General features: G+C 38.9%; 2 protein-coding genes across 21 annotated transcripts; both read left to right on the top strand.

The window, feature by feature from the left end:
• Nucleotides 1-10,068: 10,068 nt before the first annotated feature.
• On the top strand, nt 10,069-28,869 carry PGM2 (phosphoglucomutase 2). Its single transcript, XM_056489770.1, has 14 exons — nt 10,069-10,216; nt 14,564-14,731; nt 15,571-15,677; nt 16,027-16,111; nt 17,279-17,362; nt 17,985-18,178; nt 19,311-19,500; nt 20,162-20,259; nt 22,757-22,937; nt 23,053-23,146; nt 24,227-24,356; nt 26,770-26,959; nt 27,561-27,694; nt 28,465-28,869. Exons 1-14 carry the CDS (start codon nt 10,145-10,147, stop codon nt 28,565-28,567), a joined length of 1,830 nt encoding a protein of 609 aa, XP_056345745.1. The 5' UTR covers nt 10,069-10,144; the 3' UTR covers nt 28,568-28,869.
• Nucleotides 28,870-35,555: 6,686 nt separating this feature from the next.
• Nucleotides 35,556-133,414, top strand: TBC1D1 (TBC1 domain family member 1). Of its 20 annotated transcripts, XM_056489751.1 has the most exons (23): nt 37,926-38,022; nt 38,473-38,601; nt 43,038-43,560; nt 81,884-82,417; nt 85,466-85,555; nt 86,191-86,295; nt 86,913-87,045; nt 88,454-88,545; nt 90,096-90,206; nt 93,184-93,312; nt 94,124-94,210; nt 95,253-95,542; nt 97,193-97,321; nt 99,698-99,817; nt 100,999-101,138; nt 110,077-110,262; nt 114,014-114,175; nt 115,969-116,127; nt 120,617-120,861; nt 121,272-121,431; nt 125,700-125,869; nt 128,543-128,713; nt 131,632-133,414. In XM_056489751.1, the coding sequence occupies exons 3-23, from the start codon at nt 43,144-43,146 to the stop codon at nt 131,827-131,829; spliced, it is 3,828 nt and encodes a 1,275-aa protein (XP_056345726.1). In that variant the 5' UTR covers nt 37,926-38,022; nt 38,473-38,601; nt 43,038-43,143; the 3' UTR covers nt 131,830-133,414. The 20 variants fall into 20 exon arrangements, with proteins under 20 accessions (XP_056345723.1, XP_056345727.1, XP_056345744.1 ...); XM_056489748.1 differs by lacking the exons at nt 37,926-38,022; nt 38,473-38,601 and adding an exon at nt 35,556-35,659; XM_056489752.1 differs by lacking the exons at nt 37,926-38,022; nt 38,473-38,601 and adding an exon at nt 36,197-36,415.
• The last annotated feature ends 8,361 nt before the right edge of the window (nt 133,415-141,775 follow it).

Raw genomic sequence — 141,775 nt, 5'->3', positions numbered from 1 at the left:
CTCTCAGCTGTTCCTTCTGCCTTTCTGCCAGAATGGTTGTCAGAAGGATGCAGGAGGAGGAGCAGCCCCTTGGACAGCTCAGAGTAACTGCTGTATCAGATGAGAAGATTAGTGGTTTGACATTTGCAGATGCACATTTGTGATTAAACACAGTGCAGCTTTTTATTCTACATTTCATGCAATTTATAATTGAAAAATTAGAGATAAATTATACCAGTAAATTTTACTTTCATATGGGACCCATGGTAGGGCTGGAAAAGGCCAGTGATGTGATGAGAGCAATAGGAAGGGGAGCAAGAACTGATTATCTGGCACACTGTCAGTGTCATCATTGCTAAAGCTGGTATGAAAACAACATTACAGTGTGTTTGAGGGGACCCATGAGAATAGATGAGAACAAAACTTGGGAGTGATTGAGTGAAATCAGGGGGTTTCTGAAGCACAATATTCTGCTTCAGCAAAGGAGGGGACATGCTCATTGCGTGCTTGTCTCTTCATTAAATCCCTAACTGGTTTAGCTTTGAGACTTTTTAAAGGGTCAGCCAAAGTTTTTACTCTTTTAGAGGACATCAAACTGATCTACTTTCTAGTCACAAAGTCCACAGCTGCTTCTGAGGTTAGGCACCACATAAATAAGGCTTGGTATCTGGATCAGTTCAGCTGAGCATTGCAGGGCAAGGAGCTCTGTACCTTAAAATAGGAATGGATCTATTTTAACAGATGCAAAGGTTACCAGCTCAAATGTAGTCATACCAAGAGCTTGTGGTTTAATCATCTGTGGAAACTTTGGCATGTGATCCTTGCCTGTCACACAGATAGCTGCTTACAAGTCCTTTCAAGTAAGAGATACTGGTATTTTCAGGTTAATTTAGGATGGTGGATATGGTGGGAAGAGGGATTACTTCTCCTGCTTTGTGCATTGCTGAGTTATCCCTCCCCTGTTTTACAGACAAGTAAAGCTTATATTGCTGGTTGTTTCTGTCTTCTGAGGGCTGTAATATTTCCAGTGGATGATTAACAGAAAACCCAGGTATAGTAAATCATTCTGTGGACAACTGCCCTACTGACATCCGGAATTTTGTGTCATTCAGTTGTCACTTTATCCCAACTTTTTTCCATTTTCTGACTTTTGTAGGTTTGTATCAGTCTGTCTGGTCAAATGTCTATAACTGGAAATATTCGAAATAATGATGCGGAAAGATTTCTTTTTTTGCTAGTTTGTTTTTGGTCAATATATTCTATTTTGTTCAACAGTTACTGGTTCTCCATGTGTTTAACATGGTGATGTTGACATAATATTTGGTTCTTCAGTGCTGGCTGACCTACTGAGAGCCTCTAAGCCATCACAGCAACACAGGATCCTAAATAGCTCCTAAGTATTACAGTAAATGAGAAATGCAAAACTTGGCTTGTTGTTTCCCTGGGGAGCTTCTGTCAGATAAATAAGTTATTTCACTAGAATTTAGCTGGTAAACTTTAGTTTCCTGGAAGCATAGGCAACATCAGGCAAGATTTAATTTCAGATCACTCCTGAGTCGCAGAAGAAAGAAGGTATTATTGTTTGGAGGCCTCTCTTTTATCCATTTCCCTGAAAACTTAGTCAATTTTCATTGCAACTCTCACAGGACTTGATATCCATGTACTTTGCTGTCTTCTGTGTTTGTATCACCTTAACATCTGAATAAGCTTCTAAGGCAAGAGCTTCCACTTTAAATTAGCTTGTCTAGAACTCTGATTGCACTTTTACTGTCATTAATAGGCAACAAAATTAAGATATTTCTGATATCTTCAGAAGTGTGATGGCTCTCAGCTAATGTACAACTGGACTTTGTTTTCAATGTAAATCTTAACCAATCAAGAGAAATCTCCACCTTTATTCCAGAAATACATGATCAAAAATATTACATAATTCTTTTCTTCAGTACATAAAAGCATAGAGAATGAGAAATGTTATAACTTGCAATATTATACTAAAATTTAAAATTGCTCAGAAGTCCTGGAAGTCAAAACTCTGGACCTGGAGTACTGGATGAAACTTGTACATTGTGATGAATCTTTATAGTCTTGTCTATCTACATTTTTACAAAATGTTAGTTGTGCTGCAAACTTACAGACTTACACTCCTTTATGCTTACCATTTGTCCTGTACTACAGCACCTTAAGAAAAATCACTACACCTTTGTACTAACCAGTGCAAATTTTACCTCTTCAGTGTATAGCCTGATGGTGTGTTATGTTTATGGTCAGTAACAAGGTAGCATCTTCATACTGCCACTGTACCAAAATGTCTTTCTTGGGAAAGGGGAGAGGCAGAGTGCAGTTTGCTGTTTAAAATAATATAACATAAAACAACATTAAAAATGGAAAAAATTGAGGAAGTGATAATACTAGTAATTACAATATGTTTTTGCTAAAACTGTGTCCTAAAGAATGCTTAGGTGTAAGCTTCTGTTTCTGATGGAGTAGCACAGAGGAAAGCCTCAGCAAGAAGCGTTCTCAGACATAATGAAGGAACGACATAATGAAGCACCAGATCTGCTAATATTTAGGCTCCTGCAGTAAGCAATATGAGGGAGAGCTTTATCTCAGAATCAGGATCCCTTTTGAAGTGCTATTTTTAAATATATTGACTTTAAGAGATAACAGGCAGCACAATAAATCAGAAAATGCAGCTCTCTAGGGAGGGAAGATGTAGTTGGGAAGAAAATTGATGCATTGGTCATGCTGTAGTTAGAATAGTTGCTGCTATCCAATGTATAATTATGTTACTTAATTTTGAGGGGGGCAACTTTCCTTCTGTACGAATAAGCAAGGTTTGCCCTTAAACACATTTCTGTCCATGAGGTGATTGAGAGATGAGGCCCTTTGGTGTTCATCCAGACAAAACAGACTATGGGACAAGACAAAACAGCCTCCTGTCTTGTAATCTGCACCCTTGCATAGGTGGCTAGAAGTGATGTTTACATATTCAACAACGCTTGCTGAATTCTATTCCTTAGGCTTCTTGTTTAAAAGATTGCAAACCTAGTTTTAAAAGATTGTGTGTTTCACTATCTTTTTCCTGTTAGATTGCTATGTATATCACCTGTAGTGCTGTATAAATTTGCTATTATTTGCTGTATAAAATGCTACTAACAGTAGTAAAAGTTCCTCATATGATATGAGGGGGAGGGAGGTAAATAAGAGTATATGTGTCCCCAAAATTTATGTCCCACACATTTGGAGATACACTTTGAAAACTTCAGCTACTGCATGATTCAAAATTTGTAGCATGGGAAACTGAGTGATTTGTGTCTGTGTGTGTATTTATGTGCTTTGGTTATAAGGCTTGAGCTGAATGCTCTGTTTAATCTTTTCAGCTAATAAGTTAGTGCATTCAGTAAGTCTTCTTGACAACATTTTATCTGGCACATGGCTGAGCTCACAGATTACTGTGTCAATAACGTGAAAAAGATGTACAGAAAGATCTTACAGAAAGATGTAAACGATGGTCTGTGCCTGCACAGTGTGCTTGCCCACAGTGGCAATGAGTCAGCATGTATTAGCTATATATGGGATTTATTCTTTCAGTTAACTTCATATTTATTAATCCTTTAATTTATAAGATAAATTATTGCTTTAAAGCAACTCTTTATAGAAAAGTATTATCTTGTCTTATTGACACTGAATTGTTTGAGATTTCTTTAATGGTGTTTTCCTCAGGAAGACTTTGTTCCAGCAAATATTTACATTTACAGAGGAAATTGTACAGTTTCCTCTACAATGATATTGTATTACAATACACAGTATATTAGTATATACTAATAAAGTAACACTAGAGTACTGAAATAGCAAGATTCAGAATGTATGTTACAGCTTTATCACTCAGTACAATCCATTTATTAACTGGAATTTACAAAAACTTTGTTCTCTCTCTTGTCATTGGTGCACATTCACCAAAGAGTGTTTGAATGGCACTTGTAGTCTGTCTACAAGTCACCAGATTTGGGCTTTTCCATGGTACTGAGTGAACAGGCTGTAGTGCACCAAGCCATCCTGGCCTCTTAGCTGACTACCAAAGTGGCAATAAATGCCTTATCAAGTAGAGATGGTTTGGGTCATCTGGGATTAATGAAACCTTTAAATTTGATTTATAAATAAATATCAACTATGTGTGATATCCATCTGCATCTGCAAGAACCTTTTTGTATATTGAGTGTTTTCCTTCCTCATAAGTAAAGCTTTTATACACTTTTTTTTTTTTAACTCATCTCTTTTTTTAAGGTTTGGTTACCATATAATCCAAAGCACTACATATGAACTATCACTTCCTAATATAGCTCTAATTATATGGTGCTCATACATCCCTGGACAATTCTGGTGTCAGATAATTGTGCTGGAGGGGGCAAATATTATTAATTGCTTTGTTTGCAAAGAGATGATTACTCCTTGTGGTGTTACGAAGCTGTTATTATTGTAAGAAAGAAACTACTTGAAATCAAACATGTTCAAACCTTTTCAGCACATTTTGATTCTAGAAGATGGGGCAGAATTGCAGGGCATTACACTACTACTTCTTTTAATCATGTATCATTGCTATCTTGCATCCTATGACTAACCTATAACCTACCAAGCATGTACAAGCAGGAAGTAACTGAGTATTTGGCAAGTAAAGCAAGAATAAAAATGAGCATAATTATGCTAATCAGAAAGTCAATCTCAAAACAATTTCTAAAGCATCTAAAGTGAAGGCATCAAGCCAAATACTTACAGTAATACTTGCATTTACCAAGAAAGCACATGACAACAGAGAAATATATTAATGCAGGAATGATTACAGAAGGAAATTGTTCTCAGAGGTAGCAACACTAATTCCTTTCAACAGTTTGGTCAGGGAATGTAGAAAGAAAAGAAACCCCTTAGGCCCGTAGTGAAGTTTCACAGTCTTTAATGTATTACTATGACAATTTACTTAAGTTTTCTGTATATTAATAATAAGACTCCAGAAAGTAAAATGTAGTTGTATGCAAATAAAAGTTTTATGCAAATATATATATATGGGAAAGATGTTAGTTTTCTCCATGAATGGCACTCCTGTTACGTTCTCAGTATTTCTTTTCACTTCTTGATATTGGAACACTCTGGAAACAGGAGTATTGAAGCAGTATGAGTGCAGATATTTTTTTATTCACTGACATTTGTTCTCGATTGTCTAAATCTAAAGACAAGGAGACGAAGCTCCTGCCCCAAATTACAGGGAGACTAGCACTATATTATCAAACAATTACTATCTGGCAGAAGCGTGGGGAATGTTTTGTAAGGCGGGACCGTGGGCGCAGCTCCAGCTGAGCTCGGAGCAGCCGATGACCTCGGTAGGTATTCCTGCTCTGACCGCCAGAGGGCAGCCTGTGCCCATGGAATCATTGCAGGAAGCCTGAAATCAGCTTTTGGTTCGGAGAGGGTTAATTATTCTGCTTCATTTTAATTAAAACTTTGTGGAGGTTAAAAATGAAGCTGTTTAAAAAACGTACTGTAGTGTAATGTCGAAGTTGTTTGGGGCCATTCTAAGACCTACTGTACAAATTTCTCAGTATAGCCTTTCATTTAGTTCTTGTATGGTTTCAGTAGGATATGCTTATCTCCTCTATCAAGAGTAAATAATCTGCATTAATAAGATGCTACATCTTTTAAGTCAGTTCCTTAATTGCAGATTTTTTTTATTTATTCAGGAAAAATAAGGTAGGAAATTCAGTGTTACCTTCTTAGAGCGGCTTTCTAATGGAAATGTGCCGCTACTAACTTTCCAAATTTTAGATACTATTTCCTTCATCAATAGGACATCAGAGAAATCTTTTGCATGTGAGCTCAGTTTTGTTGTCTGTAAAACAAATATTTCAACTTAAAGGTGTAAACTGTGGAGTGTAGTTGTATATTATAAAAGCATACTGTTCCAGTTTTTTTTAAAGCAACTGTCTTTCCCCTTTGATATTGCCATAGTGCCTATCAGCCATGCATTTACAAGCCTAAGCATTCACTGGGAACTGCTGCAGGTTCAGCACTTTTGAGAAACAGCTTACTTAGAAGTCTAAAGTTGGATTTAGAAGCTTAACATTTTTGGGAAACTTGTTATGTTTTCATAACAAGTTATGAAAATCTTCATAACTTGTTGTTGTTAAGGCAAGTGTCTATCCAGTATTTTTATGCTGCGACCAGTTTAGATTTTTTTTACTCCTACTCTGGATAACTAATCCTGGTTAAGGAAAGCTTTCCTTAACTTAGGTTGAGAATCCCTCTCAACCCTATTTCTGTAACACAGAGCACAGTGTTATTCAAATCAAGTTGTAGGCCTGCTAGTTCTACCTAGGTATCCAGAAAATGTGAATAAAGTTAAATCACAACCAAGCTGAAGGACTTATATAAAAATAATGCACCCTACTCAGTTCTTTCATAAAGGAATTGGGTCAAAATAAACTCTGCATATTACTCTTGAATTCCATGAAACCATAACATCAAATGTTTCTTTTTTTATCACAGTATAATTTGAGTCATTTGCACAAGGGTGAGTTCAAGATCATGTATTCATTTGTCAGACTAACTTTATTTTTCACTTCGGCTTGTATTTTTGGTCACTACATGTAAGAGAAGGGCAGCAGTCCAAAATATACTTGAAAAGAACTGGCATTAGCTCTGACTTTGTCCTATCTGTTGGACAAACATAAGTTAATTTATCCTTGAACCTAGAGACTGAATGCAGTCTAGAACAAAACAGAAAAAGCATGTTTTAGTAGTTCTGCTGCCACTGGACCCAAGTTCTGCCTGACTACCAGAGATCAGGAGACTATGCCAAACAGTGGAAATTATAAAAGGCTTTCAGTTGTGAACAAGAAACTTACAACAAACAATGGAGAAAAAATTTCCAAGAGGAAATGTAAAATAATCTGACACATCCTTGGGTTAGCTGGTAGACAACAGAAGTGGAGAACAAATACTAAAATTGAAGCCAGGAACACAATATCCACCACATCCTTCCTTTTCTTCCTCTGCTTCCCCCTCTCCTCTCATCAGATTACAAGAACAGTGCTTTATTTAAGACAACATCCTCTTCTGAGAGCTATATGTGCTTTTTGAAATGTGCAATGTGCACCACAGTTTCCCAGTCAATCTGTGCTGTAGAATCAAAGTTTTTTTCTCTCCTGCCCCCTGCTAGTATTTCAAGCTAGTGATGAAAGTGAAAACTAATAAAATACCTTTAAATTTTTATACACTTTGGTAAAATCCCTCTGTGCAACATACAGTTGCAGATAAAATAAAATTCAAAACTTGACTGAAGATATTGGTGAACAGCATTAACACATTCATTGCCTTCCCTATCTGCAAGTTAAATAAAGCAATTTGGTGCTGTGGTGTTGTGGCTAAAGCCTAACACAGCTAATAGACAAATGCCATTTTGTTCATACTTGGTATGAAAAGCCTATGCAGCTGCAGCCCCACTGAGCTCAAGTTATAACATTCAGTATTCATCTGAAACTTTTCACTTCAGAAAGTGTAGGTCAAGAGAGCTGCTTTAGGTACCCCACAAAACACCCCACTCTGAAATTCTAGCATTAATTTGAATTTAGTAATGATTCCACCTGTTTTGAAGAAGATTCAATTAAAATTAGGCACAGTATCCCCAAAAAAAGAGTATAAAGTCAGCAAACTTACTTGGTTTATTGAATGGAATTTTTAAGTTTTATTTTGTCAGTTTTAGCTGGGTTTGGTAACAGCTGGAGAGAGGGGAAAAAAAAAAAAAAAAGGAAAAACCCTTCATCCTTTTTCTTAATTTTATCTGATTTTTAACTTATAGTCAACCAACTTTTCTCCAATTCAGTATTTAGGTCTTCTCATGAAATACTATTGGATTTTGAATTTTCTTGGAAATTCACTTTTTGAAAGAATCACTAGGAAGGATCTTACTGATATGTGGTATTTTAAAATAATTTACACTATATTGTTTCATGAAGAACTGTGTTCATCACAGCAGCAACTGCAGGCAGCAGTTGGTTATTCTTTCATTTTCAGCCTCTTCTGGTGACATTAGATCATTATGTTTTCAGGCACTTTGCAAGTTGCATGGCTCTGGTCACTCTGTCCAGAGCAGTCCCAGAAGATATTAGACAGGAACTTTGGAAGAGTTTTTCTGTGACACAGCTGTACTGTAATGGATCCTGATAATCATTTTAAAGAAAACCTGCTTGATTTATAGCCAACCTCAGGCATTCAAGAGAAAGAGGATGTTCCATGAATACACCACCTCCTTCAGTGGCAGAAATCTTTGTTATAGTGCTTTACAAAGTCAGTGTTGTAGTCAGTGGCTGTATCATTCTTCACATCAGTAAATCTTGCTTTTTTCCTGTGGTTACTTCTCTCCTGTCTTTGAGCAGCATGTGGAAGTTCAGTGACATTTCCACAAGGCCAGCCCCTTCCTCATTTGCCCCACCCTCTAAACTTGGGGGAAAAGGGATGCTCCTTGCTCCCATTGAAGCACTGTTGGAAAGCACCTGGATAGGATATCCCTTACAAGAGGATTCAGGACTTGGCACCCCTGGCAAATTACTCTGCTCCTCCTGTATGGCACCTTCACAGTGACCTCACATTTCTCAGCAGCCTCAGAACGCTGCAACACACGATCTGCATCTGTACTAGTCTCAGGGATCTTCCCCTACTTGGCCTGTACTGCAGAGTTAAACAGGGAAATCCCAGTCACTCCTTACAGTTCTCCCTGCAGATGTGCATCACCTGGTCTAGCCCAGCTTCAGACAGAGGCTGATAAAACATAGGGAAAACCTCCAGAACACCTTGTCCTGATGCTCCAGAGCCTCAGACTGCTGTTTCCCTTCGTACTTTGGGAAGATGATGACAGAAATCTTATTAGGCAAGAGAGAGGGTTCAGTGTCCTCTAGACTACGTTTGCCAAAAAAATTTGTAAGAAATCAATCTTGCTGGAGGGGCTTATCATGGCATCTTCAGGGGTTTCCAGTCAAAATGCAAGCTTAGTTATAGGAATTGTTTAGACAGAGCAGCAGCTTGGCAGCTCAGGCTTCTCTCAAAGACACTATACTATAAGCTATAATAATTGTTTACTCAAAGCCATATTAACCTGTTCTTTAATTCCAGCAGAAGGAACACAGTCCATTTTCCTGAGCGAAATTGTGAAATTCAGTTACCTTTTTTTTTTTTTTTTTTTTTTTTGTTAAATTTTGCAGCTGGGGTCAGATTTGTGTTCAGCCAGAAAGGCCAGAGGAGCTGGGTTAAATGACCATTATCAAAACGGTAGAGAAAATAAATTACTAGAAAAGTGGCCAAACTACGTATTTTTTTCTGATTTTTCTTATTTTTCGGTTCCTCTGATGTTTCATCTTAACAGTTTTTCTGTAAGGGTATCATAACAATTATTTTACTCGTCAGTAGTGAGTATCAGAAGGATGTGCATTAACATTCTTGCAAGCGATGTGTAGCAGTTCTCTGGTTCACATGCATTCTGGTAATGTACTAATGAACTTTGAAAGGTTTTCAAATATCTGTATAGGTCATTATTTCTATGAAAATTTATCATAGAATCATAGCACGTTTTGGGTCAGAAAGGACCTTAAAGATCGTGTAGTTTATAATCTTTATCCCAAATTACAGTGCTCTCGAGCTCATCCCTCATTTATCTGGACTATAAAAAGGAATCTCAGTCGCCTTAGTCCCATGTCCGTGGAAAGTGACATTTCTGGCCCCGGCGCTACTTTCTTCCGTCAGCCATGCGGCGGAGGAGGCGGCCGTGTCCGCCGCGGTTTTCCCGCTTTTATTGGGGAACGCTCCTCCTCCGCCCGGCGCAGCGCGGGGCCGGGAATGCCCGGGGTCCGCCCGGGGCTCCCCCAGCCCCACTGGGGCAGCGAGCACCTGACAACATTCATTCAGCATTACTAAACCCCCGCTCCAAGCGAGGCCTGGCCGGGCCGCGGCGGGCAGGACGGAGGCGGGGCCGCCCCGTCCGGCCGTGGCCCGGCCCGGCCCTGACCCCGGCCCGGGCAGGCGGGCGGGGCGGAGGTGGGGCGGCCCGGGCCGGCAGCGGGCGGGCGGAGCGCAGGGGCGCGCTCCGGAAGAGGGAGGGAGCGGAGCGGCGGCTCGGGCGAGCGGGATGGCAGCGCGGAGCTCCGCGGGGGACGCCGCGCTCCGCTGCGCGGCCGAGCAGTGGCTGCTCTGGGATAAGGTGAGCGGCGGGGTCCGGCCGGGCAGCGCCCTGCGGGCGGTGGGGGCGCGGGCTGGAGGAGGGTCGGGAGGCGCGGCTGTTGCACTGTGAGCACCCGTGTGCTCCCTTGGCTCTGCTCTCGGAGCTCTCTGACACAGAGGTGCTCTCCATCCATCCATCCATCCATCCATCCATCCATCCATCCATCCATCCCCGGCGCAGGTGGGGCTGGGGCTCCCCGCCGCTGGCGCCCCCGGCACCTGCCGCAGCAGCCCCGCTTCCCTTTAGAAACGGCCCGGCTCGTCTCTCAGTCTGTATTTTAGCTGTACTGAACGTCTTTTTCAAAAGGTCCTGCATTGTTCCGAACCGCTTCAGTCGCAGGGCAGCTGATAGACTTAAATTATTAAAGACCAGCGTACTTTGCTGTGTTACCTGTCTCTCAGTGTTACAAACCTCCTGGTTCCTTCAAATTTTTGTTTACTAAAACATTGATCCCAAAAGGCATGTGGGCTCACTTCAAAAACACTTGGAAATGCAGAGGCTGCCGGTCCTGGTTTTTTCAGGTGTTATTTCCCTTCCTGTTGAGACTCATCTTTGGTTTTGACGACATTATACACAGAAATAAAATCTTCAATGTGTTTTTATTTTCCACAAACCTAAAAATACATCCTATCATAGTGGTGTTCTGGAAGTGGTCATGTAGTTGCTTGGTCTTACTGAGATGCAGGCCTCTATTGGCACATTTGGTTTGAATTTTTTATGTCCCTCTTCATATAATTTGTTCATTTGGCTGTATTGGAACTCATTGGCCATTGCCCCCCTTCAGTCACTAAAGTGACTCCCCTGGGCTGAGCAGTCAACAATGCTCTCTGAATTTTGTGCAGCACATATACCTGTTTGGTAAGGCATATGCTTATTTCAAAAATATCAGTGGAAGCCTATAATAATTCTCTTTTTTGTATTCTTTTTGGGTTCTAAAGGACATCATTAGAAGTACCCCAAGATTGTTGTGATTCTTCATTAAAGATCAGTCAGTTGTTTAACTAACCAGTTACCCAGTTCTGGTTTTATTAATGATAGAGCTGTTCCAAACTAGTCCTCTTTTCTGAAATGCTAATGAATCACGTCAAATAACAATAAGATTTTGTGTCTTTTTTTCCCAGTTTAATTGATTTTGAGAAATTAGTTTGGTTTTAGAGCCTCTTATTTACATAACTTCCCTGAGCAGCATTTCTGTCTTCTGTGTAATAACTTGCTTTTCAACTGGTTATTCTGATTATTTTGTTAAACCCTTGAGAAATCTCATGCAGTATCCCTTATAGCATCTTTACTTTTGAAAGTAAACACTTGCATCTTTGACTCAGTAATAATTGACTAATGTGCAATACCCATTGCTGATTGCTCAAAAATTATGAGGTATTTAAATTTCTCAGGGAGCTGTTGCATGTTTCTATTGAGCAACAGAGGAATCAGGTATAACCCTTGTCCATTTACTCTGATATAAAAAAAAGTTCCTTTTTGACATGCAGAGATAGGTTAATATTTAATGATGATAAGACCCATGTTTCTTACAAAATACTTGTCTGCAAGAGCAAGCCTTTATGGCTGATGGTGGCCCTGCTGACCTAACTGGAGGTTTCTACCTGCATGACAATTACCGTGCTTGTTACCAGGCTATTTTCATCACTCTGTTCATTACAGTAACACCATATTTTTCATTCTTTCTATTATCAGTCATAGAATTATGAATGGAAGGTAGCTTCTGGTTTTAGTAAAAACAAAATCTGTTTAGGCAGAAGTTTTTCCTCTGCTCTAAAACCTTGTGGGGACTCCTGTACTGATGATAACTCTCAGGGCTTCCTGTAGTGTCGATTAAAGTAAATAACTCGAGCGTTACCAGGTGATGTTCAAGCTAATTGCACTAGTGGGTATTAACTTGGTATTAAATCACCTGCCACTGTATTCACAGAAAATGGTACTCACATACTCACATCTGGTTTAATTTGAGAGCAGTAAAAGCGTAACCTGAGAGAATCAAAAACAAAGGAAAAAGCCAGCACTTCATCCTTCTGATACAATTTGGTCCTTCTTTGGTAGAGATGCTGTGAAGAGTTTGTTTAAGCAGAAGAAAAAAGCCAAAACCAAGATTAGTTTTTTAGTTAGCTGTGTGCAGTGGCATCATATCATTCTTCACACACACACACACACACACACACACACACACAAAAGAGGCAGATTCTAAGGAGAATATAGCCATTAACAATTATAACAGTACTTCTGAAAAAATCCTTCTACCAGATTGAACAAACTTGGCCTGACTTTTGCCATTATTAGATGTGGGGTGGAGGACCAAATTAATGGAACAAAGTTTTCTTTAGAAAATTATATGGGCTGAAACTCTTAGAACTTGGGCAGCCACCTAGATATGTGCATTTAACCAGACTTAAAAAGCTGGAAGATCCCTCTAGTTTCACAGTAGATACCAAACCTGGGAAATTCCTCTAACAACAAATAAAACCCCTTGGCTGTGAGAGCTGCAGGATGCTCCTGATGTCCTTCTGCATTGGCATTACAGCTTCTAGTCTGACAAACACCTGTAGAAATGTGTGTAGTAGCAACCTAAAATCATGTTCATTTCAGTATTGGGATGACTTATGTGCACAAAGCTCAGGCAGAGCAGTTAAAAGGTGACTGGGCAGTGTACAAAACTGGATGGGAATGGTGTCATTCAGGCTTTACCTTTGAGACATAGGCCTGATGTTAAAGCAAAAGCATGAAGTCAATTTGTAAACATCCTAAACTCAGTTATGCTGCCCTATTTATTCTATAACAACATAGACTTATGTTTATTCTTACAGAACTTAATTACTCAATAATAGTAGATAATTGTGTCAAGCTGCCTACCAGGGAGTGTCAGTTACAACATTCTTGGACTGGCAAACTGGTAGTTTTTGCACTGTAAATCAGTAATTCTGGGGTACCTAATTGTTTATGGCACTCAAGAAGCTGGATTTCTTTTTTTAAATTCTTTGGATTATTCTCCATGATGCAAATTGCTCATTAGCACCGGAGGCTCATTAGCTTTTTCAGTATTTAAACTATGCTGTTTGTCCTGTGGCAGTGGGTGCACAGGTCAGTGGTTAGGACATCCTGATCTGGTCTCAGTTTGATGTGCAGAATGTTTATACCCTTGTATGCAAACTTACATGCCTACTAATCTGTATGTTCTGCAGCATTTTCTGAAGCTGCAGAAGATACATGATTTTACTTTTTTCTTTTTTTTTCCTTTTTGCCTAGAATGATATGCTCTCCCTTGTTGTAAGCATATCTAGGCCATCCAGGAAATAGTAAAGTCTGTGACTTTTATGAGTTCATTTAATTGCCTAGAAATCAAAGTTTGTGTCCCTTTGGAAATTATAATCTTTGTACTCCAGAGTAAAGTGGAGTTCTTATGCTGCGTCTCCAGATAATCCTGTTGACGGGAGTCAGCCACCTGCTATCTGTCCTCTTGGCTCATCAGTTCCCAAGAAATCAAATACTGAACTTCACAAGTCTCATGTTATTACATTGAGAAGTTAAGGCATACAGGACTTTACTAATTCCCTAAGTCTGGAAACAAAATGAGTAATTAGCAGTAGAGAATCTGGGGAAGCAATATACTGAGAAAAGCAGTGAAAGTTAGAAACTCCTCACTGTTCTCAAGTGGTCTGACACTGCTTTTTTGTTGCTACTCTTGAGTAATTTTATTTAAGAATTTGGCTGTAGTTTCTAGGCTTTCATCCTGGAGTTGTGTTTATTTTTACAAGAGTTACCTGGAAATGTGTTGGAAATTCTCTTCTGCCCAGTCTGCTTAATTTTGTTGCTGCCTCTGGTGCTAGCCAATCTTGGGACAAGGTTATGATTTAATTTCTTTTAAACTTTACATATAGTGCTATAGAAATAACAGATGTTTCTTTATAATTAGCTGAACTTACTTTCTTAGATGCTTTGTGTAGTTCTTGTGTTGTGATGAGGAAAAATTCTCTGAACTGTGAAAGTGCTGCTTTTTGTTTATTTTGTTTTTAAAAATAGGAAACTTTAAAATAGACGTATTGGAAATCTTTAACTTCCCAAATTCTGCGAGATATGGATAGATACACACACACACACACATTGCTGTTCAGGTAGCATGTTCACTTTAGGAGATAAATCTAAAATAAGTAATACTTGAGGTTGTACTGATATAAATATAAGAAGGCAGCAGGAGTTCTGGTGTTCTTGAAGTTCTGTGCCATATTTTGATACTGAAACCCAGAGACTGGGACAGAAAGTCACTTCTGTTAAAACAGACAAAACCTCATTTAGAATATCTGTATTTTGTCTCAACAGAATCCAAAAACTTACGCAATCGTGAAACAATTGCTTGCGGAAGGAAATGCCGCAGAACTGCAGAAATACTTTGGCTCGCGGATGGAGTTTGGCACAGCAGGGCTCAGAGCTGCCATGGGAGCAGGGATTTCCCACATGAATGACTTGACTATTATCCAGACAACCCAGGTATTGTGTTCAGCACTTTATCTCACTTAGCTGGTTGTGTATATGAATGGGAGAGCCTCATTTATGGCACGCAAATGAGTAGTCTATGGAAGTACAAGTTGTCTCCTATTCTTCCAGTTTTCAAAAGTAATTTAAATTATAATTATTAGCTGAGTGCTGATCTCTGAAAGCAAGCAGAGAGAAGCTATTAAACCATTAAAAGAAGTTACTTTCTGTATTTGATTTGCAATTTAATTTATACACAGCCACAGTTAAGCTCAAGTGTAACAGTGCTGTTGTAACAGCTACAAAAAATCCCAAAGGCAGCCAGCATTTGGCTAAGCTTTGTGTGTGCTGGACATGGATTTACATAGAGGTGGTGAAGATCTGTGTACATACATGGATCCTAAAGTTAATCTACTTGAAAAAAAACCACAACTTTGAGTAACTGCAGTCTGGAGTGGTGATGTATCATGTGCTAAAGAGATGTCATTATTAAGGGTGAGATTTGGTTAAAAACCTGAAATGTTGACCAGCTGGTCTCATGTGATACCTAAGACAGCTGAATCGTTTCTCAAAACCTGCGATTCGGACTAATTGTGTTACCTGTTCATTTTTGGAGTTGATTCTGATATTTTTAAAAGTGCTTAAATGTTGTCCAGGTTTGCAGTATTGATTTGAAAGTTTCTGATGTTTCTTGGTGGTTATTGGTCTTGGACAAGCTGAATCCCAGAGCAATTCAGTGAGATGCTATATGTGCTCAGCTTCCTAAGACATTAGCATCTTAATAATTATCTTAATGTGATGATAAATTAAGCATCAAGATTGGGTTAATAAGGCAGATTTGTTGTTGTCTCTAGGGATTTTGCAGATACCTTGAGAAGAATTTCAGTGACCTGAAAAAGAGAGGAATTGTGATTGGGTTTGATGCTCGTGCTCATCTTTCCAGTGGAGGTAGCAGTAAAAGGTACTTCTTAGGTTTTGTATTTTGTAGATCCCTTGTGTGATCCATTATGGATTTATATCTACTTCAACTGTATTTTCTTTCTGTAAAGTGAATTTATGTGTGAGATTTACAGTATTCTTACATCCTGCTAATGCCAAAGCAGTTCTTAGAGTTGTGCTTTGTGTATTTGGATAGTGAGGGAATACACCTAAATTAGGTCTGTGTAATAATTCAGATATATTGATCAGTGGTGGTGTTTGTTGTTGGAATTTTGTAATTGCATTAGGGTAGGAGGGAAAGCTATGAATTCTAGGAAACTAACTGGTAAGAAAATGAATATATTCACTAGGTATCTTTTCTTTCTGTTTAGGTTTGCAAGACTTGCTGCCAATACCTTCATCAGTCAGGGAGTTCCAGTTTATCTATTCTCTGATATAATACCAACTCCCTTTGTGGTAAGTTTTTATATTATATCTTTCTATGTATTTTATCTGCTTTAAATATACACAAATTCTGTCAGATACCTTGCATTACTTAAATTAAGGATTACTACACAAACCAGTTCTTACTTTTTAAGTTCTACCTGCCGAGAGTCTTGTACTTAGCTTTGTATAGTTTACAATATCCATAGGAAGAGAAGGGAGAATGTGGAATATCAGCAGATTGCTGTAGAGTCTGAAGTCTGAAACATATACTCACATTTGACTGGATTTTTACCTTTTTTTTTTTTAATAAGAAGAGGAGGGGCAAGGCAGGTATTGAATCCAAAATAGCAAGTTTGCTATTGTGTGCTGGAGTTTTGCCAGAAGGGCTGTTGGATTGTGTCCACAATGCCCCCATCAGAACACCAGGTGTCTCCAGAGCAATACAGAAAAGCCCTGCTCTCAGCCCTTGTACTAAAAGCAGTAATTTCTCCCTATGCCAGTTGCTCCAGTGAGCATTGCAAACAGAACACAGACTTTCTACATAGCGTTCTTATACTGATATCATTTTTTCTTAGATTTAGGGTTAAATTCTTCATAGTGCAGCTTAAAGTGGTGTTGCAAGAACTGCAGTTGATTGCTTTTCACTGTTAAATTATGAGCCAGGAGTAAGCACAGACTGGACCTATGTTCATGAATAATGCTTTATTTTAAATTCACTCCATCTGTTTAGAGCTAATTTATTCTCTTCTGAGCCTCAATGGAGTAGTTGCTTCCCAGGCTGCTCCCTAAGGACACTATGGATAAGACTGCTTCAGCTGCAGTTCTTTGCCCCATGCTGACTTCTGTCATTACCCCAACACACTTGGCATCCTCTAAGGCCTTGGGTACCTCAAGGCATTCTGCAGTCAGCTCTGGCTTCCTTCTGGAAGTACAATACCCCAGAGATTCACAAAGCATCTGGAGCAACATTAATAACAGAAATGGAAAAATGCACTAGCAAAAACAAGGGCTAAAGTTGTGCCACATGGAGTCTAGTGGAGCAAGTACTATTTAACTTCTCCTTTAGGGAGTTAGTGTGTAGGAATCACATCCTGGCTTTCTTTTGGTTCAGCACTATGCAAGTGTTATATATGCATGAGAAGAAATAATATATAATATGTTGCACATTCTACTTCAAGTAACTTTTTCTTGTTACAGCCATACACAGTAACTCATCTGAAGCTTTGTGCTGGAATTATGGTTACTGCTTCCCATAATCCAAAACAAGATAATGGTTATAAGGTATTCCAAGTGATCTATTTTCTGTCTTTTTCTTTTTTTTTTTTTTTTTTTTTTTGTTCCTCATGTAGAGAAACTAATGCAATTGGGTATAGTTCCTATCATGGTATAGACTAAATTGATTACTAGTCTCTCTCTCTTATCTCTTCTATATACTTAAAGCTAGTATCATGTTAAACTAATAATTAAAATGTTTGCTCTAGAAAGCAGGGTGCCATTGTAATCTATATTTAATCTGTTTAGTGCTATGCACTAAAAAAAAACAACAACTGAGTTGCCTGTGCATCAGTCATTCAGTAGCTGGGCAGTCATATACAGACTGTTTCCAAAATACAGAAATGGAAGTTTTCTCAGTAAATGACTGGGTCTTGCTTTGTGTTTCATTATGGATCTTGGTATCTTTTGAGAAAATTAAACTGCCCTTTTTTTTTTTTTTTTTTTTAATATAATAAAAATGGGATGTGAGAAGAAACACTGAGAATATGAACAGAATACTTTGGGTATACCTAAGCCTAATTTACTGCAATACTCTAGTGAATGTACTGCATCCTAACCAACAAAAAACATAACGAAACTATTTTACAAGATTAATGATCAAATACTCACTTATCTATTTTTTATTTAGGTTTACTGGGAAAACGGTGCTCAGATCATTTCCCCTCATGACAAAGGTATTGCTCAGGCTATTGAGGAGAACCAAGAACCATGGCCTCAGGCTTGGGATGACAAACTGATTGACAGCAGCCCTCTACTTCATGATCCATATGCCATGGTCAATAAGGAGTATTTCAAAGACATACAGAAACAGTGCTTTTACAGGTGACTGCTGCTAATTCCTTTAACAATACAGGATATTCCATCTAGGATGTTAGCAGGGCAGTTTAAATTGATAGAAGTGAGGGTGGCACAATCCTGCCACAACCCAGTTCTGCCTGTGTTTTTTGTCATCTTTTGTGGCAGCACTGGCAGCTGTGTGGTAGTGTAGTAAGCCAGTTCATAAAGCAGTCCTGGCAGAAGTCTAATCCAGCAAAGTGAGCAAATTTCTGATGATATCTCCCTGTATTTTCGTGGCCATGCATCAGCCAAGGGCCACATCAAGACTGGGGCTGCTGGAGGCCCATGCTGGGGCATGGACAGCCCGCCTAAAAGAGTCTTAAAGCAAAACTCTGAGAGAGACAGTGAACCAGCTGTTCCTGGATGAAGAAGGTCTTGCTCTGTCATTCCAGCCTTGCTTGTGCTCCTGGTAGCCTTGGGTGCCTTATAACAGCCTACTCCTATCACTTGCTCAGTAAAATCTTTACTCAGCAAAATGAAGTGGATGTTACTCTTGGTGATTAACAGTTAGAACTGATGTCTGTAGTAGATGAGTATCAACCTTTTAAATCTGCTTATTTTATGTGGAAATTTTAACCACCTGTAATCCTGTTTTTACTCTTGCTAAAAACAGTCAGGAGTTACTAAAAAGCTGGGGCTATTTGCACTGCTTTTTCAGAATTGCAATTACATGTCCCCTTAGGAGTTTGCATGATTTTAGGTACGCCCAACGCTTTTTACTTCCTAGAAATGAGTGTGCTCAAATTGGGCAGGCTGCTGTTGAATCACTGTGTTCACAGTCTTTGGAGGTGGTTTAAATGCTAGAGTTGGGGATGAAGAGTCTCCTTAGTCAGTTGTATTTGTTTTTCACTCACCTTCTTTGGGATGTATAGAGTGTACTTCACTCGAGTGATCTGCACATACCAGGATATTGGATGCCAGGAGTGCCAAGAGCAATTCATATTGTTGAAAAGTTAGGCTAAGCCGATTTTCAAACCATTACTTTTAAAATCTGACCTCCTTTAATTCATAGTTTTAACAGTAATGCAGGAATACAGAGTTGTATCTATTTCCAAACATAGTTTTGTGCAGAATAGTCTTCCATGTCCAAGTTTACTGTTAACTTGTTTTATTTCAGGAATATAAACAAGGAAACAAACCTGAAATTTGTTCATACTTCTGTGCATGGCGTAGGACATAAATTTGTGCAGTTGGCATTCAAGGCATTTGACCTTAGCCCTCCTTTTGCTGTTCCGGAGCAGAAAGATCCCGATCCAGACTTTCCCACAGTGAAGTATCCAAATCCTGAAGAAGGCAAAGGTGTTCTGGTAAATAGGTTTGTTTTTTTGATAGTTGTGATGTCTTTCAGTGTTCTCCTTTTTGCCAGAAGTCACAGCTGTAGATATTGGTGGAAGGTCTATTTTTAATCTGTTTCATAGCCTTACATTTAGTGAAGAGTTAGTTGATATCCTTTCATTGACATAATCCTCTTTGAATCAGTCAGATCATAATTAGCTTTAACTTTCAACTACTTTGTTCTGTGCTCTAGCAGAACAGGCAGGATCTGCACATGGGACAAAGTGATAGTTAGTTTAAAAAAATAAGATAATAATAAAAATCTTCCCAGTTGTTTTTAGAAGGCTTCTACTCTTTTGTTCTGACACAACACCAGAAGGGGGCAGTAGAAGTCCTGACAGTGGTTAGAGTTTCTGCTACTATTTCTGTTACACTTTGGTATTGAAGGACCCCATTAAATCTACACAGCTTTTAAGTTGCACTACAGAAGTGGAATGATGTGGGTAAAGTTAAATGTCCTGACTATGTTCTTGTGCTGCCAGGCTAGAAGTTTTTGGGTTTTTTGAGAGACACATAATGATTTTGTGTGTTTGAGATTTAAAAAATTGGGAAAATTACTTAAAACCTATAAGAAAGTGAAAATATTATTTGGGAATATTAACGCTCATCTGGTCCTGCTTACCACTTTTCCAGACATTGTCTTTTGCTTTGGCTGAAAAAGATGGGGCAAGAATCATTTTAGCAAATGATCCTGACGCTGATCGACTGGCAGTGGCAGAGAAACAAGAGAGGTATGGTAATAAGTAATGTAAGCTGTTGACATTTTTTACTCTCAAGGTTAGGCTCATTTGAGAGAGAATTCTTGCTACTTGTGTTGCAGAGGAAGAATAGTCACAGTAGTAATGTTTTGGATTGAAAACATACAGAAATGTGAGAAGGCTGTATGAAGCAGACCACAGTAAGGGCATGTGAAAGGATGTGAAATAATGATCAATATTAGACAGTGTACAGAAGCCTGAATAAATAGTTGACACTTGCTGTAGTTTAGGCATGCACAGAGGCATGTGAATTTTTGTTATTGTGCTATACCTTTTCCAAGGTAGGTTTTCAGTTAGATTTTTCTTGTGTAAGACAGATAAACATTTTTTCATTCTAGGTTTATTAAACAATAACTTGGATTCAGGAGACACTGTATAGTTCCCAGATAATACTCTTTAGTATGAGTGTCTTCTTTCTCAAATCCTGTTAAATCAAACATTTTACTGATCATTAGCTGATTTGTCTTTCTCTTGCTCAGTTTCCCACTTCTTCACATAATGTTATGTATTTGCATTTCACCTTAAGGTTTTTTTTGTACTTCTTGGTGTAGTCATTCATACTCTCCCCTTCAAGAACCACCTATATATGCATTATTTATCTTTGCATACCCAGTCAAAGAAGGGGACCACAAAAGGTTAACTTGCTCAGTCAGGGGCTTACAATAAATTGTTTCATATTTGTGAAATTCATATGAATATCACAAAATTTCATATTGTGAAATATAACCTATAGTTCTGACTCAGTATGGCTGTCCCCTTGTTTCATGCCCTCTGATATCCTGTACTTCTGCAATTACTTACATTTCTGTAATGAGGTTTTTATCTAAGGAATAAAAGAAAGCTAAGTTCAAGAACTTGGTATCATATCTACAAATAGTGCTGTTTCTTCTTTGTCTACCTTGATAAAGCAGAAACTAATCTGAGCAGTTATAAACTGTAAATCTTAGTAAAAATCAGCTTCAATGTTTTCAGCTTAGAGAGGAGCAGAAAAAAAATCTGCTGCTGGGTCAGCATATATGAATTCCCTGTGCATGTGAACCAGAATAGGGATGTAAAATTATGGCAACAGTCTTTGGTACCCAAGGGATGATATGGGCATCTGCTAGATGTCCTCAGTGGTTGTGGGCGAATTAAATATTTGAATCTGTATCAGTCAGAAAAATTTCAAAAGTCTAGTAAAAGAAGACAGAGCAGTTACCTGTTTGGCTCAACAGATAACCAAAAAAGCTATAGTAGCTTTAAAAGTGTGAATATTTTCTTTGGGATTTTGGGGTGCTTTTAAACTCATAGCCTCACAGCATGAGCTAAGGAGGATTCTCTGTCTTTGGAAGAAGAGTGGTCTTTTGTGGACACTCTTCTGCATCTTGGACAGTGTTAATTGGAAGGTACCTTTTTCAATTGTTTTGGTCTGTGCCAGCCTCAGTTGGCAATTCAGCTTTGAGGAAAAGGTATAAAAAGTTTCAGATTATGCTAGTTATGATGGGCTAAAACAAGAATGCAAAATCACTAATTTTGAAAACTGTCTGAAAACTTTGAGCTACCAGAAACTTGAAGAGAGGTGTTTATTGTATCCATTACCAGTGAGAGCATGGTGCCCTCGTTCTGCTGCCTCTACTCATTGTTTAGCCAGTCTCAGTTGTGTCCTAACTTCCAGTCCTGTGTCTTCTCAGACTTCTGCTGTAGCTTTTCATACACTAATCAAATATTAATATAGGCTTCTACAGTATCTGTACTTCTTCTTTGACAGAACCTCCTGCTAGAGCACACTCTCTCAGCGCTCTTACACTAAGTTGCCGCTGTGCATTGCTTTGTGCCTGTTGGCATCAATAAATGCAGGAGACTGAGTCTGCTTCTCTTTCAGAACAGGTACTGTTTCTGTAGGTCTTGGTTTTGTCAGTTGGAAGTGTCTCTGTCCCCTTTTGTGACTGGGAGTTTTTTTGACAGTTCTGACATTTGTCTTTCTTTTTTTCTTCTTTTTTTTCCTCTTCTAGCAACACATCAGTATTAATCTTTTTTACCCATTTAGACTTTTTTTCTAATCTTCCCAATGACTAATTGATGTATTTGTGATTAAATTAAAAGTATTTGTCACTAGGTTAACTAAAAATACTGATTACTTGAGAACTGTATTTTTGTGTCTTTGTGCCTGTCTTAATCACTGAGTTTATCATTTGTATGCTGAACATTTTTGTTTTAATTAAAATATGTTGGAAACGTCACTATTTCATCTTTGGGGAAACTGCAAAAGCTTATGTGTATGACGGAGAAGAAAGGTGACAGTTTCAGAGTGCTTTGTGGGAGGAATTTTTTTTGTTTGTTCATTATGCACACATGAAGCGTTCTTATTGTTACTTGGAATTCCAAGGCAGTGTTTTATTTGTTAATGTTCATTTATAGAAGAACCAATAGATTTTTTTTCCCCCATATTATCCTTTAATTTCATCTGCTTTCTAATATTTTTTGCCCTTAGTGGTGAATGGAAAGTGTTTTCTGGAAATGAGCTAGGAGCTCTTTTAGGCTGGTGGATCTTCACTTGCTGGAAAAATAACAGTAGGGATACTCGTGCCATTAAAGATGTCTACATGTTATCCAGTACTGTTTCTTCCAAAATCCTGAGAGCAATTGCACTAAAGGAAGGTTTTCACTTTGAGGTAAGCAGCATGTTACACATTATTCCATATTCTTTTATCAGCTTTCCTACAAAGTGTCATATGTTTGTATAATATTGCTCTTTTTAATGCCTTCGATTTCTCCTCACTGCTGTAGGAAACACTGACAGGTTTCAAGTGGATGGGCAACCGTGCCAAACAGCTCATGGACCAGGGGAAAGCTGTTCTTTTTGCATTTGAAGAGGCTATAGGTAAGAGACAGAATGTTACATTTTCATATAATGCAAAATAGTGAAAACAGAACTACTGCAAAAAGTGACAGAATTGCAGAGAATCACAAAATGGGTAAGGTTGGAAGGGACTGCTGGAGGTCATTTGGTCCAACCTTCCTCCTCAAGCATCCTAGGGCACATTACACAGGATTGGGCCCAGATGGTTCTTGAATATCTCCAGGAAAGGATATTCTACAATTTCTCTGGAAAACCTATGCCAGTGCTCTGTTAGTGTCTCAGTAATAATGTAAAATTAAAAAAACAAAAAAAGGTAAAAATGGCAACCTAAGGGTGGCCTCAATACAATGGGTATATTTCCAGTGAGTAACAGATAATATCTATTTGGCTAATTGATACTAGTTGTTAAAACTTTGTATATCTGCTTAGTGCAGAGTTTCTGAGCTAGGAGTATATATCTACAGTAGCATGGCTATACAGATTTGGACTGTGAATTCTGAATAAACTATTTTTTTAAAAAGAAACTATTTTTTAGACTTGAAGTTGAGTTTTTTACCAGGCAGATTTAAGCTCAGTGTAAATGTGAATAAAATAAAGTAAAAACTATCCCAAATTACATTTGCAAACTTGAAAGCCATGGTTGAGAGACACAAATGAAAGTTATAAATTCATGAGGAGGAAATTGTAAAGCTGTAGTGCTATTTAAGTATCTCAGTGCCTGAAAACCAGGGAAAATGGGACTAATTCCGCAGATAATTGTCAGTGTTACCTGGCACTACCATATAAGGTAATCACATTTGAGACAATGCTATACTTGCATTGTTCCTGAAGTGATCATTTCTCTTTCTAGAAAGCTCCATAAGGACCTGGGAGCATGTGGCACTGATATGATGCAGATCTGTCTTGAAATTCCATTAAACAGCTTGCTTATTAAAATGAATACTGATTAGAAGTCACATTTTTTCTACTTTTGGTTTGACTCTAAAATGTCTGTACTATGGTAATGTGCATTTCTCCTTTCAAAGATGTTGGCTAACCTTCCCTCCCCATCCTATTTCATGTTAAAAATGTATCAAATTATATCTGGTGTTTCTTGTTTAGGGTATATGTGCTGTCCTGCTGTTCTGGACAAAGATGGTGTCAGTGCTGCTGTTATAACTGCAGAGATGGCCAGCTTTTTGGCAACCAGGAATTTGTCTTTGTCTCAGCAGCTGAAAGCTGTCTATGATGAGTGAGTTCAATTTTAATTTTTTGGTTTTCAGATTTTCTCAGTTTCACATACTGGGGTTAATAGGGACTCAATAGCAACCTATAGTTTATAAAGAAATAAAATGAGGATTGTTTTACTGTTAAGACAATTCTGTGCTAATACTAATCTTCCAGAAAGTTTTCCTGCCTTGTAGACATGAATATATTTATGATTTTGTTTTGTGATGTTTTAAGGTATTTTAAATATAATAATAATTACTTTACTAATTCTCTATTAGTTAATGAGATCTTTGTGGCGTTTTTCTTCAGTTGTCTGAGAGGTTTTTTTCCTTTTGGGAAGTTCTGCACTTGGGTCCTTTTACAGAAGATTGGGCAGGTTTTTGGCCTCCTGTATTGCTGAGCTGTAGAGATTATAGTGCTTCATAGTGCTATGAGCCAAATAAGCAAAAATATTGATGGCAGAATGGGTCTGAGTAGCTCTGGCTTATTTATGCTATTCACAGAAGCCAGTTTACGTCTGTCCTTGCAGAGCTACTTATGATTAAATTAATTCTAGTTGGCTCTAAAGTTAGGCTTTTTATTGTATTATTCTGTCTTTTTTGATAGATTATTGTTGTTGAGTTTTGCTTGTCCTTTTCCCTTTCTGCTCCTGATTAATGAGATTTGAGCTGATTATGCAGAAGTGCTGTGCCTGGCCATTACTCTTGGCTATATACAGCCAGGTATCCCTCTGAGAGCTTTTCATATGAGGCACTACTTTTTCTTTTGTTCTTTTGTTCTTTTTAAATGGGCTCAAAGAAATCAATAGCAAGGATGAATATTGGATTTCATGGGGCAAGGAGTGGTTTTCATGGAGGTTTTGGGTTGCTTGCTTTAAAGGAGGGAGCAGCACAGGCTGTTGTTTGATACTATCCAGCTCTTCATGTCTCATAGACACTGACAAGGGAATGTGGAACCTGCAAAGAGACTCATGGAAAACTCCAGCCTTTGTGCTTCTTGTTTTGCCAGTCCTGAGTTCTCATTTGGGTGAGAACTAGCCATGCTTGTTTCATTGTCTCTTTAGGAAGAAATCAAGTGGCAGAGACTTGCTTACACTGCATAGATAAATAAAAGCATGAAAGAGGAAATCATACCTAGAGTGGCAAATACAGCATCTGATGTGACAATTGCCTTGAATGCTGCTAGCTGGAAGTGCATATTCAAGAAAGAAACATTCAACCTCTGGCTTGAGGTTTTTAAATTATTTTTTTAAATACTAATACAGTAAACACCTGCTTCAGGTTCACCTCAGAATATTTGAGTGGAATTGAGCTGTGCCACAGTGTTTCATGTGTACAAAGCTGCTGAAGAGGACTTGGAGCTGCTTTAGCATAAAAGCAGTCTATGAGATTTCACTGCACATAGTCACTCTTTGTGACAAAGCTGCAGATAGAGGGAAGGATACAAATCTGCCCTATTAAACTGTTGTCTGATAATGAGCTGGAAAGAGGGTTCTTGTTTTGTTTTGGGAGGTTGTTTTGTACATTGTTTTGGTTTTGGCTAATATAGAATTGCAGTTTTCTACCTCTTACTACTTTACTTTTTTGTAAGATTTCATTGTGAGTTAGAGTTGAAGCAGAAGAAACTATTTTTTTTAAATTATTAATGTAGAAGAGGAATCTGTCTTGAAGTAAACGCAGATCAGGAAAAGGACATGGTCCTAGTAGGCTTATCCTCATTTCAGGATAGGTTTTGTTAATTCCATTACTGAATTCTTAATACTAATTTAACTACTATTATCCTTCAAGATGTCCATTTAGGACATAAACATGACACTATTTAAGAAGGCATTCAGATTTCTAGTGTGAGCATCCTAGAACTAATGAAGATTCTGGCCCTCTGATTTTCACTGCCATCAAGGATATGAGTCTTGATCTGTAGCAAGAGCTCACTTGAACAACCAGTCCAGGCTTGTATGTTTTTCAGCAACATGCTATTTTGAAAACTCAGTGTTACCAGGTCATTTGTCTCACATTACCTGGCAGCAAACAGGTGAGGTAGAGACAATGTTCAGAACAGTTTGCTTTAGTAAAATCACATTTATTGGGAGAGTAGAAACACTTTAATGAAGTGTGATTGGAAAAAGTCTAGAATTTGTTTTACTTAGAAAAGGTCAGCTGGAATCCACTTGAAGCTATTAGATGTAATCCCTGTGGTGGTTAGAGAGCTCTTCAAGGCAATAACTGTACCTTTTTTTTCTTCTGGCCTTGCTGTAAACTTTCTCAGCTGGGATAATTAAGAGGTTAGACCTTTTTAAAATTTTAAGGGCGTGAACTGATGCTGCAGTTGAGTGAGCATGAGCACAGAGTGTTGATTTTTGGAAGGTTGTATAATGTGTCTGTTGTAAAACTCTTAGAACATTACTTCTTGGATTCACTAATGTTGTGTCTTCACAGATACGGCTTCCATATTACCAAAGCTTCGTATTTCATCTGCCATGATCCTAAAGTTATTCAACAGCTTTTTGACAATCTTAGAAATTTTGATGGAAAAAACACATACCCAAAATCTTGTGGTAGATTTAAAGTTTCTGGAATAAGGGATCTAACTACTGGGTATGACAGCAGCCAGCCAGATCAAAAGGCTGTAAGTATCTAAATTACATGTAAATCATATCTGATGTACATACATATCCCTAAAACATTCTGTGGAGAAACACTAAACATACTGAGCATAAAATAAGTTATATTGGTGATGATTGTTTAACCTTGGTGAGAGGAAGTGAAGCCAAGGGGGTGTTGGGTTTTTTGTTAGTTTTTGTGGTGTATTTTTCTCTCTAAGAGGACAGTTTGTAAGGGGTGGTAGGAGGGTCTTGCTGCCTTGCTACAGCAATCTGCATTGTTTTCTTCTGAGTGCAAGTTAAACTGTCTATTAAGATGTGGCTTTGGATTCTATATTTTTTTATGATCTCCATTTCCTTTCATCCCTGGAAATGCCATGACAGCTCAACTTCTATTAGCAATAAAAGAATTGCCTAGATTTGAAATGAGCTACCTAGAAGTGATGCAGTTCTACCAGATTCCAGGCTGAGGGCAAGGCTGTCCTTGTGGTCTTAAGACCACAATGTTGAAAAAAACAGAACTAAACTATATTTTAGCTGATGCTTTTGTCATATTATCTAATATCAAGACATAGGTTTATGTATAGTCTCTTTCCAAGATTAAAAAAATATTCTTGATATTCCTAGATACTTCCTACTAGTAAAAGCAGCCAAATGATAACATTCACTTTTGCTAATGGAGGAGTGGCCACAATGAGAACCAGTGGGACAGAACCAAAGATCAAATACTATTCTGAACTTTGTGCACCCCCTGGAAACAGGTATTGTCACTTACAGCAGGATATTTGGTGTAAAAGAGCCTGTATGGCTTTTTCGTATTGTTTTAGTGGAATAAGAGCTCTCCATGATCAAATAATATTAATAAATGCTAATTTTAATGAATTTCTATAAAGCTTTAACTCTTCAAAATTTGTTGATACGTTCTTGTCACTGAAATTTCGTTGTACTCAGTTTTACATGCAGTGGAAACAATATAGGAAAAACATTCTGCCTTTAATAAGTGCAAATATTTTCACCCAATTTTTACATACATACTTTTTTACGTATCTGCTTTAAAATTATTTAATCAAATATGACATGTTCTAATATATTTTGAAGCCATTTATGTTTAGTAATTATATCTTTAACTGGTAGTCTTGAGAATCATACAATCTTAAAGATAAATAATTATTTACTTATATAATGAAAATAACAGTTTTTCACAGATGAAAAGTCATCTAAGAATACTATTCCAAGTATAAAAATTACACTTCTAATCACATTTAGTGATAGAAGATCTTCTGAACTCAAATTCACCACTCTACTTTAGATTACATTGTGGGGTTATGTTTCTTCATAGTCTTCATGCATATCACTTGAAAGTGAACATCAGTGCATTGCCGTAAGAAATCAAATATATACACTTCTATCATTAATAGAAAATGTTGAAAGCAATGCAACAGATTTTAAAATTCCTCATACTAAAAATATGCATTTTGACTTTTCCATTGTTTCACTGTTTTTTGTGTTTGTGTGATTTTTTGTTTTCTAGTGATGTTGAACAGCTGAAGAAGGAACTAGATGAATTGGTCAATGCTCTTGAAAAGCACTTCTTTCAACCAGAAAAAAACAAACTTCAACGAAAGACTGAATAAAATTGCAAAATTACTACCTTGATTGGCTTTTGCAGCATTAGAAGTGCATTATTTAAGAAGTTCAGTGTTTTTTAGGACCAAACACCTGAGAACTCTGACTACAAAGACTTCTGCTTTTAAGAGTTTTTTTTGGGTACTCTTGGCTCTAGTATCTTACTTTGGAAGGAAAGTGCCTTTACCCTGGACGGACCAAAAAATCCCAATCAGTTGAACAAAAGCTTTATGAACTAAAAGTTGACTACAAATATATTTCAATCAAAACTTGTTTTAATTAAATATAAGTAATATTCTGATATCTGAAACAGCATGTTTTGTGGTGACTTATTTCTTTTTTGTGCATATAATCTGATAACACTATGCAACTCTGTCTAGGTTTAGATTTGCAAAGCAAGTTCTCCTCTTAACAGGAAATATTTAAAACCTGTAGTGAGACTTTGACAAATTTGGGGCAGATGATTCAGAAGTAGTGATCTTTCTTAGGGATTTTGGCCCAAATGAACGAGAAACTCACCGCACACTTGTTGAATATCTATTTGCTATTGACTATATATCATATTCCAGGCTAGAGATACAAAGTGTACTAAACTGTCTTTTAATACCATGAACCATTAAGATAGTATATCTACATACAGCACCTTTTTGTTGCCTCAGTGAACTAAGCATAATTTGTTCAATGCATAGCCCAGTTTTGGAGCTTCTCACACTGTTTGCTGTCATGACTTGGTGCATAATTCTGCATGCCTAATTTAGAGCAGAAGTTTCCATTTCATTGCATGCTCTTGTCCGTGCTTGCAAAGCCTAAGAGGGTTTTTTGAGGTTGTCGGTTGACTTCAATATGGGGCTTTTCTGCATTTGCAGTACTGGCTTTGGATAGCAGTGTGGCAGTAATAGTCACAACTGTAGCTACATACTTCTTATAAATGCAAAATTTCTAAGCTTGATTATCCTCCCAGAATTCAAGTCCTCTGTGCTTGTTATTTTCAGTGCAACTTGAAGATTGCAGCAGTTGTGCTGGTGGGTACAGGGAGATAGCCCTGGGGGAGTGGAAGGAGAGGAAGTTTTACACAGTCTGATATACCACTGTGCAGTCCTGTGGTGAGAGGCCTCAGAAATGAGTCTGGCGTGCTTGAGGGATCTTTGTTGGTTTATGACACCTTCTAAGACATGACAGCTGCCTCCCAAGTCAGTCTAGTTGGGTGAATTATGCCCCATCAGGAGGGATGAATACCTTCAAGCACATGAATGTGCCAGTACTTTTCCAGAGGGGATATTTCATGCCTGAGCCAGTTGTGTAGCGGGGGGACATCGGCATGATAAAAAGCACTATCCCACCACACAGGATCTGCTTCTTACTGGCTTCCTCCTTGCTTGAAGGCACAGACAGATGAATGGTTCTTCAGGAGGCAGGCTGGGGCAGTGCCTTCAATTTGGGCATTTTTGAGCTACACCCAGGGCTGGAGAAGCTTTGTGGGTCTGTACAAGCCTGCAGCCTTGGGCTTTAACAGGGGAGGGGATTCTCTCCCTCCACTCTGCTTTTGTGAAACCCCACTTGGAGTACTGCATGCCAGCACAAGAATGACATGAACCTATTAGAGTAGGTTCAGAGGAAGGTCATGAAAACAGAGCATTAGAATACCTGTTCTGGGAAAAAAAAGGCTGAGAGCTGGGGTTGCTCCCCCTGTAGAAGAAGCTATGAGATTTTTCAATATATAAAGGGGGCTTATAAGATACACACTTTGTACCAGGGACTGTAGTGACAGGACAAGGGGAAACAGTTTTAAAGTGAAAGAGGATAGATTTGATTTGAGAAAGGGAAAGATTTTTTTTTATACTGAGGGGGTTAAGATATGGGAACAAGTTGCCCAGCAAAGCTGTTGGATGCCTGAAGGTGTTCAAGGCCAGGTTGGATACAGCTTTGAGCAATCTGATCTGGTGGAAGGTGTCCCTGCTTCATGCAGGGAAGTTGAACTAGGTGATTTTTAAAGGAAACCTTCAGACCAAAACCATTCCATCATTGCTTTTACTTTAATTTTTATTGGGCAGGCTCACATTTCTTTTGGTACAGAATATGATAAAAGATGCTTTACTGATTTCATGGGGAAGGCCTGAAGAGGATTGCAGGTCCTGAATCTTAACATCTCCACAGGCTAGAGAGGCATATTTTAGATGTGCCTTTTTATGCCAAACCTGGATTTGGATTTTACTGTTAGAAGTCTGGAAGTGAGACCTGCAATTCAGTCATGTATACTGGAATGTCCTTAGGGTGGCTTTAGAGCATCCTCAGAAACAGTACAGACATATGATGATGACCTAATCTTTATCATTCTGTCTTCATAAGGTCAAGGAATTTACTTGCTCCATTCCTTTCTCCTATTCCACAAATTCACAACTTGGTGGGGGAGGAGGTGACCAAAAACAATAGCCAAAGCCACAGTGGTTTATCAGGCTTCTTGAGCAATTGCAAATAACTACAAAATTACAAGAGCATACTTGTTATTGCTAAAGTCTTTACTAACCTTGTCTTGCATCAGAGAAAGAGGATCTAGAACTGAAATAAAGAATTAAAACAAACGCAGCAGGATTATAGCAAAGAGAGAAGTTAGTATTGCAGCTCAGAAGGGGTGTTAAGCTACAGTTTCTTCAGAGCTGGTCTAATTCTTCCACTCAAGTGTTGTGTAAGATAATGAAGCCTACTTAGATATTATTAGTCCCAAGACAGATATTAAAACACAGAAAAATGTAATTTGTAAAAAAGCAGCCTTGAAATGGGAACAGGTGCACTAGTATTTTATCCAGAAATGGGAATTGCCATGACTGGAATAATAGTGATGGCAGCCCAGACTGAACTCAGATATAAGGGAATTCTTGGCTATTTCTAGAGAAAGACACATCCCTACATTACCAAAAACATGTAAAATGAGCCTGTTTTTTATAACAGATGAAAACACAATGCCAGTGGCAGTTGTAAACATTGATCCTATAGGGGATCAAGCCTATGGGACTAGAGGGAAAGACTGAGAAGAATTAGCATAGTACTCAAAACTGCCAAAATAAAACTCCAAAATAGTAATGCTTTAAGAGTAGACTAATGGACTTCACTTGAAGGTTATTAGTTTTTTTATAAGTCCCAGTATCATAACATTTATATAAATAATTGAATAAATTGAAATTCAGGGATGGATTGAAGCAGTTTGGATGGAAGGAAGTAAATACATTTCATCTTCCTTACAGGCTATTAACTTATTATGGCATATTATATAAAAGTATTGTTATGATACTCAGGTGTTGAGTCGAAGAAGGATTTATTTGATAATTCTGCTATATGCAACAAATCATACAAGGATAACTGGAATTCATTATAAAAAAAGATTTAAATATGTAACTGATTCACCTACAAAGTTTCTGAAAATAAAGTTTTTTTTCCTTGCTAGTCCTTTCAAAAATTCCAGTGGTCATGAGTTTTATTTTCACACATCACCAACAGGCAAATCTTATGTCCTTGATAACAATCAGTGTGAACAGCAATATTAAAATTATATTAAATTAACAGTTGTTAACTACCAGCATAAGTATTAACAAGTTTGAGGATTTTTAGCACTCTGACACTGAAAGCATCTGGATGCCATATGTATATCTAATTAATTGTAAATAAAAATAATCACCAATAAAACAGTTTTCTGTCTCTAAGTACAAAACTAATCAAAGGTAATTCAACGGAATTGCTTTCCTTCCCAGTACATTTTTGCACTATATAAGATGCACATTCATCAAGGTTAGTATTTCTGATCAACTTCCAAGTAGAAGCCAACACCACTCTGCTTTGTAGCAACTGCCAGGTAACTGAAATGAGGTCATGCACCATCAGAACATTGTGAATAATGGGATGAGACTATTAAGCTTTCCAATTATATCCTAACATTCACCTAAATAAACTGTAATATAGATGATTGTATAGAAACAGCAGCTTTCAAACAAAAGGAAAAGCTTAAAATACACAAACACTGGTAAGTCATTTTAAAATGTATGTTTGCGAATGAAAGCAAGAGGGGATTAATCATGACATCTGGAATGCTCAAAAATACAGACATCAGCAGGCAGGATCTGTAACAGTAGCTCAACTCCTTGACTACTCATCAGTGATAATAGAAAGCCTCTTGTCTACAAAGATAATCACTAATTAATGTCACTGGCATGTATTCCTACAGCATATGCAGTAGGTAAATATGCTATAATAAGAGTTATGTAAATTTTGTTTATGAATTGAGACTATAAATAGCATTTGGAGATACAATTGGATAAGAATGTAGTACATCATCCAAGGCTCCCTAAGTCAAAGCACTGCAAAACAGTTAATAACATCCCTTAATAATGTACTATACAAATTTACATGACAGAAGTCACAAGAAAAGACTGTTTTATATAACAAAAATAGAAAATCATCATTATGGGTAACATAGAGGGAAAAGCACAGAAGCTTATAAGGCAACTGAAACACAATATAGTTGCCTGCATTGAAACTAACAATCAAAAAAACATTACTGTTCAGCTGCTGCCCAACTGTGGAGCAACTTGAACTCTGAAAGTATCTTGGGTGGAAACTTCCTGTTTGCCTCATGGTACTTCAAAGAGTACAGAACCAAGTTCTGCCCTCACTCATGGCCTGGCACGTCCAGCATAAATTCATATTGATCTACAATCCTACCCCAAGTGGGACCAAGTGAGTAGATACTTTTGGTCCTTAACCTACAAAAGAAGCTTCATTACCCACGTGTTCTCACAGAGTGCCTCATACAAGCCTGTACATTCAGGTTCTGTACAAAAGGCAGTGGTAGAGTCCTCCTTGCATTTCTTTTAGAATGTGACTGGGCAAAGAGAAAATGGTTAAACTGGTGTTTGCAGGATGTGAAAGCAAAGCTTAATTTTCCTCTTCAGTCTGAGGTGGTATATGTTTTAGTAAATAGGCTACTGTAAAGAAAATCTAACCTGTGAAGGAAAGAAAGACCAGAGATCTACTCTTTCAGAAAACAAAACTATTAGAAAGTCTGGTGCTCATAGCTTTCACATGAATATTGGAATCCCAGTCCCTGGAATACATAAAAGTGTTTAATTTTTAGGGACTGGAACCGCATTGTGCTTCTTTTTTTTTGCCCCTCCTTAAGTAACAGTTTCATCAGGAAGAAGAGAAGGAATGCTGCCCAATGTAGCCTAATGGTGATGATTAGGTAACTTCCATTGCAGGCAGGCTGAACATTCTGAGACTGATTTCTTTCTCAGTATCAAAGAAGAGAAATAAGAAAGTATTTCTAATTGTGATGCTCTAGTATTGACTTCTGTTGTTCAAGGATTTTCCAAGAAGTAGTCTTGTAGGATCCTTATCTGTTTCATTATGTTTTTTGAAAGGCAACACTGAAGCAGTAAAAGAAAGTCTTCCTAAGATCATTGGTTGGTAGTTTGGGAATGCATGAGCCTCGGCTGAAGTGCCAGAGCTGTCTGGTTGGGAAGTGTAGCTCACCTTCTGCTAGAGTGTGGTTACCAGAGGCATAAAATGCTCAGTCAGGCTTAAAATGAACAAAAGGACATACTTGACTCAGGTACTGATTTTGGGGTGATAACTGGAGTAAGAGCATTGTCCTTAGCTGTGATGATTTAAAAACTAAAACAGGCACTGGTTGAAAGGAGATGGCATTCCTCTTTCCATGGACCTTAAAGCTGTCTGGAAAGCAGGAGGCACTTGTACCTATTCCCATGTCTGAAGTGGAAGCAGTAAACCATGACCTGAGCACAGACTGGGAACAAACTCTCTGGGTGAACTGCTACTTACAGACCTCAATTCACTTACCAGCGATCTTACAGAAGTACAGCTAGATGCCAAAGGTCATAGAGACACAATGCACTTTGTATCCTCGTGTGTACCCACACTTTGCAAGTAGGGGATGTGCTTGGATACTAAAATCTGACTTGTTTTCCATAATCTGGGGCAACACTGTGCTTGTATTTGACTGTCTCCCTCACAGCAACAGTGCAGATTTCCTTTAGAAAGCTGATTCTACAAAGGTGCACAGGCTTAAAAGTAAGTAAATCAGTGGTCTTTCTGCCAAGAAGACTTGAAATTAATTGAGTGCAAAAACGGTTTGCACAACGGGGATGTAGGGTGCCTCAATCATCACTTGCAGAGAAATATAATTAAGTCTCCGGATCCATTCATGCCTTATCCTTTCTGGCAACTGGAAGACCAAGTAATACCTACTCTTACAATGCTTTTATGCGTGTGCAAGCGTGGTTTCCTCGGGGAAGCCGTCGGGGTGGCTCAGTGAGCTCTCAGAAGGCTGCCCTGCGGCCAGGGCTGGGCCCACGGCCAAGCGGGGTCTCGGTCGCTGCAGAGCTCCCGACCGGGCTGGATCCAGCCCTGCGAGCGAACTCCGCTCGCCGTTCCACCTCAGCCCGCCATCCGAGGGACCAGAGGCTGCGCCAGACACACGGGGCAGCATCGCCGAAATGCTCTTCCAGAAGAACGTACGGGCGAGGGGAGGCTGCTTCAGCTGCCGCTGACATGGGCGCCCCCCTGTCGCCGGCTGCCCGCCGTCTCTGTCCGTGCCGGGACCCGCCGCCTGTTGCTATTCTGGCCCGCGCTGCGAGCGGCCCGGCCGGGCGTGTGGCGCGGGTCCCTCTCGTCCCGGCCCGCCGGCAGGTAGGGGCGGGCAGGGCAGGGCAGTGCAGGAGGCGGCGGGCAGCGCCAGGGAACAGCGGGCAGCACAGGGCACAGCGGGCAGGGCAGGGCATCAGCGGGCAGCCCAGAAGGCGGCGGGTAGCACAGGGCACAGCGGGCAGGGCAGGGCACAGCGGGCAGCCCAGAAGGCGGCGGGTAGCACAGGGCACAGCGGGCAGCCCAGGAGGCGGCGGGTAGCACAGGGCACAGCGGGCAGGGCAGGGCACAGCGGGCAGCACAGGGCACAGCGGGCAGCCCGGGAGGCGGCGGGCGGGCAGCCCCTGGCCCGGCCCGCCTCCCCGCGCGGGAGGTGCCCGGCCGCGCCTGGCAGCCCGCGGCCGCCGCCCGCCGAGGGCACTTCCCTGCGGCGCGCACATCCTGAGGCGGTAAGCGGCGCACGGGCAGCCCCAGCCCCGGCCTGTCGGGGGGCGGCGGTGGGGCCACCGTGTCCCCGCTGCGGGCCGGCCCGGGCGGGGCGAGCAGCGTTTCGGGAGGGTGGGGGAAGGAGGAAGAGCAGCTCTTGGCGCAGAGGAAGTGAAGAGTTGCGGCGAGGAGTGCGGCGAGGAGTGCGGCACCCGGCCCGTGCCTCAGGCGCGCTGTGAGGGGGCGAAGGCTGCGGGTCCGGCCCGGCCGCTCCGTGCCGCGGCGGGAAGGGCGGGCTGCGCTGCCGGGCCGCGGCGCGGTCCCGCCGTCGCTCCTGACGCGGCTCGGCGAAGCCGCAGCTCTGGCTGGGCGAGCAGCGGTGCTGCGGGACGGGGCGGCCGGGCGGGAGCGCAGCGCGGACGGGGGAGCCGGTGCTGGTGTTCTCGGCTGGCGGGGTCCTGGGAGAGCTGGCTCCTCGTCAGGATAACCAAGAGACCTGCTTGAATTTAATCTGTCAGTGACCTGAGGTGCCTTTAGTTCCTTTTCTCTCTTGCCTGCCGTTTCCTCGCACATCTATGCAAAATCGCTGGGTGTAGCTCCTCCCAGAGCCCGCTCCGTCTGAGAGCAGCAAAGCGGCTCTTCGCTGGGGACGCACGGACCTTTCCTCCCGCGCCACAGCCCAGTGTAACTTTCCATCCGCCCACGGCGCTCCTATGGCCCTTTAAATTCGCCAACTAAGTCAGCAAGGGAATGATCTCTTGAAACTGCGTTCACGAGAGGTATGGAACGAATGTGGTTATTTATAGCGCACTTTGAAAAGATTGAGGCCTTTGTGTGCTGTGTTTTATTTGGGAGAGAGGCTAACATGGCAGATCTGCTGTAGGAACCTTTAGTAGTGCAGATGGTAGGATTTGTATCTGCGTTAAGCCCAGAGATTGAATGGAACATCGTGGGTAAAAATTAATAAATTATGCTTTTTCTGAATTGCGAATACCTCTGAGCTGATGCATATGACTACACTTTTAACACTCGTAAGTGCTGAAATAGAAATTTGTCTCGGGTTGTTATATAGGAATGCTGAAAATCATAGGTAATACACAAAAGTAGAAATGTTTGCAGGTGAAACAAACGACAGGATGGAAAGAAAGTGAAACACATTCAGTGATAAGCAGGTGACTTTACACTTTTTTCACTTTAATTTGGTTAACTGCAAAGTTGAATGCTGGCATTTTGGCTGTGGATGTGCAGTTGAATAAAGCGGAATGTTCAACAGTTGTAGAACAGCTCAATATTTTGTTCAGATCTGTATGAGGCTGAGTCAGAAGACTTCAATCATCAGCATATTAATTTCCATGGACTTGATTAAGGAAATAGCAATAGGTGTTAAGGGCAGGAACAGTCAGCTATTTTCTTCACTTAATAGTTGATTATAAATGTTTGGTTTTAATCAAGAACAAACTAGCATTTTGTTGCATTTTTTTAATTAATAGCCTATTTTTAAACTTGAGAAGTGATATAAATGTTGGCTGTGCTTGTAAATATTTTAGGTGTGTTTATTACTGGAATCAGTAACAGAGTATACAGTCAAATGTTATTCAACACCCAGTCTGGACTTGGTGACAGCATTTAAGCATTAAGTCTTTTCAAAATCAGGATTTAATGAAAAAATAATGGAAATTAAAACTAATTTTTGAGGCAAATTTGTTTCTGAATTTGCACATGCCCACAGCAAACGATAGCTTCAGAAGGAAACAGCAGATAATAAGTAGCTGTGAGATTAAAAGAATATACTTGCAACAAGAGGGGTGTGTTGTGTTTCCAAGTGCCCATTGGAATTAAATAAAAAAGGCTTTTTGAGTGACCGTGTCATGACATACTTAATACACATTCCCATTTGTATTTTTCTATATATCCTGCCAGGTGGATAGAGAAATCTGTCAGCTTGAGCAAAGACAATGTAAATTTCAGTTAGGGATCAGAAAGAGAGGGAGACAAGTGGTGTTTTGTTCTGGCTAGAGTTCCAGAGTTCTGGCTGCAGGCCAGGGCTTCTCATAATCCTTAAGTAGTGTGATATTTCTGCTAAAATAATCAGTGGTGAAGTGCAGCCAATACCAGTGCCTCTGGTTCCATTTGTCAACCGGGTTCAGTGCTAATGCCACGCAGAGAAGAGCTGAACAAATTTTTGCTATTTAAGAACCAGCTGTTTTTCATAAGACCTTGCTGTATGATTGCATTTTTTTGCTTGGCTTCTTGACGGGGAGAAAAACTGTCTTACTTACATAGACTAAAGCTGCTGTCCTGAGCCTGATGTGGAGTAACTGCACAGTTGTCTCTCAGAAAAACTGCAAAGGTCAAGGAAGATGGCATCTTTCTGTTCAAGTCCCAGGTCAAACCCCTCATTTATTCATTGCTGTCTGAAAGCTCTGACTGCTTCCTTGCTTGGCATATCTTCTAAGCTCATCAGTTCTGCTGTGAGTCCCAGCACTCCAACTGCAACCAAAACAGGGAAGGAGCTGGAGGAGAGTGAAGGGTTGCTTAAGCCTGCAGTTACCAATGTTCTGAACAATAGTTTAAAACTTTTCATTGCATGTCTGTATTGAATTTAGTCTAGTTCAAAAGAAAGGACTAAAGAAGGATAACACTTCACCACTGTCAAAGTTTCTGCCTTTTTTTTTTTTTTTTTTGGAGGGAATAGGGGGAGGGTGTGTGTATTCTTTTGGTTTAGAACCTTCTCTCTCCTCTCTTTGTCTTTTCTCTGTATAGTTTGAATCTATCCCAGATCTCCTGGAGTTTCCCCAGGTGCACAAACCTGATATTCAGTGCCTCACTTTCCCAGGTTACTAACACAATAACTTCGTAAGATTCTCCTTCCTGACCTCAGAGCTTTCCTGACCCCATCTAACCAACTGGCACCTGGAGCCAATACCTTGCCCTTGTGATATAGTCTTTGCTGTCTTGAGAGAAGGTGAGTTTTGAAGAATGATGTCCTGCATGATGCAATGCTTCTTAGACATGTACCTTCACATGGGGTCCACAATGGCAGAAATAATAGTTTGTGTAGCTCTCCCTTTTGTGCTGTCTTGCCATCACCCTGACTTCTCCCTGAAGGGATCCCTTTTAACTTGGTGGCATAACATGGTGAGAATGTAACTTGATTTTGGAGAGCAAGAGTCTAATATTATTTTTTTTTTAATTAGGTTAGGGTTTAAAAAACACAGTATCAAATTTTGCTAGAACAGGACTGTCAGTGTATTGCATGCTTCCTAAGCCTGCTCCTCACTTGTGTGAACTGGCTGGGTGTATCAGAGCAAAAGAGAAGGTGAGGATAAAGGGCACACATATGTATATGCAGTGTCTATCTTCCACATTAATGAGTCAGTCTGGTGTTCCTCAGTATAGAAGGCAGAGATAGATCTGTTAATGTGGTTTGTGCAAGTATCTTATGCATTACAGTTTTACTGGCTGTTTTTGTGCTGATGGAGCAAATACAGCTGAATCAAAGCAGGCTAAGCAGGAGGAACAATAAGGTTCATGTTCTCTATATCTCTATAAACTATCTTACTCAGCAGCAAAGCTGTCAGCTGAGGAGTGCCACTTGAGCTGTTCACAGTTTTGAGTGCAGGGGTATCTAACATCCTTCAAAAGATGCTGGTGGAGAGGGAAAAGAGGAACTGTCCCAGTTATGTCTGTGAGCACTGGAGAACGCCTGGAGACATCTAGTGTGCAAAGGAAAGCTCAGAGTAATGAAGCTGAATGGTGTTTAGAGCTGCCAAATAAATATCAAAGTTGAGGTAGAAGGAAACTATTGGACAGCTTTATTTTTACATCTTTTCTATTACCTCTTGGATTAGAGGTGAAATAGACATTTAATAAGCATAAGTTAATTAGACACTTAGGAGGAAGAGGAAACTTGTTTGATCCTACTGTACTAATTTGTATGGTAAACTCCTATGGCACCTGCAGAGCCAAATTTCAGAGGGGATGAACTGAAAGGGGCAACTGGAGATGGGTAAAGGTGCTAAAATTCCAAGCGGTGGGGTCAGGGCAGACATGGATGAGGTGAGAGCATGGCTACTTTTTGCTTGTAATGTCTACTTAATTTTATGGCTGGGAAGAGGCCTGTTGAGAAGAACAAAATTATTTTTAGGTCTAAATTAAGCATGTACATAAGTACTTCATGGTCTTGAAGTAAAACATAGTCCTTGGTGTAAACTTGAAGGACATTAAGATGAGCAGCTGGAAAGTGGCATAATTTCTGGTGGGCTTTGTTTACAGTGAAGGGGAAAACAAAGAAAGAATGGCTGGGAAAGGGAAATGGAACAGGCAGAACAGTAACATACAGAACTATATGGGTTAGATAAAGGAGACTTTCTGATGCTGCTGAATTTGTGCTCTGAGAAACTGCACTTTCAGCCTCTCCTAACATTAGGAAAAAAACCTAGCATTTTGACTTCTACTTAATAGTTTTGATTTAGTAGTGAGTGTTTTTCTTTGGAAATAACAAATGCGGACATTGGAGTATTTATGCTGTTGACTTTGCAAGGTGTTTATTTTTTCTAAAAAAAAAAAGAATGCCAAGAAGCTTCACGTTTATATTAAATACATTCCAGCAGCACAGTGTTTGTTTAAGAATGACAGAATATCAGCCTTGGGTTTTTTATATAGTGTTCAGTCTTCAGAGTTAGCATGCAAAATAATATATTATATTGTGATATTAATTTATCTTTGAGGCTGTGTTACCTTGTAGGTCTGGGGTAAAAGAGCTTGGTAGATGGTGGTAATCAAAAGAAACTTGAAAAGTTGATTGAAACAAAGGTGACTTAGTTATATTTTTACGTGCCTTTAATTACATTTTTTTTAAGGAGAGTTCTCAGAAAACACAAATAAGAAATTGACCACAAAAAATATGTGGCTAATACATCATTGTCTGTGTGGTAGTTCAGTTCTCTTGTTTTCAACTAAGAATGAAGATTTCTTAGGCTTTCTTATCCTGTTATCTATGCCGCTAAGTGACAGGAACACTAGAAGCTAATACCTCAGTTTTTATGTAGTTTAAGACTACACACCATGGTAGTTATGAATAAATCAAATCTTCTCTTCAGTTGCTGAACTATTTTTCATTGTTGCAGTTAAGGAGAAATAATTTGTAATAGTTTGTCAAAGAAGAGACCATTTTGGATCTGACAGAAAATTATAATGTTAGCTGCATTTAGCAGTCTGTGTTGAGAAGGTGTAAAAATGCTTCCTGAAGTTGCTATCCCGTTTAGAATCACAGAATCATTGATGTTGGGAAAGATCTCCAAGATCATCATGTCCAGCATTTGACTGAACACTGCCATGTGAATTAGATCATAGCACCAAGTATCAGGTCCAGTTGTTTCTTGAACATTTCCAGGGACAGTGACTCACCACATCCCTGGGCAGCCTCTTCCAATCCTTTCCACCCTTTCAGTGAAGAAATTCTTCCTGATGTCCAACGTTAACCACCAGTTTAATGCCATTTCATTTAGGATATAATGCATTTATGTGAGTCTAAAATATGCTTATTTTCTTGCTTATTTGTGAAATAAACACAAGTTGTATTATACTTAAAATGAGGTGTATAAATTCTGGATTTTCATGGCCCTTTTCCCCACACCTCCCCCATGCAGATACACACATAGAGGTTTATGAAAAGACTTTTAAAAAATTGATCTACACATCTAGACTGCTATTTATTAGGAATTCAATGAATAGTATCTTGAAAACTTGCACTCTTGCTAAATTTGCTATTCTTGGAACTGGTAATGTGACCACAGTGTTCATTTGTCAAAAGATGAAAAAGTTTCAAAAAAGTAAATGTACCCAGAGATGATTACTGCAGTTCTCTTATTTTTACAGTTTGCCAGTTACTGCAGAAACATTTTTCCCCACTGGGACATTTACAGATTTGTTGCATTTTAAACAGCTCAAGGTTAATTTCCGTCTTGAAATTTAAAAAAAAAAGTGTTGGGGCTTTTTTAATGCTGAAATTTCCTTTCATTTTCAACAAGGTGAAAGACTTAAAAATTCAGTCTGAAAATATTATTACAAGAGCAAATGAAGGACAAAGTTTAATGGAAACTCATAAGAAAAATAGTGCTGGTTTTGATCATATTTGTAGATGAACAAAGATAAGAAATACTGTTGCCACAGTAAACAGATGCCACTTATTCAATACTTGTTCAAATAGAATTAAAATGTTTTTTAAGGATATCTTGGTACTATTTATGTTGTTTTAGATAGTTCTTATTATGGGATGTTTTATGTTCTTATTATGTGCAACTCTAGTAAGACTGATGGTAAACTGATGTCCTGGTGTTTAAACACAGGCAATTACAGGCCTGTCAGCCACGTGTCAGTCTCACACAATATAAAGTAACAGCTGAAACTGGGGTCAGTTAAAGACGAGTTAAAACAGGGTAGTGTAACAAATGCCAATCTATGTGGTTTTGTGACTGCATTTTGTGAAATTGAATTTATAAGTAAATGCAATTATTTGTTTTCATTATTAAAAGTACTAATATCTAATAACAGTAGTGGTAGTAGATGCTGGGTATAACAGGGTTACCACAGGTTTGTGTGTCCCTTGGTATATTCCATTTGATATTTTAAGAAATGAAAATGACGCAATGTCAGTCTGGCTAACATGTAAGTAATCCTGTCTGGCTGACCTGAGTTAAAATGCAACCATGAATTGTGATCATCATCTGTTCTTCCCAGAATGCTGGAAGGGTTGTTGCTTGTGGCTGGGCAGGTTTTTCAGTGATCACTCAGTTGGCTGCTGCTAGTATTTTTAAATGACAGTGACTTCTAGAGTGTTATTTATTGAAAAAGTCTGTTTGATTACAACCAATAATCACTGGGCAGACTACACCTAGGGAAATAACTCCGTGTTAGTACCTAAATTCAAAGTCATCCATCTATGGGGAAGAAAGTTGTCAAGCTGACTTTTTTTTTTTCCTCCCCCTAAATGTGTAGGTGTCTTAGCAGGCAGTGACTTCAACTGTCATGAGGGTCAGAATAGCTCAGCTGAGTTCTTCCTGTGATAACAGGATTGAAACAGGCCAGTGTGATCTTCATGTGCCTGCCCATGAAACAGACACAGGCTGGAAAGAATGTTCATTGTAATTTAGTTACTCATTAGATAGTTGAGCTAAGGTCCTAAAGCAAATTTTTAACCAGGATTGACTCTTTTCCAAGTAATGTATTTATTACAATTATGTTTGTAGCACCTAAAATAATAAGGCCCAATGCAAAGAGGGGGAACTTGCTAGATGGGCCGTGGTAGTTCTCTTCTGATGTTAAGCTATAATTTGTGTTACTGAGAGTTGGTTTTTCATAGAGTTCCAGCACCTACATAACTCTTTCTTTTCCTTTCAGAATTCTTCTGTTCCTTAATCGGAGGAGCCATCCAGCATCCAGATAATGTCAGATAATGGGACTGAAATATTGGTGAATTAGTCCAGGTTCCCTGAAGGACTGTAAAATGGAGCCAATAACTTTCAAAGTTAAAAAGTGTCGAACACCTAGTGATTTCTCAGCAAGTTTCAGTCTCCAGCTCGTGGGTTCTCTCCCAGTGCATTCCCTAACCACTATGTCAATGCTGCCTTGGATTGTGGCCGAGATCCAGTTGCTCAGTGCAAAGACTTCCAAAGAAAAACCCAGCATCAGCCAAATCCGACTTTGTGTTTCAGCAGCCAGTTTGCGATGTGAGCCAGACACAGGGGAAACCCAGCAGTGGGATCCTTTAAATTGTTCAAGTTTGTTTGAGTACAAGCCACAGCAGGTCCACAAACTGATTCACAACAGCCATGATCCAAGCTACTTTGCTTGTCTGATAAAGGATGAAGCAGCAAATCAACGAAGTATCTGCTATGTATTTAAAGCTGATGATCAGACAAAAGTAAGTAAAAAGAAAAGAACCGAAGTAAGCATCCCTGGAGTTGTTTTTGTGCTGTTTGAATCCTTTTACTACTTGTAAGACCTTAATGTTTTACTTACAATTAGAGACTACAGCTCATTAAAACTTACTTACTTACTTCATTTTATGTTAATTGCACAGTGGAATTTGAACTGCACAGTATGTGAAATGGAAGGTGCATATATCTCCTACAGGATCAGGACCTGAATTTCATCAGTTTAAAAAACACTTTAGTTTGGAATATGGGTTGAAATCTTGGCCCTCAAGTCAGTGAGAGCTTTTCTGTTGATGTCACTAGGACTAGGATTTCACTCTCGAGTCACTGTGAACTTTATCTAATCCTGCACTCAGACCTCTCAAGTTTCTGTTTTCCTGAGTTGAGACCTATGTGACTGGGAAACAGAGATACCTCCTTTCTCAGAAAGAGGGGAGGGTAGTGTGGAGCCTCCATAGGTATCATATCTCTAACAGCAGGACCTATGAAAGCCTTTACCTAGCTCTATAATTCACAAAGCTTGGCAGGCAGGTTTAGGGAGTGGGAGCAAGGCACAGTCTCAGCACCTCCGTGACACGCAGGCTTGCTGCTGTGTGGTGTGAGACAGGAATTGGGTATGAACCAGGACAGTATGCATGTCTGGCAGTGGGTATGATTTGGCTTAGTCTGCATTTCCTAACCAGTTCCTAAGCAGTTGTGTCTTTGCTGAAAAAGTAGAAGCATTAAAATTGTTGATCTCTTCTGTCTGAGAGTAGTGTGAGACACTGACTCATAATGAGTAAAATGAGTAGGATTTAACACAAAGTTATTGTGAACTATTGGGGACAAAATTATGACATATCTTTCTCCTCTTGAATGTTGACTCTAGTCTCCATAATGTTGGAAAACAGCATGCTCACTTGATTCATAGGTGGTGTCCTGCTAAAGAACCCTGGAAGTATTATGTGAATGTACACCACACATGGGATTTATGCCAGCCTGCTCAATAGCAAAACTTTGTGCAATTCCAAATCTGTGGTCTTAAGCTTACAGCTCAAAACATGTGGAAACAGCTTTAGTTAAAGCCCCCCAGATAAAATGGCAGTTCCAGTAAATTAAAAGGCAAATGTGTTGTAAATCATATGCATTCAAGAGAGAAATCCTGTTAAGTTAAATGTAGAATACCAAGTTTATGTGTGTAAGAGCAGAAATAAGAAATAGACATTTCAAAACGTGGCATTGGATAGCAACTGGTGAATGCATTTTCCAGTTTGCTTATGCATTTGCTTGTGCTTGTGATTTTCCAGGATTCTGATGAGAACACAGCACTGCTTACCTTCAATACATTTTTTTAGGCATTTTCTTTTGCAACGAAAGATTCAAGATTCTTCATGTTTGGTCAAATTCCTGCACATGTTTGAAATGCTCAAGAAAAAAAATTAAGTCTCTAGTTAAATTTGCAGCTGTGTCTGTATGTTTCTGGAGACAACACCCAAAGTTTTTGGATGCCTGTTTTAACACAGCTATCTATCCTTTCAAAAACTTACCTTCCACCTGGTCTCTTGCCTTGCATGCAAGAGCTGGTTCTCTTGATTTCTTTACAGTCTAGGTAGACATCCAATCAGCATTTGTGGACCTCTGTTTTAACAAAAAGGTAATGGAAATGCCAGGTGTTCTTACCATCTAAAGTGAAGCCATGCCTCTTTTACTTAAGTTTTGTGCAATTTCCAATTTTGAGTAAGTTCTTTGTGCTTTGTAGGGTGTTGTTACTTTGCCCTGAATATGGTCCCATAATGCCTTTTAGCTAATTGATATTTGTGTATTTATCAGGAGGAGTGAACTGATGTTACCTATTTTGCAGATGCCAAACTTGAAAGGATAGGCAATGCACATGTGCCTTTGTTATAAACTTTAGGAGCTGTTTGTTAAAAGCCAGTGAATTGGGATGAAGATTTTAGAATTGTTACTACAGTTTTTGTTCAATTTCAAAAGTAATAACTTTTAGAAACTGGACTTTTGCAGCCTGTTCAACTCAGCAGATTCCTGTGCTGGCACTCTTGGTTGTGAGGACTCTTTTTTTTTTTTTTTTTCCCTGTTTGCTTCAGGTCTGTAAAAGAATCACAGCTGTCCAGGTACATTTAGTCACAGAATTTACATGTTCATAACAGTCTTTAGTCAACAGTCTTGGACATCTAGACTTTTGTGATAATTACTAATTACAATAATATTGTAAACTGCAAGAGCCACAATGCTTTGTGTCTGCACATATAAATCTATAGTAGGGTTATATTTGACAAAGAGTTCTTGGATTAAGTCAGGTCTGACTGAGGATTTGAAGTAGAAGGTACTTTGTGGCTTTGCAAATAAATTCTGTATATATTCTCACCTTAAGATAATTAGAAAAAAAGGGGGCAGGAGTATGTCTATGGGAGAAGTACAGTAGGAAGATTAGGATGTTAAGACAAAGAAGCAGTTGAGTAGAAGACTAAGCACTTAAAGCCTTTAAGAGGAGGACAAGAAACTTGAAAGTCATGCAGAGAGAGGCATACCACTGGAGATGGTAGAAGGTACAGAAATCCAGGAATGGTCAGGCTTTTATCATCAGCATTGCAGTTAGACTGCAGTCCATTAACTGTAGTTCTACTCCTTTATAAACACAAGTTGAGCCAGAACATACATCTGATTAATGAAGAGTTATTTTACTGTTTAATATGAGAGTTTTGTTAATGTTTCTGGTAATGTTTAGCTCAGCTCTAGAGTTGATGGAGGTGCATGCCACTGGATGTTTTTTCTGCATATGAATACAAGGCTCTTGGGTTCCTTGTTGCTGCATTTCCAACATATCTGCTTTAGAGAAGAAATAAGTAGACAGGTAATTAACACAAAGTAATGTCAGGATTCTTTGCAAGGAATTCTTTCTTATGCTGCTGTTTAGCAGTGAAAGAGAAGGTAGAGCCCCATTGTGCTCTTTATCTGCCCTCTGTAGGATCTTCTATAATTGTTTCCATTGTACCATCATAGCAATGTATGGTTCACTTTCCCTGCTGGATAGCAGGAGGGAAGGATGAGATGACACTACTTGACGAAAATCATGTGGATATGGAGATCATTCCACTCTACTTGATGCTTAAAGGATGGGTTTACTCTGCCTAGAGAGAGCTTCTCTTATGGTTTAGAGTCTTCTTTCCTAGTAGATTTGTCAGACGTGGAATCTGGAGGATTCCTTCCTTCCTTCCTCCATGTATAACCTTTGTAAGTTCCCACTAGTTACAAAGAGTGGAGTTTCTTATCCTTACACTTCCATTTTGTAGAGGCTCTGATGTGGCCTCATAATTTCTGCCTGAGGGTGGGGCTGAAGCATTAATGCATGTTCTTTGTAGGTGCTCAGGAATGGAGCTGGATTCAATTATATTGCCTGCAGGGAGCTTATGAAGGCTACTTAAAGGTCAGGTGAGTAATGGTGGGGGAAGCTGGGGAAAAATTAAATCTCCACTAAATCTGTTTGCAGAATAGTCCCTTGAGCATAAGAACACAGCCTTGCTGAACACCTTGGTGAGAGTGCTTGGCTACTGTAGGAGTGCAATAGAAATGAAAGCATACATGCTCCACGCTCTGTATGTCCCCAGTGGCCTCTGGTCTGGCATTTGCTTATGTACTACAGAAATGTGATGCTGTTGATATCACTGTTGCTGTTGAAAACTATATGCTTAAAAAAATTATTGATATTTTAGTCCTACATTTGAGATGTGCTAGTTCTAAACTGTTTGGAACTGCAGGTGAAGTGTCCTGTTTCCTTCCTGAGCTGATTCTCCCCAGCTTTCCCTCTGTATGATGCCCTGCATTAGTGCATCATCAGTCCAAAAATAAAAGAGAGAAATAATGTGAAGCTAATGGCATACTGTAGTAGGGTATCCCCCTCCAGCAAATGCAAAGTAGCCAAAACATTATGGAGGATGAGTAATTTCTGTTCTTACTTTCAGCTTGGAAAAGTAATTCCAGATGTCATTATGTTGATCCTTCTTTGGTGTATCAAATTATTTGTTTTACTTAGGTATGTTTAATCTTACTTGATGGATGTTTGGGCTGGCAAATGGAACACGGGTCACTAGTTTATCTGACTCATGCCCTGAGCTAGTATAGATTTAAGGCAAGTTAAGGTTGTGCTGTCCTTCATGATACTTTTATATTTGTTGTAAATGAAGACTAACAGTTCTAAATGTAATGGTTTCACAGAGGTCTGAGTCAGAGGACATTCAGTATCTCAGCCTTTTTCCGTGTCCTGTGTTCTATTGAGCAGCAGGCTCACGTTTTCCCAAGCCTGCCTTCTGTCACCTATATAGCTATACAGACTTTTTTGTAGCCTTTGACAACCCTTGCTAGATTAAATTCCAGGTGGACTTTGGCTTTCCTAATCATGTCTCTGTCTTGGGTTGGCAAGTTCTTATCGAGGCTCTCTGGCAACTGGCTGAATTGACTTTGCCCTGCTGTGTTTTTCCTACTGCAGATATTTGAGTGGTTGAAGTCCCTCATCAGGACCAGGGTATGCTAATGTGAGGCTACTCTGAGCTGTCTGTGGAGTGCATCATCCACCTGTTATTTCTGATCACAGGGAAAATAAATTCCAGTATGCACAGTAGAAGTCAGCAGACAGCACTGTAATTTTTAATTTATTTTTTAGTGAAGCTCAGAATGCTTGAAAGTTTCCCCTTTTTTATTCTGTGATGTGAACTGGAGGTCTAGATAGTTTGAGGGAAAGCCTAGAAATTTGAGCCTTATGTCTTGCAAGGAAAATATTTCTGTGACATTTCCAATGCAAAACTGTAGTATGAAGAAAGGTAAAACATTCAGTTCAGATTTTTAAAGGGTTACATTTTGTACTGGTGTTTTTGTTTGTGTGGGTTAGGGGGTTTTTTTGTCCCCAAGACTCTGGGCACAAGTTGTCATAATAGCCTGTAATATATGCTTGTGTTTACCAGAGCAGTTAATGCTATGATAGCAAAACACTGGGTAGAGCTTTTCTGCTTAATAGGAAAATATTGCCTGTGATTTAAACAGGATCACAGCTGCACAAGACGTGTACAAGTCTGTGTGGTTCTTCTGAATCTTCTCTCTGTAGTGTCATCAATCAGGGACAGCTTTCGGCCCAGGCATTTGCAGGAGTGTTACCCTGAGAGTTGCAGTGTATGTATGGTTGCAGCAGACTGGGACACCTGCTCGAAACCTGACCCTGTGATTGACTTCACCTGTGCCAAATCTGCCCCAAGGCAAACACAGATAGGACCCATCTCCTTACACTGAGGCAAGTCTCAAATTGTAGCACTTGGCCTGTTGCTGAGCCTTTTGTTTACAGCTGTGATGTCTTCTGTTGAGGTCTTCAGGTTTTTTGTCCACCTATTGCTTTAACAGTTACTATGATTTTAAACAACCTTCACCTACTTCCATGAGTTAAAATAGCTTATGCTCTTAAGTAGATCATGCTGTCTTACCTGGAATCCAGCACTCTGTTACATGTTGTTATGATCTGATTATGTGCTGAAGAAGCTGGTTTCAGATAATCAACACTTAGCTCTCTGTGAGGCTGCACAGAGCTGAACTTCACATTATTCATCTATAAAAGGAATGGCAGGGGCCCAGTGAACTCCTAAGCAGTTGTTATGAGGCTTGGCTGCATGGCTGTCGACTTAGACAACTTGTTTTTACATTCGACTCTAAGGTATAGCCTCACAAAGTATCTAATTTTTAAAAGCACCATTTCCCTTTCTTAAAAGAATTCAGGAAAGATAATTTTAAAGATAGAGGTGATATTCTTTTTTATTTTACTGCCTGATGAGTCTAGGGAGATTAAAACATGGTTCTTCTTTTGCAAAAAAAAAACATTAAAACAACGAAACAAAATTAAGTAATTAGAATAATGTCAGTGCAAGTGAGAACTTAATTTGATTGTTTTCTGCCTCCTTATGCACCTTTGGGGTTTTTGATTGAATTTGTGTAATTGTGAACTGCTTTTTGATTTAGGAAATCTCTCCTGTCTCCAAAACACTGAAGAAAATGTAAAATACAGAAGGAAAAAAGATGCAGCAGAACAAATGAAAAATCAAATACATATTTGTTCTATGCACATTCACAGTCCAGTTTATAAAGTAGGTCAAAGTTTAGCTGTGTAAATCCTAACAGAATATCCTGTATAATGCAAACAACCAGCTGTGCTTTCAGTACTCTCACAATTAATCAAGCTTTGCAGGCTTCTTGAGCATGAGTATGATGACACCAGTTCTATCCTGGGATATGTTCAAACAATTCATGTATGTGAACTCTTCTGTCAGGGAACTTTAGTGGCGAGTGACCCTGTCCCTAGCAGCATTATTCCAAGTCTCTATGGGGTTCTTGTCAAATCTTAGAGTCACTTTGTGACATGCTGCATTTTATAACAAAGTATTGTGAGATTTCGCTAAACCTTGTGTGATTGCCACATGGAGGAAATAATTTGTGTAATACCAGTGCTGCTATCTGACTTACAGCCAGAGATAATTTTGATCATGGAAGATGAAATTAATCACGAGGTTTGCAAAAAGAGTTGCCTATTCCCACTCTTACAGCAGCAGCAGCATAAAAATTATATATTCTCATTATTTCTTATCTTAGTGTATTAGTTAACTGTATAGTAAACTCTATCAGATGACATTGTTCCTGCAATTTTTGACTTAAATAATATTGAAAGTTGCTGTGTGTTACTTGTGATGTCACATGCACTTTATTTTAGGGTCAGAGTTCATGCCAAGGCTATTTATTGTTCAAGGCTATTAGCTTTTCCTTCACTTTTCCTGTTGGGGATTGTAGCAGAGATACTAAACAGTAGAACTGAGGCAAAAGCATAATTAGTGGATTTATGATGGTTTCTCATCTGATTACTAACCATTCTTTTTGTCTTACTTGTGGCCTATGATGTCCAGCACAGGTAGCTGGAGCCATGAATATCTAAGTATCTTCCAGAGCTGCAGAATTTTCTTGAGAAACTCCTGTTCACACAGAGAAGAGTTTCCTTACTTACCTCCAAAGTGAAGCTCACTCTTAACATCCTTGCCAAGTTTGAGTCAGCTTTCTGTGGCCTTGTATTCCTTTGTTTGCTGATTTGCACATTCCCAACTCCCCCCCCTATTCTTTATACTGTAATATCACTCAGTGAGGTGTTTCAGAGAAATTTTAATATTCCAAAGGAAAAGTGACTTATTTTCAATGAAATCAGCATCCTAACATGATCACAGAATACTTTCATGTGACCTTTGTGAGAGTCAGGGCATCGCCACCTAGAGAGAGCAGTCCGGGCCTCAAGATCCCCAATTCATTCAGTCTTAAACTGCCCCTGGGGTTTTAGTTCAAGTGTAATCTATCATGGTACATTGAGTAGATTGTATAGCTGTCCTCTGTCAAAAGAGACAATTCTATTATTCTTTTTACTTCTGATCCATCCCTTGATGTACTTCCTTGGTGTTTTCCCTTGTGCTGGCACTGATGTTTGTCAGCTCTATGGTGGACTGCTTTAGGGGCTAAGGTAAAAGAAACTAATTTCATTCTGCTCCAAAACTAATTTGGTGCACCTTGCTAGATCACCGTAGATGTTTTTTGTCGAATTTCAAGTTTACATAAATTTGGAAACTAAAGGGAACATAAAATAATTTGGGACAAGATTTTCCTGGTGCTTTCGTAAGCAGGTGGGGTAAATAGCGTGCTACACTAGGAGTACTCCAAAGGGATTGGGCCATGGAGCAGGCCCAGTTGTTGCAGTCCTGTTGTCCTTTCTTTGTAGGATGACATAGATCTTAGAAGTAGGACTGTGAGGATGGAGGTGCACAGAACACTTGCAGGCTCCCTTGGCCTCTGTACACAGAGACACCTTGTTTGGAGCATGGTGCTCATAGTGCCAAGGTTGTGGATTCAATCCCCATATGGGCCATTCACTGAAAAGATGCGATTGGGGATCCTTTTGAGTCCCTCCCAGCTCAGAATGTTTTGTGGAAGTGTCACTGGCATTGAAATTTACCCTGCTGGTGGTGTGTGGAAGAAATCACTGCATACCTGTGCCCAGCGAGTCCAAAGTAGCTTTGCTCTAAAAAGACATGAACACCACCCAGTGGGTGGTCTTCAGTTGAGGAACTGTCTATCCACATATTACTCAAGCACTAAATCATAAGTTCTCAGCTTCACAACTTGTGACAATAACAAAATGTGTAGCAACAAGGTTATCTAGCTCACCATACTGTAAGGCTGTAAAGTCTGATTTCTGTGAAGGTGTTGGATGGAAGACACAAACAAAGTGAATGGGTCTCCTCATTGCCTTGGAGCCTCATCAGTCCTACAGCTTCAAACAAATGTGAGCAAGCAGACAGTGCTGGGCAAATAAAAAAACTCAAACCAAACTGAAACACTTGTGCCCATGGAAAGTTCTGAGTGAGAAGTACAAGTGTGGAAATACAAGTTCTGTATACAGAATTAAGAGTTCAGAAAATACTGTTTGATTTATAGCAGTATTGAATATAAACAGCATGCACACTACTGTACAAAGAAATACTTAGTGATGGAGGAACTCCAGTGTATTTTCTCAGTTACCCACTGCTGAGGCTTGCTGAAGTTGATTTAAGACTAGAAGAAGTTTGGAAGTTTGAATGCTGCCTTATTGATCTCCAAACTCAAGTCAGAAAGTCTAGATTAGACTCCATAGATGGTTTTTATTTTTGGTTTAATTACTTAACACTCTTAAGTAATATGAAGTATGCACAGTTGTGAAGTTCTTAGTTTAATTTTGTGGATACTTGGTGCAATGATAGTTGTATGCAATTTAAAGCCAGAAAGTGTATATTAGGGGGAAAAAATGCTTAGAAATTAGCAGTTTTTATTTTAAAAATCAGTCTTACCTAAAACTGTGTTAGTTTTTGTGGCACGCAGTACAATAGCATATTGAGGACAGTGTGATTTAGTTAGCAAAAGTGAGAAGATAGTTTTTGTTAAATGCATGAATAAACAAAGGATGTATCTGTCATGTAGGTTAGTACAGTCTCTACAGACAGACTCAAGAGTGGTTCTGGCTTATAACTGATTGATATCAGTTAAGACATCAAGCTGTCTCAAGACTAGTAAAACCAAAACCTCTTATTTTCTGTGCTTTGCAAGCTTCATTAGGATGCTTGGCCTTTAGCTCATTTGAAGCTACTTAAACATTGATATTCATGTTCAGGTAGTTGTATTTCAGATTTTAAAATGGCTCTAAAACACAAATGCAAGCCATCCACATTAAAATACGAAGATGTCAATTTGTAAATTATGATACTGAATAAATCACCTTTCTGAAATAGCTCCTTATTTTTCCATGTAGTCGGCTTTTCATTTAGAGTTTTGCCTTTACTGGGCTGACATTTATGCTGTGCCCCCAAGGTCATCAGATGGGGGCTCTTTGGCTGTAGCGGAGCAGAAAACCAAAGCAAAGGAGGCATATATAACCACTGTATTTACTTTAGCAGTCCAATCTCTCATCCTGTTATATGTCAAAGTGAATAATGATAGAAAATCATTGTCGTAAAATCTGTGCTTTCCCTTGCCTGTAGACACAGTTGTTCTGTATTTCTGTTTTTTTTACGCTCTCTGTGGACGTCAAGTTATGGGAAGGGCTGTGGGAAATATTTTCCTAAAGAATGATTTGTGTGGCTGGACAAATACAGGCTTAAATGGATATGTGTGTTTGCCCTAAAGGTTGATCATCGAGGATCTGATACAAGGATTGAGTGGATAATGCCAGTTTATACTTGGTTTGTCCTTTGTATGAAACTGCTGGTTGATGTGGACTTCCCTTTCTTTCCCACCCTCCCCCCACTTTTCCCAGAGGGACAGTAATTGAGATCTATTGCTAGTCATAAAAACAGCTTCACTGATGATGATTCCTCTTGCATTGGGTCAAGTTTGGTCCTTCTGCGTAACTGATTGAACGCTTTTCATTTGCAATCTTCTTGTTTCAGCCTTTAAAAGAACCCCACAAAACTAGCTCCACACAGGCAGAATGTGCTTCAAAATTGTATTTTTAGTAATCATGGTGGGATTTGTTGTGTTGCTTTGTTGCTTATATGCTATATTTCTATTTATATTGTAAAGAACTTGCACAGGAAGAGGGAATAAAAGCTAAATTTTATAACTCCTCATTTGAGATTTTTGGAGGCCACGTGTTAAGCACAAAGGTGTAAAGTAGAGCTTGCAGTGAATATCTGGTGGTGTATTTGCATCTAAACCTGTGGCTAACTGAAATGGAGAAACGGAAATGGTTTTTTGAGAATCAGAAAGCAAGTTATTCATAAATCTTATTTCTGAGTCTTTGAGGCTGAAAATCTATGCACTTTAACTTCAGGCTAGTTCCTCTGAAGACAACTGACATACTTGCAACAATTATTTAAACATGCTTATAGATACTTGCTTGGTTAGCACTATAATATGTAGAATATTATTCTGCTTGAGTTTATCCTTAGATTTTTTTTCAATGACAGTTATGTTGTTCACATAGGAAAAAAAAGGTTTTCAATATCTGAAATTAATTCATTTACAAAGATTTTTATGAAACAGAAGTACTTTTAAAACCAGACAAGAAAAATTATAATTCAAATACAAGAATATATTCAGGATGATTATCATGATTGATTCAACACCACTATTACAAAAGTTAGGTTTCTTTCCTTATTTAAGATTTCAAATTGAAGTATGCCATATGTCTATGAAGCAATAATTTACAGAACTCTGAAGGAGAGCAAAGCCCTGTTCATCACTTTTAATTCACTGTAGACTTTGAAATCCGTGTTCTAATGTGCATCTTCAAGTACAAATAGTGTTGGTGCCTTCAGAGGTGTCTCACTGAAGCTGAATTCAGAGGCATTTCCATAAGTTATGTTATCATGTTAGGATTGCCTTTGTTGGACCAGCTGTTCAGCAGCAGTGAGACACTTCAGTTTTCCCGATTTAAGGGCATATTTCAAAGCTACACTATAATGGGTAATTGTTGAAGGAAGATTGCTTTAGCTAATGACACACTGGAACGAGACACTCTGATTCCCGAATCAGGACTCGTAAAGCAGTTGCTTCTGCGGAGCTCTCTGCAGTATCTCTGCTGCTGCGGAGCACTGTACAGCATTCTTGACATTAGCATTCCTAGCCAGGCCATTAGGAAGTCTTTCTAATTGCAGGAAGAGAACTTCATTGTTCTTAGAAGAGATTGCTCCCCAGAGTGCTAACTCCTTTTGTCACCTCAATCCCTTCACAAGTTCACAGATTCATCAGGGTTTAAGATGAGGTGTTTAAGTGCCACTTAGTGGCTGTCCAGAGCAAATGTAAGATACTGCGATTGCTGTGAGTTTTCACCTCTTCTGCTTCTGCTTTCCACCAGCAGGAGAATTGCTTGCCTTACCGTGGAGATACCAAAGGCTTTATCTAAAACTGATTGAAATCAGTTGAGAGATGCTGGTGGGTTTTCAGTAAGAAAGTTTCAGTACTGCAATTTCCATTTTACTGTTTTTTCCTAAATTGTCCTACTAAAGTTCGGTTTGGGTTCTCCTAGTGTTTTTTTGTTTTGTTTTTCATCGGAGTGTTTTTTCAATATTTTTGCAATGCCTCTTGAAGTATTGTAATAAGTTTGTATTTTGCTATGTAACAAGAAGCAGCACTGTGTAAAGTCTGTAGAACAGAAATACTGCTGTTCCTGGAGTTTATTCTTGTGTGTTAAATTTCACAAAACAAGATGAGCTTAACATTGGTTAGTGTTTGACATCAGCCACTGTTCTAGGGTGTTTCAGCTCCCCTCAGCAGAATATCCAATAGATGTGAAAACATTAGCTTTCAGTCATGTTAGGAGCTTACTATAATAAGTTTCTTTGTATGTAAGGACAAAAGTTTATCTTCTAGAAACTTGCAGGACTTCTGGATATTCTTTACATGTACATTATTAACTCAGTACTGAACCAGATACATCCTTAAGACACATAAGGATATAGTAGCAACTTGATCTGTGATTTAAGTGGGGACAATTCTCTTTTACATCTCAAAAGTGCATGCATTGCCTGTATGCAGGCTTCCTCTTCACTGGGAGGTTTTCAGTGGGCTTTCTGCAGAAAGTTCATATACTGTAGAAGGCATGCTTCAAGTTTTTCTTTAGAATGGAGTTGTCTTCTTTTTCCTTCTCTTTCAGTTTTTATGTTTATTAGACCGTCCATGTGCATGCTTGATTTGGAAGAGTCAGAACAGTTCCCAGGAACCTCAAACAAAACATAGATTTCTGATTACATTTCTTGTTAAAGTTACAGAACAGAAACTGCCAAGGTCTCAAGATAAACCGCTTCACACATGTTGAGACTATGTACTTCCAACAAGCCATATAAAACTTAGATATGTGACAAATTAACCTTAGCCAGATAACCCTCAGTGACCTGACTTTAAGTACCTGTTCTGGAAATCTTGATGCCAGCTTGAAACATCAGCTGAATTAGACTTCCGTTTTTTTATCTTAACTGAAGTTGTGAGTAAAATCAAAGCACTTGTTATGGGGATGACATTGCGGATCTACAATGAGAGAAAGTCATACTTAGTTCTTATTAAGTTCTTCTTGTTTGACTGTATATTACAGCTTTTTGCATGCTAAGAGAAAAAGCCAGGAAGATTGATTAAAACTGGCCTGAATTCTACTCATAAATTATAATTGAAAGCAATGGGACACTTGAAAATATAATATATCTTGGATGAAATGTCCTGTTTAATATCTTTATGAATGATCTGGACAAGGAGATCGAGGGCATCCTCAATAAATTCTCAGATGACACCAAATTGAGTGGGAATGTTGATCTGCTGTAGGGCACAAAGGCTCTGCAGAGGGATCTGGGCAGGGTGAATAAATAGGCCAAGGCCAGTTGCAACAGGTTCAACATGGCAAAGTGCTGGATCCTACACCTGGGTCACAACAACCCCAGGCAGTGTATGGACTGGGGGCAAGTGGCTGCAATGCGTCCATAGCTGGGTGAACACTAGCCAGGGTGGCGTCCTGGCCTGTGTCAGAAATGGTGTGGCCAGCAGGGCCAGGGCTCAGCGCTGGTAAGGCCCCACCTTGAGTATTGTGTCCAGTTCTGGGCCCCTCACAAGAGGAAGGACATTGAGGGGCTGGGCCAGAGAAAGGCAGTGGAGCTGGTGAAAGGTCTGAGCACAAAGCTTATGAGGAGCAGCTGAGGGAGCTGGGAATGTTTGGGCTGGAGAAGGCTCAGGGGAGGCCAGATCTCTCTGCAACTATCTGAAAGGAGATTATAGTGAGGTGGAGATTGGCCACTTTTCCCAGGTAACAAGTGACAAGATGAGAGGAAGTGGCTTCAGTTGCAGCAGGGAAGGTTTAAATTGGATATTAGGAAAAAAATCCTCAGTAATAGGGTTCTCAGGTATTGGACCAGGCTGCTCAGGGAAGTGGTGAAATCACCATCCCTGGAAGCATTCAAAAAATGAGTGCATGTGACACTTGAGGACATGCTTTAGTGGTGAATATGGCATTGCTGGGTTAGTGGTTAGACTTGATGACCTTACAGGTGTTTTCCAACCTAAACTGATTCTGTGATTCTGAAAGACCTGCTCAGATGACTTCTAAGGTTCACTTACCCGTTTGAGTCTTTGCACCAATGAGCACATTCAAATATGTGAGTTAAGGCTTGCAAATTATTCAAATACATGGGCTCAAATTGCAAGTTGTAGTGGTATCTGAACTTACCAGATCACTACAGTGAAGAATTCAGCTGTCTAGCCCATCTATCCAGCTCTGTACAGGTTTCTCCTGGAATGCCAGAGCTCCCTATTGGTACTAAGAATACCGAGAAAGGAGGAAGTGGCAGAACTGACCCATGATTAGCTATGCATTTATTTATGTATTTCAGTAGTATACTGCATGTCAACTAATATTTTAGATTTTATTCCTGAAAATATGTACACATTTCCAAGTTTTACCCACTCCATGAGTCTTATATGAAAAATGCAGCTATCTCCCCTTCTTGGTGATAAAATGGTTAACAGAACCTATGGTGAGGGGCTGCATTCAGTCTGTGTGGATCCATGTTTTTTTGGATGGCTGACTCAGCATGCAAAGGCTTCTATTGTTCTGGCAGAGGAGCGGAAGCGCAGTCAGCACATGTGGGTGAAATGTGCAGTGGTGACTTACAGTAGTATATCCTGAGCCCTTTGAAGTGATGCAGCTTTATCAAAACCACAAAAGAGTCACATGGACAAATCCTGCCTCTCTACTGTGTGTTATATTTCACAAATGTTTTCCAGTGTGTTTTTTAGGAGTTAAAACAGGATTGTCTTAAAGTAACCAAATGTGGAATGTTGTTTGTGGTGAAACCTGGAATTGTACATTTCTGAATGGAAAGCCAGCTGAATCATTGGGCAAGTGATTTTTCAGGTTGGTAGAGACAGTGTTTGAATCTTGGTTTGAGAAGCCTGCAGAAAAGGGTAGGAAGGGGAGAGATTAGAAACAGTAAGTTAAAAATGTGTGCAAGGGAACATTGCTGATAAAGTTTTCCGCTTTCAAGACAGCTGAGAAGGAATATAATCTAACTATATAAGCTAATTTATCCCTCAGTTTGGCAGCACTGAGAAGACCGAATGCTGCTGTCCTACAAGGAGAAAAAAGGGGAGGTTTTGGGTTGTTTCAGCTACAGTCAAGTCTTAGCTGATGATCTCAATGGCTTGATCTGTGTGTTTGTCATTGCACACTGGAAGCATCCCCATTTATTCTGAGCTCTGTGATTTGCTTCTGCAGTTTCCTTGCTCTGTCTGTTTTCTGCTCCTCCTTCTCATTTCACAGCTTCCCAAAAACCCTCATTACTAACCAGAATGTGTGGAAACCTCTGATGTCTCTTTGTGGCAATTCCATGCTGTGCTCTGAGTTTCCCCTGTTGCTAATTTGCCACATTGTCCTTGTGGGTTTTTGCATCCAACTATTCAGATCAAAGTGATCTCCTCACAAGAGATCTTCATAAGTCTTGCTTGGACTTACCTGTAGATTCAAGCATTTTTTTCACTCATTTATAGAGATCTGATCGCTTGATTACAATTAGATCGCTCAGCAGTATGCATTTCATCTTGATCAAGTGCAGTCATATGATTATGCTTGAGTAGAATTAGTCAGAACCCATGGCAAAGTTCCTGACAGCTTTAGGCTTTATTTTGCTGTCTGTGGAAAGACTAAAAAATCCAGCATAAAGCTTTCCAATGCAAAGTTTGCTCATCAATGTTTTTGGAAGTGTTTGAAGTGGCACAATGATTTCTGTCCAGATGCTCTTTGCATCAGATGACCGTAATGTTTGTGAGTGGGCACCTAAAGCTAGATTTTGTTACTGTTATGCTGATTATGTATAGTCTTGGTTATCTTTGCAGGATGACGGGTTCCACATACTCTGAGTAGTATTTTCTCCAGTTCCTCATTTGACTAAGGATTTTACCAAAACCCTTCCACTCTGAACTTTCTGGAGCAAATACTGAGAAATTATCCGATCTGTTCAAGGTAATTGACCGATCATCTCAGCATCTGCTGTCACCCACAGCTGCCTTCTAACAGGGCATAAGAAAAGCACAAACTGTTGTCTCTAGATGTAACTTTTCAAACAAAAAAAAAGAATACCTGAATACTCCAAAACAGAGCTATGAGGAAGTATCTGAAGATAACAGTAGCCAATCAGGAAAGCTGCCTCAACTTTATGAGGTGTTTTATGCTCTCATGGTCTCATGACCTCACTCCAGCTGATGTAACCCTGCCTTTAGGTTATTACTTGCCCAAGGAAGACTAATTCCACTGCCTGCTGAGTGAGCAGCATGACCCATGTGCTCTTACACTTCTCTCCTACAGATAGAATCACCTTTCCTTTGCAGATCTTGCTTTCCCTCAGTCCTCTTGCTGAGGTGCAACTGGGCCTCAGTAGATGGTAGCTCAATTATAGGTAAGCTAAACCTTTAGGAGAGGTTGGAAAGGACTGTGCTGCTGAATCAGTGCCCAGCAGTCCAGTGAGGAACTGTACTCTTCTGTCTGCCGCACAGGGAGTGAATTGCAAGTTATCTCTGGGCACTGGCCCAATGTCAGCATTTTTCATATTTGCTACTGGTTTGCAAATAGCCAGAAAATTTCACTCGCAGTACTAAGAAGATTATCCAAATCTGCGTAATTTCTGTTTCCACTGAGTATCTAGAAACCACCAAGGGGGAGTCATTGCAGGTGCTTTGGTGAAAGCTGGATTTCATCTTTAGCATGGGCATTGGGCTCCTGTGCACTTTAATTCAAAGTGACAGCCACAACCAGCCTGTGGTTAGGTGTTGGGTCATGCTGCTGTCTTTCATCAGGGGGCTGGTGCAGATCTGGTTTGGTGAAGTAACTTGGTTTTATGATTAATATTTTGTTTTATATTGTGAAAAAAGCTTCCTTATAATTTAGCCAAAAGAAGTAACTCTTCTAAACTCTTCCAGTAAACTCTTCTAGTACTCTTTTCTTCACCACAGTATTTATTCAGAAGCCACTGAGTTAGGCTTGATTGAGTCTTTGGATTGGATGAAATACATTATTCTTTTGTGTTGACGAGTTCAGATAAATCCATTTTTGCATCTTGCATTGTGTGAAGGTGCCATAAAAGTCCAGTGTCTCTTTAGACACCTTTGTTTTAGTATGATTTAGTACAGCTGCATCTAAGAACCAAAACATTATTACATTTTGAATTCATATGACAAACAGTATTTTCACAGTAGTTACTGTTTTTCTCTCTCTTTTCTCTGATAAAATAGAAACCATCACACCTGGAACAGGAAAGGATGCGATAATACTCAGGAAAAGAACAGTGAGAAATAAGTGATAAAGGATAAAAATTGTGGGTGTTTTTAAACAAGGACCAAATATTGGAAAGTGATAATTAATGGCAGGCTTTTTTTTTTTTTTTCTTGTATTTTTTTCACCTGAATTTATCAAGACCTTCTTCTGTACAGGAAGGAAGGAGATAAGTACAAGTTTCAAGTGAATGTGGACAGAGGGGATAATTTGAATAACTGCCAAAATATGTTTAAATAGAATTCAGAAGAAAAAACTTTGAATGGAAATGGCATCTGCTTTAAAATCACCACTAGTAGTAACACAAGAGCAACAGGAGAGGCCAGTTCTCAGGTATCACAGTTGTGGCTATACCCTTAATGCAAGTTCTTGTGAGACGTCATTCAGTGATGACACACTGAAGACTCACAAAAATATTTATGGCCATAAAACTTAGAGAAACTAAATCAGAGGAAATTGAGTCAGAAATACTCCTCCTTTGAGTTGAAAGGTTGACTGCACCCTTATTTCTTCTGCGTATTTCTTTGTGTCTCCCTTCTATTTTTATATCTCTTTCATTCTCCAAATGGCTTCTTTTAATGGAGAAAAAATAATGGGAGTACTTGTGTATGCGCAAATTTATGTAGGACATCTGTACAACAGAAAGATCACTTTTCTGACGATGTAAGCTTTAAGTTGTAGCTTTGAAGTATTTTAATTGTTGCTATTTTAAAAACAACCACAAATATCTTGCTAGTACTTTCCATGATAACATGGAAAAGCTTATAGGACTGAGGGGTTTGTTTTGATTTTTAAGAGATCATACACTTGGATAAGATGGTGTCAAGTGCTTCTTACTATTTATGCAATACAGATGTTATTCCCTGACCCTGAATTTTTCCATTTCCCCAAAATGGGTATGTAGTATTTTTGGAAAGACAGTTATCTACACAAGACAAACTTAAAATACAAATATACAGAAGTTCTCTTTTTAGAAAAACGAACATCCTGAAAAATGAATGGAGTTATTGTTCCCACTACATTACTAATTGCATCTTTTTGGAAGGTAAGCAACACAGTGACCTTTTCATTTACACTGAAGAATTTCATGCAGTACTAAATGTTTTTATTGCTGAGCACTTAAGCCTCACTTCCAGCTGTTTCCCAAATGCCAAAGTGTGCCTGCTTCTCCTTCTTTCAAGGCCAGCATCATCATCTTTGTCTGACAGATGAACTAAAGCAGAGAGAGCAGTTATGTAGCATGCCTGAAAGTCTTGTTAACAGCAGAAGCAGGAATTCATTCACTGTTACTCTATCTCCTAATTCAGTATCTTCACCACAAGACTCTTTTTCCCAATCCTATAGAAGCATGTAGAAGTTTTCAGAGTGCATTTTAAATCATACAAATATTACTGTAACAACTACATGCAACAGGGTTCAAAGTTAAGTAGTATGAAGTGACACACTGGAGATGAGCCAGTGCAGACAGGGTGAGAAGCCAGATATAGTGACTGACATCAGTGTTTAATATGGACTCAGGGGCAGATGTGTGTATTGTTAGTTTAAAATTGTGTAAAGGTGTCAGTCAGGAAGGGGGAGCAGGAAAAGCTCCCAAGCTGGCAGGATCTCCTTGGAGAAAGGGAAGAAATAATTATTTAGTAGTAGTATTGTTCACACTCAGTGCTAGAGAAGTGAGGCTCCTGAGACTCTCATGCTGCCATCAAATATAGTGGTTATGCTGTACAACTACAACTATGAGCAGCACATAATGAGGAGCATTCTGCCTTGCTTGTGCCCTCAGCTACTTTATGAAATAAAAGTCCTATACTGGCCCCATACTTCAGATGGTAATATTTCTAGTTCTTGTCAGGTTCTGAGTTTAAGGCCCTGAGAACAAATGTTATTTTTTCACATATGTGTTCTGTACATCATGAACAGTAGCAGCAGTGAAAATTTCCCACTCTATTATGCCAGTATGCCTTGAGAGACTGTTACGAGAATGGATATCAGTCATATTTAGTCATTTATTGGGCTTATGGCTAAGAACATCTGTAAAATCTAAATGTGCATGGCCACTATCATAATTACGGAGAGAGACATTGGCTATCCTTGGGAATTATCTGTAAGATGTAGAACTATTAGCAAATGGAACTCTATTCCCCTTTTATGAAAATCTGAAATGTATTTGTTAAGGTTTTCATTTCAGAAACTAGCTTAGTTAGAAACTAGCTTAGAAGAATCACTTTTGTGTAGTGTCCTCATCCCTCTGCTGCCCATTACAGACATACAGCAGTGCTGGGACCCTCACCAGCACCACGTCAGGAGGTGATAGAGCTCTCTGGCAGCTGTCTTGTTTGCTTTGCATGAACCAAACCCAGGGCTGCAGGGTCATGCAGTCTGGGGCAGGTGCCAAAACTACCCCTTTTCTGCCTCAGTGAGCTGTGAGATTGGCTCTGCTTCTCCCCAGCCCATGTGGATGTCACTCTTTCCCTCCTGTTTTCATTTAATAACTCAGAAAACTGGAGCAGTGTCAGCTCTAACCCAGGGATTATTCCATTGGCCATAAGGGTGCAAGTGCAAGCATATGCAGGACACTCTCACCGTGGAGTAGCTGTCTCCAGTAGTAATGAGAGTGTCTGGGTAAAACGAAGAGCTGAATTTGGCACTTCATCATCTAACTTTGATCAGTTGAATTTTATTGAGAAGTTTATAGCAGACCCCTATGCTCTCCTGTTACGATTGTGCAAATCTAGTTCTTCATGTTGTTTCTGTGAGGTGGTGGAAAATAAAGCGCTTTTTGTTTTGAGCCCAGTAGATTATTTCCTGTGAACTCCAAGCCTTTTTTCCTTTCCTGGTTCTGTGCCCTTCCTCCAAACTCAGGAAAATTAGTAGTTTTAGGCAGCCCTAAGGCCACTGAGTAGGGGAGGAGAGTGTTCACAGCCAGCTCAGCCGGAGCAACGACAGGAATGAGCATTCCTGGCTGAGTGGCGAGTAACATCCCTGGACCTGCCGGAAACATGGACACTACTGTCTGGCCTTCCATGGCAGTCTGATTTCTGAAAGTTGAGCTGCTAGTGTGTGTTGTCAAATGCCATTAGGCTAACACGAATGGCGAGACAGACTGGAAGTGTAACATTTCACAGTGGTTTCAAACAGATGATTTTTCGCTCGATCCTTTAATGTTAGGAAGGGCTTCGATGCCAAGATGTTCCCAGAAAGTTTTCGTTACGAATCCCGTCGTCAGCGCTGAATTACGTGGCCGCTCAGCGCGAGGCGGCGGCCGGCGGTTGTCGGCGTTGCCGGGCGCGCTGCCGGAGGGCGAGCCCGCTGCTCTCCCGAGCCCGCTGCTCTCCCGAGCCCGCTGCTCTCCCGAGCCCGCTGCTCTCCCGAGCCCGCTGCTCTCCCGAGCCCGCTGCTCTCCCGAGCCCGCTCCCTTCCCGCCCGCCGGGATCGGGCGGCCGCAGCCCGGGCGCGGGAGCCCCGCCGGAGGCGGAGCGCGGCGGGGGCGGGACGCGGCCGCGGCCCTTCCTTTCCCCTGGCTTGGCTTCCCGCCCCGCAGCCCCGCGGCGGCAGCCGGCGCCGCCACGGGCAGTGTCCCGGCGCGCAGAGCTCGCGGTGCCGCCGGCCGGCGCTCGGCCGGGGACGCTTCGGGAGCCCGCGCGGGCCGCCCGCTCCCCTCCCGGCGCATGAGGCGGTGGCAGCGGCGGGCGGGAGAGGCGGAGAGCAGCGGCCGGAGCCGGCGATCACCGCGCCGCAGCCCCTAGGATGTCACCATTGTTCAGCTGGGTGGCCAAGGTAGGAGGCGCGGCGCTCTCCGCGCTCGGGAAGTGAAGTCCAACCTTAGGGCTTGCAGATGTTCGCGTGTAATTTCAAGGCAAGTCAGTCATCCCTGCGAAGGAAGCAGAGTCCTGCTATATTGTTCAGCCGCGGTAAAGAGGGAGCACTCAAAGTGACCAGTAAAGTCAATCTGCTGTCAGACATGCCTTGGGTTTTGGGGCTAAAAGCGAGGCTGCAGGTCTGGACGACTTGTTCTACGTTGCTGCGGATCTGCAAAAGGGGAGAGCTCTAATTAAAACTGCTCAGAAGGCCTGATCTTCGTGCCTGTGGAAGTCTAACGCTACTTTTGCGCTCTGGGGAATGTGTAACAGCGCTCCCACTGTTTGTTTTGGAGTCTTTTTTTTTTTTTTTTAATGGTTTTTGTCATGCTCTGAGTTTATGAGGAACAATAAGTTGGATTTTAGTGGGACACTTATATGTTTGACTGTGACAAATAATGAGTCGTGCTGGCGTCTTCATCAGTGTGTCTAGGGCTTCTGCAGGATTTTCCACTGTAACTGAAATTCCGCATGGATGCAAAGCAGTAAAGATGCTTAAAGAACTCTAGAATATAATTTTGAGCTGATGTTTTTTAAAAAATCTAGAGTAGCAGTCATTCTGAATTTAAAGTAAGCTGCAAATTATATTCTCAGTTTAACGTGTAGAAGAGGATAGGTGTGTGAAACAGCTGTATGGCAATCAAAAATTGTAGATTCCTTGAATAAAGTAGCTGGGGAAAAACTATATCTTGAAATTCAACGCAGCATAGGCTGCTTGGCAGATGACTTGATTCTCGCTTTTCTGTTGTCAGGTGTAAATGGTCAGTTGCTTAATTACTTCTGCATCCCTGTTCCTGAATATTTAATAGGTGAAACACCGACCCTCAGAAGATACTAAGAGGGAAGTGCTTGATACTTGACTGTTGCCTTTATTCCGATTCTCAGATAGATTCTCAGATTTGCTCCATCTTGGAGAAGGATTTGCTCCATTTTGAAAGTAACCTGCTGATTATATCCTTCTCTCTTTCCACTTGCCTTTCTTTCTCTGGATGAAGACCTGTTGGGTGGAGCACGTGTAGTTAGGTACCTCTCCTGTCACTCCTCAGGCTCTGTCCCATGCATAACATAAGACCCGGTTTGCCACGTTATCTGAAGGAATGATAGCGGCTGATGCCTGTCCCGATCTTATAAAAATGTGCCGGTCTCCCATGCAGGTGCCTTCTGTCAAAGATGAGTGATGCCATTGAGTAGGTACTTCAGGGATACCCCCAAAGCATGGCTCATTTCCTTCCCTCATTGTTCAGTTGTCAGCTGGGCAGGCAGCTGGTTGGAGAGGAGTTGGTGTCGGAGGAGGTCAGAACTTGTAGCACACGGAGTTCACTGTGTTTTTAGAGAAACAAGCTCTTGCACAAACACTTCTAACTGCTTTTAGGAATGCTTTCTGGGCTTTCAAAAGTAATTATTTCAGCTGGTTCCTTACAACTTCTGAGTTTTATTCATTTGATGGCCATTAATCATGAGCACTAATTTGGGAGGGAAAGCAAGGCAGTGTACTTAGAAATATAAAATGAGGCTTGTTAATAGAGAAAACTTTCCTGCCTGCCAAAATCTGATCAGTAAGAATGTAGGAGCTCTTGCTGTGGGCTTTCAACATAAATGCAAGCCTTTCCAGTTTCTATGAGATGGTGAGCCATTCTAGAACAGGGAAGGACGGTGGGATGGAGGAGGAGGAAGCTGCCCCCCCTTGAAGGAAAGCTGTCCTTTTGCATTTATTATTTAGAAATTAGTGACACCACCCCCTCTCCCCGCTCCCCGCTTAAATAAGGTGTTTATTCTCACCAGGCAAGACACCAGGCCTGCAGATAGTTACATGTGAAGCAATTTACTCCATGTGCTATGAAGTTGATTTCCCGGTGTTCGTATAAACATTACCTTTTAACTTGCCTTGTTTACACATTTTTACATGCAGTTTTACCCAGCTTGTCTCTTACCTGCACGCAGGCTCCTCAGGGCTGAGTTCTGCAGTGCTGCCATGCTCAGCCATGGGGCCCATTCTGGGCTGGAGGATAAAGCCCTGCTTGAGTCGGATGTGGATTGATGTTGCCTCCGTTGCCATATGGATACTGGCTAAATCCCTGAATGATGGCTCTGTGGATAATGAATTCTTGTTTTAGTCTCCTAAAACTATTTAAATAAAAAAGAATAGTCATACCTGTTTTTCCTGCGTGATTTGGTATGCTAGACAACTGATTTAAGGGAAACCTAAGACTAAGCACCTAAAAGCGCAGTCTCTTGAAAGTGTCAACTATATTTACACTGTTCTGAGTTGCTTTTGTAGATACACCAAGACTTTTCATAATCAGTGTAGATCACTGAAGTTGCTGTTAGTAAAAGTAATCATTATGGGGTTGAAAAATGTCAAAGCTTTCAGTCTCAAAAAAAGATAGACATGCAGAATTTTAGTGGTAAACTGGCACATTATTAATTCATTAGTAGGAGATAATAATACAGCGACAAGTGTTAAAAGTAATTTTATTTATGTTCCTATAATATTTAATATGGCTTTAATTAAAAAAAGATTCATCTTAGCTCTTTACAAATGGTTTAATTTCATAATGCAAGTTTCTATTCAGAAGCATCTTTACAGCAAACAGAATTAGAGAACTGATTGCTGAAGAAATAGAAACAGTTATTCATGCAAGAAATTGTATAAATAGAGAGTTTTGAGTAAATATGTCCTCAGATTCTCAGCTAGCTGTGAAATTTATACAGTTTGTCTTTCTAGTTACAAAAAAAGGTGCTGTATATAATTTAATAGCTGTGTTAACTTCAGCTTACTTTGTCTGAAGGATTAGAAACCAACAAGAAACCAGTAAAGAAAATAAGATAAAATGTAAAGCAAAGTTACACAATTTAATTCAAACCTTCTTCTATTAATAATTTTGCTGGTAGAGATCAATCTATCCTGAGCAGCTGCCTCCAAACCTGCAGGACAGCAGATGGGAAAGGGATGCTCCCTTCTGAGGGGAGCTGAAAGTGGTAGAGTGTGTTGCTGAAGCCTGAGGAACCTCCATTTATGTGCCACCAGCACTGGAAGAAAATGGTGGATTTACAGTGTAGCTGTCCCCAGCTGGACCTTGAGTTGAGAAAGCAATTGTTTGGATTGCTCCTTCTGAAAATCAGATTTTTAGGGTGTATTCACAATAGATGCTCTGAAATTCTCAACAGCAGAACAAGAACTAAGTTTTATTTTGGTTTGGGTTTTTTCAAGGATTTCTTAGTTGGAAGGGCCTGTGAGCTTTCCTCAGTTTGGGAAGCTCTGAAGCTATCAACAAAAAAGTTTCTATCCTATTCAGTTCAGAAAGACGTGGTTACTTGGTTTGTGCCACAAAACATTACTGAAGAAGTAATCATAATAACATTGGAAATGCCACTTATATTTCTTGTGATCCTAATACAGCTTTATATGCTCTGTTAGAATTGATCTTGCTGCTGTTTTGCCATCATTCCTAGTATTTTCTATATAATAGAGTGCCTAGTAGACCTCTGGAGGAGCATGCATGGGAGTAACAATATACTTCTTAGTTTAGGTCAGAAGCTACAAATCAAATTAATTTGCCCTCTGCAAAGGAATGAGAGACTGAAAATCCGGATGGCCAGGAAATCCCCTCCTGCTTTTTTTATTTTCTCCTTTTTAAGAGTGGTCTGGAAGGATGATTTTTGGCTTTTTTGTTGATCTGTTCTAAGGTATATCACACTCATTTTTGGGGATGTTTTGCTCCAGTTTAACTGATATGCCTCTTTCTTTTATTCCCCACAGCTTGCAGCAAAGCTGACTGCCTTTGGATATCTTTAATCCCTCAGTGAATGATTTACATTTTATCCAAACAAATCAAGTTCTGGTCTCCTCAGGAGCCCTCATAACCAGGCATTTAAAAACTGTCTAAAGCCAAAAAACTTACACGTTTGTTAAACTTGTCTTACTTGTTAAGCCCACCTTATTCATGATAAAATATTTGGGTAGGTGAGTGAGTAAGTAGTGGTGGTATTCTATAGGGAGCAACTCTTGTTTGTGCTAGTGCATTTATCCCTGATAAACCTTATTGTAAAGGAATTTGAATACTTTCATATTGTATCAAGAATCAAGTATTTAATAGAGAACTAGTGCCAGGGAAGAACTGGGCATCACTGAAGAGGGAAGGCTCAAAGCCATAGTTTTGCTTGTGGAAGGATCTCCTTGAAGCCATTGATGCTGTGGGTAGGGCTGAAAGGACAGACCCTCACTTGTCTCCCGGGCTAGATGCCAGCAATGTAGCAAAGAGAAAGTGCAGATTTCTGCCAGAGCTGTGTTTTGGTGCCCAAGATTGCACAATGCCCTTGTCAGAGAATGCTACGTTTGTGCTCAGTGTGATTCTCCAGGTCAGTTTATGTTGGGGTAAAATGTTGTTGCCAATTTACAGCTTTCAGATAAACGCAGATTATCACAAAATACCAAGCAGTTCAAATGCACTGTTTTCTGTATGCCAGTCACTCCCCACTTTCCCCTGCTGGGGCCTGGGTGATGACTGAGGAATATGTGCTCAGCATTTGAAATGAAGTCAGTCCCGTGGTGAAACCCCTCAGTTACTCAGCAGTTAAGTTCCCTTTGGAACTATTTGCTTTTATTCTTCATCCTTTCATTTCTGTTTCTGCATGCCAGGCTCTAATTGCACCTGCTCTGCTTAGATGTTCCCTGTTTGATGGGAGAGGGCTGGAATACAGTTGCTCACATGGCTTTTATTTGGCTGTGCAGGTGTAGTAGGGCAGTGTCCTCTGCATATGTCAGGTACATTAGGGGTGCTTAGTAAGGAGCAGAGCTTTCCAAAGAGAAATTTCTGGCCATGTAGATTGCAGTTTAGCGAGGTTTTTCTCTTGAATCATTTATGTCTTTCTGAATTAATTTCTCATGAGTATCTTCTTTCAGGTTCATGTTGACCTTCAGATTTAACAAGCCAAGCCTGACAAGGTAGCTGAGCTTGTTCTTTTGTACAGGTTCTGTCCTCTGCAATTCAAAACAGAACTTTTAGCCTCTAGTCAAACACTGTTTGCTTTTCTTTGCTGAAAGACACTCTGGAAGTTGGTGCTAGCTGTCTTCATGTGGTTAACATGTTCTGAGCCAATCAGTAGCAAAACTGCTAGTAAATCCTGCAGGATCAGGGAAAATCCCAGGTCCTATCAAAGATGGATAATACAACTATGGGTTTGTTTGGATTTTTTGCCATATATACATATTTCTGCAGCACTGCAGTTTAACTTCATCTGCCTTACATTTGATGATTTAAAATACTGTTTCACATCATAGCCTTTTTTTGAAAGGCTACTGTAATGACGCAGTCTTTTATGTGTATTGGAAGTGCTCCTGAGAACACCAAAGCAGCAGTTCCACTCTGGGTCCCATAAATAGAAATATCCTTAGAGAAAAGTCAGGTAAAGAACCTCTTTACAGTTTGTAGCTTCCCATCGTCCCAGTGTAGGAGCTGCAGGATTTCTGAGAAACCTCTGCTTCAAGGGGTTGTTGGAATCTTTTTCCTGTGCCATCTAAAAAAAGCTTTAAATACTTTAAGAAGTCTTCTGAGCCATTTTATTTTAAATTTGAAGGGTCTGAGGCTGTGTATGGTGTACAGAGGTTGACTAATGACTTAACAAGTAAATCCTCAATGGAATTATTCAATTATTATTCAATTAATAGAATTACGCCTTGGCTTTTTTTTTTTTTTTTTTTTTTTTTTTTTTTTTTTTTTTAATTGGAAGCCTTTACAGCTCAGCTGTTAAAGCTGAAATACTTATGGATGGCAGTGACTCAGAGGAAAAACATTCTCAGCCTCTGTTTTGGTAGTAGATAGACTAAATATGTCAAGAGATACTACTAATTTGTATGGGGAGGTGAGGCAGCAGAGCTGGGAAAAACAGCCAGAACTCAAAGAGCTGAAGCTGAGGCAGGGGAATGACTTTAGCTGTTGTGGATTGGTTTTATCACTGAGTTAACCCTACTGAATTGTATTGGAATGGTTTTCAGTTATTCTTGCTTTTTAATCAAGTTGCAATAACAAATCATGAGATGCATTAATGCATGAATGTAGAATTTTAGCAGGAGTGTTTTCACAGAACCACCAGTATAAGCTGTATTGGAAGGCACCCACTAGGATGAAGCCCAGCTTCCTGCCCTTGCTCAAGACACCCCCAAGAGTCACACCACGTGCATTGTCCAAACACTTCTTGAGCTCTGTCAGGCTTGGTACTGTGACCATTTCCCTGGGGAGCTTGTTCAATGCCCAGCCACCCTCTGGGTAAATAATCTTTTTTTAATATCCAGCCTAAACCTTCCCGACACAACTTCAGGCCATTCCTTCATGTCCTATCACTGGTCACCAAAGAGAAGAGAGCAGTATTTGCCCCTCCTCTTCCCCTCATTAGGAAGTTGTAGATTGCAATGGGTCTTATCTTAGTCTCCTCTTCTTGAGGCTGAATTGACCAAGTGCCCTCAGCCAGTCCTCATACAGCTTCCCCTCAAGGCCCTTCACCACCCTCATTTCTCTCCTTTGGGGACATTCTAACAGCTTTATATCCTTGTTATTCTGTGGCACCCAAAACTGCACACAGCACATCAGGTGAGGCCACCCTAGCTCAGAGCAGGACAATCTTCTCCCTTGCCTGGTTGTGATGCTGTGCCTGAGCCCTGCAGGACACGCTTGGCCCTCCTGGCTGCCAGGGCACTGCTGACTCATGTTCAACTTGCCATTGACCCCCAGGTCCCTTTCCATGGCACTGCTTTTCAAGATCTCATTTCCCAGTCTATCTGTACATCCAAGGTTGCCCCATCCCAGGTGCAGAATCTGGCACTTCTTCTTGTTGAACTTCTATGTTTGGTGATTGCCCGGTCTGCTAGTTTATCAAGGTCACTCTGCAGGGCCTCCCTGCCTTTGAGAGAGTCAGCTACTCCCAATTTTCTATCATCTGCACACTTGCTTAGTATCCCTTTTTAAAGGTAAAATCTTTCTGAGAAGCAAGAGGGAGGTTACCCTGTTTCAGTGGATTAGAGCATAACAACAGGGTTTCTTCTCCCTCTTTTCCCTTTCAGTTTCCCAAAAGGAAAGCCCAGTATTCCTGGATCAGCTGGCCAGGTGCATGAAAGCTGCAGTTCTTAGCCTGGATGAAATCCCCTGGGGGTTGCATCTAAGTTAGTAAAGTGCCATGCAGCAACATGTTGTTCAAGGAGGGCCACTGGTGCTGAGGACAGGTTCTATAACTCACTCTGGGAAGTGACTTTTAAGTGGCCATAATTTGGTGCTGTGAAGCAAATACCTGTTTGCAGTGAAATGTATCACAGAATGAAGGTTTAGTTCTGTTTAGATGGGTGACAGTTCTGTGTTTTGAGACACCCTCATAATGTAGTCTGTCCCACAAGAAGTGAAATGGGAGAGTCCACTCTCAAACACATTCGTGGTTCAAAATAAAATAGTGAAGTAGTTGTACCAGATTATACTTGAGAGTCCAGTTAGAGAAGCTGGACAAACAGCTTACATACACATGGCTTTGGCTGTGTGGACACGCTGTGGCGCTGATGGAGGGAATAGGAGTCCATCAGGAAATTTTTGTTTTATCTGGATGTTGACCTTTTGGCTCGTGCTTAGTGAAAATACCAGGCCTGGAAAGGTTATCTGGAATTTCTGTGCCCTAGACTTCTGTGTGTTACTAACTGAAGAACTTTGAAGAGAGTGTAAAAATGTTTGTTGTCTTCCATTCTCAGGGCACTGTGTATGTAAGCACAGATGTTGATCACATTTTAAAACCAAATCAAACATTATTCTGGAGTATCTGGAAACTTCTTTCCAGCTCAAAAGTTGCTAGCTTTGGATATGTGAATGTTTTTCCTTATACCTTTGCAGCACCGTGACTATAATCAAAAGCATTTTTTTTCAGGGGACACCTTTGATATGCAGCTACCAAACAGGATTTTCAGGTATAGATATTCTGTGAAATTGCAGGTTTGGGGAGAAGAGACTGCTTGTGCATAGTTACACAGGCACACTCCCTGTTACTGTAAATGGCAAAGCTGAGCTAAACTAAACAGCTTCTTTCTTTTTCAGTGAACCATTTTGGAGGATTTATGTTTTTATTTCAAGGAGCTATGTAGCCAAATATCTTACTTTTACTAGATTTTAACAGTTGCCTCTCTATATTTACTAAACTGTTGATCAGCTGCTGTAGTACCAGTGAGGTGAGCTTACTGAAGCCGTTGTCATGGAAATTTGGATGGTTAGCACTAAATGTTTCATGCTGGTTTTGTTTCTGTGGAGCTTTTTATAGCTTCTAATCTCCTCAAATGCAAGTCATGGAAAAGGAAATTTGTAGAAGTGCTTTGGAGTTCTAGACCATTATGTGCAAGGGGCTTGTCTTTAAAACTGGTTGTTACCCAAAACCTGAACTAGCAATATGTTTTGGAATTTCAGATTTGGGTATGTCCCATTGCAATATATAACCTAAAGCATTTATCATTCTGTGAAAGCAACGTTTCTGCTTGACATACAGTCATTGAACACTGACCTTTTTAGACTAAAGAATATTTTTTTATATGCAAACACAGTTCATGAAGCTGATGTGGTTTTGTTCATGAAATGTGGAATAATGTAAAAAGGTATTGTAGCTTGTTATAATTTGTATAGCATTTTTTCCTTCTGTTTTACAGCAGAGAAGGATGAAAACTGGTGAACTAACTGCTTTTTAAAGTGAAAGTTGGAGTGGTTTTCGTGGGATATTTAGTCATTACTTTCCCATCCTTTTCTCCTATGAGTTGACCTGAGGCAGCTGAAATCTGTTACTGTGTGACAAAGCAGCAAATGTGCTCATCCACAAGCAGATCAGTTCACCAGGATTTTGTACCAGTCAGGCAGAATTCTGGAAAAAGCTGATCAGCTTCTTCGCTGTGGTTCCCCTGGGGCCTTTGTAAGTTTAATGTCCAAGTAAGATTCTTCCAATTAAAAACATCATCTGTCCCTGTGCCTCCCACCAGCAACCCTAGGAAAAAGAGCTGTGTGGCTGTCTATTTTTTTTGGAAGTCTGTCAACTCTGTTGTCAGAGTACAAGATGGTGTTTTATTCTGCTGCAGATAAAATTTATACATCATGTCAACCAAAAGCATTCTTCCCCCTACTACCTTCCTTTGTGAGAATGTCAAAATAAATTTTGAGGGAAGGGAGGTTTTGACACACATTTGGGTCAACTGTCAAGAAGGTTATATCAGAAAAAACTTTAGTTGTTATGAAGATATGTGGAGTTTTTCTCCTTTCTTGTTTGGAGTTGGATATTGATAAAAAGGACAGAATTTCAGGCTTGTTTTTAATTTGTAAAGAAACTATATTCACTTCTGTCTATTTTGCTAACCCGTTTTTGCCAGTTGTACTGATTTTGATAAGTACCAGAAGCCCAAGAGCAAAGGAGACAAGGAGGGAGCCTGTATCCTATTGTACAAATGAAATTTAATCTCATTAATAATTAAGAGTACTACCTAATTTCCTATTTTAAGTCCTCTTACTGCCTTTCAATAAAAGACAACAATAAAATACACAAATAATAAAATAAAAATTCTCTGCCCTGCTTCAAAAAAAAAAAAAATCAAAACAGAAAAGAACTCTTGTCCTGGAAGTTTTAAAATGTCATTGCTGTCTTTTTCCATTTATAGCTGTTTAAGAATAGGCTTCCTTCTGTTTCCCACCCCATAGCCTCCAGCAAAGTCCCATGCCTGTCTCTACCCTGTGAAGGAAGCTGCTTGCAGTTCCATCTTGCACCTCTCTCAAAAATAAAAAAAGGATTTAATCTCTGTTGCTAATGAATGAGCAGAGATATTTCTAGTTACTACTTTACAACAGGTATTGCCTCATTGTTCATGCTCACCTTGTAAAATGTGAGCCAGGAACCCTGCGGGTAAGACCAGCAACTACTTATATGTCTTAATATGCTGTGAAATTGTGTGAAAAGAAACCTTTGAAACAAAATATGGAGAAAATACATCTGAAGATGTTAATGCCTTATTTGAAATATCTTTTGATTTATTCTGCAGTGGCTCCGTATAAGTTTATGGTGCTGAATGGAGGAGCTGATAATGCTGTGAAGGATGAAAAGAAATGGTTTTTATTGTAAGGACAGAAAAGACTGGGCAAATATGAATTAGTGAACACTGTGTAATAAGCCCACCAGAGTATACCTAAATTCCTCTCAAAAGCACAATTTGTAAGAATACCCTTTTCAGAACCAGTCAGGTGCTGTTGCATTTGGACGTATTCTAAATGCACATGGAGACTTGGAGAGTTTTTTGCTTTTGGGTCATGCATTTTCATGGGGAAGGGTCCAAAAGTAAGAAGCAATGTAGGACATAGCTATTTATTTATGGAGAGTAGCCAGCTTTTTTTGTATTTCAGGCTTCAAATAAGATATGTCTTAAAAGCATGTGTAAGAAACCCTTTAAGTGTATCAGCAACATAATGCATCTCTCTTGGGGAGAAAGCACCATCACAAAACAGAGCAGTCCAACTTCATTAGAATACCGAGTACACTTAACTTCTATTTCTGAGCTTGTTTACAGTACTCTGTGAACAGATTCTGCAAATACTAGTTTGGGGTTTTTTTTAAAAGGAAATAAAATCTTTTCTGCCTCTTTAAATTACATGGAGTGCTCTCAAACTCAACAAGATTTTGCAAAAAGTGTACTCTTTTCTGTCTGGCTGGGAAATCATGAGGAATGTTCTCGAGCTGAGATTTGCCTGTAATATTAAAAGGAATGTGATACTGTGAAAGTGGCATACAGTACTCATGACATCAGTTCTGCAGTACTTTAACGATCTCCTGGAGGTAGCTCTTGATGTGTGTGGGAAGTCTAGTCCCCTTTACAGCTTTTTATGATAATGTGTAAACTGTTAAGAGAATGTGTTGGCTACGTGGAGCTCTGCTCTTGGTGCTTACTGTGTCAGTCATTTCAGACTATACGAGTGGCATTTATTCACTCATCCACGTAAAAAAGAACTAGATTTAAACAGATAACTCTCTTCTCTTCTCCCCCACACAGAATATCCTTTGAATTTTAGTGCAGATTCATCAGCTTCTTTCATGCATCCTTGCAAAATCTGAGTCATATCACCCTCACTTATCCCTTTCTCTGTATAATGCGCATTCAAACCTTACTAAGGAAACCATGCCCACAAGTAAACGTGTATGACTGTTCCTTCCTTTCATGGGCCAATGGTGATATTCAGCTGTTGAACTCTCCCTTATTAAGGCTGAATCAACACCTCTGTCTTGCTTTTGTAGGTTTCATAGCCCCTTCTAAGCAGCACACCTGCACTGTGGTTACTTCTGCTGGCTGCTACCCCTCCCAGCCCTCTGGTTGTGCTCCAACTTGTTCTCCTTTTTAAAAGACATTTGTGAGTTGCCTGGTTAAGTGAGACACCCAGTGCATCTTATGTACTGTAGAGAGAAATGTGCTAGACCAACGTGTGTGGCTGGTGAAGCTGCTAAGAGTGGCACAGTTTATAGCTGTTTTATGAGCAGTGAGGATACAGCAGCAAAATTTTGGATCATATGTGTTGAGGAGTGAAGTCATGGAGTAAAGGTGATTTGTATCTCTGTGCATCTGACAACCTTAAGTACTTAATGAGTTGTTGGTAGGTGTTCCTTTAGTTCTACCCATGGTGCGTTTGCTATGCACAGAAAAACTAATGGAAGCTTGCAAGGATAGTGGTCAGCCAGGAGCTGGAAGAGCTGTAAACTTTGTTGTTCTCTGAATTAAATCTGCATTTGATTGGCTTTGTGGGAGGAATAAAAATCCAATCAAATCTGTTTATTAAGGGTCAATGGATAAAAAGGTTTTAAAGTAAGAATTGAAGTTAATGACTGGAAAAAGTCAGGGAGGTGTAAGAGACTGTAGGCCATTCTTTAAGCAAGAAAACAGAAGGGAAAAAAAGCCCTGTGAAGACACTTGAGATGAGACCTGAATATAAAAGGCCTTTCACTGAAATAGAAATTAACTGCAAAAGTTTATAACTCTTTTCTACCTTGAATTTCTGCTAATGCCAGAGAGTAAGGAAATTATGTCTTGGTATTCCTACTTGGAACTTAGCTGGATGTGCCCCCAGCATCTCATCAAAGTTTGAAGTATCTAACTTGGAAGTTTGCCTTGCTTTATGTGGGAGACTGTGCCATCAGAGGTCACTTCCAAATTTAATTATTCTGTTATTTTGGAAGGAGAAATTGCGCAGTATCTCAATTTAAAAGAAGAGCATCTGTAAAATATATCAATTAAAATGCTTTTGGTTTAAAAATGCCAAACTTTAAATCCTATGAGTGGAGAAAAGTGTTTGAGAAGTCAGTTGACCACTACTCCAGGTTAAGGAGTGGTAAGGACAGGAAATGCTGATCTGTGTTGATTTCTGGACAGCTGTTTTGCCACCAGTGTGCTGAAAACAGACCAGCTGCTTTTTATTACATATCAGACTGCTGAAATAAAAACTTGTATGCAGTGTTTGTAAAAATGCAAGTAAATATTGTTCTGTATTACCTTTTATATGTGTTATATATGATTTAAAAATTGTTTTAATTTCTTCATTCTGCTACTTTTACAAAACATTCCTTGATTGTAAGTAACTTACAGGTGGCAAAAATATTGCTATCTGTCGTGATACGACTGGATAGCTTCTCCCACAGTTAAAAAGCTGTGTTCTTTATCTTATCTGTAGCCATACTCTCTACTAAAATAAAGAAGGAAAAATACTAACAGCAAGCAGTATTAGATTTCTTGACATATTTTATTGAGCCTGCTCTATTGATCGGGGGGAAAAAAGCAAGTAAAAGCACTTAAAAATAATTCAGCTGTCCTCTCTCACTTGAGTAAGCTAGCAAAATTCAATCAAAACATCTCCTTGTTTCAAGAGTTCTTGAAAGATTTTCACGTCTTTGTTCTAGCTGGGGTGGTGTGAGATCTTCTGAGGTTCAGCCTAAGAATCTGACCTTAATGTTTTTCAGTCTCCAGCCATTTCTGGAGTCTGTTGCGTAAAACCAGTTCCTGTCGGCACAGGTCTGTCTTAGGTTAAACAAAACCCTCTAAGTCCTTGAAATCAAGGCAGTGCTTTAGCCCTTTACTGACCTGAAACCTTATGCAGAGACTGGTAGGTATAAACAGGTAGACTTGTACTGCAGTTATAAACATTTCATAATAGAATAATAAATTATCCCACTTTTTTCTTTTTCACCTTGTTCTCCCAGCCAATGTGTTAGCAGTTCTTTTCCGGTGGCCCATTTTGCTTTCTTAGCTACTATGTATAAAAGAAACAAGGAATCATTTTTTTTAAGTCAAGTCTTACTTATCAAAAGTCAGCTGTTGCATTCAGCTGTTACTGGGCTCTTTTTATTTAAATAGTTTCTAACTGTTTCTTAAATCTACTGGCAGGGTAAATACCTTGACCTCTTAATGCTTGTATGTAAACTTGCAGGGTAACTGCTAGTTTCAAGGGGTAAAAATGCAGCTGCAATTTATGTGAGGGGGAAGAGCTGTTCTTTGTTCTTCAGATACAGCAAACCCATGCATTCTTAAAATTTACTGCCTCTTGTCATGATTTGGTGCATGACATAGAAGCTGTAGCTATTTGTCTTGTAACTGAGTAACATGCACTAGGAAGTTCTAGGTGTTGGTTTGTGTTTTGGTTGAATACCCACAAGCCAAGTCACAAGAATACTCAGCTTTTCATTTCCCTGCTTTGTCTCTGCAAAGTAAACATTCTCATTATAGAAGAAATAATGTGGTACACTTTAAAAAAACCCACAAGTCTAGTGTTATTTTTAATGGTTATAGATATGTGATCTTTTTTTTTTTGTATCTAATTCAGACACTCTAAACACAAAACCTTTTCCCTAGTATATTTCAGTTGTCTTCTATTCAGCAAGCTTGTTTGGCCTGAAGTGATAAGAAGGTAATTCTCTCTATTTGGTAAAGGTTCATTGCTGCTTACACTGATGTTCTACACATAGTTTTGTGGTTTTAGGAAAATAATTTTAGGTCAGCAGCAGTGGTTTTTCTGATTACAGAAATAATCTTTATCCACTAATTATATATTTATATTAAAAAACAAGTCAGAAAACACTTAAGAATAGAAGCATACTAGAAAAGAGGATTTGCATGTCATGAAGAAATCCTGTGTGCAACAGTCTTCCCCCACTGTCTTAGCAAGCTCAGATTAGTAGGCACATTTAGCAATAGGTGTGTATAAAAGCAGTTGGTATATCTATATCACTAAAGTGACATAGGGTGGCCCCTCAGGAGGCCATCCAGTTCAGCCCCCTGCTCAAAGCAGGGTCACCTAGAGCAGGCTGCTCAGCCCATGTCTAGTCAGAGTTTGCATATCCACAAGGATGGAGATTCTGCAATCGCTCTGAGCAACCTATGCCAGCTTGTGGCCAGCTTTGCAATAAAAAAAAAAAAAATATATGATTCTTATGTTCAAGAAGAGCCCACAACTTTTAAAAGACAAACAATATTAACTTAATTCAGGAGGAACTTCATCCATGCTGCATTTTGATACAAATTGAAGAGCCATAAAACCTGATTCTCTTTACATCCTAATTAATTTTTGGAGGTTTGCAAGAGATGTGGTTAGTGATCACCCACTGGCATGCTGCTTAATATGCTCCTTAATCTGGAAATGTTTCATCTGTGGTTAATAAATATTTGCCAAGATAGAGCCTATAACCTGAAACAATTATAATATATTTATTTTTAACTACTGATTACTTCATGTTTGTTTATTCAACATCCACATCTGTTTAGTCAGAATGCTAGTGTCAGGGGATATAGAAGGCAAGTGGATTGTTCATTTTCCATACTTGCATAAAAAGTCTGGAGTGGTACAGGTAGATAAAAAGAGCACAAATCTTGATCAGGCAAAGAGCAGTTCCAGGGAAATAAGTTTGGTTTTTTTTCATTGCTCATGGATCTTGTCTTTACTAATGAAAATAGATAAATGTTTAACATACATAAGCATGCAGGAAAGTGAGATGATGATTTGCTGCTGCATCAATTGCCTAATCATAAGTAATAAAATTTTATTAGCAGGCTGAAATTTTTTTTAGGTCTATAAGTGAGAACAGAAGAGTCTGTGTTTTTTAGTAAGTGTAGCACGGAAGCCAGCTGTTACTTATCAATGACATGATTCAAGCCTTAGCATGTGTGAAAATAAATAAATAAATACTCCCCTTGATTTTTCATCAACAGGCCTGCTGGGTCTCCTCAGACACAAAGTTTATTAACTACTGCAAAGTCCTTCTGTGTGATGTAGTGTCTTTCCCTAACCACTGTCTGTATATAAAGTATAGCCACTGTTGAATAGCTATTTTGTCCAAGGTGTTTGATAATAAAAAACATTGAAGAAGTTAAATTCAGTAACTGCATTTATGTGCTGGATCCCTAACGCCTTGTCAGGGCTTTAGCTCAGCTGTAACCCTTGCAGCACCTGCACTGCTGGAAATTGTCCTTAGTGTTAAGGACTGTGTGTGTTGCTGGGGGAGCTTAGCTGGGGTTGAGATAGCAGCTCTCTTTGCGTGGGTGAGAGCTGATGTTCCTGGCTTTAACTAAGTAAGCAGAGTTCAGAAAATGCCTCAGTCCTTTGCTGCTGCCTCTGCAGCCTCAGCAAAACTGGAGATAGGTTTGTTGGTTTCTGCATGTATCCTGGGCAGCTCAGTAGTAAAATTGCCTATGGCTGGTGAGTCCAGACACTCCCACAAGAGTAAAACGTGTTTATTAAAATTCTAACCTATTGCAGCTTCACATGTGGGTAGACTGAAGTTTTATGTTTTACTGTTATTCTGCTACGTTATGCCACTCAAAATTGTTTCTTTGAAGGAGTATTGAGTAAATAGAACTGAGGTAGACCCTAAGCTCACTGTAGAGCAAATGTAGGTTGTTTGAGGTACTAAAGGTTTGTTATACCCTTAATGTTCTTCTTGTGTATGATTAAGAAGTTAGGCACAAAACTGAGCCCAAGGCTTTCTGACTGGTTTGTGGCATATTAGAGAATGGACTTATGAATTCCTGACCCTGCTTTTCTTGCCCACTCTTCACTTTTGTCTTTGCTGAATGATTAGCTGGTGACTCATGCCTTACGCTGAAGGGTGAAGTAATGCTTCCTGAGTTCCTGTTTTGTAACGTGTTACTTACTGTTTTAAATCCACTAGCTATGTGTGTGTGACTATTTATTTGTCTATCTCTCTACCTATCTCATTCTCCCTCCCTCTCTCTGTCTGCCTACCTACCTACCTATCCATATCTTTGTCTTTGTTTCCTTGTCTATAAGAGGAATCCTATTAAGCTCTTTATGAGCACCTAGAATATTCATTCAATTTTCACTGTTCAAATTTGATTTTCCCTCAAAGTCCTTTTCTGTTTCCAGTTGGTTTATGCTCATTGCTGCATAGTGATAAAACAATAGATAACCATAAAAATGTCAAAAAAAAACCAGAGACCTGGTCTCCAAAATATTCTCTGGGTTTAGGGATGCCTTTTCTTGTAGAGGAGGGGGTTCTTCTGGGCTGCTATTTTAGTCTGCTGCTCCCAGACTTCTTTCTGTACTATCTGCAAACAAATACTTATAAGTAAAGCGAGTTCCAGTTGATGCTTGACAGGGGAAATTTGTTTTGTCGGGAAATTAGCACACTTTGCATGGATTTTTCTCAAAGTAACTTTGATTAAAAAGCTGGCAGAATTAGCAGTTGTAATCATAGATGGTGACCTCACATTTTTCATTACAGCAGGAGCAGCACAGACTGCAGAAGAACCTTAATCTCCTAGGTCAGTCAAAGCAGTGTGATGTAACCAAGCGTTGGCCTCACAGCAGCTTAGCAGAGAGCATATGCATATCACTACTGTCTAACCATATCAGCAACTGGGGCCGTTTACTGTCACTCAGAGTGTGTCACATGGCACTTTGGGTTCTAATTACAACATCTGTGATCTGTAGCAGACTGCTGTCTCATACAGATGCCCTGCAAGTCATCTAAGATAGTAGAATAAAAATGAACATCTAAAATAATGAATATAGTTATTAAAAAATACAACTATTTACGTTTTTTAAAGCCCATTAAACTGCCATAACAATGTAACATGCTATTATGAAGGGCAAAGCAAATTTGCAAGAGAATCATTAACCTACATGACATGAGTGTTTGAGTAAGAGAAGGGAGTGAAAAATAACAGAGATTGAATAACTTTACCTATTAATTAGTCCATGGCTTCTTGTATGCTTTCTGAAGTACTTCTGTCTTTCATTTTGAGTTGGAATTTGTCACGTTATACTGGTTGCTTCAGCGGCTAAAGTTTTACTGAAGACGAAGAGCATTACAAGGGAAAAAGCTCTTTTGACAAAGTATTGGTGGTGGTGAACTCCTGGGAAGAGGACAAATGAGAAATTCCTCTTCTCAGTGTTATTTAACTGCTATAATGTGTCTCTTAAATAAAAGAAGATTCCTTCAACTTGTCTTTTATTTTTGAAACTAAATCAAAGTATCTTTCCAGGAAAATCACAACAGGGAGCCTGTTAATTTTGCAGTTTGTTTGTCATAAAGCACCCGATGCTAATGTGTATTTTTTTCCCCCTCCTGTAGGTGCCTGAGATTATAAGCTCTATTCGACAAGCTGGAAAAATTGCCCGTCAAGAAGAGTTTCAGAATAACCTCTCAGATGTTGAAGACCCTTTTGCCAAAAAGTTTGAGGTGCTGTTCTGTGGACGGGTAACAGTAGCACATAAAAATGCACCTCCAGCACTCATAGATGAATGCATTGAGAAATTTAACCGTGCAAGTTGTACAAAAAATTCAGATTTCAACTCATCATCACAACAACATGAAACTGCCAACAACTTTGGAGGTTTCTCTTTCAGCAGCAAATTGCGGTCCGTATTCCAGCCCTTGGTCAATGAAGAGGAGGAGAAAAGGCCAATTAGGAAATCTTTTTCTCAACCTGGACTTCGTTCCTTTGCTTTTAAGAAGGATTTCCAAGAGGGAAGCCTTAGGAGTAACAGCTTTGTCAGGTCTTTTGAAGAGGATGCAATTTCACTGAACCTAAGAAGTCAACTCATCTATGGACGCAGTGTTGTGCAGCCAACTGACATTGCAGAAAACCGGACTATGTTGTTTACGGTAAAGCAAGATTTGCGGCTTCTGGTGGCGTTTGCACATCTTGGAGTTTGGAGTGGCAGACACCAAAGCAGATGTTCTGACAGATGGCAGTTATTTCTTTGATAACTTAATTGCAATTACCAGAGCTTAACTTAAACTTGCCTATTTCACTGGAGAGCATTGCTTGTTAGTGCAAATGGGTTTACATATTCTAAATAAGTTTATATTAAATAGTTTAAAGCAGTACTACCTGAAACCTTGGGCTTCTAAAGAAATTTTTTAGAAAGTTACTGCAAGTTAGTAGGTAGTTGTGCAATTGCAGAATGGTATGTACACTTATACTAGCTAGTATCAGCAGAAATAAATTTCCAGGGGAATGCATTAACCCTAACTAGAGCAGAAGGACAAAACCATGACTGAGAGCTAGTAGACTTTTTCCCAGGATAAGCAGTTTAATTGACGAAGGTGCTCCTGCTGCCAACCAGTCTGTGTAATGATGGAGTAGAAGTGTAATAGCTTCCTACACTACTCCACACATGCCTCCACTCCTGCCCTGCTTTGGTGTGGCTAGCAATGCCCTTGCCTTGATAGATGAGCAGCAAAACTATTTTCCAAGAACTAAGAAGCGAGTAAGGAATGTGGTATTTGCTCCTCTTACAATCCTCATGATAGTTAAGCTGTGTAACATATTTTATTTAGCTTGTATCTTCTGAACATAATACAAACCTGGAGCTGGTTCTGCAAAGACTGACTCTCCTAAGGTCATCTTGGATCTCTCAGCTGCTTTTGGAGCTAGGTGTGCTTAAAGCCAGTAATGGAGTGGAGTGTGTACAATTACAGCAGGTTTTTTAAAGCAGGGAAAGAGAATCCTTAAGAAGGATTGTCGCTGTGTTATGTCTGTAAAAGTAGCATGCAGAAAATGTCACAGTCAGTGATACCTGAATTAAAGCTTCTGTTTGGTAGTGCAGGCTGATGTCAAACAGAGAGTACAAAGAAGATGGAGAGATGTTTCTTCCCTAGTAAAAAGAAAGCCATGTTCACCTTCCTTCCCTTGAGTGTGTATTTCACACAGAAAATATAGGTACCCTTTGCAATAATAATGCCTAATTTTAAATAAATCATTGCTCCATTATTGATTCATGGCACATATTCTAGAAGCAGAGAGATTATAGTTGGGCTGGTAGGTCCAGATCCTCTTACTCCAGTGAGTGCATTTTTAATTTATATTAAATAGATGCAGTAGTTCTCAAAGATACCTACAGCTTCAGCCTGGATATAATGTCAGTCACCTGCTTGCAGGCACATTTCTGAATTGAGGCTTTGCTGATCTGGCTTTGTGTCTTGGGTTGCTTTTTGCCTGGGAAAATATTGTTTAGTATGCGCAGCTGTATTCTTTTTGTATTCAACCAGTCTAAATTCAGCTGAATATACGGAAGTGAAGTAACTCTAGTTTGTGCCTTCAGTATCCACAGGCAGCAGCTCATGGCAGAGCTGAGTTTGTTGGTTAGCTGTCCCCTGTGTTCAGCAGGTTCTGAGTCAGGGACTGCAGGTGGCTTGCTCAGATCTCATCCCTTTCTGTGTGGCTGCATATGAAACACAAGTAACTTAATATCCAGAGGAAAAAAAATGGTTGGTATATTCTGTTAGCTACTTAGATTTTTTCCACAACTGAAGCAAAAGTTGGTTGATGTATAAGGCATGAAAAATACTCAGATTAGTTATCTGCCAGCTTTCCTCACCTGATTTAAACTGTTCTGATTTTCATATATCTTCTGAAGAACTGCTTTCCTAGCTGATTTCTTAGGGTTTGGGGGGAGGTGGGGGATATTTTTAGGTTTTTCTTTTGGAGGTGAGTGGGAAGAGGTTCATTGGTTTGGGTTTTTCCCCCTTGTTCAGTTGATTTCAAACAATCAGTACTGCCCAGGGGCCAAATGTGAAAGAATGATGTGGGACTGAGCAATAAGAAGGAGCCTCTTGCTGCAGGGAGGGGAAGACAGCAGCAATCAGGATGCTGCTGAGTAGGTGTTGGAAGGAATAGCCCCATGAACAGAGGCAAGATCAGCCCCAGGGACAATACAAGGAAACCAGCAGGCATCTGGGGGAAACCATTGCGACTGGTTGAAGTGGAAGAAGAGGTGGAAGGTGAATGCACAGGACCATTTTTAGACATACAGAGGTGGCACATCTGACTTGATCTATTCACACGCACGATTTGTCCCTTCCCCCTTTCATAAGAAAGTACAGTTTTATTAGTGCTGCTGATGTTTTTATGTGCATCTTTTGGGATTTGGTAGTGATTGAAGCAGGTTTCTCATGCTCATGAGTGGATCCAAATTCCACCTGCCTTACTAAAATCTGAAATGAGACTTGTTTTTGACAGCCTTTGACATGCTAGAAAATATGAGGAATTTAAATTTTCTGTTATTATCTTACAAAGATGCTGCCAGAAGCTGAAAAAATGAAAACAACAGTTTCACCTAAAAAATGCCATTTGCTCATCAATACTTAGCATTGTCTTTTGACTGAACAAATGGCCTACAGATTAAATTACATTAGAAAATATACTCCACTAAATTAATTTGTATAGGTTTTGAATTAAGTGCTTTAAATTAAATGTTATGTGTGCCATAAGTAAATAAACAAAACTCTAAAAAATTACTAGGTGGAATACAAGAAGAGCCACACACTTGGATTTAAATTTCAGGGCAATCTCATTAAGTAGCTTCTGTGACTGTGGTGCATTCCAAGACTGCAGATAATAAGGAAAGGGAGCATGAGTATATTTCTCTCAGTGCAAAGTAGGTTACTTGTGATACAACATTGCTCTCATCTGTTTAAACATTATTTTCAGTTTCTTGTGTCCTTAAACCTCAGTGCCAGAATGTGCAGAGCTCTCATTGCCAAATCAGTGTTGCTTCAGTGTTTTTTCTGGTAGTAATATACTAACTGATATAAATATACAGGTAGAAAAAAATTTGAGGTTTATATTCAGGAAGCATTTTTATAGTAGGACAAAAGGAAGTGTAATGTTACTTGTTAGCACCTTGCAATTTATTTTGCTCTTTTTAGATTGGCCAGTCTGAAGTTTACCTTATCAGTCCCGACACAAAAAAAGTTGCAATTGAGAAAAGCTTTAAGGAAATATCCTTTTGTTCTCAGGTAAGATTGTAGTGTATTCTTTTTCTCTTATTTTGTTGTTTAAATCTTCTCTACTCGTGAATGCTCATGTAATCCTCTCTCCTTGTGTTTAAATAAGGGCAGTCCTTTGCCATACAAAGGTAGTATATGTGATTTACTGAGGGCAGGCATGTGTCAGAGCCTCATCATTCACTAGTAATCCCTGTTCCTTGTGCCACAGAGTTTGCTTCTCTGCCCTTCTGCCTGAGTTTTTTTGGTTTTGTGGGTTTTGTTTTCCATAAATTACTTTGATTTTTAATTTGATGGCAGTAGCCTTCATCACTAAACATACAGGCAGATACTCTGAAAATTTCAGAGTAAAATACATTTTGAATAGAATTTATTACTGTCTGGGTCTGTTATATGAGTCTTTTATTGTTCATCCATTAAAAACAAAACAAACAAACAAGCAATGTCTGAGTTACTTGAAATTCAAAAGATTCATGAAGTATTCGATTCTATAACAGGACAGAATTTTAATGGCAGATGTCTTTAATGTGGCTGTAACAGATAAAAGTGACCTGTAATGCTGTTTTGTTCTTTTCTTCCTGAAAGAAATACAGTACAAAACATTGAAAGTAGATATGACTGTTTCGTTGCTGTTGTTTCTTTGTTAGGGAATTAGACATGTGGATCACTTTGGGTTCATCTGCAGAGAGTCTTCAGAAAATGGAGGCTTCCACTTTGTTTGCTATGTGTTTCAGTGTACAGATGAAGCACTGGTAAGTGAAAGAAGAGGATACTCAAATAGAATATTAGGTCCTAATAGTCTTCTATTGCTCCATGCTCTTTATGTTGCTTAATGTCTTCAAATCCTACTCCACTCAGAAATACAAGTATTTCAGAATTGTAACTAATATAGCAGTCTGCAAGAGACCTTTCCATTTGTTTTGAGGGCAGGAGTTAAAATCCTCTTTAAAATCCACAAAATCTTCCTTTCATTTCACAAACTTAGCTAGATCTAATGCCTCCTTTTTGGGGAGAGTTTTCTCTTAGGGCACCTATTCTGAAAATCAGGACTACACTCCTGTGCTCCGAGTAAGGCCAGTGTATCAGAACTGCAGCAAGGTTTTTTATCATAGGCAGGAAAGGGGTTTGAGATAGAGGATGGGATCTTTCATTAGACCACGGTAATAAAATTGGGTGGTCTGGAAGTGACATGAGTTCATGATGAGTTTTATCATGCTTGTGTGTTTGTGCACAGAACCAACAGCTTGCCTTTATAGTCATAAGCACACTCCCAAGCAGAGGCAGTATCATGCTAAAAGACTGTTGTGTTTGTGTTAAGGAAAACAGTGGAAGAGTAAAATTCTGTTCTTTTGCATCCCAATCTTTTCAGGTTGATGAAATCATGATGACACTGAAACAGGCTTTCACCGTGGCTGCTGTGCAACAAACTTCCAAGGCCCAGCCCCAGCTCTGTGAAGGGTGTCCTATGCAAAGTTTGCATAAACTCTGTGAAAAGATAGAAGGTGAAGTTTAAGGAATTTTCTGGTTGAATATTTTTTTCTGGCAGTTTCATTGGGGGACAGTATGTGAAATTCTAAAGAAATTAGTGCTTAAAGAGAGCTTGGGACTTGAGGTGAAAAGTTGAAAGCCTTTTATGTAGAGGACTGTAGTGTCAGGTTTTCTGTAAAGTAATCAGAATTTTCCAACAAGAGTTAAGCTCCTTTATTGTGTTTTAGTTGAACTTTTGTGAACTATCTACAAATGTAAACATTAGTGAGTTGCAGCTTGTTTGGCTCAATTAGCCCTATAAATGCAGAAGACTAGATAAGGAGCCTGTGAAGGGTAGATGCTGCAATAGCTATGACCTGCTATCCTTTTGAATCCACTTAGAAAATGGCATTATGCTATCACTAAGCAGGAACTGAACAGTATGCTTTTAATATGTGTGTTTATGATGTTGATTTATGCTCCTTCATGAAAATGCAGAAATTAGAATTTTCCCAGAAGTTCAAGACACAAAAAAACCTCTTTATGTTTCAGCAAATTTCACATTTAGATTTGCTTCATTGATATGATGTTTGAGGTGAATAAAGAGCAACAGCAGCTTGTCAGATCACATGACAGTGGCTTGTTGGATTAAAACCTGCCTAGTGTTAATTTAATGAAACTGGAGAACTTCCAAAACTACTTTCACTCTATTTTAGTTTTCAGCTAGCTGTGATTTTTGGGAAGTTTCTTAAAGGCAAATGTTCCTTAATGCCTTCAATCATGCCATCTTGTTAATCGTATCATCTGCTTCTGAAGGAGGTATTCCATGATCAGAAACTGAAGTGAGCAATACTGTTGATGATTTGCTGTTTTTCCACAGAAAATAGAAGAAAGGAATTTAATCCAGGATGAGAACAGCAAACATAATATGAATGAAAGGATAGTCTGCTTTAGACTGTCAATAAATGTTTTTTTAATCAAGAGGCAAAGTAAGACCTTGACTTAACAAGCAGTAAATTTACGCGTTCTCAGAATGTCCACAACATAGAAATTGGAGAAAATTATAGGGAATTCTATTTATACCATAAACAAAATCCAAACAGCACTGCACAAAACACCAACAAAACAGTCTGTTAAAATGCAGTAGATTGTGGGTTTATTTTATCTTGTGTGATAATGGAATCTTCAGCTAAGAGTATAATCCTGGTCTGTGCTCAATAAATCTCCTCATTGCAGAGTTCATGTCCCTCATTTTAAAGACATGAGTTTAGTAGTGGCTTTAAATTAACCTGGAGTTCTTTCTAATGCCCTCTTATGAAATCGTGGAATGGGCCAGCTCAAATATTTGACACGCTTTGGCTTAAATTATGAGCGTGTTTATGTGATTGATTAGTTCTGAAAAGTTTGACCCTGTAATTTGTTCTTTTTTGTTCTTCTTGGTAGGGTTGCACCCTTCTAAGACTAAACTAGAACTACAAAAGCATCTAACCACACTAAATAACCAGGAACAGGCCTCTGTTTTTGAAGAGGTTCAGGTAAGTTTCCTACAAGATTTTAAAGCAGTTTTGTTTTTTGCTAACGTCTGTGTAAAACACAGAAGTTATTTTCTTTCTTTGTGAATCATTCATTATTTTGCTTGTTAGCCAGCTTGTGCTTTAATTTCAGTTGTTCTTCTAGAGCTGTTAAAAACTTACCTCTTGATGAAAATTACTTTTACTCATTTTTCTTCCCCTAATACTCCTTGCTTTTAATGAAGATGTTGCCTTCTCACTGAGTAAAACTGAACACATTTTTTGTGGGTGAAGGCTTGTACTGTGAGGGCATTTGACCAAAACAAATTACTGTAATATTCACAGATCATAAAATTTCTTGCCTAAAATTTATGCTAGATCATAATTCTTGTCAGACTAATTAAAGAAGTTAAACTTTCTATCTTCTTAATTAAATCTGTTTGAGGACAGGGGAAAGCATAGTTGGATTTAAAACAGATGATGTGCATTGTAGGAAGTATCACTGGGATTGACACACTGTTGAAGATTAAGAAATTTCAGACTTTTTAAAAAGTAGTGTTTCCTTCCTCTCTTGAGTCATTTAAGTCTCTTTGTGTGTTTCCAAGTGGCGGTTTATCACTCAATACCAAATTTGGAAGTTATTTTGTAGGACCAATTCCATGAGCTAAGTGATTTCTTAGGATAAGGCAGATAGCAGCACTGGTTCCTTTTAGTGTTCTGCACACAGTCTAAAGCTTCTGGTAGTCACAGGAAACTGTTAATTGCTTCTGGTGAGGGTCTGCAAACGATTAACTTGGTAAAACTAAGGGTAAAGTACAAATTTCCTGCCCATCTTTCTCAGCTAACTTTTTCAGTTGGACAGCCTGGAATGTTGTATTCTTGCAGATCCATGTATTGTTACCATGATTTGCATTTTTAGGTCACTGTCTTCCTGTGGTACTTTTATTAATCTAATGTGCTACCTTAGCATTGATTCATACTATATCCTCTGTATTATACATATGTTTTTCAAAAGTTAAGTTTCTGGGATTAAATTCTTCAATCAATTGTTTTAAAATCTTCTCTTACAATAATTCAGATCTAAATAAAATGCAGCACAGATAAATACGTTCACCTTGTGCACTAATTTATAAAAAACTTATGTCATTTCCCACAAACTAAATATCCAGTGTGAAGGTTTCTAGTAGAAGCATAGTGAATCCTATCTCTAGGACAGTACTCTATGTGTGCTGCAAACTCAGAACTACAGTAGTTCGGTTTTCTTTATATCAAAAGAAAATTGGCAAAAATATTTTTGAAGCCTTTATTTGCTCGTGGCAGTTTGATATCTGTACAATTGTCCTCTTAGGTGTAAATTGTCATGTATGAAGTGAGGTCAAGTGTTTTTGTGGCTGTATTGGTGCTTTGCCTGGAACACTGGTGTCCTCTGGTGGACTGCAGTAGTAGCATTAACAGACTAAACAATGTAGGTTCCTACATTGATGATTTATTACAGTGACAAATGAAAAGAGTAAATATTTGCTAACTGTTACACAAATGTATAATTACTGTGCTTGTGGTGTTTTCAATTACAGAAATTAAGACCACGAAATGAGCAAAAAGAGAATGAGCTAGTTATCTCTCTTCTGAGAAACATGTATGAAGAAAAACAGAAGGACCATGTTCATATTGGAGAAGCAAAACAGGTAATTAATCATTCAATTTTAGTTCATGTAAGGAGAAGCCAGGAAAAAAAAAATTCATTTGATTTTTATATCTTTCCAAAGGCAGATTTTCATCACTTGCAATTTGAAACTTCAGTGTGTAAGCAGTGGTGAATATTGAGTTTGCTTATGGTTCATGTGCCAAAACAAGTATCTCTGATTTTGAGGTCCCTGGTACAGTCTGGTTTCAGAACTAGGAGACAGAGGTGCAAACAAGGCAGACTACTACTATATTGTTTATTTGTTTTCAATGCAATGAAAATTCAATATATGTGAGGTATATAATTATATATTCAATATATAATGAATTTGTGATTGCTCTCAGCTGATCTGTGGCATTTGCCATCTCACTATCAGTGTTCAGTCAGTGTAATGACAACACATTGGACTTGACCATTGATAAAGCCTATTGCACTTCCCAAGACTGATAGTTATTTCTTGTGTGCAAACAACCATTTGAAGTGGCCTTAAGAGGAGGAGGATTGCTGCAGAAAAAGCATTAGAGACTCTCATCCATGTCCAAAGAGATGAACTATCTTTTATTCTCTATGAGGTTCCATCAATGCTGTTTAACTGGCTATTTATACAGCACACTTAAGGTTTTTCCGAAGGATTAGTGATTTTGGATGTCTTGGTTTGTGAGTAGCTACCTTGAGACAACTCAAGGAGGTTAGTTTTTAAAAAAGGATTCCATCCATTCTCTGGAAACATTCAGTAGCAATTATTTAGACCCTCTTAAAAAGTCTTGACTGTCCCTCTGTTGGTTGGTAATTCCACTGTGATGACTGCTGTCAGCCATTTGTGATATAAACTAGCAAATGAATATATGAAAAGTAATGAGACCTGTGAAGAAATTAGGAAAGTAGCAGCAAATCTTCCTTTACTGTATTTTCACTTTGTTAATCTCTTCTCCTTTTATGGCTTACTAGCTAATTATTGACTTCCCTGAGAAAACAGAAAGAGAATTGCATATTTCACTTTCTGATTTACTGTCTTGGGCATCTCACCAGAAATATGCTTTTAAGAAAAAAACATTTCATTTGTGGGATAAGAGGAAGAAACATTGCCTGAGGTCCTCTTGTCATCATATGTGACATATTTTTATCTGGTGTAATGCTAGCTTATTGTCAAATAGTTGTCAGTCACTGCTTGAAAATAGGGATATACAAAGCAAGATAAGATCTTAATGTGTCTCCAATGATTTGAAAATGTACGAGGCCTACTTCAATCTATTTGCTCAGTTCCTGAAACCAAATTGGTTAATCTGACACTTGCAGAGATGCCAGTGATCTGAGAACTGACTTCCCCACAGTCTATCATTTGTCTCAGCATAACATTTTATATTTACTCTGATACTTTATCTCCAGGCCTCCTAATAGCAGATACCTTTGAACACATACTCTGTTATTTGTCTCAGCAATCATTAACCCATGACACCCTGATTCCCCTCTGTTCTGCACATGCACTTTTATAATTTGCATTGCCTTTAAAAATATATATATTTAAATCAGGGGAGAAAAAAGATGAAATGTGATGCTAGTACATGGATCTTGTTTAACAAAAACACTTCAAAGTGAATGTCCTTTCATAAGAATGTAATAGCAAGCAGCATCTGATTTACCCTTGGAGAATAAGGTGAGGGAAGGTGATGTGGTTTAGGAATGGTACTTCCCATTCAGTGCCCCCACCAAGACTCTCCAAGCCAGGCACCTACTGCAGTGGGATGAAGAGGACAATTGGAGGCACAAAAGGCAAAGATCACAGAAGGCAGAAAGCATGAGATAAGAACAATTTACAGGAAACAGCAATGAAGTAAGAAAATGATCAGTAATAGTAACAATACTAGTCACAGAGGGTACAGGAAAAGAAATTATTCACACAGAATCCACCCCCCAGTGACAGATAGTACTGGGAGGTTCCCTGCTGACACATTTATTTGACTGAAAGGAGCCCCTTCTCTCTGAAGAGAGGCCTTTTCCCCCTACCTCCAGCAATGACAGATGGTATAAAATATCCTTCAGGTCCTGGCCATGCCCCCTCCCAAGTACTGCAAAAATTAACCCTGTCCTGGCAAAACCAGGACAGAAGGTAAAAAGAAAATACAGGAGCCTGTAAAGTTGTCATACTGGAAACAGTGTTTTAAAATGACATCTAGGCAGGACAATTTGGTGATGGTTATAATATGTCATTCAGCTGCCCAGTACTAGTAATTGCACCAATCAAGCATTCAGATCTCTGAATTTAGGGACAAGTAGGGAGGGCTATGGTGCCTGTCACCTTCAAGATAAACCCCCAAAATAGCATTGGAAACTGAGCTCTGCTTTCTACTGCGGATACTGGGTTTGGAGAGTAGTATCTGCATCATAGTATCATTTTTATGTTTGCTGCATTAGTATTCACCAGCACTAAAAATGGACTGAAGTATTTATTTAAGAAGCAAAACTCTCAATTGACTGTTAGTATTAAGGTGGAAATATTTTTAGTGGCGAAATATATAGAAGAGTTAGATTGTTACACATCTTCCTGGTCCTTAGAAAGACCCATTTTACTATAATGGGGAAAGTTCAGAGTTTCTGTTCATGATGAGATTTTGATTCTTTTCTTGGTTGAAGAAAAGGAAATCCATGAGAAATCTCTAATCTCTTATGCTTCAACATTTGGAATTTGTACAATTCTACATTGGCATAAATGAAAATTTATAAACAGAGCTGAAAATCTGTATTAAGACAGCAATTCTTCTGAAGCATGCTTGTTCATTCAACGTTTCCTGTAGGAGATTTTCTGTCCTTTTTAGGGTAGTTTGTTAAATTTCAGTACAAGTATCTGTAGAGAAAAAGGCATGACAAATTGAGGACACCAGGAAAAACTATTGATTCAGGTTATAGAAGTCTTCAAACTGTTCACTGAGATTTTCTCCATGCTGTTGAGTATTTTCATTTCTGTTTTTATTCACTTACAGGCTTCACAACCTCCTGCTGAGAATGCTGTAAATGAAGTGTCCAGCAGTGCTCCGAGATTCAGATTAGACATGTTAAAGAACAAAGCAAAAAGATCTCTTACAGAATCTTTTGAAAGTATTTTATCGCGTGTAAGCATCTTCATGTTTATTGTCTTTGAACATAATGTCATTGCTTTTTTTATTTGATAGAACAGTCATATTTGTTATCATTACAGGCTGTAGCCCGAAGGTTGTTAAAGTTACAGTGACAAAAATATTTGACTGTACATTTTAGAAGAAAAAAAAGCAGGGCTTTGGTAGAGAGAATACCAAGTCCTGGATGAAGTGAATTAATTCCTAGACAAGAAAGTGTGTAGATAGGCATTTCAAAAAATTAATATGAAGTTAACGTGAGGACTTATGAAAAGCAACAATTGGTTTATTTCTCTTCTGGATTTAGAAAATTTAAAAAGTAATTGTAATTGTTCACATCTCTTTATGTAGAAGGAAACTACTGAGGAGCTGACTAAGCATTTCTAATGAGATGTGTTTATTAGTGACAGAGAACTGATGAGTAGTGTGATACCTGAACTTTTAAATCCTGTAGATTATTTGAAGATGAGGTATATAAAGAATGGCACTAAGAACATGAAGGCATCTATGCAATATTACATCTAGTAAAATTCTTGTAGACAGTGTCTGGAATAACGGAGAAAACTTGAGCTTCTATGTGATAGGGATTCTTTTCCAACTTAGTTAATTCTGTGATTCTTTGAGAATGTTTATCATTAACAGATCATTGAAATTAGCTGCTGAAAGTAAACAGGGTATTTTTAGGCATTTCAGGAAATTAAACTTGATACTGTTTGTGAAAATTACAGCTCCCAGCTCTGCTACCTAAACCTCTTTGGTGTGCCCTATATATCATAATCTTAACTGCTGATGTGCTTTATTTCTACAGGGCAGTAAAGCCAGAGGTCCACTGGACAGGTCTGGTTCTGTGGATTTGGACAGCTCTGTGTCCAGTACCTTAAGCAGCACAAATAAAGTAAGTAAAGCCTGGAATAATTGTACATATTTAGACACTTAAAAATATTCCCTGAAACAACTAAGCAAGTGTGAAGTATGGTCAGATGAGAAATGTTTCAAGTTTCTTTCAAGCTTTTCATTCTGTTCCATGTTATAAAGCAGAGAAGTGCTATTGAATTAGAAAAGCCTTGTACTATATATATTTTGTATATGTGAGTATATGTGAAATAAAATATTATATAATGTCATCTGAGTTTTCCAAGAGTGTGCTGCGAAACAAGTGCCATAATCACCTTGCTTGTCTGTCTGGTTTTAGCCCTGAAAGTTCATACCATGAATGCAAGACTGTATTCAAAAGAAACATAAAACTAAAACAAGAAGTAATTTCCCTGTTTGTGTGGTCAGAAAGCGTTTAGTCTGTATAACACAATACAAACAAACAGCATGGAAGAAGCCAGTCTTCTTCCCTGGAGGCAGTGTAGCACTCGGCAGGCTTAGATATACAGCTGTTGATTCTGCTGTAATGCCTGTTCACCTGCAGACTCCTGACATTATATAAACAAAAGTCTGCTCTTTCTGCTTATGTTTTTGAAAGAATCACTGATTCTGCAGGAAGTGTACAAGGTGAGGAATAAAGAAAATGTGTGGCTTGGGATTGAAACAGGCACCTAGTCATAGGCTGAAGTTCTTTGTGTGAATCTGCAGGTAGACAAGAGGAGTATTATGTGGTTAGATGGGTTGCTAAAGATACAGGATTCTGCAATGCCACCCTTTTAACTGTTAGCCAAACCTCACCCTTTTGTTCTGACCCTATTTCTTCTGAGTTGTATTCAGCATACTATAAAATACAATTACTCTCAAAATTACTCAAATTTTTCTCTGTAAAATAAAGACTTTTCTATGGTGGCCTAAGTGATGAATGACAAGGACATAAAACATCTAATATCTTTCTTTGACCTAGCTTGATAAAAATGTGTGTTTGAAGTAGATGACATGGTACTGCAATCTCAAAGATGGATTCTAAGCTCATACATTGATAACCTCATTTCTTGAACTGCTAGGAGCCACCATTGTGCGAAAAGGAGAAAGACAGAGTTCCTGTGCTTCCTGCAGAAAATGCTGTCAAGACCAGTGGGTCAGTGGATGATCTCTGCAGTGACACAGAGGATTCCTCTCTGGAGCAGTCTGTTGCGTTGCCCCAGCAGAGCTTTCGGAGGCGAGCGAACACACTGAGTCATTTACCAATGGAGAGCCAGGAATCTCTGGGACCTGTCGAAACATCACCATCTGTTCCTCAGAGAAAACTTATGAGGTATCACTCAGTGAGCACAGAGACTCCTCACATAAGAAAGTAAGCCTTATTAAAAGCAGGCTATGATTTTGTTTGTTGAGGGCATATTTGGGGATGATAATTGCATACCAGGTATGTCCTCTGAATGGATAAGGGATGTGTTGCAGCAGTGTCATTTTAAAAACACCTTTAACCCCTTGTGCTTCACAGGGGAGAGAAGACGTGAGATGTGTAGTTTCACAGTATATGTCACAAAACTGCTCAATTAGTTTATATTTTTCCAAACAATCATTTTTATTGTTTTGATCTGTGAAAGGTATAAATAAACGCTACTCTTGTTTTCTATTTACAGAGAAAAATCCAGTAGCCTCTGTGATCCTGAAAACCTTACTAATTGGTGATTTCATATGTAGCTTTGAAATAGCACCCACAAGTGACTTAAAGTGCCTAGGTATTGGTAGAGGTAGGGCTCCTGTCTAGCTTTTCAAGCCTATCTAGATTTTATTCACAAAAACAAACTACTACTTGCTTTAATAGGAATATTCTTAAAGCTGTCCTCCTTCAGAGGCCTGCCTCTGCATCTCTAGTCCCCTCTTAACTTTATGGCAGTTTTCTCCCTTCCTTCTATCTGTTTTTTCCAATTACTGTTGAAACACTTCGCCCCATAGGCTTCTGTTTTACTGCCCAAACTGCTCATTTACATAAATTAATAGGAAATCTCTGTGTGTTTTAGCCCATTTTTTTCCTGCAGGAGGCAGGGCATAAAACGAGCGTACCTGAAATAGATGATGACAGTGAAAAAAAGGAGAATTGTAGTATTTGAAAGGAAATATAACCTGTCCCTTTTTTGAACCTTTTTAATTCTATAGTACTATAGAATGTTTTTTGTAGTGCAATTTAGGACTTGTTGATTATCTGTTATCTTCACAAGCGCCGCCCTGGAACTTGTAGCTGTTTGTTCAATCAGTTACTATTTTACTATAGGAATGCAGCTAGAAATTAAGTATATTTTTTTATTTCCTTGGTTATTTATGTTTGGGTTTGGCCATGTAATTTTTAGTAGGGCCTGAGTGCTTGCTTCATCACGTAATTCAAATCCAAAAGAAATCTCTGTTGCTTCTATTTCATTGCAAATGTACAGAAACAGAGGAAATGGAAAACTTAAAAGATGAGTATACTTTAAAATTCTCAAAAATCATGTGAGTTATAGACTTTTAACAAGTCCTGTTTTATGAATGTTCTAGAACAGCATACCTCAATCAAAAATGGTTTTCAAAGTAGAGCTAAATTTAGTTCCTCCTATAGCATTTCACTTCTCATTCATTGGAACTCTTGATCATATGCCTGACTTTATCATAGAAATCAAGGGGAAGCACATATAAGGAAAAAGAAATTGGGGTGTTATTGCCATTTTTTTGGTGAGTTATAATTAGTCGTATTCTGAAATGCCTTGCTGAAGCCTGTAAACATGAATTTGGGACTTTGCTGATTGGGTTAATAAAGTTTGTGTTCTTACAGTTACTGCATTAACTGTGAAAAACATAGGAAATGACTAATTTACAGCTCTCTTTCAAAGACTAGAGAAGGGATTTCATTTTTTTTCCCCCCTTTCCTTTCTTTCTGTTTTGTTCTCTGTGCTACCTCAACTCCATCGCTCTGGTTGGAATCCGCTCTATATGGTGTGAACGAATCTGTTGGAAAATCTAAAAGTTCTTCTGGTCAACTTGCACGTTCTCCTACTCTAGCTCGTCTTAATCCCTCAGCCTCTTCACCCAACTTTTTAAAATATCTAAGACATAATTCAAGTGGAGAACCAAGTGGGCATTTTGCACAAAAAAGGTGAGCTAGTACCTGTAAATAGTTTGGGGTAGGGTTTGTTTTCCTATGTCATAAATATGAAACTCTATAGCATAAATAATTAAAATTATTTAGTATAGACCAGAGGTGGTAGATATTTATGGGAGAGGGAGCTCTTTAACTGCTCAACTACTGAATGTATAGCTGGTACTTACATAATTTATTATTTTAATCAATCAAATTCTTTCAGACATTGGCTCTTTCTTTAGAGACAGTTGTTGCAAAGCAATTTGTTGTTATGCAGCAGACAGCAGGACTCCTTAAATTGTGTAAGGAATAAGTTTCCAAGAACTTGAGAGCTCACTTTGTCCTTCCTGAAGCATTTGGTTTTGTCCTTTGTTCATGGTAGCACAAAAACATACTACTTTTCTTTTGTGCCTCACATTAAAGGCAAATTGACTAAGTTAACTACATGGGGGAAGAAGCAGCAGGAATATGGAGAGCTGATAGGAAAAGATCCCACCACATACAACCCCACCACCATCCCCACTCCTCGCAAAACAAAAACCCAAGAACAAACGAACAAAAACCCCAGTCCATCAACCCATCATTTGTCTTGGTTACTTGCAGCAGTATCAAATTATAGTTTTCCATGCCTTCTTTCTTAGAATTAAAATATATAGAGAGAGAGCATTGAAGAAAGGGACATTAACACTTCCCTGAGAACCTGAAACTAAGTGGCTCCCTAAAAATCATAAACTGTGAAACTCTTTCTTAATCCCTTGATCTAAAACTGCTTATTTTAACTCAAAAGCTAATGAGACCAAATGTCCTCAGAAGCACTGTAAACAGTCACAGGCCATTGGCAAGCAATTTTTATTGCTGCTCCTGTTTGTTTTTCGTGTTTGTTATTTCATGTGAAATTTTCCTGTTTCCCCAAGGTGCTGATTTTTCTAAACCTGAGAAAATATTCGACTGGGGATGCTGTTTCACCATTTTTTTTCAGTTGTACTTTCTGAGTACTAACTAGCATACCTTAATTCAGCTTTACCTCAGAAGTATGACATAACTCAGGGCAGGAAATGAGTCTGCAGAATCCTGTTCATTCTTCAATTTAATAGGACCTACTTGAATCCTAAAGGTTAAATTCTCAAAGCAAATTTTTTCCAGTTGATTTGGTAATGATTCTGTGCACAAAGAATTCTTCTTTCCTTTCCCTGTCTATTAAGGATGTGCCATATTGAACATCTAAGTAACAAGACTGAAAATAGAAATTGATAGGGATGTCAAATGTGTTAATGAGTTTAAATCAATACAGTCAAGCTTCCCAAATCTGTAAGTGGAATTATCATGTAATTGTAATGGATTTACAACGTAATTGGAAGTAACCCCTGTTTGCAGGGTACACCATGCTGCAGACTTATCTTCTTTATCTTAGTGCCAGCTACTAAAGAACCTGCTTCACTTAATGCTAGTGATTATCCCAGAGTATTCTGCCCCCACGTCTCCCCCCCTCCACTTCTGTTCACATCTTCAGGAAACATTACTAAATGCTATCCAGATAGAACATTATGGTTTATCAGAAACAATTATTTCTTAAACTTACTTTTTCAGGAGTAAATTCTCCTGCTTATGTGATTTTGTGTTTGAGAAAAGGTCTCTAGTATCATCAGCCAAGTAGTTTTCTATATTTTTACTCCATGCAAAAACTTTTCATTATCTGACTTGTTCTTACTGTGTTCTATTCACCTTCTTGTGAGTATCTTTCAGACTTGTTATTCTAAAATACAGTTAAATAATTCTTTTAAATTAAAAGAATTTCTTTTAAAATAATTATGTTGGCCAGAAGATTGTCGATGAAATTTGATTAGTGCTCCTGTCTGTTGCATAAATAGAGCCACAGTCCTGAATGATCAGTCAGAGGGCTTAGCTTTTAACTTAAAAGTTCCAAGTTTGTCTGACTAAAACCCTGTTAATGCTTTACAAAGTAGTTTTTGCCAAAGTCTTATTTTACATTTACCAATGATTATCAGTGTCAACTTTTCCTAACCTTTTCCCCCAGATTTAGTCAGTCATTGAAACTGATATTTAAGAAAATATGATGAAGTTGGCATTGGTTCTTATTAGATTAAAAAAATTTATTTGAAACATGCACTAAAAATCTTGGGATATAGCAAAGACTAGTAACTTTACTGGAAGTACATTTATGTACACTGGAACATTTTAGTTTGCCCAAACAAATACATATCTCAAACTAGGACCTTGTTAGCAGTTTTGGTTTTGACTTTGGTTTCCTTGATATTCAAACCTTCAGGATTTAGCTGCCTTTTGTTTGAAACTTAGGAATGTGTATTATTTTTATTCTGTGGATTTATACTTCTTTGTTCTAAACTATACTTTTCCCAACTGCACTCTCAGCATCTCCTACCGTACTGCCTTAAGGAAAAAGCTTCATTCTTCCTCTTCTGTGCCAAATTTTTTAAAATTTCTGGCTCCTGTAGATGAAAATAACACCTCTGACTTTAGGAGCACAACAAGGTAGGGTTTTCTCTTAAAGCCTGGAGGTAAAACTGTATTTTCAAAGATTTCTTTGTCTGAAATATTTGAAATGCTTCTTGCACTTGCAAAACCTGATTTGTGCAACAGCTCACCTGCATTTGTAACTGCATTCTGTAATTGCTGTCAAAAGGATGAAGTTATCCCAGACTACTCTCCCCTTAGGATTGCAGATCTTAGCCATTTTTGATGTTGCAATGGTCATGCAGCTTCCATCTCTATACTTCTGTGATTATTCCTGACATAGGAGAGTTTTCAGTTAAGAGAATATATGATTCATCTTAAGCAATGTCAGTGTCCTCAAATTGGAAGGAGAGGATGTAAAATGCTCCTCCCTATTGCTGCCAGAGCTATCTGGATTTCATTTATCCCTTTCAGCTTCTACAAAGACTTTTGTAACCATTTAGCCAATGGCTGGAATAAAGTTTAGAATATTTAAACAATGAATAGTTTAGAGTTTTAACTAAGTTTTTAGAGATTAAATTTATTAGTGGGATTTTTAATAGGAAAACAGTATTGTTCCTCACTATTTCATTTTATATTCTGAATAAAAACCTCTGTATGGCATGTGTGGATGACATCAAAGGAGTAAAATCCAGGGTTCTTTGATTCTGTTCCCAAGTTTTTTGAATATTTCAGAGGCAGACTTGCTAAGAGAAAGGTTAAAAGTTTTCTCCCAGTCTATGTTGGGAGGGAATATATTGCATACCCAGTGCACAGAAGGTTGGAAGTTTAGTTGGTGTTTATAAAGCTCCTTGATGAGTATTGATAAAAGGCATCAGCAAGTCTTTGTGTCTCCTATGAAGAAGTGCTTAGTTTGGTGGATGCCATGTAAATAGTGTAATGGTAAAGCTACATTACTGAGTATTATCTTTAGCATGTTCTTATTAATATACTGCTGCAAATAAACCAGAAAATTAATTAAAGCTGTAAAGAGTAGACTGTACAGAGCTGCCAGCCCCTGTTTGTGAACCTCAGTGCTGTTTGCAGCCATGTGTGTGCCTCTGCCACAAAGCAAGTTTCACCTTCCCAACACTGAGCGCTTGCCCTGGCACGTGCACCGCACACTGCACTCCCAAGGCAGTGGCTGTGTGTTCACTGCAGGCTGTGCAGGCAGAGCCAGGTGACCTGCTCTCAAACTGTTCTGTGTTCTGCTGTTCCAGTGACTACGACTCCAAGCACGGCCAGCAGGCCCTGGATGCGGACAGCCCCGTAAGGACTCGCAGGCATTCCTGGAGGCAGCAGATATTCCTGCGGGTGGCCACCCCCCAGAAAGCCTGTGATTCTCCCAGCAGATACGATGGTAGTGTCTGGGTTTGTTTGCTTTTGTGATCTTGTTTGCTTATGTAGTGTGTGAAGTGTAAATTGTTGTGTCTACCAAGGGCATATATTTGCCTGGTGCTGTCATTGCAGTTTACAACCTACTTCTTGGTAATACTCGGCTCATTAGCTGTTGAGTTTTTTACTTTTCAGCTTTATATGTAAATTTTTCTTATTGTCTCATGTTAACTAGCCAAAGAAGAAATTATGTTTACTATTTTAATGAGTTCTGGGGAAAAAAATGCATCACGACATATAGCGCTGAAAAAAGAGGATGCTTCACTTTCATCTTTCTGTGTTGGAGTATAGAACTACAGACTAGAAAAATCCAGGTGTACCAGCAGAAATCACATTTCTTTTATGATCTCATTTGAGTTCTGTAGTACATACTTTGTCCTGGTGTATGCTGCTTCAGTCTGGCATTTGCCACTTGAGTCATAATTATCCACTGTTCCCATAATTATTTTGTGAAATTCTGTAGAACTGAAGGACCAGAGACTAGAAGAAAACCACTGTGCATAAGCATGCTTGTGCATCATTTTGTGCATTCACTTTATGTAAGCCACCTAGTACAGGACATGCTGGGACCAAGAATGCCTGAGAAAATCCTCTGGCTCACTAAAGTTTGAATTTCATATTATGAGCTTTGTAAGCAGTAACTTCTGACTTACCTCTAAGGCCATAAGAAATAAGAGAAATAAGAAGAAGTGTAAGGAAACAGAAAGGAACAGTACATTATAATAAATGTAGTGAAAAGTAGCCATCCTAATGTCATTGAGATGTTTTTCTTGCATCTTAAATTAAGGCCCTGATTAACTGGAGTAGTACATAACAGAAGTGTTTCTATCATTAATGCCCTGCTTGCAATGTCATTTGTCTGACTGTGAGGTAAGCTGCATATGGGCACAGATTCCTCTCAAATTTAGTCTTACTTCAAAGTGAAGGGATCTCAGGAGCATAAAATGTGAACATGCATGTGAAATGCTCTGTTGTACTTAAAGGCATGTGAAGCGGTTTTATATGAAACTTCTCTTTTTACAGATTTGATGCATCTCTTTGTGACTGGAAATAGTCTTACTTGTTTTTGAAAGCCACAAAATTTTCCCATATTAAATAGGAAAATAAAATCTACCTAAATTGCCTACCCAAGCATTTCCTCTGAGACATAATAGCTGCAAGATACAATCTTAACAACCTACAGCTGGGTAAGCAGAATAGTTTGGGAAACAAGTGTGGCCAAAATGGAAAACAGGATGTGCTATTAATAGAAGCAGCAGTTTTAAATATTTGGCCTTTTTTCTTCATTCATTTTCTTTTTTGTTTCACTGTGCATACTCAGGTTATGAACAGAAGAAAACTCAAGAGTCAGCGGGTTTTTAAAATTATTTAAAGCAAATACTGGGTTTTTCTATTTGGATGTTTATGCATCTCTTGGAACATTTCTGGCAGTGAAGGATACTTACTTGTTACCCCGTCTCTGTAGCCTTAAAGAGAGCTGCTGTACAGTTGGTCTAACACTGGACTCACCACCACAGTTAACTAAGAAATCACTTTAGTTCCAAAGTAAATGTAACTAACATCTTGTTTTTCTTTCATATTCTTTCTTTAAGCCTTTCTCACTCTTTTTAGACTGATTTCCTTTAATTTGTACAAAAGATCCATTTCAGCCAAATTGGACAGAGGGCAAAGATTTTAAAGATAATGTGCTTTGTCATATTCTGCAAAAGCAAACATGAAGGGAGGGAAATAAGGGAACATCTGTGATTTATGGGTTTCCCTTTGTAGATGCAGACTCCACTGCATCTAGAAACATCTAGAAACATCCACTGAAGTTTTTCCCTTCAGATGCCATGGTCAACAGCCTACAACAGGGTCATCTGCAGCAGAGGAGTAAGGAAAAAAGCTGGTAAAGGGGGGTGTTTAAAAGCTAGTAAGTCAGTCAGCCAAGAGACCCAGATCTCTATGGCTCAGAGATGATACAGTTGACTTCATGTTTAGCCTACGCTGCTTTGCTAAACTTTGTGTTAAAGGTAAAATCCATAGGAGTGTCTCAACTGTGCATTGCTGTGATTACATCTGGGCACATGTGGGCAGACATTGTCAACAAAAATGAAACTGCTCTGGCAGTAATTTCTCTGGTATGTAATGAGTAAATTGCACATAAGAATGTATAAATTGTCACAAGTACTAGAGACAGCTTTAAGCTTTATACTCACAGAAAAACCTAGGCTCTGACATTTGTGGTTATGTTTATATAGGCAGGTGGTGAGCTGAATCTCAAGATGCATTGTGTTCATTGCTGCTCTCTGGGTGGTTAACACAGCAGGATATGAAAGTGTATTTACTAAAAGCTTAAAAAAAGAAAAAAAAAAAGAAACCCCAGACAACTGGATAGCTTTTGCTGAAATTCTGATCTTACTCTTTTGAGGTACTGAACTTGATAAAAGTCTGATATCCTGAGTTTCCACTTGAAGGTTGAACAGCTGAAACAGCACTTAGTCCCACTCTCTTGCACTTCTGAATCCTTTAATTCTCTAGGAAGTGCTCATAAACAGTTTGAGCTAAAACTTCATTTTCTGTAGGTCAGGCAGAGCAAAATGGTTGCTGGCTGTGCTTTGGGGGTTGCATCATGAATTATCAGTCAGAGAGCAGTTTGTTTTGCAGACACCATTATTTAAAAGGATTTACTATACACAAAGGAGGATATTCAGTCATAAATCAGTAGAAGAAAAATACTGCAAATAGATGTGCTGGAAAGCCATTTTTTCTTGCTGGCTGAGATTCCTGCCTTGCCTGATGATTGGACTAATGTAGCCGTGCTCAGGAAGGCAACACAAAGCCTTGTAGAGAAGCCATTCCTTTTGGTTGTTGTGGGAGCAAAGCCCCACCTACACACCCTTTTCCAGCCGCTTCCTGCTTGTTAGTGCTGCCACTTTCCCCTTCCCCCAGTATTTTTTCCTTCTTCTGTACATAACTTTACAACTAAGCATATCAGAGAATTATTGTGCGATTTGCTGCCTGACAGGACAGCCAGGTGATCCCTGGTGAACCTGAAGATGAGGCTGATCTCCAGTTTGAAGACCTAGAAAGGATTTTCTACATGGGTGAAATGATCTGTAGAGACTTTTAATACTTTACAGCTGGTAGCTGGAGGATGGAGTGTTGGATTATGCTAGTTCCGTTGTAGCAAATGGAACTGCAGTTCGAATTCTCCAGCCTCAGCTCCTGCTTTTAGCTGCTTCCCCTGAACTGGTTGTGATGCTGCGAGTGGTGGGAAGCACCAGGGGGCGGCGTTTCTCTCACTGGCACCTTCAGACACAGTGTCTCATCCTCGGAGTCTTGTTTTTGTTGTTCATTTGTGGGACTGTAATGAGTGTTGAATCTGCAAAGTGGAGGGAAAAAGGACAGCAGAGTCTCCTTACAAACTGGATCACACTTTGATCTGTTTCAATGCTACATTTATTTTGAAAGAAGGTTTTTATTAATCTTTTTCTAAAGCTCTGTCTCTCCTCCTCACTGTTCTCATACTCACATTCTAAATGATAAATGTGTTTCCTCAGTTATTTAATTTTAACCTTTATATCTCCCCACCGTACTTGCAGGCAGATGTTCCTACTTCTGTAACATCATTTAAGAGCCACATTTTTTTGGCTATTCAAGTGGGACTCTTTAGTTCTCTGTAAAAAGGTGAAGAGAACAACAACTCAGTGATCATTTTAAACTAGATGAAGTATGGACACACTCAAAAGCCCTAATTTTCAGCCGGGTCAGTTTTCTAGTCCCACTCACAGTATCATACAAGAAATAGAGCAGGCAGGGACAGGTGTCCTTTCAGAAAAAAATATATGCTCAATCTTGATTTGTCGCACAGAAGTTTGGCTACAACCAGTAAGTACACGACTAACTTTTGATGGCCTCTGTGCCCATTGAAATATCAGGGCATTCCTTTCTCGGGGACTTATAAGATTAGCAAATGAGATTAATTTGGAGGTAGTGAGTACTTTTTAGGAAGTCTTGGCTTTAAAATTAAAACAAAGTCCAAAGCATCTTTCAGAGCTGATTTTAATCTAGAATGTTGAAATACACAATTTTTCAAGAATTCCTCATTCAGCCATTCCTTTAAGTGGTATGTCAGATTAGAAGAACTTGTTGGTTCTTTTGATTCTGTATCTGAAGCTTTCTGATTACAGAAGGCTCCTGGTCATTTTACCGAATTTGATTATGAAATTAAATATTCCAGGCAGCTGTGTACAGTAATGGGAATGTTATATTGGTTGTAGAAGTTTGCATTCCTCTTTATTTCTGTACCATGTGTGAAAGAAGATGTTGTACTACCTGAATGGAAAATCAGGTTGGTTAGACTAAGTGCTTCTGAAATGATGTTTTTTAAATTTAGGTTTTTAGGTTGGTTTATTACTTAAACTTTGTTTAATGCTAAGGTGGATTGATTAGGAAAATATTTGATAAAATAATTTTTTCTTCATGATTTACGAATGAAATCTTCCTGTTCATATAATTTCTGATCAAGTTTTGTCTGTTTTAATTACTACTGAGATTATTCACCGTGTTTCCATGTACAGACTTTCTTTAGTGTGGTCCCTGATAGTAATACATCTTGACACTTCCTTCTTAATCTTTTGTACTTCGTTTTTTGTATCATCTGCCCATGTAAGAGGTTTTTGTAATGCATTTGTTGATCCTTTTGCAGTGTAGAGATACTCTGCACCTTAGGGTTGAAGCACTGCCGTGTGAAGCCAACAGCTGAGTATAAATGAATAGATGAGCTGTACAAACTCCATCTCAGTCCATTGTTCCTACTGGCCTTGTCCTTTGTTGGGTGTTATAAGTAGTGGAAGCATGCATTGGAATATTTGAGTAACATTTCCATCTGGTTCATGAGCAGTGTCATCTGCAATTCAGTACCTTGAAGAAGTTCTCACAAGCCCAGGAAAGATGGTGGTTTTCCCAGTGAAGTGCAGTTTTTCAGGCAACCCTTGGGTTTGACCCACAGACTTGTAAAATTGCATTGTGCAGAAGAATAGTTCTTAAGTGTAGTCCAAGTACGAATCTCAAATGGAAAATTAACACAAATCCTTGCCAAATTAGAAAATAGAAGTGCAATAGGCTTGTAGGAGTAACATGTATGGAGGTAGAATTTTATATGGAAGCAAAGGAGGCAATATACTTGCAAGGAGTTAGAGTCAGGTCAAACGTGGCATAGGAGTCAACAAAAGCTGACTAAGTTGGCAGATGAACAGGGAAGCAGTTTTTCAGTGTGTGCTGAAGCATTCAGATCCTGTTTAAGTGCACCTACTAATCTCATAAAATTTCTGAAGGCTCCCCATGGCAGTTTGGTTCAGTGGAATGTGAGCTCCCAGTTATGTGCAGTTGGATTGCTCTACTGTTTATCTTTGCTTTCTCTGCTATCCTCCAGATCCCTGGTGCGTAACAATGCAGTACTCCGTTCCTTGTCACAGTATTTCTGCTCTTGTTGTTCTGGATCTGGAAGCTGGGTGGCATGTCTCTCTATCACCTTGTATGTTCATGGACATGGGTTAGTGCTGACTTACCAAATGTCTGAGTTTTTTATTTTGCTTTGAGGGATTACCTTCACGTTCCACCTTCCTCCCTCCTTTAACAACTCATGCCACTCTGCAGACTTCTGATAGGCCACCTGAGCAGTTAAACAGGTTCATTTCACATTCTGTAAATCTTGCCTCATGCCAGCATGCAGACGAGAAGGAAGGCAGTTTTTGAATGTGTTGCACTTTATCAGAGTAGACTTTAGACTTTCTGTTAAATGTCCACAAGTGATAAGAAGCAAAAGAGAAAATTGAAAAGGAGCTGCAGTTTGGAAGGCAAAATCAATCCTAGGATTCTTCACAGAAGCATTAGAGGTAGGATTGATAATCATAATTGTTCGGCTTGCAGAATTTTGAAACCTTTTGGTTTTCTATATAGCCTTAAGCATTATTTCTTTTAATGAATACTGATCAGATTAGCCAGTAACAGATGGGAGATTTTCAGCCTAAATGGAAGCAGGACCATGGTCTTCAGTAATTAATGCTTTGCAGCAGTTCAGGTGTTGCCACAGTTTGATCACTGGAGAACGACGAGTGAGTAATGTCTCTGATAAATTTATGAATTTGGTACTTCAAGACCAGTCTCTAAAATTTGTCCTGAGAAAGTGGGATGTGTACATTGAAGATGGGAAGAGTCTAGATGTTGCATGTGTTCATTCTTGCTTTAGGAATGCGATGTGTTTAATCCATTTCCTTGGATGTATTTTGCCAGCCTGGGGGTTTTTTTGGGTTTAGGGCTTTTTTAGCAAGTAGGTGGCCATAAACTGTATCTGGACATAGTCTATTATTTTCTGTCATATTAGTGCATGTATACATATATAAAATCAGAATACATATCTGATTCTAAAAGAGACACATAAGCCACTGGGAGGATGTGTAGAAGAGACTTGTTTCCCCTAAGATGTGCCTGCATTCCATATTGGATGCTGTGAGAATGGAACATGAATATAAGATTTGAATAGACCACAGACAGTGTACAGTAGATAAGGGGTTTCCTATCTGGATCACTTTTACTTTTTTTGCATTGATGTGTGGTGACCACTTCTGTACTGTATGCAGCCTTAGAGGAAATTAGCTTTTCTTGAAGATTGTCTTTTTATTTCTTTATTATTTTATTCAAGCAAATTAAGTGAATTCTATCAGCATTATCCTTAAGAGCATTTCCCTTTAAATATTTCTTAGTATGCACTAAGGAAAATTTGGATCAAAGCCACTATATTTAGAAATTCTACATAAAAATGTACAGAACATTGTTGACGGTAGCACATGTGCATTAAAATCAACAATTGCAACAAAACCAGCCATCAAATAAAAATAATTTTCCTTTCATGGTCAATACAAGATGAAAATTATTGAGTATCTTCTCTGTGTGCTGACATTTGCCTGTATCTCTTTCATAATTGCAGCATCTTAGCCCATTGAAGTCTTTCCATTTACCTGTGAAGAAAAAGGATTAATGTTTCCCAGATCTTTTAATGAATATAATACAGTCTCTTCATTGTATTGATACTTCTCATAACCTGCTGTATTTCTGAGTGCACCTGTCAGTTTTCCTATTTGCTTTGCAAAAATGGTGATTGCCATTAAAGTGTCAAATATTTGACCTTTGCCTAATTCTCATTCCCATGATGTTCATTGTTCTTTGAAATGCTGTAGATACCAGAAGTGTGGGTATCCGCATCTATATCCAGAGTGCAAGGTCCTAAAGGTTTAAATTGTTCTGCTAGCTGAAAATGTTACATTCTTTTTAATATGGATATTTTAGCCCTAGACTTTGTGGTGGCAAGCAAATAAATGTTGTATAAAGAAATTAGTGGTATTTGGAGCCACTCTATTTCTCTCTGACTCTTTGAGAAGATTGACAATGGCAAGACTTAGAAAAGCAGAAGTGAACAGCTGGGAACATTTCCATTCTTAGTCATCTGAGCTCAGTTGTGTGAGTACCTTCAAACAAACAAGGAAAGAATAGCTGCATATGAGCTACATGAGTCAGAGTGACTGTCTGGGCAGAATTTAAAGGGGGGAAAACCTTCCTATTTTGTTCATTTTAAGAGATGAGATGTTATGTGTTTTTAATTCAAAATCTTTACCACCGTGCTAGGCAATGATAAAAAAGTTGATCACTGAGCTGCCATCAGCTAATTGCTTCAGGACTGCTCCTTCTGCAGAAGCAGTTCAAAATAGAACACACAGATGTACTTCTCCTTGGCTGGCGAGTCTGTAAATGGATTTTGTTGCAATAATTTGAAAGCACTGTCCTGCATGTATAGCTCAGGGAGCCATTTCATAGCCATTCTGTTTGGGTGAAGAAGTGCTGTTGCAATGGCCTTCCATTTGAGTTTTGGTAGGAAGAGATTGGTTGTTTTGACCATTCATTTTAAAGTTGGTGAATTGAGTAATTTTTCTTCTAGATACAGGTTGTGTCAAAGACTACTGAGCATCCAGAGAAGCTGTATAAAACAATAAAATTAAGTGATACTACAGCAGGTATTAAGAAAACAAAGTATAACAGCTTGTGCTTCTTACATTGATTACTTGACTTAAAACAATGTTACACACTCTTTCCCTAAATATAAACTATTTTTCAATTTGCCTGAGATTTATTTAATGTTCACTTTCTTTTGTAATGTTTTCAGTCTTAGAATTGCCTTGCATGCTTGACAAAATTACATATTTTGTGGTAGGCCAGCTGAAGCCAAAAGAAAAAGTGCAGAAGGTTATGATACGGTTAAAAATGAAAAGTGGAAACAAGCATGTCTTAAGTGCCTGTCTCTCTCTCCACCTATTTACTTTAAGAACTGGTAATCATCCCATTGTACGGCCTTAGGTGGTGGTGTGTTTGTGCAGCTAAGGGCGTGTGTTTTCTTTGTGGAACATGCTTTAGAGATTATTCTTCAAATTATGTGGGTGCTATATTTGATTTTATCTGCTATTTGAGTCATGCCACGTTTCAGCTGTAGGTTATGTTTTTGTGATTTCTCAAACTTGTCTTTTCCTTTCAGTTCTCTGTGTGTAAAATTGTAATTAGCAAGATGTGGTCTTGGTGTGTTGTGCAATGTTTTTACCAGTTTATAGAAAAAATTATTCTAGGCTTTAGCCTGTATGATTCTTATTCTGAAGCAGCTTTTAAGTCTGCTTGAAACTGTCATTTGGGAAATCTTGCTTGGTATTGCTACCTATTATCTATCTATCTATCTATCTATCTAGATATAGATGGATACATGAGTTAGTGTGTATACATGTGCATGTGTGTATCTGTATATGCCCAGTCTTTCAAATTGTGTCCATCCTCCTGTTCATGATATCCAAGTAGTTAACAACAGCTTCTCTTTTTTAAAGATTACTGTGAATTGGGAGATCTTCCACCCAGATCCCCATTGGAGCCAGTGTGTGAAGATGGCCCCTTTGGGCCAGTGAAAGAAGAAAGGAAACGGACACCCCATGAGCTTCGTGAACTGTGGAAGAAAGCCATTATCCAGCAGATACTGCTCCTCAGAATGGAGAAAGAAAACCAGAAGTTACAAGGTTGGTGAAGTTCTGGAGTACTACACTCTATTGTAATACAAGTTCCCTTTTTGATTTTCTCTGGTAGCCTTGGTAGTGGACTGCACCAAGCCTTAATGAAACATTCTAGGAACACACAAGTAAATCAGATTAGCAACATCTCCCTCAGCACTCATTAGTGTAGGTGACAATGGATGATAATTTTTTTATATTTCACCTTATTATTTGTTTGCTTGATCTGAAGGGACACTCTCTTTACCATGGCTGGGGATTTTTGGGCTGGTGTCTAGAAGCTCTCACAAGGAATTCAGCATGATCAGTATCATGAACTGAATTCTTTTCTACATTCATATCCACAGGTGCTTGTCTAAGTATTGGTCATTGCATCGTTGTATTTAGCCAGTCTTGAGGCTCAAAGGAAGTTCTTAAAGAGGTTGTTGTGGACTTGAAACTATGGGTTCCTGCAGTAGTACCCACACTGTGCAGGCAAGGTTTCTGTAGAATGGTAATGACTTACATCAGTCCGAAGGGTGATGAAAAGGAACTTGGGAAACAGTAATTTGCAATTGTTCTTAACCACGATTTTTCTGTGAATGTCTTAGCTGCAATAAATCCATTTTGGAGGCAATTTTTACCCATAAAGAACAGCTGTATGCAGAATCACATGCCTTTGAGAGCTGGTCCTTTGAAGATATGAATAATGAGGACCAAAATTTTATCTTGAGTGATTTTAGATGTTCAGGAAGGGAGTAGGCACCTGAACCCTCAAAGGGGAATGTTACCTGGCATGAAAATGGCAATATTTCTTTTTATTGTCTAAACTTGAGGAAGATTTGACTTGCAAGAAGTGTGTAGAGAAAGGGCCCAGCTGTATGAAAAGTTCAGAATATCAAATGTGAAATCCTTCTTTAAACTCAGGCTAAGACATGTGGTTGGAAAGACAAAACACCTCTTGGATATTGGATATGGCCTGCCAAAGTACTTGGCCCACCTGTAGGCTGTTTGCTCTCAGCTCTCCTATTTCAGCCCTATCTGAAGAACACCTGACACTTCAGTTTCCTAAGAACCCACAGATGATAAGCATGTTCCCAGCAATGTTCTAGCTAATCCAGTAAAATAAAATATGGCAATGGATACCAGATATACAGTGTCCTTGGCCAGAGGCTGAGACCATCTGGAGAAGAGGTACTTAGAGAAATGATTTATACAGTCTCTAAGCTTAGAATGTTGTACAGACTTCTGTAACTTTTTTATGGCATTTCAAAATAAATTTTCTCTGTGTATTTATACTCCTGATTTAAAAAAAAAATTCTCTTATATTCAAATTATCCGAATCTACAGCCTGCAGTCAAATTTCTGGCAAGTGCAGGTCATTAATATCCATACACATTTTAGCAAGTTTAACTAGATGCTCCAATTTTGTCTGCCCAAAAGAAAAAATTGCAAAACCATCAGACATACATTAAGATGAGCATGTCTAAAAAGCTAGTAAGTGAATGAATGAGGTGGGTTTTGGCAGAACTGAAGGCCCAGCTGTGCTGTGTGCCCTGTGGGGTGAGGAAATTGTCCTAGGTAGCTGCTACATGAAGATGGTGAGACAATACTGGAAAACAATAGGTGACTGGGCTGCAGTGAGCACAGCATCTTTACTAGTACTGCTTAGGTGTAATATTGGGAATTGGGTGTGTCAGTATCTAAATAAGCTTATTGATAAAGGCATATTCTCACCTCAGTCCTCACATGTCACATTTTTGCATATAGCATAAGAAGATTGAATAAAGCAGAAAAGTATGAAAGGTTGCCAAGCACCACAAAACATTCGTTTGCAGAAGATGAAGCATTAAAAGATTTCTCTGAGTTTGTTTTCCTATAAGCTGAAATTTAAATGCCCTTTTTTTAAGTTACATTCATACAGTACCATCTGTGTTTTAAGGTTTTTTTGTATTCTGATTTATAAATTTGTTTGTTTTGACCTGACAAAAATGTGAAGAAGTTGACAAATGTTTTTAGATAGACTGAATTTCCATGTGGACACATAGCTATAATAAAACTATGAGTGCAGTGTATTTCATGTATCTGTAACTAATCACTGAATTAAAAATGAAATTCTGAGGTCCAAATCTTGCAAATACTTAGGTAACCTCACAACTCACATGAGTAACCTCATTGAATAAAGTCATTCATTCACATGTGAAAGTAACTATGAGTACAAATCCCAGATATAAACAGTTCTTTTCTTTCCAGTTTTTAAAATCTAGAAGCTTGTGTAGTCAGTGTGAGTGCAGGACAAGATAACTCTTTGTGACTCTCAGAATTCAATATTCTAAAAAACCTTAATTGCTGATAGAGATGTCAGAACAAGTTGAGTTCAGTGTGTTGATAGTGTTACTATGCAATGCAACTATTTATTAAATTTATATAAAGGAGTTGAAAAATACAAATAATGGAGAGTTAAATTATCAAATAATATAATAGCATTTTAACATAGATTGTCTCAAGACTGAAATAATTAGGAGTGGTTCTATTAATTCATACTGTGAAATCCTCAAAAGTAGCAGCGGGCTCATGATATATGGCAGAATGTTCTCAAAATAAGGGTATCTTGTTACTATTACAGTATTGCATCATCACAATAAAGTACTGTAAATTGGGGCAAATTAATTTAAAACCATGATTACTTCATGATACACTATTTCATAAACATAGTTTCAAATCGTGTTATCTGTATGGGAATTGTCTTTTCATTTTTGTTTAATACTCCAGAACCTTTCCAGACTTTTATGTGTTTTGAACTTTTGCTCTGCTCATTTTCTTGTAAGTAGAGAGCTGCTCTTGTCCTGGAACTAGATGCATTGAGTACTCAGCCACATTACAGACTAGTTAAAAAATGGTAACCTATTTTGTTAATTTCTCCATAAATTTCCCACTGTCTTTCCTTAGTGCTGTCTTTGTAGCTTCAACTTGGCTTCTTATATATATATATATATATATATATATATATATATGTATATGTATATATATATATATAGCATTTTCTTTGATCATTTCATCCTTTAAGGAACAGACGATTGACATATTTGTATCTCATATGAACTATGCCTCTTTTTCTCCTCTTCTTCTTTTTCAGTCTTATTGCCATCCACTGTTACAAAACATGCTTTATTATTTAGTTTACATAATTAACATTAATAAACCCTGTTTTCCAGGCACATTCTAGTACTAAAATGCCCCCACAGAAAATACAAAACCTTAAAAGCTTTACCAAGACTCACTTTGAAATTCTTGCTCTTCTTCTAAACTTTGGAATTACACTCAGCTATAGAATCATTTTCATTTCTGCCATGGTTTTTTGATGTTTTCCCAGCTATTGTTTTTACTTTGTCATTACTATTATGGGCCTGTATGCATAACAAATAGATGACTAAATTTGGTTTGTGTTTTCATTTGCTGAAAGTCTCCTGCACTGAAGAGCTGGGGAAATGAAAATTCCTATTATGAAAATCTTGTCTTTATTTCAGTAGTCATCATCTCTCATGTTTTTTTATATTTAGGAGTTGGTTAAGAGTAGGGAATTCAATTTAACTATCCAAACACAATTAATATAGCATATAATATCTTTTAAAGACCAAACAAACTGATCCAACCCCAGAACCATGAAATTTTAGATATTAAATGTTTCAGGTGGATAGCACAAGAGAGTTGTAAGTTAAATGAATCCATTTTACAAATAGTAAACAATATTAACTCTTACATTCTTTATATCACTTTTTAGCATCTGAAAACAATTTGCAGAACAGACGCCTGAAACTTGACTATGAAGAAATCACACCATGCTTAAAAGATGTAACTTTGATTTGGGAAAAAATGTTGAGTACACCTGGAAGGTCAAAGATTAAATTTGATGTGGAAAAAATACACTCTGCTGTTGGACAAGGTAAACATTTTGTTTTTTGAGTTGTTGAAATGCATGTAAATTGTATCTGAAAAGGAGTAGTGTGGCCACTTAACCCCTCCTTATAACCATATTCTCTCTAATGCTGTCCCTCGGGCTGCTGACTAAACAAGTAACAACATTTGGTACCATCGTGGTTATGCAAATGCAAGTACCAGTCCCTTTCAGTGGTAGATGCAGTTATATCACTGCAGCTACAGCATACATTTTTGCCCTTACCAGGAGATGTACCTCAATGTATTACAATTTTTAAAATCTGATTTTATAAATTTAAAATTGCACAGTTGAAGAAAAAAAGCCTGCATGATGGCAATAAATGACTGTGAATAACTGAAGAAGCCTTCTGCACCGTTTTCTGGAAATTTGCTGTTCCAGTCTGTGTGTTATGTCTGTGCACAAACAGTAGACATGGGTATCTCTGCAGAACTCCTTTTCTCTGAGTTCAAGAACACTTTGTCCCTGCAAACAACTACCTACAGTCTTCCTCATAACTGCAAGGCTGAGCAGCCACCTCTATCTCCACTGCAGCAAAAGTAATACAAGGATATTTTCTAAATGTTCTAAGAAACTGGGATATTGCTCAATGTTACATTTGCCATGGTTGGACCTAAAGGCCTTAGGCTGAGTGGTAGATGGACCAGTGGTGAAAATGGCTACTCCAAGGAACTTTTTATACTTCTTTACAAAGCTTTCCAACATGTAAAGGAAGTATCAAGATTTAAACACTGTCAGAAGTTGAAGATTTTAAATATTGCCCCTGACTATGTGCGATTATGCAAGCAAGTTAAACCAAATTGCCCATTAAAAATGACTGGGTAAATCTAGATTTCTAACAATATTAAATCCTAATATGTTTTGTTATCTTTCCACATAACTTGTGTGCTTGAGTAATTCTTGATTTCTCCTATTGTTATTGTCCTCCATGTGTTACATATATACCAAAAGAAAAAACCAGTCCTAAAACTTCGAGCTGTAAGTTATTTCAAACTGTGGTATCTGATTCTACTGCATTATGGATTAGACAGAACACTTCCCCAAGTGAAAGTGCATTGATTTCTTGTGTAGATGATTTAATAGTGAGTGATAGTCTTCTGCTGCATTAATTTTACTCTTGGAGCTATGCATACAGTTTAAAAATGAAGCTTATCATTACTTGATATAGTTAAGTAGCATCTGCCCTTTTTAAAGAGAAATAAATTCAAAATTTAAAACAGTTTTATGTGTACCAGTCATTAAGCAAGCTGATAGCAAAACTAGAAATACAATACTTGTTATCTGATTATCTGCCTTGTAGTTCTAGATCATGTCTCATTTGTACCTATTTACATTTTTGGTATATGTGCATTCCACCTTCCTAAAATGTAAAGTCCATGCTGTATTAGTGAAAAGTGTGAATTAGTTCTATTGCAGTGGTTTATTGTGTACTTTACATAGAAAAATGAGAGATAAGCATATAACTTTTCAGAGACAGGTATAGCAATTCTTGATGCCTCTTCTCATGTTTCTCAGACTGGATGTAAGCATTAACCTTAGGTAGTTCCGAGTATTTCTTTCTGCTTTAAATTATTTCTGTTAAGGTGCTGATGTCTTGTAGTGGTTGAGGAAGTAAAAGCACTCTAGTTTCATCTACTTCTATGGTCCATTGGAGGTAACCAATAGGGATCTGTCTGCCTGTGTAGCAGATAGGTATCTTCAGTTCCTCAATCCTGTTAGCTCAACTGTAGCAGAACCCTCAGTAGGATACCAATTCTGGTTTAATTGCTTTCTCTTCTCAGGAGTACCACGCCACCACCGTGGGGAGATCTGGAAGTTTCTAGCAGAGCAATACCATCTTAAACATCAGTTTCCAAGTAAACAACAACCAAAGGATACACCTTATAAAGAGCTCCTAAAACAGCTAACTTCCCAACAGCATGCAATTCTTATTGACCTAGGTAAGTACAGTAGTGGTCTGAAATTAAAACAAGGAGTTTTCAATCTCTGTAAAGTACTTAAAGAAGGAAATACACAAAATTACTTTCACTATTTAATAATGTGTTGTTGGTAGGAATTGTTTTTAATCTGGTGTGAGAAACCAGGAGCTGATGTTTTTCCAAAAGGATCACAGCTCTTGTGTGTGGGATAATCCCACACTGAACTCAGTATTCATTATGCTCTTCCCTAATAAAGGTAAAAAATCAATGTCTTCCAGGGCATAGTACTGACACTTTGGTTCTGAAGGAGCTGTGTGGGTCAATTTAAGAAGTCCATTATCACTGCATTTGATCAAATGAATTTGCAGTGAAAAACTCCAGCAAAGGAAATTATGCACTGCAAGTAACCAAATGTCACATAAAAGAATGATAAAAATTTATGGGGAAAGTTGTATTTGGACTGATCTGAATGATTAATACCCATTGTATTATTTTCTCTTACATCTTTTCTGTAAGGCACTAGTACAGAATTATCCCTTCTTAATTATGCTCTATAACTACTCAAAAGTATTTAAGCATTTTTCACTGCAAATGCTCTACCCCTATTCTTGCCTGATGAGGAAGGATTGCCTATACCCAGAGCTCTCTGGGTCCACCCATTTATTATTTTATTGAAAACTCTATGTGCTGACTGTCTTCAGTGGATACTGCACTGAGAAGAGTTGTCAAGTTTAAATGGTGACCTAAGCTTTCGATGATAAAGAGCCTATTTTCTCCTTTTTTTGCAACGCTTGTTAAAGTGAGTCAAAATGCCAGCACAGAGAAAATAATAGGAATGTGAAGGAACAGGTGTGTTTCTGCATAAGATGGCACAACCAGAGGTGGGAAAGGGTGGTGGTAGATTTCACCTTTCCCCTACTTGGCAGACCTGTCTGGTTTGGATTTGGCACTGGGAAAGTGATAGTCCAAGGAGCTTTAATGCCAGCTGGGAGTAGGCAGGGTGTGTAAATTGTCTCCCTTCAGACTTTGCACGCCAGAACTAGGAATTCCCCTGGACTGAGCATGGCCCGACAACAATCCCTTGTGTTTGAGAGAGACATTTACATGCAGCCATTTACTAGCAAATACTTTTTGGTCCAGCATACCTGGTGTTTATAGTCCTGGCAGTGAAGGGTGGAACACTGAAGTGGTTCAGTAAGAGGTGAATAGTTTTGTGCTGGGTTAATTAATTGAACACCGTAGCAGAGGGATGGTGCTGGGATGACTCCTGGAGAGTAAGGAGCACAGTTAGTCTCAGCTTGGTTATCTCACACAGCAGACTGGGGCTTACTGGCTTGGCAAGCTGTTCATATTTTCTGCCTGATTCTGCACACAAATACTTTCTCATCTTAACCATGTGCTCTTCTTGTAGAAATAAATGTGTTGGCAAACTGGTGACTTCATAGTGGTTTTCATGCAAGGTGTTGTTTCTGCCAGGGTGCTATTTGCCAGCCCACTAGCTGAAAGAGGGATTGGGCCCTGTCATAACCTTAAGGTGAATTAGGAAGCTGAAGACTTCCTAGTGATTCACATTGAAATAGAGCTGTGCTGCATGGTAACTGACAGCTTAACTGGATAGGCAGCTAGAAGGGATTTGCATATTCTGACTTGTGTTCCTTTAGGCTATCAGAAGCATTTTCTTTTAAATCTTTAAGAATCCTTCTGAGAGCATGCACTTCACCTTGAAAGAAAAAAAACTGTGTTCTTGCAACACAGTGGTTGTAATACTTACAAACTTTGCCCAAGTTAGGCTAAATAGTTGTTAACACAGTATGAGCCAAAGCTGTAGTAGTATTGCTCGCACTTAGTTGAATTCATGCATCCTCAGATAAATATCCTCACATAAATAGCACTTCCTGAGGCTAGTAGTGTGCATGTGGCTGCAGAGCTAAGGTAGAGCAGCTACTTTACTGGCTTAATTTATATGTCACAGTGCTATCTGTGTAGGAAACCATGCAGCACTGGGTGTTTGCTGAACACGGTGGAAAATTAGGTTTGTTTTATTACATTTTAAAAAATAAAGTAGTAGGTACTTATTTCACATTCTGGGGCTCTAGAGATATCACATTTCATTTAGTCCCTTTGGCAGGGCCAGATTTCTTTGCTCAAAAATAAAGGCTAAAATTCTTAGTTAAGCCACATCAGAGCACTCAAAAGCACATCAGCTTGTGAGTTTAGCAGTTATTCTCTTCCATTTACTGGTTTGTAGAACTTCTTAGCATTTTTATTCTTGCTAAGCTTGTAACTCTTTTTCATGACTTAGATGAAATGAGCTTTGCTGCCTGAGTGAGGCAGTGCAGGTCTGCCTTTAGACTATGCTATAGTAACTTGTTCTTCAAGCAAAGAAAAGCAAGCTCCTTCTCCTTTGAAAGCTAGAAATACTTATTCTGTTATATTCAACTCTGACACCCTGGCCAGGGAGACCTACTCAGAACTGAATGCCGTGTCCCAAATGACATGCTAGAGCAGCTACCAGATGGCAGAAGGACTCTGCCACAGGCTTTGTCTTGAAACAGGAGTTCTGATATTACCTGGCAACACAGCAGCATTCCAGGAGCTAAAGGGTTGGGTGGTATTTAACAAGTGGGCAACCAGAAAACAAGCTCCACTTAATACTAGAACAAAAGAGGTATTCAAATTCCTCCTTTCACAGAGGAAGTTTGATAGGGAGAGGGTTTTTCCTAATAGTGAAAAATTTGTCTTTGGAAGTTTTTTTCAAAAATCTGTAAAGGTTAAGTCTTTAATGTTTTTGTTCACAGAATCACAGATGAGTGAGATGGAAAAGGAGCACTTGAGATCATCTAGTCAAAATCCCCCTTGCTCAAAGCAAGGTCTGCCCTAGGATCATGTTTGCTCAAACTTTGGTTATGTCCATAGATGGAGACTTTGCAGCCTTGTTTGGGCACCCTCTGCCAGTGTCTATTCATCCTTACAATTAAAAAAAAAAAAAAAAAAAAGGTGGAATTTCCTGTTTTTCAATGTGTGCCCATTGCCTCTTGTTTTGTCAGTGAGCACTACTGGGAAAAGCCTGGTTTCTTCTTCTTCATTGCCTTCCACTAGGTATTTGTGCACACTGGTAACGTCTTCCTGAGCCTTTTCTACTCTGGGCTGAACAGTCCAGTTCTCTCAACCTCTCTTCATAGAAGAGATGCTCCTAGTGGCCCTTTGCTGGACTCTCTCCAGTATGGCCATATCTCTTTTGCAGCGGGAACAGAGAACTGGGCATTCCAGATATGGCCTAACTACTGCTGAGTAGAGGGAAAGGATCAGCTGCCTCCAGCTGCTGGTGGCACTCCTAATGCAGCCCAGGATACAATCAACATTCTTTGCTGCAAGGACAAATTCTGGCTCATGTTCGACCTGGTGACCATCAGAACGGTCAGGTCCTTTTCTGGAAAGCTGCTTTCCAGATGGGCGGCAAATATTGGTGCATGGATTTGTTCCTTCCAACGGCAAGAATTTTCCACTTAACTTTGTTGAACTTTATAAAGTTCCTGGCAGCTCATTTGGCCAGCCTGTTGAGTTCCCTCTGTGTGGTAATAGGTGTATCTGTCACTCCTCCCAGTTTTGTATTACCTTCAAGCTTGCTGAGGGTGTGCTCTGCCCCACTGCCCAGGTCATTAGTGACCCTCCCTTATAAGAGATCAGCTGGAACAAAAGTTCCAGGCACCCTGTCATCAAGGGCAACTGACAAGCATTGGTTAGCATCAGCTTTACCAGCATCAGCCTTACCAGCCAGCAGCAGTACCCTCACACTTCCAGGAGTCCCCAGCTGATCCTGAACATAGTCTCTGTATGCTCAAAGCTTGAGGAAACAAAGCCCAGAAATGGCTGCACAAAACACTGTTTGTTGGCTGCCTCCATTACCTGTGCTCTCACATAACATAAATATAGCATATATTATAGTTTATATACAACTACACAATTCTTTTTTATTGTACAGGCTGCAGGAAAAAAAGAAAAAAGGCAAATGGATACTGGGAGGGACCAAAGCAAGGAGGGTTGTGGCAAGAGACACATTTACATGAAAAAGACAAAACGAAAAAGAAAACAGAAGGGGCCTCAGTCCGCTAAGATCAGATATTCAAAGTCTGTGCCTGGATCCTAATACTTGTCCTTATTAGGACAACTTATAATAGTCCTTATAATAGTTTATTATCCTTTAATAAGCTGTTCAGGGGCCAATCTTAAGAATCAGGTATTCAGCTGCTCCAAACAACAGATTTTTCCCACCCCCTGACAGTTTCTAAATTAACTTTGCAACGACTGTAACAAAACAGTGGTAGAGTATAAGAGTCAATTGTTCTGTATTCTTAACTTTCTTATGGTCTTCCTGTGGGTTGGCTCAAAATCTACTTCTCAAAAGAATCTACATTTTTGAAAGGCTGTTGAATTTGACAACATGACAAGATTTTGGGGGCTTTGTTGTTTATTTTTTAGTTTAAGTCACTAACTTCAGCTCTTTTCACAGGGCGAACATTTCCAACACATCCATACTTCTCAGCACAGCTGGGAGCTGGGCAGCTGTCACTCTACAATATTTTGAAGGCCTATTCACTTCTGGACCAGGAAGTAGGATATTGCCAGGGCCTTAGTTTTGTAGCGGGAGTTTTATTACTCCATATGAGTGAAGAAGATGCTTTTAAAATGCTGAAGTTTCTTATGTTTGACATGGGCCTGAGAAAACAATATCGTCCTGACATGACAATTTTACAGGTATGATTTCATTTTTTTCAAGTAAAGGATCCTAATGTTAAATAATAATAATGCAATACAGCTAGTATTGTCAAAACCTGAACTTAAATTGAGTTCTTAAAAATAGGGAAGGATAATCTAGGAAAATAATACATCATCTTAAATGCATGATTTTTAAATCAAAATACTTCTGGGGAAACCATAGAAGACTACTGTTGTGTTCAAATGGCCCTGTAAATGACCCTACTGTAGGCTCACAGGTGACCTATCCTGTGTCTTTTAGGTGGCTTCCGGGTATTTTTTGTTTCCACACAATTTCATCCAAACATCAATTGACATTTCTCTGTTTCTGATAAGTATGAAGCATGGACTTTGCTATTATGACTGTTAAAACACATTGATCTTTACTCCTTTCTTCTTATTCCATGCAGATCCAGATGTACCAATTGTCTCGACTTCTTCATGACTACCATCGAGATCTCTATAACCACCTAGAGGAACATGAGATTGGTCCCAGCCTCTATGCTGCTCCCTGGTTTCTTACCATGTTTGCCTCTCAGTTTCCCCTTGGATTCGTATCCAGAGTGTTTGGTAATTCTTCATAAAACTTCTCTCTGTTCTTTCTGAAGTCTTACATTTGAAATCCTGTTATTAGGAACAGCATTACTATCCAACCTGTTTCAGACACCCAGGAGAAATACTTTGCTTACTGTGAACAGAAGAAAAACAACAGAGGTCATATTATGGAGTGTGCAGTGTATCAGTAAAACTGGAAGAGAGAGGAGGAAAGTAAACTACAGTCTTTAATGTCTTTTTGTCCTTATTGTTACATTTTCCACCTTGTAACCACTTCTAGAGAGGATGTAAAATTTGATGCCATGAAGGCAGCCATTGTGTCATGACAATGACACTTCAACACCAACAATTATTTATTTTCAAGCTGAAAAGAGATATAACAAAGGCATCATCTGAGAAATATATCCATTTACTCCGTTATCATAATTTCCAGCAGTGTCAGCAGAAAATTGACTTCAGGGTTATGTTTTAAAACACATGCAAAGATGGCCCTTGCAATGTAATCATGGATTTGCTCTGTAGAAATACAAGACATTTAAACTAGTGTTTCTAGTTTAAATCCTGATAATCTTAGTTCCAAAAATGTTTGTAATCATCTGGGGCCTATTTGTAGAATCTACAGAAACTCTCTTTTTAAATTAAATTCCATTTAAGAATTGCTTTGATGCTATCTTCTGGATGTGTATTACATTGATTGTTTGGTGTTTGAAAAGATGCTTTGTTTCCTTTTCAGTTGTTTTTTAAAAAAAATTGTTAAAATAAAAATAATTAATTTAATTAATTAATTCAGTGAATTCAATTAATTTAAAAATTCATTATGTGGTGCTGGATTATCCATAACTAGTTGGGTGAATTGGAGCTTTCTTCTCAGTTCTTCTCTTCTAGTGAGAAGCTGATTTGATTTTCCTTACTCAGTCTCATTTAAGAGATAAAATTAAGAAATTACTTATTAGTGGATTAATATTGACACTTTTCTTATTTAAAAACAATATGGTCCTGTCTGCCACAAATAGTAATATAGAGCTCAAGAAGAACCAACAACAATTCTGTCTGGTTTCTGTTCAAGTGCATGCTAAAAATTGTGCTAGAAAAATTCACGGCAAAAAGGATGGTGTATAGGGTAAAACTATATTGTCCCATGATTAGCATCCAAACTCCAGGGAAAACAGCACGTTTTTTTCCTGGAAGAGTTCAAAGCAGGTTAATGTATTTCAAGAAGTATGTAGCTGACAGTAATAACGTGCAGGAATGAAATGAAGTGCTGAATGTAAGTGTCATACACCCAGTTTATAATCAGCTCATCTTTTTGTTATCCTTAATCTTTCGTAGTATTGTACATAGTAAGAAGCATTTGAATGGGGCAATTGACTGCAGTGAAGTTATAAAAGTGCCTCATGATCCAGTATATTTGGATTCCTGCCTTAGTACACAGATTAGTATTTTCTCTGTCATTGAAGGATTGTAGGGCTTTAGAAAACAAAGACTTTGCATTAGAATAGAAGGCTCAGATACATGATCTTCACACATCTAATTTTAGGTCAAGAAAATAAAAGCATGTGTGACAGAAACTGTTGCCGCTTTAAAACCTCTGATGTTTCTTAGAGAGAAAGTTCAATGTGACCAATACCTGCAGTTTTGTATTTAGTATTTTCTTGAAACCCAGTATTTTCTTTGTATTTAGTAATTTCCTTGAAGCAGTATTTACTGAAGCTATGTATGTTAGGAACATTGGACATTCTCTTACATTAGAAAGTAAAATCTCATCCTCACCCATACTAAAGACTCTGAAACACAACTTTAAACAAAAATGAGTAGAGCTGTCACTCTGCCAGTCACTGTCATTAGCAGCATGGCAAGTTAAAATCCAGTCATTTTTGACCTATGTCTTCATACACTCTTGCAGAACATACATATATAGATTTTCATTGCTGACTTGTTAGAGCCCTTGGGAGGAATGTTGATGCTGAACTTACTGATTTATAGGTTACTAACAGTCTGAGATTGCACTTCCATTTTCTAACATGTTATCTCTGAACACCTAGTATTTGAAACCAGCTCACTCCCATTTAACCATACAATTGTTACAGACCATTCCTTTGGATTTCCATAGAGTATGCTTTTTGCAGGCATCTAACAGGCAATATATAAAAGAAGTGGGTTAGACTCTCTTATTAATCAAATAGCAAAACTCCTTTTGAGTTTTTATTCATCTGTCCAAGCTTTCAACACTTCTGAGTGGAAGCTGATGAAAGTACAGTGTTAAGAAAGATGCATTCTCCTGCTTACTAATTATTAGAGGAGATTTGATACAATAGTGTTTATTTTGTTTCAAGATTGTAGATAAAACTTTTTGTTTTTTTAAATCCTGTAGGCTGCCAGTCATACTGACATTAATTTGGGTACCTTCACTGTGTTGTTGGCTGGGAGCCCACTTAATATGAAGCATGGGAAGTGGATAACAAACAGGTCTTTGTAAAGTACTTGCTGTTTTAAATGAGAGAGGGATTTCAGCTGTGTATTACCAGCTCAGTCTACAGACTTTTAGGTCACCTTGAGTTAATCTGCATGTCATTATGGAGTAGGTGCTGAATCATAAAAACATATTCTTTTTAGCTATGCTTTTTTCACTTTGTGTTTCTAGCTATTCTTCAGTATTTCCTGTCCTAATATAGAGCTTTCCCTATGAATAATTTTCCCATAGTTTTGAGTTTCAATAGAGATTTGGGGTAGATGCCTGCCCTGTTAACATTTTTTAATCATTTCTGCCACTGGAGTTCACATTTGGCTCAACACAGAGCTGAAAAATATTACACTCCTTTTAGGACAAACAGCAAGAAAGTGCAAGATTTGTGGCTAGTTTTTACTTGTGGTTTTCTTTCTTGGAGAGAGAGAGTGAAATGAGTTATAGTTTCAACATTGCAAGCTAAAGAGTGCAAGAGGGGAATTTTATTACGATATAAATTTGGAAATAGAGTTTGTTTTTTGTAAGAAAGGCTGTTAGCCAGTGCTTTCATAGGCTCTTCGCTACATCAGAGGTAACTGTAGTTGTGCTAGTAGTTGTTTCTCCTACACCATTGTGGATTTTTTCTATCTCTTTGCTTTGCTCTTCTTTTTTTTTTTTTTTTGTTTTAGTATCAAGACATACCTTTTTTCTTTTTTTTTTCTTTCTTTCACTGTTCTACTTTGAATGTGATTGATTGTGACTGCATTCACAGCTTCAAATACAAAGCAGGGAAAGAACAAGAGAGAAGCCCTTGCAAAGTAAATTTATATTTAGGAAATATGATAAAAACGCCACAGTATCTTCTATTTCTTTATCACTTCCATCAGTATTGTTTAATTTGTTAGATGCTTCTGTCTGTAGCAAGGCAAGTCCTTCAATGAAACCAGGAGCAGATTCTGAGTTACAGTAGCAGGAAAGTCAAATGCAGGACAGTGCTGTTTATACAGACTGTGTTTCTTGTCTAGTGCCTTTACTGCAGACTTATATTTCTTTACTCTATAAATACATAGGCACTTTGTAAAAAAAAAGTAAGGAAAGGAATTACATTGAAAGGTCACTGTGTACAGTGGTTTCACTGTGCTTGGTATGCCATGTGCTGTCATTGGAGGGCCACCTGCAGTATTTATACTTAAGCTGTATGATTAAGATTTCAGGGTTCTTATTAATATGATTATTAGCATATTAACAGAAGTGGCTGAGAAACATACTAAGAATAAACACACTCACCTGAAACTTGAGGCTACTGGAAAGTGTGCGTTTAGGCTCATTTGCTCAATGTTGTATTGTGGTTTTGTGGCTTTTTCCACATGAGAGAAAAACAGAATTTCAGATCTTCAGTTGTGTCTTCAGGTATAGGTTTTTCCCTGTTGTATTATGATGTTTAAAGGGCATTGGGATTAGCTTTCTATTCAAATTTATATTCCTACAAACATCAGAACAGCCCACTAAACTGTTACATGCACAAAAAGTGGCAACATTGATAAACTTGACTACCTAGTTTATTGTAGATTTAGCTTAAACTTGAATTGCTTTATTTTTTTGTGAAAACTCACTAAACAAATCAGTAAGTGATTGTGTTAGTCAAGTGGGCTATTCACAGTAATAATCTTGATCCTATAAAACTTCTAAAGCCATAGTCAAAAGCACATGTCCTGCACAGTGTATCTAACCTCCAGGTTACTCCTATCAGAAGTTGCTGTCCTTGAACAATTCTTTGTTTTGATATTCTTGTTAAAAGATGTACTTGCTTGATATAACCTGTTTTTCCTTGTTTTCACAGATATGCTCTTTCTTCAAGGATCAGAGGCTATATTTAAAGTGGCTTTAAGCCTTTTGGGAAGCCACAAGCCCTTAATTCTGCAGCATGAGAATCTAGAAACTATCGTTGATTTTATTAAAAGCACTCTCCCCAACTTGGGTTTGGTACAGATGGAAAAGACCATTAGTCAGGTATGAAATAAACTGAACACATGAGAGGTATGCAGAGGAATGCTCCTGTTAAGTTCTTGACAGAAAAAACAGAACAGTTACTTCAATCTGAGAACTCTCTTGTAGTTGGAAGATGTTGGAAGATATGACTTGTAAACTAAGATAACTTAGTAGCTTTGTATGGTATTGTAACCATTGGTTATTATCACCTTATGAAGCCTTTAGTGAAAATTAATTTTTTTTCATCAAAGAATCTTGCCTTCCAAGTCTCATATCAGAAGCAAAAATTGACTTTCAAGAGCCTCACAAATGTTAACCTTACTTAATGAAATTAGAAGCCTCCCTACATCAGCGGTCTCTACTGGCTTTTATGGTGATGACCCAGTATGCAACAACAGCACCTCTGTAATTCTGTCAGGTGTACATGGGGCACTGCAGACTCTTGCAGTGAATAGTGACTCTAGACAGTAAAAGTTGGAATCCTTGATACACTTCTTTTAAACAGCAGACAAGGAAAATGATGCAATGTTGCTAAGATAGCAGAATACTCCAGATGATACTTACGGAATATGACAAAATCGGAAATTATCTCAAGACTTGCCTGTTTAAAAAGACACTTAATGGTTTTACACTTGACATCTGAAGTGCAGCAGGCAAATAGAAGATGGGCTTTAGCTTGTTTTTCTGAAGGCCTTTTGTGGTCCAGAACATGGGAGCTGTACTGTGCAGAATTATAGATGCTGACAAACCCCCAAGGACTGCTGGGGATCAAAGCCCATGGGTTGATAAAGGAAACAGGAGCAGCAGCAGCATCACAGTGCTCTGCAGAGAGCTGGCCAGGGGCTCCCTCCAAGCCTGGCAGCAAAGCTTCTGGGGGACATAGCCCACGTTAGGGCCAGAAAAATGACTCCTGGTGCTTATCATCAAAAGAAGGAGATGAGAACTAGAAAGTCTGTGCAAGGGGAAGGAAAGCAAGGAAGTTCCAAGAGGTGAAGGGGGTTGTATGTTACCTGCCAGACTGAAAGACTTGCAGTGCTCAGGTGACCTGCAGAAAACCATGTGCTTTGAGCAGGAGGGAGAGATGCTCTCTTTAGGCAGCTCTAAATTTGAAGTGGGTAGATAGAAGTGAGCAGAAGGATGAGCAGTTCCCCTGCTTTTGATCAGGGCTGCCTTTGAAGAGAGCAGCTGTTTGATCAGCCCACAGTTCCATTCAGCTCCTGGGTTAATCCCCATCATCCTTCTGCAGCATAGCCTTTGGTTCTGCTCCTTAACGTGCTTTCAGTTGGCTAGGTTTCAAATCAAACTTTTTATTGCCTCATCTTTCCCTTATTTCAGATTTGATACTCTGGTTATGACACCAGGGATTTCCCTCCCTCCTCAGGAGCACAGAGGCTAGAAGTGGCAGAGGTCATGAGAGGAGTTAACATTTAGCCCTCCTGAACTGCACTGCTTGTTTATTGAAATTTCAACAGGGTGTCTTCTCCAGAGATGCTCAGATTCACAGAAAATGAAAATTCCCTACATGTAATCAAACTTGAATTAAAATTGTATTTCAGACTTTTGTGTTTAGATGCTCAGTATATATGTTTCTGCTGCTATTTAACTACAAGATAATTTTTTATTGGAAATCTGAAAGAAACATGTCATAAACTGATGTTTTCTTTAACCAACAATTAAAGTTTTGTAGACAAAGAAAATAAATAAAATGGCAAATGTTCCTGTTATTTTTAACAGGTATTTAAGATGGGATTTGACATTTGACTCATTTTCAAAATGAATAAAGTACAAGAAGTTTAAAAATAAAGAATGATCCTGGTACTTCCCTTCTTGGGCTATTTTTCAAATACATTTTTAAATCAACTTTTATTTCTTCTGTGTTCTGTGATTGGCACACTTGTCCTTTTAATTTCCTACCTTCTTCACTTCTTCACTGCTTGTAGAGGAGATTGTAGTCATAGTTATGAATAATTTGAAGGTAAATGCTTACCAAAACCTAGGAAAAGGAAAACAGAATAGTAGGTGTTTTTCCTCTGGGTCACTCTGCATCTCAATTTATTTATCTGCTTTTAAAATAAAAGGTTTTCCTAATGTTCATGGACAAGTCAGAGCATTCATTTCAATGATTTGTAGTTAACTATAATAGAAATCTATTTTGATGTTACATAATGGTTTTATTAAGTGTATTAGTGTAAATATAGATAATTTCATTTTCTTTCAGACTATAAAATTAATATAGAATCATAAATAAAGATAGCTAAGTTTTTCATTTAAAGCTTTTATTTTACTTAGCCTTACACTTAGCATATGGCAGCTGAGTTTGGACCACACTTTTTCTGAACTGACAATTCTGGGTATGACTAGGAGGGTTTATGCCAAACTGAGATGTATTAAATTTGAAAAGGGGAATATCCTAAAAATCCACACCCTTGAAACCTTTAGTGTAAGTAGTTTTGCTGAAGTCAGGCAGCAAATCAATAGCAAAATTTTTAAGTAGATCCAATGCCAATATATTGCTCTCTGCTGCCTCAGGCTTGCCATTTCCGCAATAGGAAATGTGAATGCCAAAAAATAAGTCCTTTTTTGTATGCATTGATTAAATATCTAAGCCTAGATCTAGATCAATAGATTTTAAAGCCTTGAAAGAACAATGTTTTTGATCTGCACAGCATCTAATAATATTTTTATGTCCAACAGGTGTTTGAAATGGACATTGCCAAGCAGTTGCAAGCTTATGAGGTTGAATATCATGTGCTTCAGGATGAGCTTATAGATTCATCTTTAAATGACAATCAGAGACTGGATAAATTAGAGAAGGCAAACAGTAGCTTGCGCAAACAAAACTTTGATCTCCTGGAAGAACTGCAGGTACAATTTATCATTAATGTACTGATTTTCTAATTTGTACACCTTTTCAGAAGAAATTGTCCTACATCACATCACACCACAGGAGGGATTGATGTTTGGTCTAGTGAATTTAAAATGTAGCCACTTAAAAGTTTTATTTAGTTTAGCCCTCAAAGTTTACATGCAGAAGAAATTCTGAGAGAGGGGTGGTTAGAGCATATCCCTGTAGTTAGTGAAAAGCTGATTCAACACACTGCCTATTCTGTTGTAATTAAAATCATATTTGTAGAAGATAACTAAAAATAAAGTGCTTTTTCAACTTCATTTTATATTTTCATTCAATACTTTATTACAGCAGGGATACTACTCTGTCAAAAATGGGTAAACTAATTGCAATGTCCCAGTTTAAGGATGCATTAGAGAAAGTATGCATTGTCTATAAGGACATACTTTCTATTATTATTTTTTTAACTGTTATCCAGATTGTTTGAACATTATGTGGAATAATAATTTTTAATATATGCTAAATGCCTGTTTAGTCTGCAGTTTTTTCAGAGGTAGTGCACCTGTTCTGCATAAGGGATTATTCTTTGCTTATATGAGCAAGAAGTCAGCTTTCTGGCTGCTTTATAACAGGACGTTTGCTATAAAACTTTTGACTGTGAATTTAATTTGATGGAGAAAGGGACTTCAAGGGTAAGAAGCAGACATTTCAAAACTCTTGATTATAGTTGAAGACATAAACTTTGTAAGATAATTGGTGAGGGAAGTTTAGTTTTCTCAGACATTGGTTCTTTATCCTGACTAAAGTCAGTCATGCAGGTTTAAATTGCCCCGCCTAACAAAAATTTACTTCAGCTGTATATTCTGATCCTGTGAGGTCTGATCCTGTTTTAGGTTCTAGGTTGAGCCTTAGAGGAGTCAGGAGAGGCACTACTCTGCAAGATATTTTGAAGCTTTTGGCAAAATGGACAAGGAAATTGCTGAATGTATTGAGAGGAAGATGGATTTCTGGGATGACATTCAGTATGTGATGTCCTATAGGTACCTGTGTCAAGGATCGTAAGCTCAGGAAGTGTGGGCTGGACAGTGGACTGTGTGGTGGATTGAAAACTGGCTGAATGACAGGTCTCAAAGAGTTGTGACTAGTTGGACTAGACTAGCAGTGTTGCACAAGGTTCAATACTGGGCCCAGTATTTTTTTCTTATTCATCAAGGACTTGGATGTAGGGGCAGATACCTCCTCAATGAGTTCACTGATGACACAAAAGCTGTGAGGAGCAGCCAGTACCCCAGAGTGCTGTGATCCCTTCAGAAGGGCCTCAGGCTGCAGAGACAGGCAGAGAAGAGCTTTGAAATTTATCAAGAACCAGTGCAGGGTCGTGGGCTGGGGAAAAATAACCCTGGGCACCAGCACAGCCTGGGGCTGACCTGCTGGGAAGCAGCTCTGTGGAGAAGGACCTGGGGGTCCTGGTGGACAGCAAGCTGTCCATGGCCTAGCAATGTGTCCTTGTGGCCAAGGGGGCCAATGGGATCCTTGTAGGGGGATGTTAGGGAGAACATTGCCAGCAGGTCGAGGGAGGTGATCCTGCGCCTCTCCTCAGCCCTGGTGAGGCCACATCTGGAGTGCTGTGTCCAGTTCTGGGCTCCTGAGACATGAGAGACATGGAGCTCCTGAAGCAGATCATCAGTATCTGGAGAAAAGGTGTGAAGTGGATGGAACCAGGCTCCACTTGGAGGTGCAGAGCAATAGGAAAAGAGGGAACAAGCACAACTGATGCATAGGAAGTTCCACCTGAACATGAACTTTACAATGTGCTTGACTGAGCACTGGCACAGATGGCCCAGAGAGGCTGTGGAGTCTCCCTTACTGGAGACATTCAAAAGCACTCAGGACACGGTCCTGAGTGACATGGTCTAGGGAACTGTGGTTGAGCAGGGAGGTTGTAACTAGATGACCTCCAGTGATCCCTTCCAACCCTATCCACTCTGCAATTCTGTGGTCTTCCGTCCACTCCTGTCCTTACAGACTTGACAGCCTTAAGCAGTTTATATTACAGAGCTCATCTCCGCTGGCAAGTCAGCAGCTAGAATCACAGCAGGGAACTTAACTATCCAACACTGTAGTGTTGGAGCAAGCCCTTTGTCTTGGTGGTGGGCTTCATCAGACTTTGTTTCATAGGGTGGAAGGTGACCCATTGCTGATAGGAGGAAAGTGCATCACCAGATAATGTGGGTCCATATTATTTTGTCAGTATTTTGTCCCCAAAGGCTGAACTTTTTAACCCATCATAATTACGTGATGGGTAGTGGGCTCATCAAAAAGACAAACACAAACACTTTCCTGAAAGCAAAGACCACCCCATACTCATGTCACCTAATGTTATCCAGTGCTGAAACTTCCAAACATATATCTGATGTTGTCAAAGTACCTACAGGTCTCACATGTTGAGTTTGAACAATCTAATATTTTCTTTCACTGTGAAGTAGAATGCCAGTATATGCAGCCTTTTGAGGGAGAATTTTTGAAATTTTTCACAGTGTGTTTTCCATTTGTATATTGCTCTAAATCCTCTTCTTCTCCTTTGCCTTCAAACCTGGTATTTGTTAGACTCAATGTTGAAATGAAATGAGGATGCAGCTAACATGTTGAGTGGTCTTTATTTTGCAAAGAAACAAGTGGCCAAAAATATCTATCAACTGACACATACAGAAGCTTATCTTAACCTGCAGTTCTGTGGTATAAAATTTGCAGATTTGGTAATTTCTAATTTCATTACTTTGCATTATATTCTCAGTTTAATTTTTCATAATTTCTAAAGTATTTTATATGTATTCATGTATCTCAAAAAACAGTTTAAAGGTGGTTTCGGTCATTAATGAATTTACCTTTTTTCCCCTCCCATCCTTTCTCCCCTCCTATCTTTTTACTTTGATAGGTGGCAAATGGAAAAATCCAAAACCTTGAAGCTACAGTAGAGCTTTTATTGACCAATGAAGGCAAACTGAAGCAGTCCATTCTCACTCTTGAGCAGGAGCGAGCAGCTCTGCTGAAAGCTGTGGAAGAGATGCAAAAAAAGATGGGTGATACAGATGGGAAGCCTCTACTTACTAGACAAGAACTGGAGACTGACTGACCTGCACAGTTGTAAGGGAGCAGAGAAGCTGAGCAAGAAACAAAGGGAAGAGCTGAGTCATTTTGTCATCCATGGGGATTTGACGTTGTTATGTTCATTGTACACGCCTTACTGTGGCAAAGCAAGATATGGGCATGGTGGCTTTCCATATCAGAGAAGCTGATTTCTTGGGGAAAAGACTCTTCTCTTCTTAGTACAGTAGAAATACTATGAAGAGTAAGATACCACGTAAGAAATAGTAAACAGGAGAAGCTTACTAGTGGATGCAGTCATACATAATACACTGTAAATACAGTATGAATTCTTCAGTAAGTGCTTCTAAACCTAAGTGCTTTGGGTTTGTCACATTTTTGTTTGTGTCTGGATTGCCACCATGTTAAATAGCACATCCTTTAGAAGGTCTTTTGAAAAAATATGTTAGTGTGTAAAACCTTTGAATGGATGACTGCCCCCATTGCTTCTATGCAGTGGTAACATTTACAGGTGATTTGTGGTTGGACTTGAGTTTTTTGACAGTGTAATTCCCCTACAGATTGGCTGGGTTCTGTTAATTATGTTGTTTACACCTCAGAAAACTGCTTCCTGATGCTTGAAGGTGTCAATCCGTTGGACTCCAGGGAGCTGGACATTATCACATGTAACTATGCAAGTTTTTCCAAGTATGTTGGTTTAGTATATTTCTTGTTTAACTACCATTAATTTAGTGTATTGTTAGTTAGCATTATCTGCTAAACATATGTATATAGTAACTGCATTATTCTTAACAAAATATACTGACATTAATTTGGTGAAGCCTGTGACTCTTGCAGCATCATTCAAGGATTTATATTCAGACTTCTCAAATCTCATCTTATTTATTTCTGATCTGCTTTGTGATGTAAGACATCTTTTTACTGGGAAACTAATCTTCACTGTCATTTTTTTTCCCTTTATTTGCTACTCTGTGTCCACCCATCCTCTGAGAAATGTAAAGACTTTTTCTGAAGAAGTGGAGTCATTTCAAGAGCTTCATGATGTGCCAGATAAGCTTACACCATTTCATAAAGGGTATAGAAGTTCTAATTGGGATACCATTCGTTTTGCTATACATCTTTCAAATAAGATTAAATAGCTAAAAAAGTACGTCTCACTTTCCTTAATGCAAAAGTAGTTTGCAAGCCAGTTAATGCAACACTGTGCAATAATACCCATGGATGTGCTGTTGTTTGGGTTTGTTTCAGAATTAGGAATATTGCCATAGTTTTTTCAGTCTCTAAGCACTGAGTTAATAGGCACTTGTGTTTTATTATAATGGAGATTCACCCAGGACTTGTTTTTTTATGTTTGGTTTTTGCAAGTCCACTTTGTATTCACTTAGTATTGAAATTCCACATACATCAGTTACTATTAATCCATTTACCTCTTAAGCTTGTTTTTTTTTAATTTGGAAATCCACAGTGAAGCTAATGCTTCATGTCTAAAATCTTGTTATAATGGACCTCATATTGTTAGATCACTCAGTAATGTTGCGTTTTTACAGCATAGTGCCGTAGTTCATACACTGACTTTTTAACAAGAGAAATAAAAATAATAATCTATGCCTACATCTATGTTGTTACATTTTTTGACATTGAAAACAAAACCACAGTTGGTGGGGTGGGTGCCAGTTCAGAACCACCTAAAATGAGACTTCCCCTGGAAGTTTGGTACTATCTACAGTGGTTGTTAATTTCCATTCAGCTCTCTGGTACAGTGAAACAGTTGCTCCTATGTAATTAGGAAAGCATAGTTGCTTGTTACCTATTTACTAGTCACGCTTTCTGAGAACAGAACTCTAGTTCTCGTCTAAGTGCACTTAGTAATGGATTTACACAAATTCTCAGTAAAACGCTTTGGACTAGAGGTTGAAGGGAAGTAATACCACTTACCAAGTTCCCAACTTTGTAAAAGCTTGGGGCTTTCCCTCCAGAAGCATGAGAAAGAAGTAACAGAGCCCAGAGCTAGTTCCAGATACTTGATACTCCAACTGTGCTGGAGGTGAACATCCTTAAGAATGTGTAAAACGAGGTCTCCTGTTCTCTGAGTACCAGAAATTGTCATCATATACTGTCTTCCATATGAACAGTAATTTCTGATTCAGAGAATTTTTTTTAAAGCCACCTGCAAATCCATACATTGAATGCCTCAGCAGAAATAGCAAATGAACCACTCCTGGAAAATCCAAATTGAAATAATCAACATTTTCTCCATATCACTTCTACAGATAAAAATCCCCCAGCAGTGATGCCTAATATTTGAAGAAAAGAAAAAGCAGTGAAGAAGGAAGGAAGGTGTTCATTGGCATGCTTAACTTAGGCTTCCAAAGGTGAATGACAAAGGCAGCAGGGGGTGCAGTGTAAGCATGCTACTGAATTGCACTGTTGGATGAATTGCACAATTGGATGCAGTAGTCCAGAGAGAGATCAGCCTGACATGTGGAAAGAACTAATGTTGACATGTGCAGCAAGAAAAAGGCAGGATCTCTGAAACCTTTGCAGTGAACAGCACTGCATGCATAGAGGACCAGCTGTGGTGTGTTGTGGTCACCAGTTCTGGTTTGGTTTTCTTCCATCTAGTACAAGTAATGTGGTAGGTAGCTGGGACTCCCCGTGCTTCTGGCTGTTTGATGTACTTCTTCTTGCCCTGTTGTCTATTTCCAGAGATCATTTTTTAATACAGAATCTGAGAAATTATACAGTGCCTATCGTGGGAAGATCAAAGCACTTTCATAAAGGCACAAATTCCCTTGTTTAAAGCGAGAATTGAGTCACAAAAAAATGCAATGACTTGCACCAAATATTTCAATTTCTCACTGGTTGCTGGCATCCAGCGCAATCCAGATCTTCTAAGTCATGTCAAACTGTTTTACTGGTTTTCTGAAAGATTGTTCCAGAAGGTTTGTAATGTGTACTTGGTATTTCAGGCAATGCTCTGCTGGAACAGTGTAAAATGGGATATGCAGCAGCTGGAACCTTGTCCTTTACTGGCAGCTATTCCTTCCTCCCAAAGGTAACTCTCTCAGTCCCACTAAAACACGTTGTGTTCTTGCCAGGTACCTCCTCTGCAGGTACCCAACATCCACCAGCTCTTGCTTAACACATGCTGGAGTAGAGGCACTGCCAGCAAACATGAGCAGCAAGGACTGTAGTATAGCAGTTAATCAATATCCTTGGGATTTTCTTCAAACATAATAATCTGATAGGAATTGCATTGTTTAGGACTAAGACACAAAACTGCAGCTAGTAGGACTCTGAATGAAGGACAGAAGTTTCTGCATGGCAAAGAAGACAGCATAGCTCGTGTTTTTTCTCCTTTGGGATCTTACAACATAATTCAGTGGAACAAGGAACAGAATCAATTTTTTTTTTCATTTTTTTTTTTTTTTTGCTTCAAGCCCACTACAATGGGTGCTGTAATAAAACAGGCTGGTATGTCAAAATGTCAGAGCATACCAGTTCTTAGCCAAGTCAGGTGGGATACTGTCATTGCCCTCATTGCATTCCCCCTGCTCCTGGAGATTTGGCTGCTGAAGATTTGGGTGCTTATTTAGATAATGCAGACATCTGTCTTAGAGGCACTTTGGACCTCAATGCCTACTGGCCTTGCAACCATCCAACAGAAAGCTGGAAGAAGCCAAGTGCTTCCCAGACTGCCACCATTTTTAGAAGATGCATTTAAACTGTGTTTCTTGTGCTTGCTCCTTGCCTGAGCTATGTTGCAGCTGCACTTGCATCTGGATATGTACCCTTATTGGTCCTGACCTATGGGCTTGGCTTTCCTGCTTGAGCTCAGCCTTGACTGGTGATCTGAACTGTTCACCTGCCTTGCTTATGTTTTTTGGGTATTGTGGGACATGCTCTTGTCAGTAAGTTGTTCCCTTTGCCTGCCTGTCACCCTCAGCCCCTGACTCACTGTCCCCTTAAGAGCAGTCCTGCTCTTGCTGCTCCCCAACACACAGCTCAGGTTTCATATCTACCCTGCTGCTGTTTCTGGGACTGGGCTTGTTTAGGTGTCCTGTGCATGCCACTGCTCTTCCCTCAACACCCCAGCCTGTTCTCTTAGACCCTGCCTAGGCTCCTCCAGCACAATGATTGCTCTGTTAACACAGCCCTTGCTAGTCTCCCATTGGTTTCTGAATTCTGTCTTCACATTCTTTTCCACATCAAACACTGCACCGTATTTGCAAACACAATTTTGGTGTTGATGATGCCAAAAAAAGTGCCTGAAATGAAAAGAATACATTTTGACTGCAGCTGAATGAATGGTTGCTTGAGGCCCTTAGATCACTGCGCAGCATTTATATGGTGTCACACTCTGTGACATGAAACAATTTTTCTTCAGCAGAGCTTTACTGGAACAGGTGCATGGGAGGGAGAAGAGCACTGGCAGCGAGGCCAATCATCGGGAGTGCAATCCAGGCATTGCCTTCGGAAGGCACATGTGTGGCTTACACCCACTAAGTTTTACATAACCTAGATTAGGGTGGATTGCTAGGTACTCATTTGCTCATGTAGCTGCCAGAAAATGTTCCTTTCATCTAGACAAACCTGAGGCTGCAAGAATTCTGTGCCTCAAAGTAGGCCTTTTCAGCATAACCCAAAGCAAATCGAGGACTTCATTATGTACAAGACTCTAGGTTTTCTTTTGTATAACGCATTTTTCCTTCTGTCTAATTGTATCATATATTTTCATGGTGCTAGAAAAGCTTTGGCTATAGATGTTCAAAGATGATGAAACTCCTCTTGCAGAGAGAGCAGAGGTTATTAGAACAGGGCTTCTGGAAAAGCCTGTACCAGCTCCCCATCCCTGACTTTCCTCATGCATCATTTCAGATCCAAAGAGATTTTAGGAAAATTTCATTACATTTCTCTTTTTATTAGGAACAACTGACAAAAATGTTCTGACAACAGCCATTGATCCTAGATTCAAGCAGATTCCTGTTTCTTTCTGTCACTCTCTAGCACTCTTTTGTAATATCTTTCCTTTTGTTAACATTTCACACTAGGCTGCTTGTCTGCAAAGGAGATAGAAATATATTTTTCATTTTCTAGCTAAAAGCAGAATATGATAATTACCTTTTGTGTCTGTCTGCTCCTCTGTTACTAGTGAGGCAGCGAGTTTCCATTTCTCAGCAGTTATTTGCAAGTCATTCTAATTAAAATGGTCCTCAGGAAAAAAGTTTTGCTACAATTTGGTCCATTCTGTTGTCCTATTTCTTTTGGAAGCAGGGGAGGGAGAAGGAGGGGCAGGGGTTTACTGTTAAACCAGCATTAAGAAATTTCAAGTTCAATTTTCTCAGATTTTTTTTCTATAAGCTGTTACAGGATGAGTGAATGCTAATAACACTCTTATATGCAGTCTTTTTTCCATGTTTCCAGCATTTGATGCATAGGATGTTGTTGGCTCTGTAGAGAATGACATTTCTTGTAATGTTGCAGATTTGAAATTGCCAAGGCAATGGTTGTCTTAAAGAGCATTTCTTCCATGTGCTAGTTAAAATGAGCTGAGTAGCTTCAAGAGTCAGCTGCTAGTTGGGATTTTGAGCTTTTGAAGCCATGGATTCTTGGTGGGATTAGTTGCACATGTATCTCTTCCCAGCTCATTATTCGCAGTTTTCTCTTAGGGCATATCACAAAAAGTCTGATTGCAAAACAAACAAAACCTGAAATGTGGTGGTTGTGTAGTGTTTAATGGCCTGATATACCAATTGTCTCTGGTAATTTTTGATAAGGAATGTTAAAAGGGTGGTTTCAGTGGTTAGAGACTGAGGTAACAGGCAGATGCAGAGGAGCAGTGAACCTTGCAAATGGCAAAATAGCAATGTAATTAGTATGTAAGTACAGAATCATTCTAGAGCCTTTGAAGTGCATTCTATACAGTAAATGTGTCCAGCAAGTTGTTAAAGACATTATGCTGATTTTGAGATAAGGAAAAACCAAGATACTTATTAAAAATGGAAAGAGATGCTAAGAAGGTATGTAGGGCCAGACAGGATGAAGCCATGACATTTTCAAGACCTGCAGTAGGATGTCTGATGTGCCATAAAGAGATGTCAGTGCAAATATCCATTGAACTGAGAGGCAGTACGAATCTGAGCTTAGTGAAATAATTGGGATAAGCCTCAGAAAACCTTCAGGTTTTTTGCAGTTCCTGATGGAGCTCATAAAGGTAGGCTTCAGTGTCAGCAGGGTTTTCCTGATAAAGTGTTCTGTTCTTTTCAAATAGTGCAGAAAGTCAAGAAAGACTGATTACATAACATAGTCCTCTGGTCAAAATGACCTGCTAGAACGGAAAATGAAAGAAGACTTGTTAATACAGAAATATCTTCCATATCTTCCAAGAGCTTCTGGAATATCTCTAGGATTCACTGACATCTTCATCATGCTGAGAACAAGCTTCCATAGTACCTAGAAATCAAATAATTTAAGCAGCAAGTTCAGCCACAGAGACTTAGAATATGTAACTTTGCTGGAGCTTACACAAAAGCAGTCCATGATGCTGATCTATTATTATACAGCCCATGCTGGAACTGTTTTTTGATGATATCTGCCACCTTACCTTTGTTTAATGAAAAAATTATTTGCTTACAAATTTGGGGTTTATTGTTTGACTGTCATGTTTCAGACATGGCATGTTTCAAACAACTTCATTGTTTGGCATTAAACTGCTAAGCTACATCAAAGGAGTAGAAAGACGGCTTTAATGCACTGACTTTGCAGGAAAACAAGAGAAGGGATGGTGAGATAGAACATATGTGTAGGTGTTTTACCGTGTCTGAACAGAAATTGTAGCTGCAGAAACTCCAGGTGGCCCAATCAGCTCCTGGAGGATTTAATGGGATAGAGTGATGGAGTCATATATAACTGCTGGCTTCAGTGTTACTGCATGCTGGCTTAGATATGCTGGCTGGCATGAAAGGTGCCATAGCAAGCCATTACCCATACTCTGGTAGCTGCCAAGTTCCATATAGGGTAGGAAAAATAAGTCAGTTTTAGCCTAAATCAAGCAGGCATAAACAGTGTCTTCTATCCTCAGAACATCTTTAGGCATCTAAGATTATTAGCATTTGTTTAAAAGAGGTGGGGGGGAAACCCAAAAACCAGCATTTCAGATTCTCTCCTTATTTGTTCCAGCATCTCAATTCCAGAAAGCAGTACCATTTTCCCTGGGGCCTATGTTTAAAAGGCATGACTAAATAGATATAAATTAAGGCAACAGGCGCTTAAAATTGTGAGCAAATTAAGGAATGTATATTTGGACTTTTGAGTGGATCTGTGCTAGTTATTATTCACTGAGTTTGTGTTGCAAGTACAGAAAATTCTTGTTTCCCCTTTTAAAAAACTTCATGCCTCAACAAAAGATAAAAACTTCCATTGTCAGCTTTTGCTTAAAAAAGAAGTAGGAAGTTCTATGATTAAAGGAACAAAAGTGTATGTGAGAGAAAGAGGAAATGAGAGTTTCAGAAGCAAAGAGCTGACAGCAGGGATTTACCCAAACCCTTTGTATGACCTCCAGAAAGATCCCAGCAAAAAAACATGCAACAGCACACTGCTGTGGGCTACAAATTTCAGGATTTTTTAGTTACTGCAGTGACTAAAAATTCTCTCAGAGGGAAGGTTATAACTATACTCTCCCTCTTCTGTATTCCCCTCCCACTAGCTACTCTATCTTGCAACATAAAGGTGGGACATGCACACAGCACAGACATAAGCCAAACATCTGCAAGCTCTGTTGTCTGTCACTTGAACACCCTGTACTATCCTTTGGGTGGCAGTCAAGAGGAAAAACATCACTGAGGACTCAGGTACTTTCCTCTGTGAGCTGTTAGGTCCACAAGAGTCACTGGCTCAGTACTAATGCAAATCCTGTGCATTTTGGTGAAGCATCTCTTCTGGAAAACCAGCAGCAGTGTCAAGAGATGATGATTCTTCCATTTTCCATGACAGTTTGATCTAGAAGGGTCAAACAAGAGCAGAACATTGAAGACCCTGCTGAGCCAAAAGATATTGTTGTTGGTGGTGGTGGTGGTGGTGTTTGTTGTTGTTCAGGCAGATCAACCATTGGAATGGAATTCTTAAAAGATTTTATGTTCTCTCCCAGATTTCCTTCATTACCAAGCATGATTTCTGCTCAGGAATTGTTGGCACTGCCAGCCCTCTTCCCTAAGGAAACGAAGGGCAGTCAGGAAGCTTTTATGCATACCAGGATCTTGCTCTTTCAGTCAGGAAAGAAGGATGTAAGTTAGATCATGTACCATTCCTGATTAATGGTTCCAAATTCAGCTCCTCCCTTCCATTCCTGATTCTTGGCTATTTCTCAAGGTGTATCTCCAAAATTCCCAAGAAGCAGATTTACAAGCAGCTGTCTGTGATCTGAGATATACGAAGCCTTCCAAAACAGGTAGTTAATTTTACCCAGTACCCACCTCATTGCTCTGTTTCCTGGCCAAGTTTGTTAGTTTGAGCTCAGTGCAGTCCCAAACTCAGCAGTTACATGATTACCAGTTTGGAGTTAACCTGTGCCCAGCAAGCTTGGGGTATAAAAAGAGCTCACTCATGTGAGTCTGCAGCATTCCATGTTTACTTTGAGTGTTTTCAGGTCAACTTCAAGACTTCTCTTCACTAAAGCACAATGAGCATGCACACAATACGAAGCATTTTACCAGCCCCTGAGCATTTATGTTGTGGGCTTCTGTGCCACCTTTCATTTTTCATAATTATTGGAAGACAGGCACAGAAATTATATGGGATGATTCATTGGTGGTCTTCTGCATGCTCCTGGTTAGTCCTTCATTTCCATGTTGGTAGATAACATTCTTGTTCCAGCACCCACTGGGAACTCCTGGGAACTCATGTTAAAGTTGGTGACAATGGCAATGGCTCCTAAGGTCTCTTCAGTAATTTTTTATTATCCCAAGATTTATTCTGCAGTTATGGCATAGATTATTCATTCGCAATTATGTAATTTCCACTGCATTAAGGCATTTTGTTTCCATAGGACACAATACCTTTATAAGAATCAAGACCAGTCAGAACCTTCCTAAGCTTGTTCTTCTGAAACATCATCTGTGCAAAAAATCTTCTATACCTGCATTTCTTTTTCCCCTATGGAGGTTTGCAAGATTCACTGTAGTTTCCAGTCTGGAATTATGTACATCGTGACCACCCAGCTTACCCTGTTTCCAGTCCCCACTGTTACATAGAAGGGCAAGGCACTGGTCTGAGACCAGATTGTGGTTGCATTTTTTAAAGATAGGAGCAACATTTAGAATCAAGCAACATCTAAAAGCAAGCACTCATGAGTTGTTAGCTGTGTTGATTTACCAAGACGCTGGACATCCAGGCTAATCTTCTCACTGGATATCAAACTGGCCTAATTTGGAAGCAAAAAAAAAAAGCAGTTATGAGTCTCACTGGAGCTTAGATGGAGTTGTGAAAAGATGTACTGTATATTCAACAAAGAAAATGCCAAGCTCATTCTCTTGCCCTAATTCATTTGGTCATTTTTCCTATTTTCTGACTGTAATGAAAGAGCTTTTTCCAGCTCTCTCCAACCATCTTTTGCAAAAGGATTGTAAAGCTTCAGGCAATTAGCCTGGGTATGTAGGCATTGCTGTCACTGGAGAAGGTTTAAAAATTAAACAGGTCTCTTACCCAGGCCCATCACAAAAATCAGGCTGATTTCAGTATAGTCTTACCCTGGGCAGATTGTAATGATCTTAATTACAAGTTTTAAGAACTTTCTGTCTCTCAGATCTAGCATGTTCTATCTATGTAAGTAAAGAAATACCAACAATGATGAAGTATTACCCTTCTGCATCTTATCAGAAGGGAAGAAATTTGATTCTAAAAAGAAACCTCACAAAACTTTTGGCAAGTATTTTATTGTCTCATTTTACATTCCTTTTAATGCCTGATATTAAAGTACC

The sequence above is a fragment of the Oenanthe melanoleuca genome, chromosome 4 (assembly GCF_029582105.1).
Source record: "Oenanthe melanoleuca isolate GR-GAL-2019-014 chromosome 4, OMel1.0, whole genome shotgun sequence".
Classification (NCBI taxonomy): Eukaryota; Metazoa; Chordata; class Aves; order Passeriformes; family Muscicapidae; genus Oenanthe; species Oenanthe melanoleuca.
Note: the sequence above shows the minus strand (reverse complement) of the source record. Positions and strands in the feature narration are given on the sequence as shown.

What these genes read in the sequence shown, in the direction of transcription:
- TBC1D1 (XM_056489769.1), top strand. Translation starts at nt 43,144, where the DNA reads ATGGAGCCAATAACTTTCAAAGTTAAAAAGTGTCGAACACCTAGTGAT. An exon ending in AAGCTGATGATCAGACAAAA is followed by an intron (nt 43,561 to 81,883) that starts GTAAGTAAAAAG and finishes CCCCTCCTGTAG; the next exon opens with GTGCCTGAGATTATAAGCTC. An exon ending in TGCAATTCTTATTGACCTAG is followed by an intron (nt 116,128 to 120,616) that starts GTAAGTACAGTA and finishes CTCTTTTCACAG; the next exon opens with GGCGAACATTTCCAACACAT.
- PGM2 (XM_056489770.1), top strand. Translation starts at nt 10,145, where the DNA reads ATGGCAGCGCGGAGCTCCGCGGGGGACGCCGCGCTCCGCTGCGCGGCC. An exon ending in AGTGGCTGCTCTGGGATAAG is followed by an intron (nt 10,217 to 14,563) that starts GTGAGCGGCGGG and finishes TTGTCTCAACAG; the next exon opens with AATCCAAAAACTTACGCAAT. An exon ending in CAGAAACAGTGCTTTTACAG is followed by an intron (nt 18,179 to 19,310) that starts GTGACTGCTGCT and finishes GTTTTATTTCAG; the next exon opens with GAATATAAACAAGGAAACAA.